General features: G+C 43.8%; 9 protein-coding genes and 2 long non-coding RNA genes across 17 annotated transcripts in view; 6 read left to right on the top strand and 5 right to left on the bottom strand.

The window, feature by feature from the left end:
- The window catches only part of LOC115163173 (sodium/calcium exchanger 2-like), a 98,933-nt gene extending 84,639 nt beyond the window's left edge, over positions 1 to 14,294 (top strand). Inside the window, exons 10-13 of the mRNA XM_029714841.1 lie at positions 1,571 to 1,695; positions 4,198 to 4,297; positions 7,908 to 8,186; positions 13,403 to 14,294. Coding sequence (XP_029570701.1) covers positions 1,571 to 1,695; positions 4,198 to 4,297; positions 7,908 to 8,186; positions 13,403 to 13,779 — 881 coding nt within the window. The 3' untranslated portion in view covers positions 13,780 to 14,294. The remainder of the gene's footprint in view (positions 1 to 1,570; positions 1,696 to 4,197; positions 4,298 to 7,907; positions 8,187 to 13,402) is intronic.
- LOC115163177 (uncharacterized) lies at positions 8,593 to 9,379 on the bottom strand. Its single transcript, XR_003869694.1, has 3 exons — positions 9,336 to 9,379; positions 9,109 to 9,247; positions 8,593 to 9,003 (listed from the first exon to the last, which is right to left on the bottom strand). It is a non-coding gene; the product is annotated as an uncharacterized LOC115163177 (long non-coding RNA).
- Positions 9,796 to 12,493, bottom strand: LOC115163175 (uncharacterized). Its single transcript, XR_003869693.1, has 3 exons — positions 11,552 to 12,493; positions 10,639 to 11,429; positions 9,796 to 10,087 (listed from the first exon to the last, which is right to left on the bottom strand). It is a non-coding gene; the product is annotated as an uncharacterized LOC115163175 (long non-coding RNA).
- A 13,470-nt stretch (positions 14,295 to 27,764) lies between the features above and the next one.
- LOC115163174 (serine/arginine-rich splicing factor 7) lies at positions 27,765 to 32,764 on the top strand. Of its 3 annotated transcripts, XR_003869692.1 has the most exons (9): positions 27,765 to 27,978; positions 28,507 to 28,738; positions 28,944 to 29,126; positions 29,582 to 29,662; positions 29,757 to 29,798; positions 30,009 to 30,053; positions 30,147 to 30,239; positions 30,753 to 31,426; positions 32,320 to 32,764. XR_003869692.1 is itself a non-coding variant. In XM_029714842.1 (8 exons), exons 2-8 carry the CDS (start codon positions 28,515 to 28,517, stop codon positions 32,369 to 32,371), a joined length of 720 nt encoding a protein of 239 aa, XP_029570702.1. In that variant the 5' UTR covers positions 27,765 to 27,978; positions 28,507 to 28,514; the 3' UTR covers positions 32,372 to 32,764. The 3 variants fall into 3 exon arrangements, 2 of the variants coding, with proteins under 2 accessions (XP_029570702.1, XP_029570703.1); XM_029714842.1 differs by lacking the exon at positions 30,753 to 31,426; XM_029714843.1 differs by having other exon boundaries at positions 30,753 to 32,764.
- Positions 32,765 to 33,479: 715 nt separating this feature from the next.
- LOC115163169 (heterogeneous nuclear ribonucleoprotein L) lies at positions 33,480 to 42,007 on the top strand. Of its 2 annotated transcripts, XM_029714837.1 has the most exons (14): positions 33,484 to 33,675; positions 35,015 to 35,133; positions 35,538 to 35,775; positions 35,870 to 35,955; positions 36,298 to 36,394; positions 36,500 to 36,572; positions 39,430 to 39,465; positions 39,904 to 39,975; positions 40,271 to 40,542; positions 40,630 to 40,751; positions 40,894 to 41,095; positions 41,196 to 41,253; positions 41,343 to 41,450; positions 41,561 to 42,007. In XM_029714837.1, the coding sequence occupies exons 1-14, from the start codon at positions 33,529 to 33,531 to the stop codon at positions 41,617 to 41,619; spliced, it is 1,689 nt and encodes a 562-aa protein (XP_029570697.1). In that variant the 5' UTR covers positions 33,484 to 33,528; the 3' UTR covers positions 41,620 to 42,007. The 2 variants fall into 2 exon arrangements, with proteins under 2 accessions (XP_029570698.1, XP_029570697.1); XM_029714838.1 differs by lacking the exon at positions 39,430 to 39,465 and having other exon boundaries at positions 33,480 to 33,675.
- A 130-nt stretch (positions 42,008 to 42,137) lies between these two features.
- On the top strand, positions 42,138 to 47,547 carry LOC115163171 (enoyl CoA hydratase 1, peroxisomal). The gene is made up of 10 exons (XM_029714840.1): positions 42,138 to 42,453; positions 42,980 to 43,148; positions 43,809 to 43,897; positions 44,045 to 44,169; positions 44,280 to 44,328; positions 44,489 to 44,553; positions 46,009 to 46,079; positions 46,233 to 46,304; positions 46,387 to 46,537; positions 46,789 to 47,547. The coding sequence occupies exons 1-10, from the start codon at positions 42,420 to 42,422 to the stop codon at positions 46,891 to 46,893; spliced, it is 930 nt and encodes a 309-aa protein (XP_029570700.1). The 5' UTR covers positions 42,138 to 42,419; the 3' UTR covers positions 46,894 to 47,547.
- Positions 47,548 to 47,725: 178 nt separating this feature from the next.
- On the top strand, positions 47,726 to 56,651 carry LOC115163170 (thymus-specific serine protease). Its single transcript, XM_029714839.1, has 12 exons — positions 47,726 to 48,007; positions 49,039 to 49,214; positions 49,972 to 50,071; positions 50,292 to 50,421; positions 50,751 to 50,874; positions 51,003 to 51,080; positions 51,261 to 51,308; positions 51,434 to 51,718; positions 54,284 to 54,425; positions 54,702 to 54,881; positions 55,408 to 55,562; positions 55,869 to 56,651. Exons 1-12 carry the CDS (start codon positions 47,947 to 47,949, stop codon positions 55,926 to 55,928), a joined length of 1,539 nt encoding a protein of 512 aa, XP_029570699.1. The 5' UTR covers positions 47,726 to 47,946; the 3' UTR covers positions 55,929 to 56,651.
- A 17,205-nt stretch (positions 56,652 to 73,856) lies between these two features.
- LOC115163168 (homeobox protein meis3) lies at positions 73,857 to 82,916 on the top strand. Of its 2 annotated transcripts, XM_029714835.1 has the most exons (13): positions 73,857 to 74,269; positions 74,669 to 74,767; positions 78,077 to 78,216; positions 78,419 to 78,593; positions 78,758 to 78,808; positions 78,962 to 79,012; positions 79,206 to 79,355; positions 79,600 to 79,708; positions 80,040 to 80,185; positions 80,853 to 80,929; positions 81,276 to 81,334; positions 81,505 to 81,591; positions 81,794 to 82,916. In XM_029714835.1, exons 2-13 carry the CDS (start codon positions 74,756 to 74,758, stop codon positions 81,976 to 81,978), a joined length of 1,242 nt encoding a protein of 413 aa, XP_029570695.1. In that variant the 5' UTR covers positions 73,857 to 74,269; positions 74,669 to 74,755; the 3' UTR covers positions 81,979 to 82,916. The 2 variants fall into 2 exon arrangements, with proteins under 2 accessions (XP_029570695.1, XP_029570694.1); XM_029714834.1 differs by lacking the exons at positions 73,857 to 74,269; positions 74,669 to 74,767 and having other exon boundaries at positions 77,933 to 78,216.
- Positions 82,917 to 83,197: 281 nt separating this feature from the next.
- LOC115163166 (ras and Rab interactor 2) lies at positions 83,198 to 98,709 on the bottom strand. 3 transcript variants are annotated; one of them, XM_029714831.1, is made up of 12 exons: positions 98,385 to 98,709; positions 98,081 to 98,133; positions 97,675 to 97,840; positions 94,517 to 94,625; positions 94,311 to 94,383; positions 94,012 to 94,103; positions 93,657 to 93,739; positions 90,713 to 90,944; positions 89,727 to 90,380; positions 89,211 to 89,528; positions 88,949 to 89,080; positions 83,198 to 87,677 (listed from the first exon to the last, which is right to left on the bottom strand). In XM_029714831.1, exons 2-12 carry the CDS (start codon positions 98,125 to 98,127, stop codon positions 87,043 to 87,045), a joined length of 2,541 nt encoding a protein of 846 aa, XP_029570691.1. In that variant the 5' UTR covers positions 98,128 to 98,133; positions 98,385 to 98,709; the 3' UTR covers positions 83,198 to 87,042. The 3 variants fall into 3 exon arrangements, with proteins under 3 accessions (XP_029570691.1, XP_029570692.1, XP_029570693.1); XM_029714832.1 differs by lacking the exons at positions 98,081 to 98,133; positions 98,385 to 98,709 and having other exon boundaries at positions 94,311 to 94,366; positions 97,675 to 97,808; XM_029714833.1 differs by lacking the exons at positions 97,675 to 97,840; positions 98,081 to 98,133; positions 98,385 to 98,709 and adding an exon at positions 97,110 to 97,419 and having other exon boundaries at positions 94,311 to 94,366.
- Positions 98,710 to 99,155: 446 nt separating this feature from the next.
- On the bottom strand, positions 99,156 to 103,818 carry sirt2 (sirtuin 2 (silent mating type information regulation 2, homolog) 2 (S. cerevisiae)). The gene is made up of 16 exons (XM_029714830.1): positions 103,626 to 103,818; positions 103,394 to 103,440; positions 103,009 to 103,060; positions 102,816 to 102,923; positions 102,457 to 102,498; positions 102,174 to 102,280; positions 101,991 to 102,047; positions 101,807 to 101,875; positions 101,581 to 101,710; positions 101,347 to 101,406; positions 101,138 to 101,193; positions 100,891 to 100,967; positions 100,672 to 100,723; positions 100,501 to 100,568; positions 100,326 to 100,392; positions 99,156 to 100,136 (listed from the first exon to the last, which is right to left on the bottom strand). The coding sequence occupies exons 1-16, from the start codon at positions 103,639 to 103,641 to the stop codon at positions 99,966 to 99,968; spliced, it is 1,179 nt and encodes a 392-aa protein (XP_029570690.1). The 5' UTR covers positions 103,642 to 103,818; the 3' UTR covers positions 99,156 to 99,965.
- Positions 103,819 to 128,066: 24,248 nt separating this feature from the next.
- Positions 128,067 to 141,792, bottom strand: part of gjd1b (gap junction protein delta 1b) — a 37,697-nt gene continuing 23,971 nt past the window's right edge. Inside the window, exon 2 of the mRNA XM_029714829.1 lies at positions 128,067 to 133,874. Within this exon, the coding sequence (XP_029570689.1) occupies positions 133,031 to 133,874 (844 nt within the window). The 3' untranslated portion in view covers positions 128,067 to 133,030. The remainder of the gene's footprint in view (positions 133,875 to 141,792) is intronic.

The raw sequence follows: 141,792 nt of genomic DNA, 5'->3' as shown, positions 1-141,792 counted from the left end.
CAAAAGTTCTCCAAGGAACCCTAAGAGTTGAGGACCCTTATTTTGATGACACCTCTGGCGCAGTTAGCCACTTAGGGATTAGCCCTCAGTGTGGCCTTGGCTATTGTGATATCATGTATTGATGGAAGTCTATTTACAGCATAAATCCAAGATAAGGACCTGCTCGCTCCATAAAATGCATCACTCTTACATCGATTTGTATCCATCCCTGGATAAATATTACATAGACATATCTCGCACAACTGGCCTCTCTTGGATAAATATTAGAGTATTGTCCTTCTACAGTAAGCTAACAGTGTCCCATGCCATACTTTATTAGAATGCAGATCTTCGACGTGTTGAAGAGCCCTACCCAATCAGGGTACATACTCATAAAGCGTCTCAGAGTAGGAGTGTTGATCTAGAATCGGTTTTGCCTTCTAGATCATCAGAGATGGGGGGGGGGGGGGGGGATCTGATCCCAGATCAGCAGTCCTACTCTGAGATGCTTTGTGAATATGGGCCCTGAGCTGATGATGCAGTAATGTACCCACAGTAACCGCAGACCAGCAGTATACTTCATCATCATTATAGTGTATCAGTATTTAGTATTTATTAGGATCCCTGGTGTAACCCTGTAAGAGCAACACGGTGAAGGAGCTGGAGCGCTGGGGGAATACAGTGGGACAGTTGCCATGTGGTGCCTGGCAGCTCTCTACTCCTTTCATAATTACAGCTTGTGCTTTGAAGGCAGAGGAGAGGAACTAAAAGAGGAATAATATCTGCCCACTCGCCACGCGGCGCCGACGACACACAAGAAAAGCTTTCCGTGCGTCTTCGCGACTCACCGTCTTTGTCGTCCCTCCAATGAGGGGATGAGTAATTATACGCTATATGTAGACAGGGAATATGATGCTGAATGGAAGCAGGGAAAATGGGTTTAGCCCAGCTGTTTATAGTGTGTTTGAGGTGTTATTTTAGATGGGGCTTAATGATGGCCCAGCTCAATATTTGATTAACAGCCACTAAATCACACTATCGGAACATTGGTCTCTGCCCACCTCAAGCATATATGATTGACAGCCACAAAATCAATAATTTGGGACATTGGTCTCTGCCCACTTCAAGTCAGCATAAATCTACCTTAATTTACACTCACCTTCTGTCTGTTTCTTTCTCCAACAAAATGTCTGGCTATCTTTTTGCTGCTATGTCACCCAGTCCTACTTTCCTCTTCTCATGAATCTACCCCACTAGTCTGTCCTTAGCTCTTCTCTTTCCCCCTCTTGCTTCCCATCACACCCACACATTCACCACCAACCTCTCATCTCTCCTTCTCTCTGACTGTCTCCCTCCCCCACTCACACACATCTCCACAAACATGGGATAATATACATGAGTGATATACTGTATGAAGAAATTACGCTGACTCAATTATTGATAGGACTCTGGCCTTATCTATTTGTGAGGCATGTTGGCATGTTTGAGTTACACTTTCGCTCTCTCTCTTCCCTCACCCCCCTCTCTCCACTCTCCTCTCTCCTTCACTGATCTATGTATCTCATCCCTCCTCTTTCCTTGTATCTCTTAGAGGATCCTGATGGCCAGATGAGTGCAGAGGAGGGGGAGGCGAGGCGCATTGCAGAGATGGGAAAGCCCATCTTGGGGGAGCACAGCCGGCTAGAAGTGGTCATTGAGGAGTCTTATGAGTTCAAGGTATGTTACCCCTCTTCTCCCCTGCTTCACTCTATTGGCCACATCAGAGCTCAGTATACGTATCAATGATCTAGGATCAGTTCCATCATGTCCATATCATCTTATTTATTGTTATCTACTAGGCAAAACTGATCCAAGATCACATACAGCCCCAGAGCCACACAGTGGTTTAACTCCAACCCTTCTGAGGACAGACACTGAGCAGAGTGGAGGGTCGTTCCAGTTCCAAGAATTCTATGCAAGTCAATGGTACCGATATTAGCATTTTCACAATTCGTATCCAAATAACATGATTTGGGCATGAAGCATGAACATGCTAATATAGGTAACATTTTCTGAGGTGGAACGACCCTCCACTGTGCTCAGAAGGGTTGCTATTTAAGTGAACCAATGGTTGTGACGGATGACAGCTAGCTCATTGAAGTCCTATATCACCATGGCCAGGGATTTAATCCAATCAGTCCATGTGCCTCTTCTTGACTTGATTAAGATTAATTTATTATTTATAATAAGATTGCGCTTGTCACTCATGATTTGTAGCAGCACAAAACAAACACAACAGGTAATTGAACTCTCAAGTACTTTCAATGACTGGCACTTGACTTTACGAAATCCTAGATCAATGTCACATAATTTAATAGCATTGTTTGCTCTATGGATGGGTGGACGGTGCACGCAAAAAAAAACACAAAAAAGACTAGTGAGAAATGTTTACACTGGTGATGAAGTTTCCACATTTAGGAAACACTACTACCGCTGAGCATCCCATACTGTATGCCCAGGCAGCTCCTATACGGTGGCAGTCAGAGACAACATTCACATCAGTGGAGGCTGGTGGGAGGAGCTACAGGAGGACAGGCTCATTGTATTGGCTGGAATGGATTAAATAGAACGTGTCAAATAGATGTAAACCACATGGTTGACTCTGTTCCAATCATTCCATTCCAGCCATTACAATGAGCCCGTCCTCCTATAGCGCCTCCAAACAGCATCCACTGGTTTACATGTGCGCTAATAATTCAATATTAAACACTGATTATGGCAGTAGGCCGACAAAGGCAATAGTCATGTAAACGCTTTACTCTGCTTATCTTAATCAGCACAAGGTCAAATCGATGTAATAAAACACTGAGCAATCTTTCCAATTATTAGGACATGTAAACTTAATCATTGTTCCAGCGGTGTATTTAATCTACGCATGTGCCAGCACCGGTAGCGCGAGCCTCCCTCTTATGCGCGTGTCACGTCCTGACCATAGAAAGATGTTATTTTCTATGGTAGAGCAGGTCAGGGCGTGACAGGGTTTTTTCCCTATGTTTTCTATTTCTATGTTTAGGTTCTAGTTTTGTATTTCTATGTTGGGGTTTTGTTTGGGATGATCTCCAATTAGAGGCAGCTGGTCCTCGTTGTCTCTAATTGGAGATCATACTTAAGTAGGGGTTTTTCCACCTGGGTTTTGTGGGTGATTAATTTTGAGTTGTGTATGTGTTCATCTCTGTGTCACGGTTTGTTGGTTTTTCCATTGTGTATTTATGTATTGCATAGTTTCACAGTATAAATAAAATGTGGAACCACACACACGCTGTGGTCCTCTTCTCCTTTCGAAATCCGTGACAGCGCGAGTGAAGTGAGTTACTAAAAACTGAAAGTATGCATCTTAGAATTAGTTTTCACATAACCTTATGTCCGAACTCAGAATCAAAAATAACCTGCCTTCTGTGGTACAGCGCTTATTTTTACTGCCAATTTTCTGCATTTGTTTACCACATCAGGTAGCCTGACATGAAGTAGCCTGAAACAGGATTATTCAGACAATCGTTCTTCTTGCAAAGCATGTAAATGTTTTAAACAAACGATTATATTAATCTGACTATCCACAATAATCATATTATTGTGTGCATGTAACCATACTCATTATTGAAAAGAACAGTATGTCCCAGTTTACTAAAGGCTGAAGTCCATCGCCTATAGTCCCCAGTCTTGCAGAAGTTTACACACAGTGGTGAGACCGTTCTAGCCAATGAAACCTCCTATCCAGTTGAATTTGGCTGGCTAGGGTGTTTCATAGGATGGTTTTATTGGTTTGTTTGAGTAGGAGGAAGTTAGTTTGGTGCAGTTGTACTTGAGTGCTGGATATGATACTTTCCTTTAGTGTCTAAGTGATTCCCAGGACTCAGCATGTGGTTTGCTGTGCTTGGGGGGAGTGTCCTTATAAACTGATGTGCCACAGAATGTGTGTGTTTATGTGTGTGTGGTTGCGGTGAAACCAAAATACTGCTATTGTGAATTCACATTACTTCAGAAATGGACCCCAGAAAGAGTAGCTGCTGCTGTCGCAACAGCTAATGGGAATTCTAATAACATACCAGATAATACTGCACTTCTCATGGTAACAATGCCACTGTCTCTAACTTCTTCATTAGAGTTCCGGTCAAGTACATAAGTTTGCCTTCTTCTCTATAATAGGATGTTGACTATGCCCTCTTTGTTTGTGTTTGGCAGAGCACCGTTGACAAACTCATTAAGAAGACCAACTTGGCCCTTGTGATTGGCACTCACTCCTGGAGGGAGCAGTTTGTGGAAGCTGTGACTGTCAGCGCAGGTCAGCTTTTGTTGTTCGTGCGTGTGTGTGCGTGCGTGATTTCTATTGAGTGAGAGAAAGATGAATAAAGTGAGTCTCACTGTTGACATTGGACACTGCTCAAAAAAATAAAGGGAACACTAAAATAACACATCCTAGATCTGAATGAATGAAATAATCTTATTAAATACTTTTTTCTTTACATAGTTGAATGTGCTGACAACAAAATCACACAAAAATAATCAATGGAAATCCAATTTATCAACCCATGGAGGTCTGGATTTGGAGTCACACTCAAAATTAAAGTGGAAAACCACACTACAGGCTGATCCAACTTTGATGTAATGTCCTTAAAACAAGTTAAAATGAGGCTCAGTAGTGTGTGTGGCCTCCACGTGCCTGTATGACCTCCCTACAACGCCTGGGCATGCTCCTGATGAGGTGGCGGATGTTCTCCTGAGGGATCTCCTCCCAGACCTGGACTAAAGCATCCGCCAACTCCTGGACAGTCTGGTGCAACGTGGCGTTGGTGGATGGAGCGAGACATGATGTCCCAGATGTGCTCAATTGGATTCAGGTCTGGGGAACGGGCGGGCCAGTCCATAGCATCAATGCCTTCCTCTTGCAGGAACTGCTGACACACTCCAGCCACATGAGGTCTAGCATTGTCTTGCATTAGGAGGAACCCAGGGCCAACCGCACCAGCATATGGTCTCACAAGGGGTCTAAGGATCTCATCTCGGTACCTAATGGCAGTCAGGCTACCTCTGGCGAGCACATGGAGGCCCCCCAAAGAAATGCCACCCCACACCATTACTGACCCACCGCCAAACCGGTCATGCTGGAGGATGTTGCAGGCAGCAGAAAGTTCTCCACACTCTGTCACGTCTGTCACACGTGCTCAGTGTGAACCTGCTTTCATCTGTGAAGAGCACAGGGTGCCAGTGGCAAATTTGCCAATCTTGGTGTTCTCTGGCAAATGCCAAATGTCCTGCAGTGTTGGGCTGTAAGCACAACCCCCACCTGTGGAACGTCGGGCCCTCATACCACCCTCATGGAGTCTGTTTCTGACCGTTTGAGCAGACACATGCACATTTGTGGCCTGCTGGAGGTCATTTTGCAGGGCTCTGGCAGTGCTCCTCCTTGCACAAAGGCGGAGGTAGCGGTCCTGCTGCTGGGTTGTTGCCCTCCTACGGCCTCCTCCACGTCTCCTGATGTACTGGCCTGTCTCCTGGTAGCGCCTCCATGCTCTGGACACTACGCTGACAGACACAGCAAACCTTCTTGCCACAGCTCGCATTGATGTGCCATCCTGGATGAGCTGCACTACCTGAGCCACTTGTGTGGGTTGTAGACTCCGTCTCATGCTACCACTAGAGTGAAAGCACCGCCAGCATTCAAAAGTGACCAAAACATCAGCCAGGAAGCATAGGAACTGAGAAGTGGTCTGTGGTCTCCACCTGCAGAACCACTCCTTTATTGGGGGTGTCTTGCTTATTGCCTATAATTTCCACCTGTTGTCTATTCCATTTGCACAACAGCATGTGAAATGTATTGTCAATCAGTGTTGCTTCCTAAGTGGACAGTTTGATTTCACAGAAGTGTGATTGACTTGGAGTTACATTGTGTTGTTTAAGTGTTCCCTTTATTTTTTTGAGCAGTGTATTATACACGCACACTGACTAGAGCCATAATGAAGGACTTTACAGCTGCTTTACGAATGTAATTACTCGCTCATGCTTTGAGTAGTGGTCTGAGGGCTTTTGTACAGAGCCATAATTACATCAAATATTTGGAGTCCTTTATTTTTCATACAAAAAGCTTTCCACGCTTTGCAATTAGGAAGTGAGTGTTGGCTTGCTCTTTAGGTGTGACATGTCAAGGGGTAACAAGTGAGGACACAGTCCCTTCATTTCGGAACCTCATTATAACAGGAAATAACTTGTTTGAAAGGTGATGATTGCAAAACCTCAGACTTCAAATGACAAGGTTTCTGTGATATTTATGATTGTAATATCTATTATAAAATGTAATGACTAGAAAGCAAAGCTGTCTTCCACAGTGTTGAGGTGATGGGAGAGATGTCTGACTGTGTCTGGTGTAAAAGCTCTCCCCGGTGGACAGTTATATTCATTACAGACAAACATGTCTCACCGTAATCCAACAGTACACAAAGTAGTACACGGAGCGGTGTGTGTGTGTGCGCGTGCCAGTGAAGGCTCCTCAGAGGAGGAATGGGAGGACCATCCTCCTCAGTGAATTTCATAAAAATACATATTGTGAAACATTAAAGTTATCCTTTTAGATTAAACTATACTATAAATATACTCACATGTCAACGAATAATTGATTAAAATACAGTTTTGCAGTGAAGGTCTACAGTAACCTCAACAGCACTCTGTATGGTAGCACCATGGTGTAGCCAGAGGACACCTAGTTACACAGTAAAAATGACAACTTCCAGAGGACGTTGAGAGCTTTTGCAGCATGAGGACGTATCAGAGCTTTTGCAGCCTGAACTGACATGTTGTCCACCCAATCAAAGGATCAGAGAATGAATCTAGTACTGAAAGCATAAGCTACAGCTAGCTAGCGCTGCATAAAATGTGGTGAGTAGTTGACTCAAAGAGAAAGACCATAGTTCAACCGTTTTGGACAAATTAATTTCTTCAAAAATAAAGGTGAAGCGAGAGAGAGAAGATATTTCGTTCAATTTTCTTTCTCACTTTTACTTACTTCACTTGCAAATGCAGAAAGCTAGTTTTGCCTACTCAAACACCTGGCTCAAACAAAGAGGGATGCTATGTTAGCTAGTTGGATATGGCTATCCAACTCTGGAACTCTTCCAAGTCAAGGTAAGCTTTTGGTTTTATTAATTTATTGCCACCGGGACCCGCTGGTGTAACTGCTAAACTGCTTGCTGACTGTACACTGTACTGCATGATTGTAGAAGGTTTTTTTCTCCTGGTCACAGACAGCTGATGTGTTGTGCACTGAAGTCCACAAGTGAAGCGAAAAGGTGTGCGAAGATGTGAGGAATATACAACGAGCAGTGATCATACTGTTTGAATGGGGCTGCTATGAAAGTGAACTGTGTTTGAGTGTGATTATGTGTGTATTCATTCCTCCGATTCTGTAAAAAAAAAAAAAAAAGATCTTAAACATAAGCAAACAGAATGAAACGGGGATAAACATACCTACATTTGTCCAATGTAAACTGTTGTTTGCAGCTGTTGGACTACTGAGTACACCCTAGATCAGCTAGATGCAGGCAAGAGTGTGCAAGGTGGTATTGAATGTGTCACTGTCTGTCACTTTGATTTTTCTCACGACCTGTACACCTACGCTGTAAACTTTCATTCATAGGCTAGGTTGTAGCAACCTCATGATGGGTATAGGGAAAATTTGAGTATCATGTAGTAGCCTAAATCTATCAACGTTACATTGAGCTGGGTGAATGGAATATGAGTCATCCAGTATTCTGTAATAGATAATAAGGCCATGCTCATACAAAATGTATTGTCCTCCCTCATCTTAAATTGCACCGACCACCACTGGTATGTGCCCGTGCATGAGTGCATGCGTGTGTTTGTATATGTGGCTCTTATGTTTTACTGTGTCCCCCTCCCAGGTGATGGTGATGACGATGATGAAGAGGGGCGTGAGGAGCGTCTGCCATCCTGCTACGATTACGTCATGCACTTCCTGACGGTGTTCTGGAAGGTTCTGTTCGCCTTCGTTCCACCCACTGAGTACTGGAATGGCTGGGCCTGCTTCTTCGTGTCCATCTCGGTTATCGGCATCCTGACTGCTATCATCGGGGACCTAGCCTCCCACTTCGGCTGCACCGTGGGTCTCAGGGACACTGTCACTGCCGTGGTGTTTGTGGCTCTGGGTACTTCCATTCCTGGTGAGAGAGAAACTGAACAAAAATATAAACGCAACATGCAACAATTTCATTGATTTTACTGAGTTACAGTTCATATGAGGAAATCAGTCAGTTGAAATACATTTATTAGGCCCTTACCTATAGATTTCACATGACTGGGAATACAGATACCTTTAAAAAACAAGGGCCTCACTGTATTTTTGTGGATTCAAATTGCCATTGATAAAATGCAATTGTGTTCATTGTCCGCAGCTTATGCCTGCCCATACCATAACCCCACCATGGGGCACTGTTCACAACGTTGACGTCAGCAAACCGCTCGCCCACACGACACCATACATGTGGTTTGCGCAGGGCTCTACGCTAACTATTTTCCCAAGGAATACATGCACTCCTAAATGAAAAAATGTAGGAGCACACAACGAAATTTAGGAGCACAGTGAAAAATGTAACAGTTTATTAACAAACAATTTATTACATACATATTTATATTGCCTGTGTGCGTGTACTAAGGGACACATCTGTGGAACAGCACATACCACCAAAATCACACATTGACCCATGCCTACTAGACGCAAAGGATATCAGTTGTCCAGCTGCTTTTGCATGTTGACTGTCTGGCACGCTTAGAGGTCAGCCAGCGGTCCACGGTAGGAGTGGGATCCAACTCCTCGACAGGAGGCCCCTCCAGGCTGATCCTCATCAGGTCTTTGGTGGTGGAGACCCCAAGGCAGCTTCATGTCGAATTCTTAATCCGGTTCTGCGCAGAGAAGCCTCGCTCACACTGGGCGGCTGAAATGGGCAGCACCAGCATAAGCTGCACCAACTCCAGTATGTTCTAGGGAAAAGATTATATCTTTCAATTTCATTTAAACTCTTACCATTAACTTATCAAACCCAACCATAGGATACCATACATAACCACTCAGGACTGTTAGTCTACCTTGTAATTGTGCCTGTAGGGGTCCTTTGTCAACATGGTCTCCCACAGGCCACTGTAGGACTTTTCCTTGAAATTGTGGCTGACCAGGATTTTCAGCCCCTGCCACTCATCCTGGATTGCAGCCATGTTGCACCCCAATCTGCAGGATTGAACATAGCAAGTGAGTTTGCAAATATGCAAACATAACATTGTCTCATACGGCAATGCAGTGTCAAATAAATTCTTACCGCCTCCCGGGTGGCGCAGTGGTCCAAGGCACTGCATCGCAGTGCTAGCTGTGCCACTAGAGATTCTGGGTTCGAGTCCAGGCTCTGTCGCAGCCGGCCGCGACCGGGAGGCCCATGGGGCGGCGCACAATTGGCCAAGCGTCGTCCGGGTTAGGGAGGGTTTGGCCGGCAGGGATATCCTTGTCTCATCGCGCACTAGCGACTCCTGTGGCGGGCCGGGCGCAGTGCACGCTGACCAGGTCGCCAGGTGTACGGTGTTTCCTCAGACACATTGATGCGGCTGGCTTCCGGGTTGGATGGGCATTGTGTCAAGAAGCAGTGCGGCTTGGTTGGGTTGTGTTTCGGTGGACGCATGGCTCTCAACCTACGCCTCTCCCGAGTCCGTACGGGAGTTGCAGCGAAGAGACATGACTGTAACTACTACCAATTGGATACCATGAAATTGGGGAGAAAAAAGGGGTGAAAAATACAACAAAAATAAATAAATAAATTCTTGCCTCTCTAGAGGCTTCTTGAAATGCCTCATCAGGTCTGCCACACCATCATCGCCAAAGGTGAGAAGGCTGGTCTGGTCATGTGTCAGGGTTTAGCACTCTGAAAGACTCCACTGGGGTCTGGACACCCTCATCCTTCAGCAAACCACCAAACCTGGCTTTGAGATCATCCATGTTGATGGCCGCCTCCATGTGCTGCTTCAGCTGGGGATTGGCGAGGTCCGTGAAGCCTTTCAGATTCCCCTTCAGTGTTATTCCCTTTAACAGAAATACACACACACACACACACACACACAATGAAATGTCTGGCCATTTGTCTGTCTCCCATAAAAAAAATTAAGACTTCTCCACTGCATTTCCCTCCTTATCTCAAATCGTTCTATTAAGCATTGATTCTCACACTGAGAATCTGTCTTAATCATTGATTTTAATCATCGATTTCGCTTACATCCTAACAAGCTCTCATCCTAACACACCTGGAATCTCCTCTCTTCTCCAGCATGCCTCCTGCCTTTGCCCTAAGCTTTAATGCTTCCAGTCTGGTCACTGTCTTACTCAACTCTGACGTGGCTTGGGGTAGGGTCAGGTCATTCCTTTGCAGGGTGAGGCTAAGTGAGGATAGCTCCTCAAACATGTCTGAAAGAAAATGGCAGAATACACAAGAGTGCATTCTCCATTTCCCGCTTTATCGGTTAAGTAGTGAGTAAATAAACTGTCACCTGTCAATTACTTGATTCTGAAAGTTCATTTGAGTCTTGAACCTATTTTTTAAAACTAGTGTGGTATTTCATTTCCTGTGTAAAACTGACCTTCTTTGCCCGAACTTGAACTTCCGCTGTTGTTGATGCTACGGCCAGGTGCTCCATGTGCTGCAGAACAACGGACTACTGGCCTTCGTCAGTGGCAAGGTCCTTGTCTTGTCCATGCCGTAGGAACACTTTGAGGGCTCTGTGGACATGGGGGATCCATCCAAGGTCCTTGTCTTGTCCATGCCGTAGGAACACTGAGGGCTCTGTGGACATGGGGGATCCAGCGAGTTCCTTTGACGCTAGACGGTGTGCAAATATCTACACCGACGAACTCTTGCCCGAGAACATAGAGCTCTCGTTTGGATTTTCCGCTGAAGTGATACGTCTTCCATATCAGATTCAGAAGATCGTACACGACAGACACCTTTGGCTCATTCTCCTGAATGGTCAGTATTGCCAGCTCTAGTCTGTGAAAGTCTGAACAGAATCTTCCAAACAATTCACCGTCTCCTTCCCCCCTGTCTCTTGTGCCAACAGAAAACAATAATTCTGTGGTATTTACCATTCCAGCACTTAGCGCACTCACACACACAGTATTGTTTAACATTCTCTGCTAGCAAATCAAAGTAAATCATAGAGAATTTATTAGTTACAAACCTATGTGGCATACAGTGGATTGGGATCATATGCCCCCCTGCCTCTCTCTGCAGGTGGGCAATCACTCCCCCACGGTGGCCCATGTTCACTGAGGCACCATCTGCCCCGAAGGAGATGCACTTCTTCAACCATGACCCTCCATCCTCCTCTGGGAAAAACAGCACGAAATGTGGCCTTGGTGGCATCCAAAACACCTCGAATGACAACGCAAAGAAAACAATTATACAAAAGTATTTCTGACAAACGAAATTATCTCCATTATGAATAATGATTCAACTTTACACAATAATAAAGCCTATAAAGAGGAACAACATACCATTGGCATGAGAGTGCTCAAGTGTGTTGTCCGACCGGGAGATTGACTGGCTTCCCATCCTCCAACAAGCGTACGTAGACAATCTCGCATTCGGTGTTGGATATATCAGTGTCTCCATCTATTAGAACTGCAAGATACTTCGCGGCTTTCAGCTTCGCTGACAGACTCTCTTTCATTATGTCAGCAATTTGACCGATCATCTCCGCACATTTTACATCATTGTCGTATGTAGGATTAATGTCAACTCCGTTTTTGTGGTGGAGTCTGATAAGCGGCCCAAATTTGACTAAAGGTTCTTCTTATTTCGCAATGAAGTATGCGATGTTTATCTTTATTTTCAGCTGCCTCCTCTCCTCCTCAGAGGGCAGCACGACACCGTGCCTGACGGTTTCTCTAAACAGGTACAGATCTGGATATGCCGCCGCGAGATGTAATGTTTTGCTACGCTCTCTCTTTTCAGGTGCGGGTTTCCTGACACGAAAGACGAGCCCGCCTGTTTCTGCCCTCTACAATATTTGCAGAACATGACATTGTTTTCGAACTCTAGCCATGGGAACATGTTGAGCCAATTCGCATTGAATCTATATGTTCTCCCTCCACCGGCTACAGTGGACGTTGAAGTGACAGTGGGGGTCACGGTAGCATCCCTAACGTTAGCCGCCATGTCAACGTTAGCCGCCTCAGGTAAACCTTGTGAAGAGGCTTCATTAGTTGAACCTTGCGAATCCCCCTCGCCGGATTCCTCTTTCTTCTCGTCTCTTTTTTCGCTTAAAATAAAATTGAATGGGCTTCATTTTTAGCGATGTCTGCACGTTAACTTATAGCCTATACCGATACTATTTTCCAGTGTTGTTCACCTTTCTCTCTCTGACTGGGCTGCGTCATCACAGAAAACTACTGTGGTTGGCGCATGCCGCTTGTGGAATGTGGGACTTTTAGTTTTTAAACAATTATCAGCGGGGGAAAAATAGATTACGGTAGGTTGTCATCTTTAATCGCACGCTGTGCTCGTAAATATTTTTCCGGTTCGCACGTATCTATTTTTAGGGGCAAATGCGAGTGAAATACTCGCACTGTAGAGCCCTGGGCCGGTTGGACACACTGCCAAATTCTCTAAAACGATGTTGGAGACGGTTTATGTTAGAGACATTGACATTAAATTCTCTGGCAACAGCTGTGGTGGACATTCCTGCAGTCAGCATGCCAATTGCGGGCTCCCTCAAAACATGAATCATCTATGACATTGGGTTGTGACAGAACTGCACATTTTAGAGTGGCCTTTTATTGTCCCCAGCACAAGGTGCACCTGTATAATGATCATGCTGTTTAATCAGCTTCTTGATATGCCACAACTGTCAGGTGGGTGGATTATCTTGGCAAAGGAGAAATGCTCATTAAAAGGATATAAACGAATGTGTGCACGCAATTTGAGAGAAATAAGCTTTTTGTGCGTATGGAACATTTCAGGCATCTTTTATTACAGCTCATGAAACATGTGACCAACACTTTACATGTTGCGTTTCTGTTTTTGTTCAGTGTATATCTTAATGTCATTTAAATACCATAACCAGCCCTCATTTTATGAGGGGTTAGGTATAAAGTTGCCAGTAATAGCATTACGGTTGGGGAAATTGCAGAACTTCCTGCTTTGCAGCTTGGCCAGTTAGTGAAATCCTTGTGTGTATGGTGTGACTACAACGAAATATGTTTATGGTAACAGGTGTTGTCTGTGGTTGACTTATGACAACAGTATGACTAAGATGCTGAAGCCGTGATGACAGGTACTTCTCTCACTTCTTCACTTGTCTTTCTTCTCTCCCTACCTTCCCCCCCTCCTCCCTCCCTCCTCAGACACGTTTGCCAGCAAGGTGGCGGCTATGCAGGACCAGCACGCTGACGCGTCGGTGGGCAACGTGACGGGCAGCAACGCGGTCAACGTGTTCCTGGGCATCGGGGTGGCGTGGTCGGTGGCGGCCGTCTACTGGAAGGTGCAGGGCAAGGAGTTCCGCGTGGACCCGGGCTCCCTGGCCTTCTCCGTCACCCTCTTCACCAGCTTCGCCTTCATCTGCATGGGTGTGCTACTGTTCCGCCGGCGGCCCTCTATCGGGGGGGAGCTGGGCGGGCCGCGGACAGCACGCATCATCACCAGCCTCCTCTTCCTGGGCCTCTGGTTCCTCTACGTCCTCTTCTCCAGCCTGGAGGCCTACTGCCACATAGAGGGCTTTTAGAGGACACATGAGAGCAGAGACAGGGCTACTAGTCAAAACACTGATATACATTATAGTTATTATAATACACACATCTACAACAGGACAAGGCCCAGGCCAAAGGTTGGGACCTGGTCATTGTCACTTGATCACTAATACCTAAGGGATCTATAGACATACACACACGATTACATACAAAACACATACACACACACATACTGAAACAACTGTACATATAACTACATGCATGCGCAAACAAATGCAAATGTGGTCTCTCACCAAGACAAACACACACACACACATACAGTACTGTAACAAGGGCACCACACAGGTTGTGTGTGGCCTGGAGCCTGGATGACACCCAGTTAACACCAACCTCCTATTGCAGGCTCAAATGTTATACACCACTCACTGGACAAATGAGGAAGAGAAGGAGAGAAAATAAAATATTGGTCAAGGAAGTGATGAAGGAAGTAAGACAGGAGAGATTTCAAAGAAGGAAGCATGTTCAGAATGTAAACCAGCATGTCGGAAAAGAGGGAGAGAGAAAGAGAGAAAGTGACAGACAGGTGTGTAGAAACTAAGTGTTGCAGTGGCATTCTATTCATTCCAGCTGGCTGCGTAACATCGTTTTGGGTCCAGCTAGACTGCTTTAACTGAAGCAGGGTAGAGTGCCATGGGTTTTGCATGGATGGCCATAGCTCTATCACTGGTGCAGCAGAGGCAAACCAGACTCAGTCCACTCGACTGAAAGTACAGTGGTGCAAAAAATACTCAATAGTCAGACTTGAGTAAAAGTAAAAAGTAAAAGTAAATGCTATACATCAAATTCCGTATATTAAACAAACCAGACCGCACAAATGTATTTTTTATGGACAGCCAGGGGCACACTCCAAAACGTCCACATAATTTACAAACGCAGTATTTGTGTTTTGTGAGTCAGCCAGATCAGAGGCAGTGGGGATGACAACGTGTTATATTGATAGGTGCGTGAATTGGACCATATTGCTGTCCTGCCTGAGCATTCTAAATGTAACAAGTACTTTTGGTGTCAGGGAAAAGGTATGGAAGTAAAAAATAACATATTTTCTTTAGTAATGTTGTTGAGTACAAGTCAAAGTTGTCAAAAATATAAATAGTAAGGTAGAGAACACAGAACTCGTTTTTGGGGTAAGTTTAAAGTCAAAGTATTTTTACTTAGTTACTTTACACCACTGCGTAGTAGTGGAATGAGTCCATCTTCAGTCGCTATGAAGGAGCACCATGGAAATGGTTGATCAATGAGTAAAATGTTTACATTTAGCAACGGGAGATACTGAGTAAAACAACAACAAAACTGAAAGCCCCAAGTTGCAGTTATAATTTTCTATAGAGAGGTGGGAATTCCGCATGACATTGAAACAATGTCTCAATGCTGTGTTGGTGTAAATACATGCTTATATACTATAGGAGAGTAGATGTATTTATGAGAGGGACTTCTCTACAGATATGGTAGAATGGGGTGGCCAATGGGAACAGATGTAATGCATGGGGTTCAGAAACTAGTCACCACTCTCCAACTTGACAGGAAAATGACTTTTGGAGATAGCTTGTGTAAGTTATGGCTCCTCGACGAGACATTCTTTCTCATAACTACAATACCATCCATTGAAGTTAAACAGAGCGATCCAGAGGGATTAAATATACATTTTCCTCATCTGTGGACTTCTGAATGAAGGGAAGACAGCGTTTCTGGAGGCACGACTCTGGATAACGAAAGTCTCACATCCAGCTCTTGAGGCTCTTACTGTTGTGTCTCACTGGACTTCAGATATTACAGTGGAGATCATAGATCTACATTCCACTCCAGCAGACAGTAGAGTCCTCCATCACCATCATGTTTGAGACATTGTACATTTTTATGACTTTTCGCAACCGCCATGAGAGTGAAACGATGATTTAGCAATGCAGGCACATTGATAGTGTAAATATTATTTGATGTTACTGTCCAAGGGTGAGTTACTATCCACTGAAGCACAGCACAAAACGACACATTCATCTCCTAGAAATAAGATACTACAAGAGAGTGTATCGCTATCTAACGTATACTTTTCAAAAACAATCCTTTACCTAAATACAGGTATAAAGTCAACTTTACATATACAAACATACTGTATCCCTTTGGCTCCACGCTTGCTCAGTGGACAGTAACTATTCATTGTACTTTGGTGGATGTAAAGGTAAAAGCAGAGAGGGGTGGTGAGGATGAGGGTAGCGTTTGTTTGATCCAAAATATATCATATGAGGATATTGGCCACCTGTGTAAGACTTCAGGACCAAAAGTGTTCTGTACCAAGATGTCTATATTGTTGTTCATTCAATTGAAATCTATCAATATTTGTGAAGGGGAAAAAAACGTTGCTCGTTTGTGATACTTGTGATGCTATAACGGAGCAACTTTTAGGTGTGGAGGGCTGGAAGTCTTTGCTGTGGAATAGTGGGTAGAGATGCATGACAGAATAATAGTGACAGCACGGCACCGGCATGGACAAAAATAATGATAATGATGCATGGGTGGTGACATGAGAATACAGTGTTTGTGTATTCCATGGGAGAATGGTTCACATAGAGCAGGACGTCCAGACTGCAGCCAGACCTGTGAAGAGCATGCAGACTGCTTCTGCTTCTCACCTGTTAACAGTAAAGGCTGTTCTGGAAACATCCTAACCCAACCCCAGCTAATTGGCCCAAAATACAGCAACACAGGGCCACCATCAGTACCTAAGACCATGGCATATAAGTTATCTTATTTTGGAGTGAGGCTTACTGTACTCCAACTTGTCCAACAGTGTTAGTTCCAAATGCTCCTATTCTGGTTATTCTGGTTTCTTACCTTTTGAAATCCAAACCTCTCCGTTTGCGTAACAGTGAAACTGGGAGAGATTACATTTCAACCCATGGGTTCTCATCAGGGACAGACTGTTATGCGGTAACTACAGATCATCGCTACAGTAATTCTGCGTCATACCCATTTAATGCCTTAAAGTCTAGTATTTAATCTTTTGTTTCATTTGACTTGTCTTGCACTTTGTTGAGTATGTGTATGCTTGGAGCGGGAACCCAAAACCAAATTGATTTGTGTGCAATATGTGGAACCAGTGGCAGATCAGAGCAATCTCTACTACTTAGCTAAGAAAAGTGGCAGAGGTAATATACACTATATATACGAAAGTATGTGGACAACCCTTCAAATTAGTGGATTCGGCTATTTCAGCCACACCCGTTGCTGACAGGTGTATAAAACCGAGCACACCGCCATGCAATCTTCATAGACAAACATTGGTAGTAGAATGGACTTACTGAAGAGCTCAGTGACTTTCAACGTAAGATAAGATGCCACCTTTCCAACAAGTCAGCTCGTAAAAATTTCTGGCCTGCTAGAGCTGCCCCAGTCAACTGTAAGTGGTGTTATTGTGAAGTGGAAACATCTAGGAGCAACAATGGCTCAGCCGGAAAGTGGTAGGCCACACAAGCTCACAGAACAGGACCGCCGAGTGCTGAAGCTCATAAAAATCTTCTGTCCTCAGTTGCAAAGCTCACTACCGAGTTCCAAACTGCCTCTGGAAGAAATGTCAGCGCAAGAACTGTTTGTCGGGAGCTTCATGTAGTGGGTTTCCATGGTTGAGCAGCCGCACACAAGCCTAAGTTCACCATGCTCAATACCAAGCGTCGGCTGGAGTGGTGTAAAGCTCGCCGCCATTGGAGCAGTGGAAACACGTTCTCCGGAGTGATGAATCACACTTCACCATCTGGTTTGGTGGATGCCATGAGAAAGCTACCTGCTGGAATGCATAGTGCCAACTGTAACGTTTGGTGTAAAAGGAATAATGGTCTGGGGATGTTTTTCATGGTTTCGGGCTAGGCCTCTTAGTTCCAGTGAAGGGAAATCTTAGTACTACAGCATAGAATGGCATTCTAGACGATTCTGTGCTTCAAATTTTGTGGCAACAGTTTGGGGAAGGCCCTTTCCTGTTTCAGCATGACAATGCCCCCGTGCACAAAGCGAGGTCCATACAGAAATGCTTTGTCGAGATCAGTGTGGAAGAACTTGACTGGCCTGCGCAGAGCCCTAACCTCAACCCCATCGACCACCTTTGGGATGAATTGGAACACCAACGGCAAACCAGGCCTAATCGCCCAACATCAGTACCCGACCACACTAATGCTCTTGTGGCTAAATGGAATCAGGTCTCCACAGCAATGTTCCAACATCTAGTAGAAAGCCTTCCCAGAAGAGTTGAGGCTGTTATAGCAGCAAAGGGGGGACCAACTCCATATTAATACCCATGATTTTGGAATGAGACCTTCGATGAGTAGGTGTCCACATACTTTTGGTCATGTAGTGTATGATTACATATAAACTGAAATAACATCTTCTTGAAAGATCCACTTAGGTATACTGTGTTTACTCTGGATTTGACTCTACTTTATAATATTTTGTTACTCCTGACCCATTCTCAATGAGATGAAAGTGCAATAAGTAAGATAGTGGGAGATGGGGAGGGGCAGTGAACTGTTAGAAGACTGTCCATGGTCCTTACATGTGGCTCAATCGCCTGACTTACTGAGTCGCTAAGAAAACATGTATAATAACAGAAGACAACAAGGCTGACACAAAATGGAGGTGTGCTTATCTCAGTATTGCCAGGTGTTCTGAGGTGGATATGGAGAGAGAATAGGACACAGCAGTGAGGCTCTGTCAATATGCTGCACAATACCAGAGACAGATGTTATATCGTATGAGAGTTTCCCCCAATTATTTTAGAGTTCAGGATAGTTGAACTCTAGTTGAACTGTAGCGTTGTCAGTGAGTACAACCAGTGAGAATGATTCACATTTAAATATTACAAATGCAAAAAGTGGATTAAAGAGTAATGACATTTTGGAAAGAAAGTGAGTAAACAAACTGACCCCCTCAACTACAGATGTACTGATTCAAATAGCAACGTAATGAAATTGGAATGCACACTTAAGAATAGTTATGTATAAATATGGTTATTGTTGCTTGTATAACATACATAATATCAACAAAGATTTCAGTTACCTTGGCCCTCAGTGTTTACCCACTTGACAGTGTTAGTCAACTTTTGAAAAGCAACTTTTAATCTCTTCTTCAACAAAAAAAATCCAGAAGTGACATTTTTCTATTTTCAAATGATATTGGTAATGGTGGAAGCACCATAGATGTAGCCACGATGGTTTAGGCAGGTAATAAAGAGACATTTAGATATTCCTGTAATTGTCCAATTTGAAGCCAAATTTCCCCTTGAACTGTTCATTTGATGTACCACTAGCTGATGTATCATTTCTCTCCTCCTAAATCACTGTGTCTTATGTTTTTGTACTCTACATGCACATTTATGTTGCCCAGATTATTTAAATTATTTATATTTATTAATGATATTTTATTGTTCAACATCTCCTTGAAGTAAACCATTTGAACCGTTACAATGTTTCAAAGAGAGTAGTTGCAATGTGCAAAAATATAAACCTGAATCTTTGCGTTCATCTTGATGAGCAGTCAACTCAGCTCACTCAGTGGGAGTAAAACACTTATTTTCTCCAGTGTTTGTTGTGCCCTCTACCAACCGACATACAGTACCAATCAAAAGTTTGGACACACCTACTCATTCAAGGGTTTTTCTTTATTTTTACTATTTTCTACATTTGTAGAATAATAGTGAAGACATCAAAACTATGAAATAACACATATGGAATCATGTAGTAACCAAAAAAGTGTTAAACAAATCAGAATATATTTTATATTTGAGATTCTTCAAAGTAGCCACCCTTTGTCTTGATGACAGCTTTGCACACTCTTGGCATTCTCTCAACCAGCTTCATGAGGTAGTCACTTGGAATGCATTTCCATTAATAGGTGTGCCTTGTTAATTTGTGGAGTTTGAGACAATCAGTTGTGTTGTGACAGGTGGTATACAGAAGATAGCCCTATTTGTTAAAAGACCAAGTCCATATTATGGCAAGTACAGCTCAAATAAGCAAAGAGAAATGACAGACCATCATTACTTTAAGACATGAAGGTCAGTCAATTCTGAATATGTCAAGAACTTTAAAAGTTTCTTCAAGTACAGTCGCAAAAACCATCAAGCGCTATGATGAAACTGGCTCTCATGAGGACCGCCACAGGAATGGAAGACCCAGAGTTATCTCTGCTGCAGAGGATAAGTTCATTAGAGTTACCAGCCTCAGAAATGGCAGCCCAAATAAATGCTTCACAGAGTTCAAGTAACAGACACATCTCAACATCAACTGTTCAGAGGAGACTGCGTGAATCAGGCCTTTATGGTCGAATTGCTGCAAAGAAACCATTACTACAGGACACCAATAAGAAGAAGAGACTTGCTTGGGCCAAGAAACATGAGCAATGGACATTAGACCAGTGGAAATTTGTCTTTTGGTCTGATGAGTCCAAATTTGAGATTTTTGGTTCCAACCACCGTGTCTTTTTGAGACACAGAGTAGGTGAATGGATGATCTCCATATTTGTGGTTCCCATTGTGAAGCATGGAGGAGGAGGAGGTGTGATGGTGATTTGCTGGTGACACTGTCAGTGATTTATTTAGAATTCAAGGCACACTTAACCAGCATGGCTACCAAAGCATTCTGCAGCTATACGCCATCCCATCTGGTTTGCGCTTAGTGGGACTATCATTTGTTTTCAACAGGACAATGACCCAACACACCTCCAGGCTGTGTAAGGGCTATTTGACCAAGGAGTGAGGGAGTGTTGCATCAGATGACCTGGCCTCCACAGTCATCCAACCTCAACCCAATTGAGATGGTTTGGGATGAGTTGGACCGCAGAGTGAAGGAAAAGCAGCCAACAAGTGCCCAGCATATGTAGGAACTCCTTCAAGACTGTTGGAAAAGCATTCCAGGTGAAGCTGGTTGAGAGAATGCCAAGAGTGTGCAAAGCTGTTATCAAGGCAAAGGGTGGCTACTTTGAAGAATCTCAAATGTAAAAATATATTTGGATTTATTTAACCCTTTTCTTAGTTACTACATGATTCTATATGTGTTATAATTGTAGTTTTGATGTCTTCACGATTATTCTATTATGTATAAAATAGTAAAAATAAAGAAAAACCCTTGAATGAGTAGGTGTGTCCAAACTTTTTATTTAATTAACTTGAAGACTATCAAGTGAGATTAGCATGTTTACATAAAAATAGTAATGGACAGTGCAAGTATCTTGTCAGTTTGTTCAGCGTTGTGATATATAGAATGCCATTTACATTCATTGGGTTGGTTATGATATGCCTTTTCCTGAATAGAACTGTCTACAATGTTCAGTTTTTTAATGACTTCTAGTTAACTGTCTGGCTTTTGCCATTGCTGTAGACGAGATATCACTCCGATGTTTTATGTGTGTGCAGTAAATGTCATCCTATCTGCAAATGCATGAACCCCTTGTGTGTTAGCATGGTCTCTTATGGACGTCTAGGTTTACATATGGATCGAGTTGTCCCAAAACAGTTGCTCTTCTTGTCCTGTGTGGCTGCTTGCGTGGTCTGCTCACGCTTGCAACAAACTGAGCAATGTCGACTTGGTCTAGCAGCAGGTGAATTGTTCTTTTTTGATTACGTGTCTACAGTCTACTGATTTATTCACCAGCTACAAAAGCTGTGAAAAGAAAGCCTGACTTTTCCTGTCTATGTCTGAACGTCTCTGATCATTTGGTTGTCAGTTTGTTGGAGTATGATATTTCTTTGTCTGTTCGTCCCCCTCAACTTCCTGTATTGGGGTGATCCACCCCAGATCTTGCTCTTTAATGTGTCCTTTGTGCAGTTTGATCTGTGAACCTTTCTCTCTGACTGACATTTGTATGGAATAGTGACTGACTTAAAGAAGATATGTGATATTTACATTCATTCAATACTGTAATAAATTATTTGAAAATTATATTGAATTTTTTTATGTAGGTAAAAACAAAGGAAAACTATGGCATGAGGTGTAATGTGTTCAGAAAAAACAAATATGTAATCAACTCAAGTTGACCTTATTGAATATAGTTTATTTATTTTCAACGCTTACTGTGTCTGTGTAATCCTTTTTTTATATTAGAACTTGAACACAAGTGACAGACATTGACAACTTACATACAAGTCATTGAGTAGGCTGCCATTCAAGACTTTCTCTCCTTATACACTGAACAAAAATATAAACGCAACATGCAACAATTTCTAAGATTTTACTGAGTTACAGTTCAAATAAGGAAATCAGTGAATTGAAAACAATTCATTAAGCCCTAATTTATGGATTTCACATGACTGGGAATACAGATAAGCATCTGTTGGTCACAGCTACCTTTTTAAAAAAGGTAGGGGCGTGGATCAGATAACCAGTCAGTATCTGGTTTGACCTATTTGCCTCATGTAGCGCGACCCATCTCCTTCGCAAAGAGTTGATTAAACTGTTGATTGTGGCCTTTGGAATGTTGTCCCACTCCTCTTCAATGGCTGTGCTCAGTTGCTGGGTATTGGCGGGAACTGGAACATGTGGTCGAACACGTCGATCCAGAGCATCCAAAACATTCTCAAAGGGTGATATGAGTATGTGAGTATGCAGACCATGGAAGAACTGGGACATTTTCAGCTTCCAGGAATTTGTACAGATCCTTGCAACATAGGGCAGTGCATTATCATGCTGAAACCTGAGGTGATAATGGGCCTCAGGATCTCGTCACAGCATCTCTGCATTTCAATTGCCATCAATAAAATGCAATTGTGTTCGTTGTCTATAGCTTATGGCTGTCCATACCATAACCCCACCGCCACCATGGGGCACTCTGTTCACAACATTGACATCAGCAAACCACTCGCCCACAAGACACCATACACGCTGTCTGCCATCTGCTGGTACAGTTGAAACCGGGATTCATTCCATGAAAAGCACACTTCTCTAGTGTGCCAGTGGCCTTCGAAGGTGAGCATTTACACACTGAAGTCGGTAACGATGACGAACTGCTGTCAGGTCAAGACCCTAGTGAGAACGACGAGCACAGATGAGGGCTCCCGAGTGGTAGAGCGGTCTAAGGCACTGCATCTCAGTGCTAGAGGCGTCACTACAGACCCTGGTTTGATTCCAGGCTGTATCACAACTGGCCGTGATTGGGAGTCCCATAGGGTGGCGCACAATTGGCCCAGCGTCGTCTGGGTTTGGCCAGGGTAGGCCATCATTGTAAATAAGAATTTATTCTTAACTTGTCTTGCCTAGTTAAATAAAGGTTAAATTAAATGATGAGCTTCCCTGAGATGGTTTCTGACAGTTGGTGCAGAAAGTCTTCCATTGTGCAAACCCAGTTTCATCAAATTCTCTAGGAACAGCTCTGGTGGACATTCCTGCCGTCAGCATTCCAATTGCACGCTCCATTGGATATCGCCAACTTCCAAGAATGATATAACATGTAGGGAGAACCCCAATTCATTTTGCATAATTAAACCAACAAGCGAAAGTTCCAGAGGTCAAGTAAGAGATGTCTGAGATGTCTGTGGCATTGTGTTGTGTGACAAAACTCCACATTTTTAGAGTGGTCTTTTACTGTCACCAGCACAAGGTTCACCTGTTCTGGTGCCGGAGGAGATGGCCGCCGTTTTACGGTCTCCTAACCAATTGTGCTATTACGTGTTTTTTTTCGCTATATTTGTAAATTTTTTGTACATAATGTTTCTGCAACTGTATCTTACGGCAGAAAAGAGCTTCTGGATATCAGGACAGCGATCACTCACCTCGGATTAGACGAAGATTTTTTCAACAACAACAACAACAACAAGCAGGACTCACACGATATTCTCCAAACACCCCGCAGGGCAGACATCCCAATTATTCACAAAAGGAAGCAACGCAGAGGACGAAGAGCCGGATGCCTTGTCCGGACTCGCAGAAGGCATCTAGGAAAGCTGCCGTTATCGTCAATATTACTCGCCAACGTGCAATCATTGGACAATAAACTAGACGAGGTACGATCACGAATATCCTACCAACGGGACATCAAAAACTGTAATATCCTATGTTTTACGGAATCGTGGCTGAATGACGACACGGATATTCAGCTAGCGGGATACATGCTGCACCGGCAGGATAGAACAGCACACTCCGGTAAAACGAGGGGGGGCTGTCTGTGCATATTTGTAAACAACAGCTGGCGCACAAAATCTAAGGAAGTCTCTAGATTTTGCTCGCCTGAAGTAGAGTATATTGTGATAAATTGCAGGCCACACTACTTGCCTAGAGAGTTCTCAGCTATACTTTTCGTGGCTGTTTATTTACCACCACAGACAGATGCTGGCACTAAGATCGCACTCAGTCAGCTGTATAAGGAAATAAGCAAACAGGAAACCACTCACCCAGAGGCGGCAATCCAAGTGGTCGGAGACTTTAATGCAGGGAAACTTAAATCAGTTCTACCAAATCTCTATCAACATGTTAAATGTGCAACCAGAGGGAAAAAAATTCTAGACCATCTGTACTCGACACACAGAGACACGTACAAAGCTCTCCCTCGCCCTCCATTTGGTAAATCCGACCACAACTCTATCCTCCTGATTCAAAGCAAAAATTAAAGCAGGAAGCACCAGTGACTCGGTCTATAAAAAAATGGTCAGATGAAGCAGGTGCTAAACTACAGGACTGTTTTGCTATCACAGACTGGAACATGTTCCGGGATTCTTCCGATGACATTGAGGAATACACCACATCAGTCACTGGCTTTATCAATAAGTGCATTGAGGACGTCGTCCCCACAGTGACTGTACGTACATACCCCAACCAGAAGCCATGGATTACAGGCAACATTCGCACTGAGCTAAAGGGTAGAGCTGCCGCTTTCAAGGTGCGGGACTCCTACAAGAAATCCCGCTATGCCCTGCGACGAACCATCAAACAGGTAAAGCGTCAATACAGGGCTACGATTGAATCATACTACACCGGCTCCGACGCTCATCGGATGTGGCAGGGCTTGCAAACTATTAGAGACTACAAATGGAAGCACAGCCGCGAGCTACCCAGTGACACGAGCCTACCAGACGAGCTAAATCACTTCTATGCTCGCTTCGAGGCAAGCAACACTGAGGCATGCATGAGAGCATCAGCTGTTCTGGACGACTGTGTGATCACGCTCTCTGTAGCCGACGTGAGTAAGACCTTTAAACAGGTCAACATACACAAGGCTGCGGGGCCAGACGGATTACCAGGACGTGTGCTCCAGGCATGTGCTGACCAACTGGCAGGTGTCTTCACTGACATTTTCAACATGTCCCTGATTGAGTCTGTAATACCAACATGCTTCAAGAAGACCACCATAGTCCCTGTTTCCAAGAACACAAAGGCAACCTGCCTAAATGACTACAGACCCGTTGCACTCACGTCCGTAGCCATGAAGTGCTTTGAAAGGCTGGTAATGGCTCACATCAACACCATTATCCCAGAAACCCTAGACCCACTACACTTTGCATACCGCCCAAACAGATCCACAGATGATGCAATCTCTATTGCACTCCACACTGCCCTTTCCCACCTGGACAAAAGGAACACCTATGTGAGAATGCTATTCATTGACTACAGCTCAGCGGTCAACACCATAGTACCCTCAAAGCTCATCACTAAGCTAAGGAACCTGGGGCTAAACACCTCCCTCTGCAACTGGATCCTGGACTTCCTGACGGGCCGCCCCCAGGTGGTGAGGGTAGGTAGCAACACATCTGCCATGCTGATCCTCAACACTGGAGCTCCCCAGGGGTGCGTGCTCAGTCCTCTCCTGTACTCCCTGTTCACCCACGACTGCATGGCCAGGCATGACTCCAACACCATCTTTAAGTTTGCTGACGACACAATAGTGGTAGGCCTGATCACCGACAACGACGAGACAGCCTATAGGGAGGAGGTCAGAGACCTGGCCGGGTGGTGCCAGAATAACAACCTATCCCTCAAGGTAACAAAGACTAAGGAGATTATTGTGGACTACAGGAAAAGGAGCACCGAGCACGTCCCCATTCTCATCGATGGGCTGTAGTGGAGCAGGTTGAGAGCTTCAAATTCCTTGGTGTCCACATCAACAACAAACTAGAATGGTCCAAACACACCAAGACAGTCGTGAAGAGGGCACGACAAAGCCTATTCCCCCTCAGGAAACTAAAAAGATTTGGCATGGGTCCTGAGATCCTCAAAAGGTTCTACAGCTGCAACACCGAGAGCATCCTGACCGGTTGCATCACTGCCTGTTACGGCAATTGCTCGGCCTCTGACCGCAAGGCACTTCAGAGGGTAGTGCGTACGGCCCAGTACATCACTGGGGCAAAACTGCCTGCCATCCAGGACATTACATTTTACATTTAAGTCATTTAGCAGACGCTCTTATCCAGAGCGACTTACAAATTGGTGCATTCACCTTATGATATCCAGTGGAACAACCACTTTACAATAGTGCATCTAAATCTTTTAAGGGGGGGGGGTAGAAGGATTACTTTATCCTATCCCAGGTATTCCTTAAAGAGGTGGGGTTTCAGGTGTCTCCGGAAGGTGGTGATTGACTCCGCTGTCCTGGCGTCGTGAGGGAGCTTGTTCCACCATTGGGGTGCCAGAGCAGCGAACAGTTTGGACTGGGCTGAGCGGGAACCGTGCTTCCTCAGAGGTAGGGGGGCCAGCAGGCCAGAGGTGGATGAACGCAGTGCCCTTGTTTGGGTGTAGGGCCTGATCAGAGCCTGAAGGTATGGAGGTGCCGTTCCCCTCACAACTCCGTAGGCAAGCACCATGGTCTTGTAGCGGATGCGAGCTTCAACTGGAAGCCAGTGGAGAGAGCGGAGGAGCGGGGTGACGTGAGAGAACTTGGGAAGGTTGAACACCAGACATCTAGACATGTAGACATCTACACCAGGCGATGCCAGAGGAAGGCCCTAAAAATTGTCAAAGACCCCAGCCACCCCAGTCATAGACTGTTCTCTCTACTACCGCATGGCAAGCGGTACCGGAGTGCCAAGTCTAGGACAAAAAGGCTTCTCAACAGTTTTTACCCCCAAGCCATAAGACTCCTGAACAGGTAATCAAATGGCTACCCAGACTATTTGCATTGTGTGTCCCCCCCCCCAACCCTTCTTTTACGCTGCTGCTACTCTCTGTTTATCATATATGCATAGTCACTTTAACTCTACATTCATGTACATACTACCTCAATTGGCCCGACTAACCAGCACTCCCGCACATTGGCTAACCGGGCTATCTGCATTGTTGGCGGGTAGAGGGACACCCCTTTTTACGCTACTGCTACTCTCTGTTCATCATATATGCATAGTCACTTTAACCATACCTACATGTACATACTACCTCAATAAGCCTGACTAACCCGGTGTCTGTATATATCCTTGCTACTCTTATTTTCAAATATATTTTTACTGTTGTTTTATTTCTTTACTTACCTACCTACACACACACACACACCCACACACACACACACACACACACACACACACACACACATATACCTGTTTTTCGCACTATTGGTTAGAGCCTGTAAGTAAGCATTTCACTGTAAGGTCTACACTTGTTGTATTCGGCGCACGTGACAAATAAACTTTGATTTGATCATGCTGTTTAATAAGCTTCTTGGTATGCCACACCTGTCAGGTAGATGGATTCTCTTGTTAAATAGAAATGCTCACTAACAGGATGTAAACAAAATTGTGCTCAAAATTTGAGACAAATAAGCTTTGTATGCATATGGAACATTTCTGGGATCTTTTATTACAGCTCATGAAACACTTTACATGTTGCTTTTACATTTTTTTTGTTCAGTATATATCTCAATCTCAAATAATTCAATATATGGAAAATTGTAGGTATAAAATAAAGACTTCCCTCAAACCTGTATGGCAGATTGGGGGCAAGAGGATGGTCAGTTTGCCAAGGCCGATAATAACCATCATAACCAATGTGAAGAAAACACATGACCTCACTGTAGCGAGGCACGTTACTGCGCAAGTGCATTCTTGCACGGGTAGTCTGACAGAACGGCGAATAGGTTTGTTGCCTAGCGAAGAATTTGAAATCCAGTAAAATAAGTAATCAAAATAAGAAATACTTTAATATTGACTACGTTTCGCCCATGTTTTATTTCTGTAAATTGAGCAGAGACTGATAAATCAATCGCCGAACTGTTTGGGGATAAAGGTAATCGGAAGGACGCCATTGTTTACTTGATCTAGCTAGTTTGATAACGATGTTTCTATCTAGCGAGCTGTATTGTCTCTGGTTAATTTGAGTATGGCACTAGCGATAAAATTGTTAGCAACACAGTATAATAAGGAATAAACATTGTTAGTGAGAAATGGGCTATTGTCGTCTACCAATATTTAACTAAAACAGCGAGTGCAGAACTGGTGCGTATTCCATTACGCCGATTCTGTTGCAAAACGTTTCGTAAACGGAAGCAAATTGAACGAAACGGGGCGGGACCTACCTGAATTTGTCCAATATAAACTCTCGTTTTGCTGTTAGCTTCCGTTTGGTTCTTAAACGGATTCCGTAATGAATACACCCCTGGCTAGCTAGTTTTCTTGCTTGTATTTATAGCTAACGTTAGCTAGCTAGGTTATTTATATTAGTAGCTAGCTTCATACTCTCAAGCACAGCTCAATTTTCCTATGTTTACTTTTAAACCAAGTTAACTGGTTCACGGTGTCTCCCTCTTTCCTCCAGGTGGGGAGATGTCATACCACTCGTCTTCTCGCAGCTCTTCTCGTAACACCGATTGCAAGGTCTATGTTGGCGACTTAGGCAACGGTGCTGCCAAGGGTGAGCTAGAGCGGGCGTTCAGTTACTATGGCCCTTTACGCACGGTTTGGGTGGCCAGGAACCCCCCAGGTTTCGCCTTTGTGGAGTATGAGGATGCCCGTGACGCAGAGGACGCAGTTAAAGGCATGGATGGAAAGTGAGTAACTTTATATTTATCTGCACATTTCACAGCCCATAATGTTGTCACATCAGTTTATATATATTTTGGTTGAAGTGGTGTTTTCAGTTTTGGGATATTAATTGTGATTCAGGCATTACTCTTGCAGACTTTGCCCAGTATTACACAATATTTTCTTTCTTACCCTATTATCACAAAACTCTGCCCTCTCTCCCTACCTCAGGGTGCTGTGCGGCTCTCGGATCCGTGTGGAGCTGTCCACTGGCATGTCACGGAAGACCAAACATGGCCGCCCCAGCCGCCGCCACTTTGACCCTCAAGACCGCTGCTACCAGTGTGGGGACAGGGGCCACTATGCCTACGACTGCTACCGTTTCAGCAAGAGGGGAGGAGGTCGTCGGAGCAGGTATTCTACTTGCCCAATGTCTGCTTCTGATATACTGCCAGTAGCAGTCATAATTCTGCATAAGGCAGGTGATGTAGTTTTCCCCTTATGCAACATTGTTCTATTTACTTCAAAGTATCACTTGGTGTGAGAAAAATATCACTGTATTATGTCGAGAAAAACTATGACACACAGACAAAATTTGCTGACCTGGTTGGATTCGTCTCTACTGCTGAGGGGCAATGCCGTCCTCTTTGTTTCACTACTGTGGTTACATATTAGAGCAGGGGTTCTTAAACCTTTTCAGCTCGAGACCCAAATGAGAAATTGACTGTCCTCCCGTGACCCAAATCATCCTCCATTCCAAATGAAGTACAAATAGTGTGTGATTATAGATGTATTCTCATAACTCGCGACCAACCTTTCACAGAAAAACCCTGTATTAGAGACATCACAGCCTGTTTCTTGTGTTCCAGATCACGCTCTCGCTCCCGGTCTCGTTCCATCTCCAGGTCACGTGGCAGCCGCTATCGATCCCGCTCCCGCAGCAATGACCGGTAAGTCAACAGGGTTTCTCTTCCTACCCCCTGCTTTTCTACTGTCATTCAAACCTCTCCCTGTGCTGATACTGGTCTCTCTTCTACAACACAGCAGCAGGCACCGCTCCCCATCTTATCCCAAACGTAGGAGGAGGTAAGAGTCTATGGGTAATTTTGCATGATGATGATGTTGCATTTTTTCTTTTTATTGGTTTCATAGGAAGTATAGTTTCCATTTGCATTCTGGGCAAACCTATTTGATCGCCCCTGTTGTTCCTGCAAATGTATTCATATGATTGTTTTAATTTATCTATTGGCTTCAAAACATGTAATTTTCTTAAAACACTTCACCCTTCCATAATAGGTCTGGTTCCCCTGTGCGGTCAAAGTCCAGGACCTCTGTTAGGAGGTAAGCCATTTTGGAATAACAGTTGCACAATACTTTCCTTTGAAAGCAGACCTGTCTCATGATCCCACGCCGCCATGTTTTTTTGTGTTGCAGTCGTTCCCGTTCTCGGTCAGGGTCCCGGGCCAGAGGTCGCTCTGCGTCTCGCTCTCGCTCCAGATCCCGCTCTCCCAGCCATAAGAGGAATAGGTAATCTTTCTTCCTCGTCAACCCATACCTTCAAAGCTGTTACTGCACTGTGTAAATGCCATGACTTAGCCCATATTGTACAATACTGCTAATTATACTTAATTTGGAATATTGTTTTGCAAATGTGCTGGAAGCCCCCCTTCTCCCCCCACCTCTTTTAATCATAAAATCACATTTTTCAAAGATGACAGTCCACACATTCACTCAGCTTAAGTATACTGCCATCTGTTAGACAGGGCTAGGTGTGATCAGGTAAGTCGTGGTTAGCTGCCCCCTCAACCTCAGACCAGCCTCCACCCGAAGTCTGCTGAGTCGACCTTCCAGAACGCACAGAGCGACAACTCATCAGAGAGATGGCTGCTGCAGGAGATGGGGCCAGGGAGGGGGAGCGAAAATAAATAGTCAGGGACTCTTAACGCACCCCAAGCTAGAGTGAGGAACACTGCCCCACCCCCAAACCCCCCCTCTTTATCTTTTACAAATACCTGATTTTAATGTTCTTTTCTCTTGGAGGTCCCTCTCCTAGAATGACCTGGCCAGACCTTGATTAGCTTCAGAGAGTCGCACACAGAGCTGATGAGCCTATACTCCGAGACAGAGGGGCTGTTTGGGTGACGGCTGGGGGAGCGGGGCTCTTCTCTTTTCTCTTCTCCCTCAGATCCAGCCTCAATTTGATTAGCTTCAGAGGGTGAGAGAACCTCAAAAACCCAAAAGAGAAATCTGTCGTGATCAGACTCCGGTGACCAATCGAAGCAGGCCTTTTTTTAAAGAGAGAGTGTGGGGAGTCGACTGACTGCACAAGCACTTACCAGGGTCATCCCTTGCGGTGTTAACGTCCTCCCGGAGGGTAACAAGGGCTGACCAGAAATCAGCCTACACCACGCTGGTTAAAGAGGTCGTCCGACGCACGTTTTGACGAGACACATCCATCCTACGCGCGCACACACAGTTGTTCCACCCACCCCACTCCCTCCCAGAACCCACGCACCACAGACCTGAACGCTGAGCCGAGTTCAGTCGACCAGTTAAGGCCCCCTCCCTACAGAGCCCGGCCTCTTGCTTAGCTTCTGAGAGGGTGAGAAAGGAGAGCTGACGAGAGATCAGACTTCAAGACCCTCCGAGTGTGTCTTCGAGTTCTAGCATCCGTCGCTTCTCTGTACATGTTGTTTCTGCCACTGTCTCCAAAGGTAACGAAAACCCAAGAGTCAATGTCATTCATGATCAGAACGCAGACGTATAGTCTGATACTCCCTAACATACTGTACACTAACATTCAACTATACAGAGCATGCACTGTCAGAATCCACAGGTGTATGTGTATGTGTGTTTCTGTCTGGGTGGGTGTATGAGTGTTAAGTATTTGGAATACATTACATATTATCCTGGGTGTAGTGATAGTGTTTTTTATTTTATTTTTTAGGGAGCATGTAGCTGATTTACTTACCTTGATGGTGGCTTGTCCTGATACTGTATATTAGGTCAACCTATTTGAATGTTTGCGCTGTTCCCTTGGGTTTTAAGTAACTGTCTGCACATAGTTTACCATATCAAGGTAGGATTCTAAAGACTTGGGCTTGCAAAAGGCAAGTCTTTTGTCATTTATTTGGTCAGTGTTTGTTTAGGGTTTTGGGTGCCATTGGTAAAGTTCTGGTCTTTTGTCTCATTGTGTAAAAATGCAAGGGATGATTTTAGCACCTCAAACCCCCTTTAAAACATTGCAGTCTCTCAACACCCAGCTCCTCCATTTACTTGACCTCTGGAACTTTACATTTCACTTGTTGGTTTAATTATACAAAATTAATTAGGGTTCTCCCTACATGTTTTATCATTCGTAGAAGTTGGCGATATCCAATGAAGCTGTAATGTGTTGTATTTATAAAGTATGAAAGTGTCTTAACCAAGGCAAACTGGTTGTAGTGGGACAGAGTTCATCCAGCAGTGTTGGAGCTGTGATTGGTTCTGAGATGGGTGCCGGGCTAGTTATTGAGAGGACATGCTGGGACAAGATGGGTGCCGGGCTAGGTATTGAGTGGACATGCTGTGTCTGCCCTGTACTTACACCCCTCTCTGTCTGTTTCAGTCGTTCCAGATCTCCAAGACAGAAAAAGAGCCCCACCCCAGGCGAAGATTGATTTGAAGACTAAACTCGTCCCCATCCCCCTCCAACCAACTGGCTTTAGCCTTGCAGCTATTTGTTTTGTCTTTGTTCCCTGCATTGATTAGAATCTACCCCTTTTCTGATGCTGTGTAATTACTCTACAGGATTAGCTTTATATCTAACCCTGCATGCCTTACATGATGTCACATTCCTAAAATGTCTCTCCCGTATGTCCAATTTTTTTTTATTTAGCAAAACAGTTCAAATATCTAATTTCAGAAGTGGGATTTGTGAACCAGAACTTTGTATTTGTTCTTATTTCCTATACTATATTCAGTGTGGCATTGTGTTCAAGAGCTGTACTTGAAGTTTTGCTTTCCCTGGCTTATGACAGTAGCAGATTTTGGAATAAATCTTGACACGTTAATTCAGTGTTTTTGTTTTAAACATTGAGAACATCTACAGAATGTGTCTTACATGGAGATGCTTAATAGTGAAGAGGGAAATCACATGATATGCTTCCCATCTACAATGGTTTGCAGTCAATTAGCTTATATTTTCAAACTTATGCCCCACCTTATTACTTTTGGAAGATTTGTTGACATGTGGCCAACTCCTTCATTCATGGTTATTTACTTATAACCCATTGTCAAGATGTCCGTTGTATTTCTTTATTTATTGAACCTTTATTTAACCAGGCAAGTCAATTAAGAACAAATTCTTATTTACAATGACTGCCTACCCCGGATGATGCTGGGCCAATTGTGCGCCGCCCTATGGGACTCCCAATCATGGCCTGATGTCATACAGCCTGGATTCGAACCAGGAACTGTAGTGACGCCTCTTGCACTGAGATGCAGTGCCTTAGACCGCTGTGCTACTGGTGCATGTCATCTTGGCTCTCTTTTCAACCTTACTAATTACAACCCATTCTCAAAAAGCTGTAACTACCTAGATCACTCACCTGAATTGAAATTGTATTGACTGTAGAAATCAAATGGTTCATCTTGTTTACTTTTTTATTTTTACAGATAAGTGATCAATACAGTAGTAGTGGGTTGATCTCTGACTACAAGATATTCAGAAAGACTTGTTTTGTGCATTTTAACTGGTCGTCAGTTGATGATTGCATTATTGACGTGCCTTTTAGACCAATTGGAAACCGCAGCGGACTCTTCAAGGCGGGCCCATATGTGTGACTTTTCAGGACTTTCCCGTCCATTTCACACCGTCACCGCTACCAACCTTTTTAACTGGGACAACATGGCTATGGCAGGCCGTTATTACGAAGGCGGCAGGGCAACGAAAAGACTAAAAACCAACGACGGAATGGCAACGGTAAATAATTAATGCTGATTTCATCTGCGTTATAACAAGACAATGAATTTAAACGCATGCATTTAAATGTACCCTTTAGTTGTAAATAACAATTTCAGACTCATGACGCGGCGTTGCAAAAATTGATTGCACCCAGTAACGTTAGCTAGCTAGCTAGCTCGTGCTAGCTTGCTCGCCCGTGTTCCACGATGTTAGACAAAACCACAAGTATTTTTCTTGTAGAATAACTTTCGGTCTATTTTATGTTTAGCTTAAATGTCCAGTAAACATATCGCTATATAGCCAGTTAGTTAACAGGCTCTTGTTCTGTTCATATTTTTTTCCAACCATTGTCTAGCTAACGTTAGCTAGTTAGCCTTTTTTTTCTTGTAAATGAATGGGAGTGTGCAATCTAGGCCACGCCATATTTTATGGTAGCTAGCTAGTGGCAGCGTAACGTTATTGCTTTGTTGTAGCCTAGTGGTTTCGATTTGCCAGGCTCAAACCAACGAACACGAGTTGGTGTTAACTTCGTCTCGGGCCTAACACCCGTGCCAATATATCCAACAAAACACCGGCTTCTCGGCCATAATCACTTTAAATAAACCTAACTAGATTAATTGACGGGTTCATTGATTTAGCCGGTTACTAACGTTAGCTAGCGAGCGAATGAATTTGCTACTTCTCGAATATGTATAACCTTCTGAGACAACGTTCTCGTAATATTACGGCTAACAAAATACATTTCCTCATGAATGTTTTGTTGACTAGTTACCCCTATTTCATGACATGTTGGTAGGTAGTTGATATTTCCAGCCAGACTAAACTCAACTCCATGGTGAAGGAAGTTTGATTAACTCCAGCAATGGAGTTTAGTAGAAAGCAGGCTACGTCGATTCGCCCAAGGTCAATACTTCAAACCACTTAAATTGAAACGCTTACCGTGTACCTTTGTTTGTCCTCTGTGGTTGCATGCTTTTGTTTGCCGAAACCCATACATTTTAATTAAACATCAAATACAACCACCGTTTTCGTTGCGATTCAATTGGCACATGCGCAAACAGTCGGTGGTTGTATTTGATTAACGTTTATTGGGAGTGGATTTCAGCAAACAAAGGCACTTAACTGCAGAGGACACAAGGTACGCGTTTTTAATTTACATTTTTCGAAGTATTGACCTTGGACGAATTGATGTAGTCTGTGCTGAATTACACAAAGCCTTGTATCTGCTCAACTCCATTGGAGTTCATAAACTTATTTTACCATGTAGTTGAGTTTATTCAGCTAGCCTCATGCTATGAACTGACCAGGAAACATGAGTTTATTGCTTGAATTAAGTTTACCCATAATTTTTTTGCAGGAAGGCTATGATGACCCACATAAGACCCTTCCCTCTCCAGTTGTGCATGTGAGGGGCTTGGTGGATGGCATTACAGAAGCTGACCTTGTGGAGGCCCTGCAGGAGTTTGGAGCTATTAGGTGATGAATATGCACATTAATTGACTGTCTGCTTTAAAAATATATGTATTTTGTCTCACGAAAAACCGAGAAATGGCTCAAGCAGAGGCAGACTGGTATCCTGACTACTTCGCTTACAATGCACACATTTCATGGTCCAATTTTGCTCCACACAAACACAATGCAACCATTTTATAGTTGATTACTGTTAAACCAGTAATGGCTGTCTTTACCTCTGCAGAGCTTCTGTTCTAACACTTCTATAACACAATTGATTCAACTCAAGTTCCAGATGAGTAGCTAGAATCCGAGCTGAAACAAGCCTGCTCACCCAGAAGCAATCCAGAGGGTCAAAGCAAATAAAGAAATGTTGTCCTCTTGACTTTGGTATGCATCCTTTATTAATATAACCTTTTTGTTTACAGCTATGTGGTTGTTATGCCCAAGAAGCGGCAGGCCCTGGTTGAGTATGAGGATTTGAATGGGTCTTGCACTGCTGTGACGTATGCGAACGACAACCAGATCTACATTTCCGGGCACCCAGCCTTTGTCAACTACTCCACCAGCCAGAAGATCTCCCGGCCAGGCGACCCGGACGATTCTAGAAGTGTCAACAATGTGCTACTTCTCACCATCATGAACCCAATCTACCCCGTTACCACGGTAAAGTGCTGGCCACCTTTACCCAACCTGTTCATTCTGTTGTGCTGTGTACTTCAATATTATTTCTGATCATTTGAATTACTTATGTCTACAGGATGTGCTCTACACTGTCTGCAATAACTGCGGCCCTGTCCAGAGGATTGTCATCTTTCGGAAGAATGGTGTTCAGGCCATGGTGGAATATCCTTTGCTGCAAAATTAATTTTTCAAAATTACGTATTTTTTGTGAATCAGTTGCATGCCCGCAAGGTAATCCTTAGTGAAACTAAGACTTCTGGAATTTTAAGTTGACATACTGTCTGCATACCAAATCAGGCAACCAGCAGTCTGGAACATGTCATTTGTTTGTAGCACATGTTGAATGTGATGAGTGATTAACCAGATTTATTTTTACTAGCACAAAGAGACTTGTAAACAAGGGCTTGTGCAATAAGCTCCGGAATTACCGGAACGTGTTATGGTGTCTGTGCGACGTACTGTTCTCAGAACTAGTCTGCATGACCTTTCCTTGACTCTCAACACGTTTGATTCAGTGCAGAGTGCACAGAGGGCGAAGGCCTCCCTCAATGGGGCAGACATCTACTCTGGCTGCTGCACACTCAAGATCGAATATGCCAAGGTAGAGGAACATGCACATCCATAGCCCCGAACAGCTTCTAGTGTTCCATGATATGGACTTGAAAAAATGCTTTGCTTTGGAATGAATTTGTATATTCTCCCACAGCCAACTCGTCTCAATGTGTTCAAGAATGACCAGGACACTTGGGACTACACCAACCCCAACCTGAGTGGTCAAGGTAACGCACAAAGCCATCTGTGGTCCTCGCTGACAATACCAGCACCCTTACTGCCACTGTGGGGGATGGAAGGGGGGTTGGATGGTAGACCTTCAGGGGTAATGCCACTGAGCACAGGAAATGCTCCTTTAACCAGATCAATGTTCACAGGGCTGGGTTGGTATCCTTCTCTCCAGCTGTTATATTGGTTTAGCAAATTACAGTTAACTCTGGCATGGGGCTCCATTTCAGTGGCATTATGACTGAAGTGCTGGTGTGGTCTTCTGGTGATGTACCGTCCGTCACACAGCCAGACACGCTAGGGATGCAAGGAGCAGCTGAATGGCCAGGTATTCTTCACTAGAGACTACAGTTATTGCTCAAGGCTTTTAGTTGCACACCTAATATAAGACAGGATTCCGCCCTTGCTTGGAACACCCCTGAGTAAACTCCTTAACCTCAACCCAGTGCCATCAGATCTAAAGATATATATATATATATATCTCTCACTACGGGTACCAAATCAAGGTCCTGCAGCTTTTCTAGTTTGGCGACGACTGACTCGTAGTAAAACTACCTGACGACAGTCATTTGTTACTCATTAAATGTGAGATAAGGAAGTGTTCTAGGATGTTGCTCATAAATCTCGCCACTGATCCATTAAGTTCATACTTTCTTGTCTGAATACCTGCTTGATGGCCTCTCGGCAATGTCTGATAGACGGTGATGTTATGCCTGTGTAAAAATATATTGAGTGCTCTGTATTGTTTTTGCAATGGCAACCAATCTGATGCACTGCCCATGGATACATCAAGCTGTAAGACTAGACAGTCTGAGCAAAAATGCCTTCCTGTTTACCCACTTGAGTCTCTTGTGAAGCTTGCTCTACCAACAGCCAATTGCTCCTTTCATTCCCAGTGCACTCGTCAATGTATAGATCTGTACATCTATACAGGCTACTTTAAGCATTGAACATAAACAGCCACTCTAGCTTCTCGTCGGAACACGTTGGAGCAACACATTTCCATATATGCATCGGAGACACATTGTTGCCGTCATCAACACTACTCCCAACACTACTCCTGCCGTCAACACTACTCTCAACACCACCTCAACTTCCACCGCTCCTACTTCAATAAGGACACATCCACTTTCTGTACCAAACAGAAGGAACACTTAGGACATTGGGGATGGATAGACTGCAAGACCATGGCAGCAGACATGCTTTGATAAACTGACATTTCCCCCCCCCCCTCCCCAATCCATCTCCTTCGTGCCGCAACAACATAGCTCCAAAGTCACGAAGACATCCCCTATACCTTTTCTTTGGCATGACACATTTTCCATGGGGAGTTTTGGTTGCTGGTACATTGGCACTAAGCTGTGCTTTCCACACCCTCCCAATTTTGAGACCCCAGCAAGACATGCCTGACACATTGAAACATGCCATCACCCAGACCTCACCTGCAAGTCATCACCTTACTGTTGACACGGAAGCTTTTTGACTGATACACATCCACAGGAGACCCACCTTATAAAGACAACATCGAGACCCGTAGTGACGAGCATGCTCACACAAACACAAAACAGATGAACCATACTGATACAAACCAGTTGCTCAAGACTACACAGTCCTGTTCTCTGTACCTGCCTGCCTTTGGTGGTGCAGGTGGCTTTGCTCTCTTGTGCCCTGCTCCTGATGTTTAACACATCACACTACTCAAAACCCTCCGCTCCTGTTGCTGCACTGACTCCATAGATGATTCGCACCGTCACTGTCAGGCTGTAGCCAGTCACATGGGAAGGAATACAACAGACAACTGATGAAGACACTACAAACATGAACAAGCATACGCACATTCAGACAGACCATATTTTTCTCCTCATATATGCATACCTCATGGAGTCGGGTGTTCTGTTTTGCCTCTTTCCCCCCTCCTTTCCTCCCTATACTGTTTTTGCAACATGCATCCCTGTTTAGTTTCTCCATCTTTTTCTGAATACAGCTCTCTTGTGGAAATTTGACCTTTTTAGTACCTGTGTAACACCTTCCATGTGACGCAGGTCTGGCAATTTGCGCCTAATGAGGACCCAGGTCTGATATGTTCCAAATGGCTGCTTTGCGGCCTGCCATTGGCAAGGAGTGTGTTCGATAAGGCACTTGGAGAGTGGACCACCAACCATAATGGAAAGTGCCACAAAAAGGCCAGAAATCCAACCAAAGGTGGAAATGTTCTTCCAAAGGGGAGTGGAGTAAAAGATGAAAAGGATTTAAATGAAAACGGAGAGCAGTAATGGACCCACTGCCAAATAACAGCAAATGTCTCCAGCCTCAATCTTTGTCCTTCAATATATCCATGCTGTAAGTAAACTGATCCCCAGTTTGTTACACAACACACATTCCCATTTCTTACACTCGGGATGTCTTCAAAAAGATATTGTCCTCAAAAGTATTTTTTTTTCTTTTCCTTTTCTGTATTTTTATGGTGTTCCACTCCCCCTGTTCTCAGTGCCACCATATTTCAAAGGTGGCCTTGTAGTGCATTCCCTGTGGGCATTTTGTCCTCCGTTGAAGACTTGTCTGAATAAAGCTGGTGTTTGGGTGGCTCTCCACTAGGAGGCTATATGTATTCTTTTCATTTTTCGAGACTTGTAGACAGAATTGAAATGTGACGCTTTCTTATTTGTATAACCTAGTTACAATAGGAAGATAATGGACTGTGAATGTATTCAAATAGTTTACATTAGACACAGTTGACTGTTTCAACATTCTACAATGTGCCAGTGATGTTTTTCTTAATCTCTCAACTATCCATGTGTAGGTGAGTGTGTTTAATCTGGCCTGAATTTAATGTGTATGAGATGTGTACCTGTACAGATGCAGAAGCTGATGGCAATGGGAGCAATGCTGGAGGTGTGTTTGCAAACTTATGTTGGCTTCATTCTCACCCACCTCATTCTCCCTTCTACCATATGCTAACAGATTTAAAATGGAGGATGTATCTAGCTTCCAGGATTGTTAGCGTTTAATTCATTCTTAGCTGTTGTAATGGCAGTTTGTTTAAACTGAGAATTCAAGATACATTTTTCACCTTTGTCATCTGAATACCATGACTGAACCTGTAGATATACAGTACTATGTAGTGTTTTTTTTGTTTTTTTTGTCTTGTTGGTGTTATTAATATTCAGTAGTTATTACGCTTAGTGTGCTTTCTCTAGATGTGTTTTTCTTGTGTGCTATCCTTAATTCTAATTCAACATCCGCTGCTGCATTGTCATGTCTCCTGTTTCTTGCCAATTTATCTATCGCTCTTCTCTCTTCCCTTTTTTTCCTGCCTTTATCACCTCTCAGAAGATGGGAGTGCCAACCCCAACAAGCGTGTGAGGGCGCCGGCTCTGCTGGGAGACCACCCTCCAGAGTACGGTAAGGCTCTTAGGCCCAGGGGACACGCACGTGCTGGCCCTTGTAGTGCTCTCCTCACACTAAATTCACCTGCGAGGAGCAGATGGTGGGTTAAAAATGGGTACCCCACAGTGGCAGCGAAGTGGTGCGGTGTAGTCAATTTTCTTAGCTCACCTGGTAATGGAATGTGCCACCCTTTTATCAAAACCAGATGTTTTTACACGTGGTGAGGTTAACCACTTTCTTTGGGAAATCTATCCTTTGTTCCCGTCAAGCCATGTCCCCTGTATGATATTGTGGTCCCTTGTGTTCCTAGCGGGTGGTTACCATGGATACGATGAGAGCGGCTATGGCCCCCCACCACCCCCACATTACAGCGAGGGCCGTCGCATGGGTCCTCCCATGAGGGGACGAGGTGGGGCACACAGCTACGGCGGGGGACCTGGCTACGGCCCTCCCCCTCCACCCCCCGGCGAGTACAGTGCCCACGCAGACTCCCCTGTAGTCATGGTCTACGGTCTGGAGCCTGCCAAGATGAACGCAGACAAAGTGTTTAATGTTTTCTGTCTCTACGGCAATGTGGAGCGGGTAAGTGTTGAGGGCAAGCCATTGCAGTTATTTCAATAAGAGGCTGCTGGTATTGAGTGACCCCATGCATCTGGTCCCTTACCTCAGGTCAAGTTTATGAAAAGTAAGCCAGGAGCAGCCATGGTGGAGATGGGAGACTGTTACGCTGTGGACCGGGCCATCACTCACCTCAACAACAACTTCCTGTTTGGACAGAAGCTCAGCGTCTGGTAAGATGTTTATCTGAAACGCCTGTTCATTCAGTGCCTTGTCATTTAAAGTTGGCGCTTATTATTCGCTGCCTTGCCATAATTAGTGACTGTTCTGTGTGGCTTGTTATAAGTTAAGTTTAATGCTCTTTTCCCTTTGCAGTGTGTCCAAACAGCAGGCCATCATGCCTGGCCAGTCTTATGAGCTGGAGGACGGCAGCACCAGCTTCAAGGACTTCCACGGCTCCCGCAACAACCGCTTCACCTCCCCAGAGCAGGCTGCCAAGAACCGCATTCAGCACCCCAGCAATGTCCTGCACTTCTTCAACGCCCAGCCAGACTCATCCGTCGAGATTTTCACTCAGGTGAGTCCCAAAGCACACCGGGGAACCACTTCATGTATGGAGCAGTGAAATAAAGACCAACATGCCTACAAAAGTAACCAATTGATTGTTTTCTTTTCAGATCTGTGAGGATGTTGGCGTCAAAGCCCCTGCAAACATCAAACTTTTCACAGGAAAGAGTAAGTGTACACTTGAGCTTCATTTTGAAACGACATACTCTTTGGTATGTATGACAGTGATGCTAAACTGAATTGGACTGTCTTATCAGGTGCAGGTCCAGGTGAGCGCAGCTCGTCAGGGCTGTTGGAGTGGGAGTCCATCAACGACGCCATGGAGGCCTTGTCCATGATAAACCACTACCAGATGAAGAACGCAAGTAAGTGTTTGAGATCGAACCCTATGTATTAAAAAAAGATCACTGTTTTATTCAAATGGTGTGGTGATGGGTGTTTTTAGTTTTCTAATCCTTTCTGTCTTTCTCTTCAGCTGGCCCGTACCCATACACCCTCAAGCTGTGCTTTTCTACCGCTCAGCATGCAACCTAAATGGCCTCCAGGATCATGGATAATGTTCCACAAACTGTCATCCCTACAGTCTTCACCCCTATTTTGACCTTGTGTTTTAGGCCGTTAGTGAGTTTGTCCGCAGTCATATCGATTTGTCCTAATTCTTTGATATTGAGCTCATAAAAGCAATGTGTGTGAGAACTGGTAAATCACAGATAATTTGAATTGTTTTTATGCCTGATGGATGAACAAGGAAAAGCTTTTGTATTGTTTCACATCTTTTATTACTCTCCCCTTTTTTTTTTATTGCTGCTTACCATTTGTCTGTATTTAGAGGAAGGAGAGTTTCTTTAGTTGTAAGAAATAAAACTCAATTTCAAGTAGTGCATCTTTTGTTACAGCCCTCAATAAATAAACCTTCATGCCAGTTAACTTGGTTATTCAGTGAGATATTACAAACACAACTATAAGATTAAATCATTATTAGTCGTATTTGTTCCGTTATTAAACTATTCCGTTCATAAGGGCTAGAAACGCGACCCTATCCTGCCCTTTTTGAATGCCGCATTTGGGCGATTCCTAGATGCCGTAGCTCAAATTGTACAAAACCAGCATGCCAGCTAGTTTAGTGGAACGACTCTTGAGATTATCGTGTTTACAGCATGCGCTCTTTGCTCACAGTAAATACCCTTCTGCTATCTATACCTTTTTGTACTTGTAGCTATAAGCGTTGAACAACACTACTTAATTTTTACTTGACAGTCAGTTAGTTGCGGCAAGTAGACCGACTGCGCCTTTCATTTGTTTCTTGCTCTCGAGTTTGATTTAGTCGAAGGGCTATGACATTCATTATCAGATCAGCTCTCACGAAAAGTAAGTACATTGTTGTGAGTTTTATGATGCAGTGCTTTGTCGGCTCTAAAACGTAGCTAACGTTAGCAAAATGTATATTTTGTAGGTCTCGTCCGTTCAACTAACGTTAGCTACTTAGCAAGCTACAGTACTAGCAAACTTAGGTTAGGAAGTAGCAAACGTAATTGGTTAACGCCATAGAATAATTCGAGACTCGGACCAGAGCCTATAGCTAGCTAGGTAACTTCTTTTTTACATAATGTCAACGCTTAGCTAGCTGGCCAAGTAACGTTTGCTAGCTAATAATTACCTCCAGCTAATGTAAACCGTGCTTGGTTAGCATCTTGGCTAACTAGGTGAAAGGTGACTAACTATAACGTATAGGACTAGATAGCAAGGTGGTTTAGTAGGTAGGTCGTAGGTCTAAACCGTGCAACTGACTTTCAGCGGAAATGTGTTGCTCTCATTCAATATGAATTTGGCTTTGTTGTAATTCATTGTTATTCAATCACCCCCCTCTTCCTCTCATTTGGGTGCCGATCATCAGACAGGAGTTTATGGCTTCCAGGTCTCAGTGCTGTAAGGGCCATATCCTCTCCGGGAGGCCCCACTCCTCCTTTTACCACCCTGTCTGTCAGTCAACCTGCCACTGCTGTCACTCACATAGAGCTGCACCGGCCAGAGAAACGCAATGCCATGAACAAAGCCTTCTGGAGGTAACACCTGGCCCAAACCAGTGGTAGAAAAATAACCCAATTATCTTATACGAGTAAAAGTACCTTAATAGAAAATGACTCAAGTAAAAGTCACCTGGTAAAATGTTGGTTTCATATTTAAGTATAAATCATTGCCAACCAGACCAAACCATTTTCATGTTTTTTATTTATTTATGGATTGCCAGGGGCTCACTCCAACACTCAGACATAATTTACAAACTAAGAATGTGTGTTTAGTGAGTACACCAGATCAGAGGTAGTAGGGATGACCAGGGATGTTCTGTTAAGTGTATTAATTGGACCATTTTCCTGTCCTGCTAAGCTTTCAAAATGAAACGAGTACTTTTGGGTATCAAGGAAAATGTATGGAGTAAAAATATTTTCTTAAGGAATGTAGTGAAATAAAAGTAGTCAAAAATATAAATAGCAAAGAACAGATACCCCAAAAAACTACTTAAGTTGTACGTTAAAGTATTTTTACTTAAGTACTTTACACCACTGGCCCAAACACCACTACTTGAACACAGCTGAAACTTTCCGGCCTTTGTAATATTACTTTTGTGTAACTCAGCACTACAACACTGTGTTCCCTTATGAATTCATGTGCATCCTATATTTCTTTGAAAAAAAATCTTCCACCATACATCCATCCTCTTTCAGAGAAATGGTGGAGTGCTTTACACAGATAGCTGAGGACCCGGATTGCCGGGTGGTTGTCGTCTCCGGTGCAGGAGAAGTCTTCACAGCTGGTAAGAGAATTATGTTTCCCAAATGCTTACAATTGTCTCAGGTTGAACTGAGTGCTGCTTATCAATAGGCTGTGCCAACAATATACCAAATATAGCAGTAATAAGACCGGTATACTGTAACCTCTGTCGGATTTTGACTGTGTGTAGGCATTGACTTGATGGACATGGCCAGTGAAGTCTTGCAGCCTGAAGGGGACGACATGGCCAGGACTTCCTGGAACATGCGACGCATCATCGCCAAGTACCAGGAAACCTTCAGCATCATTGAAAGGGTCTTTATATAAACTTGTGAAATACTTACTCCTGCACAATATGTTAGGGGTTGATTGTGAACAAGTAGGAAAATGCATTCTCTTTCCCACCACCTCCTTTCTACTTGTAGTGTCCCAAGCCAGTGGTTGTGGCAGTGCAGGGAGCTTGTGTTGGAGGAGGTGAGTTTTGGTGGTATATTACTGATTTGCTTGTGACTGTGAAGTCTTGCAAAGCTTTCATATATTATTTACAAAATGTGACTGTTTCTTCTCCCGTGAAGGTGTTCTGTAATACAGATGTAATGGCTTGTCATGTTATAACATGTACGTGTCCTTTTAGGAGTGGATCTGATCACAGCCTGTGATATCCGTCTCTGCACTCAAGATGCCTGGTTTCAGGTGAAGGTAAGTGGGCTTAAATACATCTCCTTAGCCCCAATGACCGTCTCCATGAGGACCAAGGTCCAGGGGACATCTAAAGGTCTTTGCAGACTTTAGGTCAGATTCAGCCTTTTTACGATTATCACGTCACACTGCGATCAACCTGACCTGATTGTACAATTGGCTTCAGTTCTGTCATCACATTCTGCGATTGGTTTGCGAGGCTCCGTCAGTCGACGTAGGATACATCAACTGCAGCGGTGTATTTCATCTGTGCATGTGCCAGCAGCGCAAGCCTCACTATGCTTATGCCCGAGTGAAGTGAGTTTTGAAAAACTAAAAGTATTCATCTTAGAAATAGTTTTCCCATACAAACTTCATATGTCGAACTCACAATCAAATAATCTTCCCCAAAATAACATGGTTACTGTGGTAAAGCACTTATTTTGATTGGACATTTTGAACATTTATCAAAATCCAATCAGGTAGCATGATTTCAGACGTCATGTAAACAAGGTTATTAGGGAAATCGCTGTTCTTGCACTGCATGAAAACGTTTAAAGCAAACTATTATATTAATCTGACTATTCACTATTGTATTATTGTGTGCATACTCAGTGCCGGCTGTGTTCCTATGGGTCAGTCACCAGGATCGGCTCGTAACATCAGCCACACTACACGATAAAGGCCCAAAAATTTGGACACTGCCAGAATTTTGTTGAAGACTACGACCGCACGTAGTGGTACTTAATCGGCTGACCTAAACCCTGTTACGCTCAACGAGCCAAGACGTAGTGGTCCTGAATCAGCAGACCTAGACCCTGTCACACTCAACGAGCCAAGACGTAGTGGTACTGAATCAGCAGACCTAAACCCTGTTACGCTCAACGAGCCAAGACGTAGTGGTACTGAATCAGCAGACCTAGACCCTGTCACACTCAACGAGCCAAGACGTAGTGGTACTGAATCAGCAGACCTAAACCCTGTTACGCTCAACGAGCCAAGACCTAGTGGTACTGAATCAGCAGACCTAAACCCTGTTACGCTCAACGAGCCAAGACGTAGTGGTACTGAATCAGCAGACCTAGACCCTGTCACACTCAACGAGCCAAGACATAGTGGTACTGAATCAGCAGACCTAGACCCTGTCACACTCAACGAGCCAAGACGTAGTGGTACTGAATCAGCAGACCTAAACCCTGTCACACTCAACGAGCCAAGACATCCAACGATCATTTACGACCTAAGAATTTGCCCGCGACATGGACATTTTGTCTGGGACGGCAAAATCGTGGCATAAGACCGCTAAAATCGTGCAGTCTACAAAGGCCGTAACTGGTATGTTTTCATTCATGTGTTTTCTGTAGCAACCACCAGGGGGACTCTCATAGTAAAGAAAAGGCAGAATGATAAGAAAAATGTACTTGTTAATCCTGCTTTGTATCTCTGAGTGATGTGAAAGGTCTGCCTTTCTTACAGGAAGTAGATATTGGCCTAGCAGCTGACGTTGGAACTCTGCAGCGCCTACCTAAAGTCATTGGGAGCCGGAGGTAAGAGCAAGCATTTGATATGCGTTCATTACACCATAATGCTGCGTGGTAGTCCCTCAGCTTGCATTCATAAACCAAGGAACACTGAGTTCTTCCCTGTATTGTTCTGAAGAGAGATCCTTTATCATATGTATCATCTTCTTTCCTTTCCAGCCTGGTGAATGAGTTGGCTCTGACAGCGAGGAAGATGTACGCCGATGAGGCCAAGGAAAGTGGATTAGTCAGGTATGAAAACAACGTGTGCGTGCGTGTATTTGTTGCGTATGTGTGTTGGTTTTGGGTACTCAAACACTCTTTTCCTGTGTAGCCGTGTATTTCCGGACAAGGAGGCGATGTTGGCTGGAGCTCTGGAGATGGCCGGGGAGATAGCAGGCCGCAGCCCTGTGGCTGTCCAGGGAACCAAGGTCAACCTGATCTACTCCAGAGACCACAGTGTGGCAGAGGGCCTGAACTACATGGTGAGGCTCAAAACTACAAGGATGCTCACAACACCACACGTCACCGTCGCAACAACATAGGCTATCAAGAACACAACCCAGTATAGATAACCATGTCTCTTAAACAAGTGTAGTGTTCCGATGAGGTGGGTGGGATTTTTAAAAAGTAGATGTCATTGGAAGTCCAAAATCTGAAATGTAAAAAACAAAAAAAGTTAGAATGAATTACACAATGAGGCTGAGAGTTCAGTCTGTCTCTCTCCTGTCTTCAGGCAACGTGGAACATGAGCATGCTGCAGACGGAGGATGTCATGAAGTCAGCTGCGGCCTCCATGGAGAAGAAGAGTCCAAAAACAATAACTTTCTCCAAGCTCTGAAGCTGAGGAGCAGAAAGAGGCTGAAGTGCAGCTTTTCTTAGCCGAGGGGGAATGGACGGAGGGGCGGTGTAGAAAGTTAAATTAAAGGGATTATCTACTTACCCTGAGTCAGATGAACTAGTGGATACAATTTGTATGTCTCTGCGTCCAGTATTAAGGAAGTTCGAGGTAGTTTTGGGCATTAGCGATAGATTACATTAACATTAGTGCTGGAAGTCTTTGCTGTACCCGAACACTCCCAGTGTTTGCGCTCTAGCATGCTAGCTGTACCCGAAGACTTCCAGTCTTTGCACTAAGCTAGTTAATGTTGGCTCGCAAAACTACCTCGTAACTTCCTTCATACTGGACGCAGAGACATGCAGATAGTATCCACGAGTTCATCCGTCTCTGGGTAGGTTGATAAATGCCAAAATAATCAACTATCCATTTAAGCTAATATGAAAACGTACTTATTTCACCTCCTGACTCCAGCAGATGCATATGTTTGTGTGTTGGTGCCTTGTCTGTCAGAATCACCCAAAGCAGAGCTGTCTGTAAACTATAAAGAGTTAGTGGCCTCTCTCTTGCTAGCTCCACATGCAGGATTCGGGTTGGGTCCTCTACCAACCAGCCTCACACTTTTGTAAATCTATAAAAATGATTGCATCATAAAAACGTTTTTTTTTTAATATAAAAGGTGAACTGAGCCTAAGGGCTCTGTTTCAACATGTTAAGTGTTTGTGCTGAGTTTTAGACTTTGTGCGTACAATTCAATACCTAAATGTGAAGTGTATGCATCTTTCACCAAGCCAATAGTGTCGTTCTAGTTTGGACCACTGCCACCGTTGGAGGAGATATGCCTATTGCCCAGACTCACTTGCTGCGTCTTGATTACGCTCAACTGGCGACTTGTTTACTATAAATACGCACAGTGGGCATCAGGGGAGCCCGGGGTGGACTAAAAACGTCGATCACGCCTTAAAAGCAGGCGTTCTCCTCGCATTGAGACGGCAAGGTTGTCTGACCATAGTGTAGACCTATATCAGTAAAGAGGTCGTAGTTGGAGGCCTGAAGATGCTTCTGTCTCCCATCCGTTGTATCATCCTCCTTCTCCTTGTGAACTTCGTCTATTCTGGTACGTTAACGATCCATAATGAACTGACCATTTAAAAAAATACTCAAATGATAAAATGAGATAGGGCAGAGTTGGGTAGGTTGAGCCACCCTTGTTCCTAGGAAACGATACACAAAATTAATAATTTGACCAAATATTCAGTAAGAGGTCATTTCTGAAGGAAGAAAACGCATGGTAAAAAGTGGTACACAATTGCGTTCAAAAACAGTTTTTCGCCAAGTTAATTTAATGTGTTAGAGGTTTCATGATGCTTGTAATGAAACAAAAGTAGATCATTTTAATATTGTCCTATACATCAGTTAGGGTCTCTAAGCTCCAATATGAGGTTTTATACCTAGCATGAAAGTACATCCATGTATCTGTGTGGGCTGATATAATATACACTTTGATCGTATATAATTTTAATGCATAGGCCTATAGTTTTAATTATTGAGGTGAATCCATTGTGGTATTCAGAGAAACGAAATTGGCTAATCTAGAAGCTATATTTAGATAGTTATGTGAAATTGGCTGCTTAAAAATTGAGCACCTTCTATAGCAATAGTTTATTTTGTTCCTAACTAATACATGGTTTCTTAACACTAAGTATTTATTGAATTATAATAAAACCCATGAAAAACAAAATAAACATGGGCTTGGCTGCCGGGTATGAATTAGACCGATAAGGTTGTGGCAGAGGGTTATAACTTATCAGCAAACGCCATATGCTGAGACCATCAGGAATAAATACAAAATTGTATCCAATCCAAAAAAGGTATGTGACACGTTTAGATAGTCCTTTTTGTAGAACGAAATGTGAGAGATAATTGTAGAAATTGTTAAGGAGTTGCATATGCGCACATTCAGATGTTCAAGTCTAAGGAGGCTCTTGTGGTTTGACCAACAAATACGTGCGTAATTTAGGTCCATATGTGACTTTACGCGCAACTACACACGATTGAGCTTCTCGTATTATCTCTATATTTGCCCGTCCTGTGTTCCTGTCGTTCTTGCTGTGCACAGTGCATTGGATTTCATTTCACATTTCATAGGACGAGTTCTGAGGAAGATCAAGGAGCACGTGCGTAAAATCCAGTATGAGAAAGCGAAGAAGAATGTGCTGATGAGCGCAGTCAACGGGCATAAGCCCATGGGCGAAGTGAGAGACGGGAAAATTCACCAACCCCTGGACCACTTCGACAGTCAAAACGATGAAACATTTCCTCAGGTGACCCACCATGGATACGTGCACCTACAGTGAGGTCCAAATGTATTTTTGGTTGTTTTGGCTCTGTACTCCAGCACTTTGTATTTTAAATGATACAATGACTATGAGGTCAATGTGCAGACTGTCAGCTTTAATGTGAGGGTATTTTCATCCATATAGGGTGACCGCACTTTTTGTACGTAGTCCCCCCATTTTAGGGAGCCAAAAGTATTAGGCCAAATTCACTTATGTGTATTGGAGTATTCAAACGTTTAGTATTTGGTGCCATATTCCACTTTTATTAGTCACTTTTATTGTAAATGTTTAGAAATGAATGTTTCTGAACACTTCCACATTTTTGTGTATGCTACCATGATTACGGATAATCCTGAATGAATCGTGAATGACAACAAAATAACTGAAAATGCATCCAACAAGTTTTTAGAGTCACAAGCTTGATGTGGTCATTGTGTGCTAGGAATATTGGACCAATTACTAAACTTTTGACTACTTTAATACACATGTAAGTGAATTTGTCCAAATAGTTTTGGTTCCCTAAAATGGGGGAACTATGTACAAAATGTGTTGTAATTACTCTCAAATGCATATACCACTGACAGTGCACTTTAACCTCAGTCATTCTATCATTCCAAAGTGCTGGAGAAAAGAGCCAAAACAACAACACATGGGTCGATGTCCAAACACTTTTGGACCTCACTGTGTACAGGTTATTTGTTATCTTGCTTCCTCTCCCTCTCACCCTCTATCTCTCTCTCAGAGGTTTTTCGTGAATGAAGCCTATTGGGAGCGTCCTCATGGCCCAGTGTTCCTGTTCATCGGAGGGGAGGGCCCCATCTCTGAGTTCAATGTGCTGGCAGGTACACACAAAGCTCCCCTGTCACGCTCTTAAGTAATATGAAAAGAAAATGGAAATGCATTGACACGATAAGTTAGGCTTACATAGGTGTTATGAATTTGATACTTGTATTTAGTTACAAGTCAATGCCTGTTCTTTGATTTTTGTGTCGTTGATACCTCAACCAACTCTTAACCTCCCCTTATTTTCCCTCTCCGCTCCTGCTTTGTGTGTATCTGTAGGCCACCATGTGGACATGGCCGAGGAGCACGGGGCCCTGCTTGTGGCCCTGGAGCATCGTTTCTACGGCGAGAGCATCAACGAAGATGGCCTGGAGACTGAGAACCTGGGAGACCTGTCCAGCCAGCAGGCGTGAGTACTGGTGGGAGGAGGGAGTCAATGTGATTACGTTGAATCAATGTGGAAAACTGATTGGATTTGCAAAAATTCATCGTGTGGGTATTTCGTATTTTAATTAACCCAACTTTGAAACTAAATCCAACGGCAAGGTGACATTTTTGTTTGATTTCAAGTTGAATTCACATTAGTTGACAACTCAACCAAATGTAAATAAAAAACTAGACGTTGAACTGATGTCTGTGCCCAGTGGGTTGCTACTTGACGTAGGCAGAGAGCTTTTGAGTGGGCTTGAATTGGGCAGAGATTGAATTGCATTTTCTCTGCCATCTCTTGGTTTCCAGTCTTGCGGACGTCGCAGAATTCCATCAATACATCAGCGATCGCTTTGACCTCTCTGACAAGAATACCTGGATCAGCTTTGGAGGTTCCTATGCTGGGGCCTTGTCTGCCTGGCTCAGGGGAAAGGTACAGTAGAGAGAAAACAACACTGTCTATATTTATACTTAGGACTGGACAGCAGTGTTACTGTATGCTGGTCTACTGTATTCCATGGTAATAATACTAAATAATGTCCTCTGTTCCTGTTCTTCCAGTTCCCCCATCTGGTCTACGGTGCTGTGGCCTCCTCCGCTCCTGTCAAAGCCAAACTGGACTTCTCCACCTTCAACAAAGTAAAGATCTCATCATTAGTATTAATTTTAGTAGTAGTAGTTGTAGTAGTGGCGGTAGTTGCAGTAGTAGTAGACAAACTAGTAACTGTGGCACTATTTATAGTGTTAATAGCATGGTAGCTGTGATGTTCAGCTGTACAGACCACGGTGAAAACATACCCTGGTGTTGCTCTCTTCCAGGTGGTGGGTCTGAGCCTTGCGGACGAGGACGTTGGAGGTTCAGATAAGGTTTGACAACATTTACAGTAGATGTGGGTGCTTGACATCATGTGTTGGAGTGTCTGACTGTATGAGTCTCCTACTGTGGGATTTGACTCTCTCTGTCACTGTCTCTCTCTCTCTCTCTCCTCCAGTGTGTGGGGGACATCTGGGAGGCCTTTGCTGCCGTGGAGGCCGCCCTGTTTGCAGGGAATGCCACTGAGGTGGGGAAGGACTTTGGGTGCTGTGAGATCCCTGAGGATCTGGGGGACCAGATCGAGCTCATGCAGAGCCTGGCCGACATCGTCATGGGAACCGTGGAGTACAATGAGGAGGGGGGCATCCTGACTATTGAGGAGATGTGTAAAATAATGACCAATGAGACAGAGACCTACGATTCGGAGACTGAGGCATACGACCGGCTGATCAAGCTGGTGCAGGTATGAGGTGTATTGTGTGTGTACACACACGCACGCACACACACACACACACACACAATTCATTGATTAACCAGCAGAGGGCTGTATTGATCTACAGTTGTGCATCGCCTTGACTGATCTATTCAAATTGTATTTGTCACATGCGCCGAATACAACAGGTGTAGTAGACCTTCTCGTGAAATGCTTACTTACAAGCCCCTCACCAACAATGCAGTTAAAGAAATAGAGTTAAGAAAATATTTACTAAGTAAAAAAGTAAACACAATAAAATTACATAACAATAACGAAGCTATATACAAGGGGTACCGGTACTGAGTCAGTTTGCGTGTGGGTATGTGTCTTATAGCTTGGGGGTAGAAGCTGTTAAGGAGCCTTTTGGACCTAGACGTGGCGCTCCGGTACCGCTTGCCGTGCGGTAGCAGAGAGAACAGTCTATGACTTGGGTGACCGGAGTCTTTTACAATTTTTTGGGCCTTCCTCTGACACCGCCTAGTGTACAGGTCCTCGATGGCAGGAATCTTTGCCCTAGTGATGTATTGGCCGTACGCACTACCCTCTGTAGAGCCCTACGGTCGGATGCCGAGCAGTTGCCATACGAGGCAGGGATGCAACCGGTTAGGATGCTCTCGATGGTGCATCTGTAGAACTTTTTGAGGATCTGGGGACCCATGCCAAATCTTTTCAGTCTCCTGAGGGGGAAAAGCTGTTGTCGTGCCCTCTTCACAACTGTCTTGGTGTGTTTGCACCATGATAGTTTGTTGTTGATATGGACACCAAAGAACTTGAAACTCTCGACCTGCTTCACTACAGCCCCATCAATGTTAATGGGGGCCTGTTCGGCCTTCCTTTTCCTGTAGTCCACGATCATCTCCTTTGTCTTGCTCACATTAAGGTAGTGGTTGTTGTTCTAGAGGCGAAAGAAACGCACACCTATTTAGGCGAGGTGCTGGCTAGCGGAGTAGAACACTTGAACAATTAAAGGAGAGCCGCACACTCTAGGAGCTCAGATGCAGTAATTGAATAACCAACGTTTCGACAGACAAGCTGTCTTCATCAGGGTGTAATGACAAACACTGAGGGGTGACTAGTTTATATAGTGTCAAAGGACACACACAGGTGTCTGTAATCATGGCCGGGTGTTTCCTGATATCATTGGTTAATCTTCAGATATCAAAATAACAAACCAAAAACATGGATAGCATATGATCATAGATACAATTTGGCTGCATAGGCCTACAAACATTTACAATAGCAAAATCACAATAATCACAAGAAGGGCTTCAGATCAAAGTCAACGTTGAGACCGAAGGGAGCAAGGGTCTTTAAATTAAAGATCCAGGCAGCCTCTCGATTTAGCAATAAATTGTCGAGGTCACCCCCTCTCATAGGGAGGGTGACAAGTTCGATGCCGATATAACGTAGGGACGAAATCGAGTGGTTTGCTTCCAAAAAGTGGGCCGCAACTGGGTAAGTCTAGTTTTTGCACCTAATGGTGCTACGATGCTTCGAGGTTCGTACTTTTCATTTGAGCTTTATTTTACCCACATCATTTAACACAAGGACAAGTTCTAAGATAAATAACTGCCTTAGTGGATCACGTGATAACACCTCTAATTGGGATCTGTTTCCCTGTTTGGGGGTGTTTGAAGGATCTACATTTATAAGTACCATTGCATTGAGCACAGCCATTACACTTGTACTTTCCGTCTAGTAGGGGCGCAAATAGACGTTGTGCAGAGATATATTGGGGTGGTAAATCAGAGTTTACCAGTTCATCTCTGAGATTTTTGACCTGCGAGAACACGATCAAGGGAGGGTCTGAAAACACATTACCGAGACTATCATCAGATTTTAGAATGTGCCAATGTTTGTGAACGATTCCCTTAATTTGTTCAGAGCACTTTGGATAGCGGGTGGTTAGAACGCAAGAATGCTTCTTTTCGCGAGACTGTCCTTGAAAAGGATCATGTCTCGGTTTTTTTGAATTTTCTCAATGGCAGTATTAATCTAACTATTTTTGTACCCCCTCTCTTTGAATTTTCTTTGCGTCTCAGCCATATTTCTGTCGGAATCTGATTGTTTTTGCAAATTGCAAGTGGTTGTTGTCCTGGCACCACACTGCCAGGTCTCTGACCTCCTCCCTATAGGCTGTCTCATCGTTGTCGGTGATCAGGCCTACCACTGTTGTGTCGTCAGCAACCTTAATGATGGTGTTGGAGTCGTGTTTGGCCATGCAGTCGTGGGTGAACAAGGAGTACAGTAGGGGATTAAGCACACACCCCTGAGGGGCCCCGGTGTTGTGGATCAGCGTGGCTCATGTGTTGTTACCTACCTCACCACCTGGGGACGGCCCATCAGAAAGTCCAGGATCCAGTTGCAGTGGGAGGTGTTTAGTCCCAGGGTCCTTAGCTTAGTGATGAGCTTCGTAGGACTATGGTGTTGAACGCTGTAGTCAATGAACAGCATTCTCACATAGGTGTTTCTTTTGTCCAGCTGGGAAATGGCAGTGTGGAGCGTGATTGTAGAACAGTCAGGGAACACTGTTACTGTGTGTGTTTGTATTAGATCTACCGGGCCACAGGCGAGGAGCCCTGTCTGGACGCGTCCCACAAGCAGACCATCAAGGACCTGAGTGACACCAATCTGGACTCTGCCTACAATGGAGAGAGACAATGGTACTACCAGACCTGCACCGAGTTCGGCTTCTGTGAGTACCGCTCCACAACACTGTCACTCCTAGAGGAGATACATTGGGGTACGAAATGATTCACCCCCTTGATAAAGATGAGCAATAATGACTGTGTAAAATAAATCATTCAAATACTGAGCTACATTATATTGTACAGGTCCTCGATGGCAGGAATCTTTGCCCTAGTGATGTATTGGCTGTACGCACTACCCTCTGTTGAGCCCTACGGTCGGATGCCGAGCAGTTGCCATACATTGTATTTCTATGGCTTACCTCATTGTTTTGTTGTGACAGTCCAGACATGTGAGGACGCCAGCTGTCCCTTCTCCCGCATGTTGACCCTGCAGGCTAAGACTGACCTGTGTCCTGAGGTGTTCAACGTCCCCCAGCACAGTCTGCCGGGACATATCGCCTTCACTAACAAGTACTATGGAGGAGACCACCCCAACACTGACAGGGTGCTCTATGTCAACGGTGAGCAGAGACTTCACAGATAGATACAGTAGCTTGGCGATGCCTAGTCAGTTGCACAACTGAATGCATTCAGACGAAATGTGTCTTCCGCGTTTAACCCAACCTCCCTGAATCAGAGAGGTGCTGGGGGGGGGCTGCCTTCATTGACGTTATCGGCGCCCGGGGAGCAGTTGTTGTTCGAAGGCAGAACGGCTTGGGGATCCGAACCAAGCGACCTTTCGGTTACTGGCCCAACCACCATCATAGTGTAACTTAAACCCACTGGCAGTGAATCAATGTGCTGTGTCTATGTGAGTGATTGTGTGACAGCAGAGGTGGTTGGTGGGAGGAGGACAGGCTCAAACTAATGGCTGGAATGGAATCAATGGACTGGTATCAAACATATGGAAACCACATGGTTGACTCTGTTCCATTTATTATATTCCAGCCATTACAATGAGCCCATCCTCCTATAACTCCTCCCACCAACCTCCTCTGTGTGACAGGCAGTATATGACCTGTCCCTCTGGTCTGTGACCACTGTCAGGTGACATTGACCCCTGGCACGAGCTCAGCGTTCTGGAAGAGAACTTGGATAAGGAGGACAAAGACATGGCCATCCTCATCAAGGGCACCTCCCACTGTGCCGACATGAACCCCGGCGGCGCTGCAGACCGCCCCGCCCTGAAGCAGGCCCGCAAGGTACGGCGCACGGCAGGCTAGGCAACACTACGTTGATGTAACTGAGAGAGACGCTGACTGTGAGCTTTGGTGGCACATGAAGAGTAATGAGTGCTTCAGAACTGTATGTCTCAGTTGAACACGTTGGGCCGGTTTCCCAGAAACAAAAAAGCATGGTCAATGGGCAGTAGCTTGTTAGTCCAAGACTAAACTAAAAATATGTCCAGGAAACTGCCCCATTGTCTATCTGTTATGTCATTAGTAAATATTATTTTTAAACTTCTCTTCCCCTCATCCTGATCTGTCTTTTTTCTCTCTGGTTGTCAGGCCATTGAGAGAAAAGTTGCCAAGTGGCTGAAGGAAGCTGCCTGGAAGCTTATGGGCTGATGGACCCAACGACAGGTCACCTGATCATCTGTCTGTCCTGACCATCACTCACCCAATCAAACACATGGTGCTGTGGACTGAGCCCCTCTCTTCATGTCTCTCTCCATGGGTCAGGTCCTTTAAGGTGGTGTTCTTCTGTTTGTTTTTTCTAACATTCTTCTAGTGTTTTCCTAACGTTTTTCCTAGTGTTTTTCCCTAGTGTTTTTCCCTAGTGGTTTCCCTAGTGTTTTTCCTGGTGTTTTTCTAACGTTCTTTTAGTTATTATGTTTGTGGTTTTCTAACGTTTTTCTAACGTTTTATAGTGTTTTTTGTTTTATAGTGTTTTTTCCTAACGTTTTCATAGTGTTTTTTTTGAACGTTTTAATAGCATGCTTGAATTTACTCCAGTATATAAGTTATAGATTTATATTTTAATAGACAGTTTTAGTAATTTAGGGAACCACTTATAATGCTGTACACAGTATTTAAGTTTCCTAACTACGTACTAGTAGCGTATAGCTAACCAGAGAGTCTCAGCATAAGACAACTTTAACATTACGGAGTGTTCTAAGGTTTACAGCCTGTTCACACATGCATTTTCCTTTGTCTGGATTCAGTGAAGTTATCTCAGACAATACATTATCTGAATGTGTGCTGGATTGCTTTGGAGCTTGTGGATCTTTGAGTTCATTTGATTTAATCCTGCGAGTTGGAAAAATATCATAAATAAAAGTTTGCTGATAATCTGGTGTCTGTTTTCTGTGGATTGTGGTATATTGTTGTTGACTGAAATTCATTTTATGAGATATTTTACCCCCAAACAATTTTGAGTATTTTGTTCATTAGCCCACTGTTACTACAATCCCAGAAGAATGTGCATGTCAGCAGTCGCGTTTCAGTACAGAGCAAAAACTGTGACGACGATGCAAATTATATTCAAATGACTAAATACTCAAAGATAGTTCTTGACTAAAATATCACCTTTTTTAACTGTTTAAATCTTTAATCTCAGCAGGGGGCGCTAATGCTATACACATATACCCAGTCAATGGCACATTTCCAGTTTATAAAACTCTGAAGACTATTGTGTGTTTGAGTTTGTTTACATGCATATTTGTGTGGTCTTCATGAATACATTAACATAAACAATATATGTGCCAGCCAAATGCGGTATTTAGCACCATGTGTGTCTTTGTGTATGTTTAATTATCTTTGCACTTTGAGTGTGTGGGTATCCGATCTGTTTGTGTGTAGATCCTGTCATGCGTGCATGCAAAATAGTGTGTGTGTGTGTATGAGTTATTTTTTGTGTGCATCGTTGAGTTGGTGCATATACTGTGTGTGTGCGTGTTACGAGAGAGGTGAGCAAGAGCCAGTTGTCCCAAGGCCATCTGTTACCCCGTGGGGTGGAGGCGTGGTGATGGTCCTGCTGCTCAGGCCTGCCCCTCGCTGATTGATGATCTCCACTCCCCCGGATTCGACCAGGTCACGACCTCCCACCACTGACCACCCTACAGAGAGAGCTCAATCACGCACTCATGCACACAACTCCTGTTAGTGATAATACACTACAGTTTATACTAGGACACACACACATAATAACACATACACTCTCAGATGTACTGTACTTACATGCACACATATTCACATTCAAGCACACACAGACCGTGTTTAGCAGTTACACAGCAGTCCATTTCCCACAGTACCCACCCGCATGGAGCCCCTCAACGCTTAGATACACATACAGTGTGGCTTAGATTCACTCACACCCCAACATCTTCCTTCTTGTCTTCTCTGGTGGATGTTTGAATTATACCCAGGATGTGGCGTATGATAAGACCTTTACTACTTCCCGTTCTGGGAGTGAGTACACACGAGGACTAGCAAGGTGGCTCAGTATGCTTTTCTCCTTGACGTTCATATATTCCTATTTGAATGAAAAGCACACATTCTCCAACATGGAGAGAGTGACCACATTAGAGACACATATTTCCCACAGATCACACAAAGAATTTGAAAACAAATCAAACATTGATGAACTCCCATATCTGTTAGGCAAAATACCGCAGTGTGCAATCACAGCAGCACGATTTGTGGCCCGTTGCCATGACAAAAGGGCAACCAGAGGAGCACAAACAATGTAAATACAACCTATATTTATATCTTTATTTTTCCTTTCATACTTCATCTACTTGCACATTGTTACAACACTGTACATAGAGAATATAATATTTTAAATGTCTATATTCTTTAAAACTTTTGTGAGTGTAATGTTTCCCTTGTTTAATTCCCTTTTGTTTGTCTATTCCATTTGCTTTGGCAATGTAAACATATTTTCCCCATGTCAATAAAGCCTATTGAATTGAATTGAGAGAGAGTGAGAGACCAACCTTCTGAGATTCTCGCACTTAATAACATTACTATATCACATTCTATACATCTATACTAGTATAGGCCTACACCAGATATGATCAAATCAAATGTTATTTGTCATATGTGCCAAATACAAAAGGTGTAGACCTTACAGTGAAATGCTTTCATACAAGCCCTTAACTAACAATGCAGTTTTAAGAAAAATACCTACAAAAAATAAAATAAAAGTAAATAATTAAAGAGCAGCAGTAAAATAACAATAATGAGGCTAAATACAGGGGGTACCAGTACAGAGCCACTGTGCTTTTAGGCCTTCTGACCAATATTCCCCATATCTACAATGCCGGCAGGTTTTTTCCAAACTCTTTTATCACCAATGTTACGTTATGTATTTATTATACACACACACACACACACACACACACAGACGCAATCACGGTATCAGCAAGCACTGACAGAGCGACAGGGAATGCTTTTTCTCTTTCTCATTCCCTCCCGTCTTCTCCCTCCCCCGCGCCTGTTCCCTTGATCAATGAGTAAGTTCCAGAGTCACTACTGTTAATCAGAGCCTATCGGCTATCTGTCTCCCACAACAACCAATCACAGCAGCCCGACAGCTGGCCCATGACAAATGGAGCTGGGGGGGGGGGGGACGCACTTTATCTGATCTTAGTCAGGTCACAGCACATCTGCACTTACAGTTGATTCAAGATGATGATTGAAAACGCACACACTAGTGCAGAGACAAGTGCACGCTCAACCACCTATAAGCGCACACATGCACACGCATGCATGCTCGCATTTGGACACAAAGGGACACAGCACACACATTAACTCACGTACATTACAAGCTTGCATAAAGGAACATCCATGTATGTAGCTGTGAAGGGATGTTTTACTAGTTGCTAGTTTGCATTCCAATGCATTCTCTAGTGTTGGTGTTGACACGTACTTGAAAAATGAATCTACCACTTGAGGAAGAACTGATAAATGATTCCATGTTCAGCTCGTCTGTTGTTAGTGGTAAACAAACCATGGTCTGTTTCCATGCTGACAGTTCTGAAAACATTCTCGAACAAACACAGACAGATAGACATGCACACACGTACACTCCCCCCCCCCCCCCCCCCCCCCCCACACACACACACACACACAGGCACATACACACACACACAAAAGCACACCCTTCTTGGCCTATGGGCTCCCTAATGCACAGGAGGGCCAATGGGGAGAGCACTCTCTAAATGACTCCACTTTCAGTACTCTTGTTTTTTTCCTGTTCTCTTGACTCTGTGTTGTTACTGAACCTCCAGTCTCCTCTCTGCTGGGCCGTAGAACTACACAATGGCTGTGTCCCGATAATATCTCCTGAAGTGTACACTCGTTCACTACTTCCCACAAATCTAAAGGCATTGGATTGGTCTAGGCATGGGTTAGAGGAAGTTTTCACCATATTTCCTATACCAGCCATTTTCTTTCAAATCACTGTGCACACTGAGAGGAAGGAGAGAGGTGTCCCACTATCAATGGAACCCACGGTCACTCCTGTAACTCTCGGCTAAGCCCAACTGTGAACAGTATGATCTATCTACCCACATCTGTCCATCTATCATTCCCATGGCCAACGGAAGAGAATGAATCCCTCCATCCCATACCTCACTCTCCTGGACAGATGAGAATAAGGAGGGGAGTGAGAGGAGAGGCTCGGATTAGCCTTCATAATATTTCTCTAACATTGAGGAGAAAAACGAGTCAAACCATGCGCTTCTCTTAAGGTGGTCGCTTCTTTGATACCACCAACAGGTGTGTGTTGGTGTGTGCAGGCCATGGTGTGATGTGAGTGTGTACGTGTGTGCATGTGTTTCTTGGTGCATGCACTTAATTGTGTGTTTGCACATGTGTGTACTGGGTATTTGAAACATGTAGATGCTCAGTACTACCAAGGTGCATTAAATTATCTCAATGCAAAAATGTTTCCCTTCAAACCAAACAAATGAAATTCTAGAGGCTTCGTCTCCTGACCTGTAAATAGAGGAAGTTATGACCCATCAACAGCACACATCCACATAACAACGTAACAGCATACAGTATCTAATGCAACACTGTTAAGCAGCCAGACACACACTGGCACACAAACATCCAGAATTCAATACGAAATGCAATAACCTCAAGACAATCAATTAGTTAATGAGGACATTTAATTACTGTAGTACTGGAAGGCGTCTTTTCGTGTAATTGTTTGGGGGAAGGACAGAGCAAAAGAAAGATATGAAACCTTTAACCAATAGTCAAGGCGCTGTATTGGCCAGTTCTCATCTCTTCCATCCTCACTCCCCCTCCTCCCACCTCACCCAAGGCCCAGCCTTCTTCCCCAGCACTGACAGGTAGATTAAAGGGCGTGATAGATGCCCCTCTCTCCATCTCCCTCCTCGCTCTTTCTCCATCTATCACTGGACCTGCTGTAATTGCGGCTGCGTCGAGCTGGCACTGCAAGCCTCCATCCATCTCCTTAATAACAAACAGTCAGGGAAACGGATGGGGCTCCAGCCCAGACTTAATCTCCATCTATAAGGAGAGTGAAGGAGGGAGGGAGAGGGAGAGAGGGAACTAGGGAGAGAAACAAGGGGAGAAAATGAGAGAATGGCTGGCGAAAGGCAGTGATGACTTCACCAAAAGAAGGGAAACATGAAATGGTGGAGGGATGGAGAGGAGGAGTGTAAGGGCTTGAGTGGGAGAGAGAGTGTTTAAGTGTAGTGACTGAAGTACTGTGTCAAAGCAGGTGGAGACAGAAATGCAGTCAGGCAGAGAGAGAATAAGTTCACAGACAATATTTTTATGGTGATGAAAATGGGCTGGTAGGATGATAGAGAGAGAGAAAAAAGAGAGAGAGAAAGGGAGAGAGAGAGAGAGAGAGAGAGAGAGAGAGAGAGGGAGAGAGAGATGTCCTCATGTCCTCATGTGTGCTACCTATATCCCCCCAATATAATCCCCATACTTTAATAATGACAGCTTCATCCTAGAGGTGGAGATGAACAATTTCCAGGATCAGGAAACATGTACTAGCCTGTGATGACCTAAATGCCAGAACTGGACAAGAACCCGACACCCTCAGCACACAGGGGGACAAACACCTGCCTGGAGGTGACAGCATTCCCTCCCCAATATGCCCCCCCTAGACAACATAACCAACAAAAACTTAACTCCTGCAACACAACTCCTGCAGCGCTGACTGTAGCTGGGTATGTACATAGTCAACGGTAGGCTTCGAGGGGACTCCTATGGTAGGTACACCTACAGCTCATCTCTTGGCAGTAATGCTGTAGACTACTTTATCACTGATCTCAACCCAGAGTATCTTTTGCTGTGATCAATCAGATCACAGCAAAATCTCACTACTTAAACAGAACTATGCTCAATCATGATCATCAAAGCCAAAGGAACTGAAGAATATTAAGAAATGCTATAAATAGAAGCAAAATAGTGTGGAAATCTACCAAAAAACTTAGGCAACAACAAATTCAATCCCTAGACATCTTTCATGGACATAAGGTTTCACTGTAATAGTGAACTGGTAAACTTGGCAGTAGAAAACCTAAACAGTATATTTGACTTCTCAGCTTCCCTAACAAACATAACAATTTTAAGCAGACAACCTAAGAAAATGAACAACAATGACAAATGGTTTGATGAAGAATGCAAAAACCTAAGAAAGAAATTGAGAAACCTATCCAACCAAAAACAGAGACCCAGAAAACCTGAGCCTACGCCTTCACTATGATGAATCACTAAAACAATACAGAAATACACTACGGAAAAATAAGGAACAGCACGTCAGAAATCAGCTCAATGTAACTGAAGAATCCATAGAATCTAACCACTTCTGGGAAAATTCGAAACAAACGTAGATGTCACGCCCTGATCTGTTTCACCTGTTCCTGTGATTGTCTCCACCCCCTCCAGGTGTCACTTATATTCCCCAGTGTATTTATCCCTGTGTTTCCTGTCTCTCTGTGCCAGTTTGTCTTGTATGTTTAGTCAAGTCAACCAGTGTGTTTTTCCTGTACGCCTTTTTGCTATTCTCCTTTTTCTAGTCCTCTTGGTTTTGACCCTTGCCTGTTTCTGGACTCTGTACCCGCCTGCCTGACCATTCTGCCTGCCTTGACTACGAGTCTGTCTGCCACTCTGTACCTCCTGGACTCTGATCTGGTTTTGACCTTTTTGCCTGTCCACGACCATTCTCTTGCCTACCCCTTTGGATTATTAAACATGGTAAGACTCCAACCATCTGCCTCCTGTGTCTGCACCTGGGTTTCGCCTTGTGCCTTGATAGATGTATGGATAAACCACTTCTCCAATCTTTTTGGCTCTATAACAAAGATCCAACAGCAAAAACATAAACATGATCCAATACAAATCTTAGAATCAAATATTAAAGGCTACCAGAACCCACTGGATTCTCCAATTACATCGAATGAACTACAGGACAAAATACAAATCCTCCAACCCAAAAAGGCCTGTGAGGTTGATGGTATCCTAAATGAAATGATAAAATATACAGACCACAAACATCATCCTCAGCTCTGGGATCTTCCCCAATATTTGGAACCAAGGACTGATCACCCCAATCCACAAAAGTGTAGACAAATTTGACCCCAATAAGTACCGGGGGATATGTGTCAACAGCAACCTTGGGAAAATCCTCTGCATTATCATTAACAGCAGACTCAAACATTTCTTCAGCGAAAACAATGTACTGAGCAAATGTCAAATTGTTTTTTTTCCAAATTACCGTACAACAGAGCACGTATTCACCATGCACACCCAAAACGGAGGCAAAGTCTTCTCATGCTTCGTTGATTTCAAAAAAGCTTTTGACTCAATTTGGCATGAGGGTCTGCTATACAAATTGATAGAAAGTGGTGTTGGGGGGGAAAACATTCGACATTATGAAATCCATGTACACAAACAACTGTGCGGTTAAAATGGGAAAAAAACACATTTCTTTCCACAGGGCCGGGGGGTGAGCCAAGGATGCAGCTTAAGCCCCACCCTCTTCAACATATATATCAACAAATTGATAAGGGCACTAGAACAGTCTGCAGCACCCGGCCTCACCCTACTAGAATCTGAAGTCAAATGACTACTGTTTGCTGATGATCTGGTGCTTCTGTCCCCAACCAAGGAGGGCTTACAGCAGCACCTAGATCTTCTGCACAGATTCTACCAGACCTGGGCCCTGACAGTAAATCTCAGTAAGACAAAAATAATGGTGTTCCAAAAAAGGTCCAGTTGCCAGGACCACGAATACAAATTCCATCTAGTCACCGTTTCCCTAGAGCACACAAAAAACTATACGTACCTCGGCCTAAACATCAGCGCCACAGGTAACTTCCACAAAACTGTGAACGATCTGCAAGACAAGGCAAGAAGGGAATTCTATGCCATCAAAAGGAACATAAAATTTGATATACCAATTAGGATCTGGCTAAAAATGCTTGAATCATTTATAGAACCCATTGCCCTTTATGGTTGTGAGTTCTGGGGTCCGCTCACCAACCAGGAATTCACAAAATGGGACAAGCACCAAGTTAAGACTCTGCAAGCAGAATTCTGCTAAAATATCCTCAGCGTACAACATAAAACACCAAATAATGCATGTAGAGCAGAATTAGGCCGATACCCGCTAATAATCAAAATCCAGAAAAAAGCTGTTAAATTCTACAACCACCTAAAAGGAAGCAATTCCCAAACTTTCCATAACAAAGCCACCACCTACAGAGAAATTAACCCAGAGAAGAGCCCTCTAAGCAAGCTGGTCCTTGGGCTCTGTTCACAAACACAAACAGACCTCACAGAGCCCCAGGACATGAGAAAACAAAAAATACATTACTTGACACATTGGAAAGAATTTCCAAAAATCCAATCAAACTAGAATGCTATTTGGCCTAAACAAAAAGTACACTGTGACAGAATACCTGACCACTGTGACTGACCCAAAATTAAGGAAAGCTTTGACTATGTACAGACTCAGTGAGCATAGCCTTGCTATTGAGAAAGGCCGCCGTAGGCAGACCTGGCTCCCAAGAGAAAACAGGCTATGTGCACAATGCCTACAAAATGAGGTGGAAACTGAGCTTCACTTCCTAACCTGCTGCCAAATGTATGACCATATTAGAGACACATATTTCTCTCAGATTACACAGACCCATAAAGAATTTGAATACAAATCCAATTTTGATAAACTCCCATATATATTGGTTGAAATACCAGTGTGCAATCACAGCATCAAGATTTGTGACCTGTTGCCACAAGAAAAGGTCAACCAGTGAAGAACAAACGCCATTGTCAATACAACCCATATTTATGTTAATTTTCCCTTTTGAACTTTAACTATTTGCACATCATTACAACACTGTATATAGACATAATATGACATTTTAAATGTCTTTATTCTTTTGGAACTTTTGTGAGTGTAACGTTTACTGTACATTTTTTATTGTTTATTTTGCTTTTCTTTATGATCTATTTAACTTTTTTGGCAATGTAAACATATGCCCTTAAATTGAAATTGAATTGAATTAAGAGAAACAGAGAGAGAGAGAGAGTGAGAAAGAGAGAGAGAGAGAGAGAGAGAGAGAGAGAGAGAGAGAGAGAAGAGCGAGAGAGAGAATTTATGTCCATGCGGCCAGACAACCCAGAAACTAGAGAGGCACAAGCTCATAAAAAAGCACTCTGCCCCTCCCCTCTGTGCTTTTATCCCTCTCTCTCCCACCTCTTCTCCCCTTTGGAAAGTGCCGCTCCTTGACTGGCAGGTCACTTCACTCTGATGTTCCCGCTGGACCGTGGGTAACCCAGGGTCACGGCAACCATATTCTCTTCATGGCGGAGTCAACCGTGTCAACTAGCCTGGTTGGCCAAGGTTACCAAACCAAGGGCAACCGGTAGTGTTTATCCCAGGGGCTCCATCCTCTTCCACAAGCAACTATGTCAACGGCCCACCGTTTTACCATTAACATGCTGGATTACTTGTGTCATGTACAAAGTAGATGTCCTAACCGACTTGCCAAAACTATAGTTTGTTAACAAGACATTTGTGGAGTTGTTGAAAAATTAGTTTTAATGACCTAAGTGTATGCAAACTTCCAACTTCAACTGTATGTACAGTAGCTTTGATTGGACTGATCATGTCAACATCTTACTTTCACATTCTCAGCTAGCAGTCATCATCATGAATCAAGTCTACTGGCAAATCATTTTTAATCCTTGTCATATGAAGAGAAATAATGAAGAGAAAATATAGATAAAACGTATCGGTGCTCATCGGCCATTGGACATAAACATTACACAACAATTTGGAGATGTGACGCTCGTCGTAGAGAGGAGACCAAGGTGCAGCGTGGTAAGTGCTCATGATACATTTTATTATAACTCAGAACACTAAACAAAACAACAAAACAGAAAACGAACGCCACGTTCTGTAGGCTTTCACTGAGCTGTACAAAAACAAGATCCCACAACTGAAGGAGGGAAAAAGGGCTGCCTAAGTATGATTCCCAATCAGAGACAACGATAGACAGCTGCCTCTGATTAGGAACCATACTCGGCCAAACACAAAGAAATACAAAAACTAGATTGCCTTCTCCACATCACACCCTGACCTAACCAAACTAGAGGAAATAAAACATCTCTCTAAGGTCAGGGCGTGACAGGAGATCGCAAATTCAACAATGAGTGGTTCGTAAGGAATCGGTGACAGTGGCTAACTGCAGGCATTGCAACTGGGAAGTCGGGAATAAACAGCTCAAACTGGGAAAATACATTTTGAACAGTCATTCAACTTGGAATTGTAAATCCGGCATCTTTCCATTTGATGACTAAATTTGCCCACAAAGGACCACCTCGCCACTTTCCTGTTCAAGCACATCACAACAACGTGAGTCCAAAAATGTCTTATGCTGCTTCATAAATTATGTAGGATGCGAGAGAGATATGTATACAGTAGCTAAGATAGTAATATTAAGTGTATGTTGTGTAGTAAGCTGTTAGTGTGCAAAGCTGTCATCAAGGCAAAGGGTGGCTATTTGAAGAATCTCAAATATAAAATATATTTTGATTTGTTTAACCCTTTTTTGGTTACTACATGATTCCATATGTGTTATTTCATAGTTGTGATGTCTTCACTATTATTCTACAATGTAGAAAATAGTAAAAAATAAAGAAAAACCCTTGAATGAGTAGGTGTTCAAAAACTTTTGATTGGTAGTTTATGTTTTTATTTTATTAATTTGCAAAAAGAAAAAAAAACTGTTTTTGCTTTGTCATAATGGGTTATTGTGTAGATTGATGGGGGGGTGAGGGGGGGACAATTTAATCAATTTTAGAATAAGGCTGTAACCTAACAAAATGTGGAAAAAGTCAAGCAGTCTGAATACTTTCCGAATGCACTGTACATGGGTACCTGTGCTATCTACGTGAAGGCCACGCAGTAGAAATCATGACTATATGGACCGCTGAGGTTTTGTACTGCCATGGATGTAGAGGGAGAGAGTCCAGCTAGAGATAGGCCTAGTGTTAATAATGACAAAATGCTGATTGTTTCTGCCTCTGGATACAGCAGGAGTGTATTCATTAGTGCACATCGCAGTAAACTTTTTGTTATGGAAAAGGTTTTGCAACAGAAACAAGCGTTTCTTATTGGACAAATTTAGGTTAGTCCCTCCCCGTTTCGGCCCGTTTGCTTCCATTTGGTTCCTAGTGAATACACCACAGTAGACCAGGACATCTCCCAATGGCTGATGTGATGTACAAGTCCAGTAGGGGCAGAGGGTTTGCGCAATGTCAATAAAAAAACATTTAATCAATGTAATGTATTGGCAAATTTTAATCAGTCTAGCAGGAAATTGTGATATTTGGTTAAGAAACAATTCTCAAATGACTTAGTTCTATCCAGAAAACACAAAAATAGACACACAGATGAACATGGATATGCAAACAGGTACACATACACACCCAAGCCCATACTCACACACACCTTTTTCATCATCTCCTGCTGTTGTTTCCTGCTCAGCCTCTCTCTGCTCTTTAGCCTTGGGCAATGTCTGCAGTAAGGCCTAGCTTTAAATCACGAGCACCTTGACATTGACCCCCCCACACACACATGCACAGCAGCAGCTGCTCCAACCCTGACAGGGCCTGACAAACAACTGAAGCAGCCTTGCCATATAGGCTACTCAGAACTACTTCTTCTGACATCCTCTCCCTACACTGAAAATATCATATATAGTGTGACGTCCTAAGTACACCAGCATCATTGTCAAAAGATTCCGACCCCTAACTGCATAGGTGGGTTGGACTTAAGCCTTGTTCACACTGCAGGCCTTAATGCTCAAATCAGTTTTGTTTTTCAAATCCATTTTGGACTACTGACTGTCCAAACAGCAAGTTACAAGTGGCCAAATGGGATTTGTGTATGGTTCAGACAGCAGTCATTTACTGACATGGCTACACGAGTTGTCATAGTAACGACGGGTGTGTGTGCAGTGGTTTATTTGTATTTTATTTCACCTTTGTTTAACCAGGTAGGCTAGTTGAGAACAAGTTCTCATTTACAACTGCGACCTGGCCAAGATAAAGCATAGCAATTCGACACATACAACAACACAGAGTTACACATGGAATAAACAAAACATACAGTAGAACAAAAGAAAACAAAAAGTCTATATACAGTGAGTGCAAATGAGGTAAGTTAACTTCTTACATCTAGATGTTCCGCTAGCGGAACACCACTCCAATATCCAATGATAGGGCGTGGCGCGAATGACTAAATCCTCGAAAATCCGAAAACTTCCATTTTTCAAACATATGACTATTTTACACCATTTTAAAGACAAGACTCTCCTTTATCTAACCACACTGTCCGATTTCAAAAAGGCTTTACAACGAAAGCAAAACATTACATTATGTCAGGAGAGTACCCAGCCAGAAATAATCAGACACCCATTTTTCAAGCTAGCATATAATGTCACAAAAACCAAAACCACAGCTAAATGCAGCACTAACCTTTGATGATCTTCATCAGATGACACTCCTAGGACATTATGTTATACAATACATGCATGTTTTGTTCAATCAAGTTCATATTTATATCAAAAACCAGCTTTTTACATTAGCATGTGACGTTCAGAACTAGCATTCCCACCGAACACTTCCGGTGAATTTACTAAATTACTCACGATAAACGTTCACAAAAAACATAACAATTATTTTAAGAATTATAGATACAGAACTCCTTTATGCAATCGCGGTGTCCGATTTTAAAATAGCTTTTCAGTGAAAAGACATTTTGCAATATTCTGAGTAGATAGCCCGGCCATCACAGGCTAGCTATTTTGACACCCACCAAGTTTGGTACTCACCAAACTCAGATTTACTATAAGAAAGATTGGATTACCTTTGCTGTTCTTCGTCAGAATGCACTCCCAGGACTTCTACTTCAACAACAAATGTTGGTTTGGTTCCAAATAATCCATAGTTATATCCAAATAGCGGCGTTTTGTTCGTGCGTTCAAGACACTATCCGAAAGGTAACGAAGGGTAACGCGCCGGCGCGTATCGTGACAAAAAAATTCAAAATATTCCATTACCGTACTTCGAAGCATGTCAAACGCTGTTTAAAATCAATTTTTATGCGATTTTTCTCGTAAAATAGCGATAATATTCCGACCAGGAGACGTCGTTTTCGTTCAAAGATTGAAAATGTAAAATAGACTCTTCACGTGCATGCGCGCACTCGTCTCATTGTTCTCAGATCGACCACTATCCAAATGCGCTACTGTTTTTCAGCCAGGGACTGCAGAGTCATCATTCAACGTTCTGGCGCCTTCTGAGAGCCTATGGGAGCCTTAGAAAGTGTCACGTTACAGCAGAGATCCTCTGTTTTCAATAAAGAGGCTAAAGAAGGCCAAGAAATGGTCAGAGAGGGCACTTCCTGTTTGGAATCTTCTCAGGTTTTGGCCTGCCATATGAGTTATGTTATACTCACAGACACCATTCAAACAGTTTTAGAAACTTTAGGGTGTTTTCTATCCAAATCAAACAATTATATGCATATTCTAGTTTCTGGGCAGGAGTAATAAACAGATTAAATCAGGTACGTTTTTTATCCGGCCGTGAAAATACTGCCCCCTATCCATAACAGGCATAAATAGGCCATGGTGACGAAGTAATTACAATATAGCAATTAAACACTGGAATGGTAGATGTGCAGATGATGAATGTGCAAGTAGAGATACTGGGGTGCAAAGGAGCAAGATAAATAAATAAATACAGTATGGGGATGAGGTAGGTAGATAGATGGGCTGTTTACAGATGTGCTATGTACAGGTGCAGTGATCTGTGAGCTGCTCTGACAGCTGGTGCTTAAAGCGAGTGAGGGAGATATGAGTCTCCAGCTTCAGAGATTTTTGCAGTTTGTTCCAGTCATTGGCAGCAGAGAACTGGAAGGAAAGACGACCAAAGGAGGAATTGGCTTTGGGGGTGACCAGTGAGATATACCTGCTGGAGCGGGTGCTACGAGTGGGTGCTGCTATGGTGACCAGTGAGCTGTTTCCCACGGGGGGCCAGTACGAGAAAAAAAAAATGTATGAAATGAATTTAAATGTATGCATTCACTACTGTCAGTCGCTCTGGATAAGAGCGTCTGCTAAATGACTAAAATGTAAAATGTAAAATAAGGCGGGGCTTTACCTAGCAGAGACTTGTAGATAACCTGTAGCCAGTGGGTTTGGCGACGAGTATGAAGTGAGGGCCAACCAACGAGAGCGTACAGGTCACAATGGTGGGTAGTGTATGGGGCTTTGGAGACAAAACGGATGGCACTGTGATAGACTGCATCCAGTTTGTTGAGTAGAGTGTTGGAGGCTATTTTATAGATGACATCACCGAAGTCGAGGATCGGTAGGATGGTCAGTTTTACGAGGGTATGTTTGGCAGCATGAGTGAAGGATGCTTTGTTGCGATATAGGAAGCCGATTCTAGATTTAATTTTGGATTGGAGATGCTTAATGTGAGTCTGGAAGGAGAGTTTACAGTCTAACCAGACACCCAGGTATTTGTAGTTGTCCACGTATTCTAAGTCAGAGCCGTCCAGAGTAGTGATGCTGGATGGGCGAGCAGGTGCGGACAGTGATCGATTGAATAGCATGCATTTAGTTTTACTTGCGTTTAGGAGAAGTTGGAGGCCATGGAAGGAGAGTTGTATGGCATTGAAGCTCGTCTGGAGGTTAGTTAACACAGTGTCCAAAGAGGGGCCAGAAGTATACAGAATGGTGTCGTCTGCGTAGAGGTGGATCAGAGAATCACCAGCAGCAAGACTAACATCATTGACGTATACAGAGAAGAGAGTCGGCCCGAGAATTGAACCCTGTGGCACACCCATAGAGACTGCCAGAGGTCCAGACAACAGGCCCTCCGATTTGACACACTGAACTCTATCATTGAAGTAGTTGGCGAACCAGGCGAGGCAATCATTTGAGAAACCAAGGCTGTCGAGTCTGTCAATAAGAATGTGGTGATTGACAGAGTCGAAAGCCTTGGCCAGGTTGGCCATTACGGGTTGGCCATTACGGCTGCACAGTAATGTCTCTTATCGATGGCGGTTATGATGTCGTTTAGGACCTTGAGCGTGGCTGAGGTGCACCCATGACCAGCTCTGAAACCAGATTGCATAGCGGAGAAGGTACGGTGGGATTCGAAATGGTCGATAATCTGTTTGTTAACTTGGCTTTCGAAGACCTTAGAAAGACAGGGTAGGATAGATATAGGTCTGTAGCAGTTTGGGTCTAGAGTGTCACACCCTTTGAAGAGGGGTGGTGTGGGCTGATTGGTGGTGGTGCTCACTTAGAAGTTATGTAGCAAGCTAAGGTGACAACAGTGCCTGCCATGGATGTTTCCCAGTTGCTCGGCATGTTCAAAATCACAGTGTAAGAACACTTTTTTAAAGCCTCAAAGGATAAGACGATCCAACTTTCAAAGTGAGTTATTTTTGGCTAGCCACAGCAGTCAACTAGCTAGCTAGCCACAGCAGTCAACTAGCTAGCTAGATAGCTGTTTAACTTTCTAGCACATTAACGAATTTGTTTGTAAACCATTAACAAGCTAGTTAGTTGCCACATGCTCTTGTCAAACTGTCAACAGAGTAGCTAGCAAGCAACAAAATATGCCATTGTAAAGTCTAAAAATCACTTGAGGGCAAATAAATCAGATTTGACTGTTCATGGTCAGGAAGTCACATGGCCAGGAATCAGATTTGTATCTGATTTCAAACTACTTACTAAGGTGGTTTTAAATGTGTATTGAAATATCCAATTCCATGTGCTTTTTGGCTGTTCAGACTGCAGGAAAAAGAACAGATTTGAATCGGAATTTGCAACAACAACAAAAATGGATTTCAAATGAAATTATATTGGTTACATACACATACTTAGCAGATGTTATTGCGGTGTAGAGAAATGCTTGTGTTCCTAGCTCCAAAAGTGCAGTAATATCTAACGATACACACAAATCTAAAAGTGAAAAAATTCTATAAAAAAATATAGAAATATTAGGATGAGCAATGTCGGAGTGGCATTGACTAAAATACAGTATAATAGAATACAGTATATACACATGAAATTAGTAAAGCAGTATGGAAACATTATTAAAGTCACTAGTGTTCCATTATTAAAGTGGCCAGTGATTCCATGTCTAGGTACACAGGGCAGAAACCTCTAAGGTGCAGGGTTGAGTAACCGAGTGGTAGCCGGCTAGTGACGGGAGTCACTTCAAACTGCCAGTGCTAAAGAGATGCTAGGCTGAGGCTATAAAGGGGCAATCTGCATCCATTTTTTGACTTTTAAATGAATGATATATAGGCTACCCATTTATTCTTGAAGAATATATGTTAGAAATGCCTCATGTCCTGAGTTCAACTGTCGTACTCCAACAGAACCCAAAATACATAGGGTGTCCGCTTTGTTGTTGTTTCAACTGCAGATTCCCCCTTTAAGTCCTGAGGCTTTACCTCTAAAGTCACTGCATTGATGTCAAAAATGGGATGACATGGACTTCATTGAAGCACAAGGGTGTGCTTCCACAAGGGACTAGTCTAGTGGTGCATCCCTACAACACCAGCAACCTCATCAATATGTTTGGATCTTGCACAATAACGGCTCGGATGTTGGACTGACAAAGATAAGGGCATAGGGCACAAGTCCCAGTCTACCCCGAATATGCTGCAGTAGGCTACTATGCACAAGTAATCTCTTCATGAAGCCCTACACACAATATTGAAACATGCACCATACATGCATCGATTATATTTATAAAATGTTGCCTATTAAATGTATACATTATTTTAACCCATGATGACAAACATAAAACAATAGAATATAACTTGAAATGGATGTATCCCTGTCAGTCAATTAGAAATATCCTATTAAGCCGTGTAGTTAGTTACTTTTCCTGTCCGTTCACATTTTTCATTGATGCTATGGCTTCGATGTTAGTGGGGTCTAAAGGCTATGATCATCGCTATTGTGAATTAACCTCCCGCGGTGTTAAAAGGCTGCAGGTTGGTTGATGTTACGGCGCTCGCTGCACCCTAGGTCATGCCCTAAGCCGCCCGCGGTGAAGCCTTGCCCCGGCCCATGTGCCAGCAACCGCGCTGCCGATTGAAGTTTGGCCGCCTGTTGGTCCCTCGCCGCGGGAGAGGGGAAAGAGAACCGTTTTGAATAATTATTATATTACTTTAGAGTAATTTACAACACAAGACGGGGTCCACGGAGCTGTGAAAGTTTCCCCTCCAGTTAAAACGAGAAAACACTATTTTTAGAAGGCTAGCCTGGTTTTTACACATCTTCAGAAACAATCAAATGGCCTGCTGTTTCAAGCAAAGTGGGGACATTAGGGCACTGTAATGGAGAAGATATATCAATTACATTAAGTCAACAAAAACAAAAACCCACTACTATAGTCATCATCAGCCAATAAATGTATTGCCATAGGCCTATCCTATTGAAAACTATTTATGACCTGATTTGTCATCATAAAATCATGTTATCACGCGTAAAAACTATAGGACATTTAATAGCCTATTCTATAATTACTTTTATGATACCAAAATGCACTGTGGGGGTTTGTTCCAGGGTTGTTAAATTAACCTGGCTATACAGAAATGTATCAGAATTGTGCGGCCATTAACCAACATGGTAATATAGCCTACCGGAAAGAATCATCAGCATTTTCTGTGAATTGTACTTCATTTGACATGCTACTCAAAACAACAAATGCAGTTACTGAGAGTTGGGATACCGCAGATGCTTGAGGCGAGTGTTGGAAACAATACGGACATTATTTTCAGTAGCAATAACGATTGAATGGCGTCCATTAATAAATGCGCGCACTATCCTGCAGAGTATGGAATATAAAGACAACGAGATAATATTAAGAAAATGCTGTGTTCGACCTCAAATCTTGGAGTTATCAGATATTAACTTGTCATGGCTCAGCAACGGTGAAAGGGAGCGAATAAACTGTGCTAATGCATGCTATGTGAGTGTAGAGCGTGCCATTGGAATAAAACGAGGGGATCCTGCGTTTGTAATGCGCGAGTGTGTGTGATGAGAAGGTGGGGGTTAGAGTCCCCGTCGTGTTTTGACCCCCCAAACAACTCCCAACCACCATCTCTCCCCTCACCGTCTCAGCCTCTCTCAATGTTTAAAGCAACATCGCCCATGTCGCTGTGAAATTTTCCAGCCTGTCGCGACAGCCCATGGACAGCGAGAACGACCAAAAAGGACGCAATTTCTCCTCACCAAGCATCTCGCCTGCGAGCCGGACCCAAAGACATAACGTGCGGACCCACCAGCGCGCTCTCGAAACCGAAGCCTATGCAGGATACCACGAGCACCGCCTGAGAGTGACCATAACCTACACGTCAAATCTAGGTTTCGGTGGGATATTTTATGAAATCATATTTTTCTAAAATAGTGTACTGTATATCTGTAATCTTTGATGCCTGTATGTAACATAGCCTAATGGTTTATATGTTGTTATTGGTGATAGCTGTTCAATACACATCGCTTTTATGGTCGTGCACCTCTAAGTTTGGATCATAAAACTGCTTGATTGCAATAAAAGTAACGATTCGATTCACTTCGGAATTATATGAAGTCTATTGTAGTCCATAGCCTCGGCTATTGCTATAGCCTAACCATGGTACACTCTGGGTCAGCTCTTGTTTTTTTTATAACCAGACCCCTTCTTAATAATGATGAGATTAAATGTTTGATTCAACAACTGTTATAATTTCACCTCTATTAGTATATTAAAGAGCGTATTGTTTTCATCAGATAATCTGTATACAGGAGGCAGAACGCCTGCGCTGGACAGCCGGTCTGGTCTCATCCTTCCCAGAGTAGGATTGGCTTCCGTGTCGCATGGATAAGAGGGTATGATGGCTGTTTACTCTATTCTACTGCATACTTTACACTCACTCATCATTTGTTGTATCACGGTAGTGCGTATCCTTCTCTCCAGATAATAATCTTGCTGGTTTGGTTATTATGTAGCATTTTGCCTCTTTGCTCGGTCCTTACGTTTTGATGTAGCGCCCCTCGCTGCCTGTCTCGCCTCCCTCCCTGTCCTCCCTCGCGTAGGCCAAAGCTCCCAGCTATACAGGGCCAATGAAGGCAGCAGCAATGTGTCAAGGAGTTCACATCAAGCTATCAGAAGGAATAGCCTTATTGACATAATTGTGCATGCTCTGAATATTCCTTAACACTGACCTGACCTAAATCATTAGGGTCGTGTTGATATAATGTCAAGCAGCCTAGTTTGACATGTGGAAATATCCTATACATTTCATATAGGCTACATAGGGGCCTATACATTTCATATAGGCTACATAGGGGCCTATACATTTCATATAGGCTACATAGGGGCCTATACATTTCATATAGGCTACATAGGGGCCTATACATTTCATATAGGCTACATAGGGGCCTATACATTTCACATATATTATCTTGCTTATAAATTTGCTGTTAATTTTTCTTTATATTTCAATATAGGGTCACATATAAATGAACAAGTGTCATAATGATACTATTCTCATTGTTTTGCAAGGGCTTTAGGACTATAAACATATAGCTTTTATATAGGGTGTACAACGTCTCGCTTGATAGCCATCAACGTTTTCTGGATTTCAATATGTATAGTGAAATATTTGAAATATACGTTATTTAAAAGTGAAAATGTGTGTTTCCTGCAGCAATTAACAGTCGATTATAGGACCAATAAAAGTGGTTGTGAAAGTGGAAAGACATGATATGTCCATATAAAGTATGAGGTGAGTAGGTCGAGGAAAAAGAGAGACAGGGAGAGGCAGACCAAGTCGCTAAGTAGGTCGACTCTTTTGCTACAGTGAGTCCACGGCTCGCAGATCTCGTTGCTATGTGCACTATGCAGTCAGTGGACACTCTTTTCCATTCCTAAAGATAATTGCCATAGTAGGCTATTCCTGACATTGTATCACAACACACACACGTAACACACCCACACAGCAATAACCTGCTGAAAATCAAAGGTTGCAGACATAGGGTACCATATATTTTGAATAACTTGTCAAACTCCCATACAGTGAACTGTTGCTCTTTTCTGTATGTAATTACAATTAAAAAAAGGATAATAGGTCAGATGAAATTTAGGATATTTGTTATCTGTGTTTTAATAACACGTTCGTTCGGCTTGCAGTTGAGTGAGGGAATTAAGAAATGTTGTCATATAGCCGAGTGTCAACGGCTTCGGGTCGTGCAAATCCAAGTAACTTTTCCGGATAGGATTTTTCGGTTTACTGTAATTAGGCCTACAGAAGACAATTACGCAGTCGCTTTTTATTTACATTTGCTGTTCGTTATATTAGTGTAATCCTGTTATGCATTTAGTACTTTACGCAAATTAAAGTCAACAAAACAGGTACTTTCTTTGTCCAATTTGATTACAATTCAGACATAGCTTATAGGCTATAGGCTACTTCAGTTCACTGAAACAAGGTCAAGAAAGTGTGTCAGTCAATTATCCATTATTAGCCTAATTCCGGTTATTTGCAGCAATGGGAAGTGAATTTGATAAATGATATATGTTGTCCCATGCACTGTAAAATATACAGTGTATCCCACTGTTTACAATTGGTCACACTAGTCTGTCATTTGAGCATATGGCTATTAGGCGACCTTCAGTAACGGAAAGAAAAGGCATTCGTTTGGAAACCTGCAGACCATTCTGTTTTCACATAACGACTTACGAGTATTAGGTCCTACATGTATGCTAAATGGCAAACTATTGACACGAACTCTATCCCTTTTGATTGGAATAAACAGGGTGTTGGGACAACATTGGGACAACATAGCATACGAATTTTACATTTACGTCCCCATTGTTGCTTTTTATTTTGAACATTGGCTACTCGAATGAAATACATTGTATTTGTCTGAATAATGAAACTGTGGAATGGATTTGGAAATATAGGCCTATAGTCGAATGTTTGCGAACTTTGTTTTTGCCAACAGGCAATCTGGTGGAAAGTGATTTGTATTTATTGAATATATTGGACATTGCAAGTTCAAACAAGTATTTGTATAGTTTATTCTAACGGTTTTATTACTTAAAACAACTGCAATAACAAAATGTGAAGGAAGCGCATGCTGCTATGTCATCCATCCACTGGTCGGTGGATAATTGTTAGCATTCATATTTGTAATATATGTCATAGCCTATGTAGTAAAACATATGTTCAACTTAATTGCTGAAAAAAATGAACGATATAGCCTATGCCTATATATTTATAGCGAACTAAGCTCTCTCTTTGAACTATCCTGATTACGATGAGGATTGCAGTAAATTATAATCGTATTAACACTGTAAGTATTTCTCACATATGAAGCCCTTCTCTCAGCCTCATGCCTTTTTGGAACATTTGAAGAATTCGTCTTCTTGATTTTGGTGCTTTGATCAGATGACGCACAGCCGCTACAGTCGCCCTGTAATCAGAAAGCTCCTGAGTACACAACGGCGCGGAATCTGATAGTGGTGATTGTGTTAATAGCGAGTATTCATAAAACAAAAGGTGGCACGACAAAACCGCAGAGCAGGTGCACGCTGTGATCACGCAGCCATATGGGACTATGATTGGCCATGCTTTAATCCAGGAGAAAACCACTGGCTTTTGCTGAAAAGCCTTGGAGACTGAAGTCAGCTCCAGTTGAACACACATCAGCTCTGTAATGTTGAGAGCGATATGAGACTGACAGCGAGATAGAGAGCATAGGCTCATGTTTATGTATGACTCTCTGTGTGTTTGTTTATCTCATGTCAATTGTCCCAGGGTGGATGTAGCTTTTCTCTCTGAAAAACTGCTCAGCAAGGAGCCTCTAGTCAGTGTTTATGAAGGAGGAGAGAAAATTAGATACAGCTTCGAAGTGATCTGCTTCCATATTCACAGGGGGCCTCATCTCTTAATTTCTCTCTCTCTCTCTCTCTCTCTCTCTCTCTCTCTCTCTCTCTCTCTCTCTCTCTCTCTCTTTCGTTCTTGCTCTTACTCACACACAGACACACACATGCGCACAGACACACACACACACAAGCTTTCTCCACTTCTCTCCACAACTCCTAGGTGTAAAACCAAAACAACACAATACAGATAATTGAAATACACCCCAACACACACGCTTAATATGTTATCTCTCCCCCCTGTTCCTCAGTATGAAGACCTGGTGCACTACTCAGGGTCAGAGGGCATGCCTGTGGGGGGGTATGGAGAGGCCATGAGGTCACTGCCCCCCCCTCACTATGGCCACACTGTCCCAGATTCCCTCAAACACCACAGGGACCAGATTTATGGGTGAGCAGAAAATAACTATTTCAGTGCAGAGTGTGTGTTTGTTTCATTTCATTCTAACAGTATGCATGTATAGTTACTATCAGTGTGCCTATATGCATTTTCCTGGATGTGTGTGTATGTATTGTGTACATGCATGTGTGTGAGGTGTGTGTGTGTGTGTGTGCATAATGTGTTAATAACACTGTGTGTTCTGTGTGCACAGTCATCCCCTGTTTCCACTTCTGGCCCTGGTGTTTGAGAAGTGCGAGCTGGCCACCTGCTCCCCGCGGGATGTCACAGCCCTCTCAGTGCCACCCCACCTCCAAGGCCTGACCAATCACAGTGATGTATGCTCCTCAGACTCCTTCAACGATGACATCGCAGCCTTCGCCAAACAGGTGAGTTACAGCCAGCAGTGATTTATGATTGACTTTTAGATGAGAGGTTTAATAGTCACATGTACAGGGTTGCAGGTGTAATTACACGGTACAGGGAAAATCTTAAACTCCGAGCTCCAACCATTATCCAAATGACCGTGGACGCCGTTCCTTGTGTGTTGCAGATTCGCTCAGAGAAGCCCATTTTTTCAACAAATCCCGAACTGGACAACCTGGTATGAAAATAAATACAAATGTATATACTGTAACAGCAAAAGAACCAAATGCTTATAGCCTACATGTATGGACACACACAGTAACTTAGAGATCGATTTAAGAATAACTCAAACACATTGTGTTCATAGCTACCAATCTGTTCTTCTCCTCAGATGATCCAGGCCATCCAGGTACTACGTTTCCACCTGTTGGAGCTGGAAAAGGTGTGCTTCTTCACTCATCTAAAATCTATTCTCTCTCCGTCTCTGTCTCCTCTTACCCTTTATGATTCACACTAGTGACTGCTGAAAGCAGGCAAACCAAATATGATCAGCCATCATACACCTAAACCATTACAGTACTATGCTATTTCATGACAGCATCTCTTCTCCCTCTTCTTCGTCTTCTATTCTCCAGGTTCATGACCTGTGTGATAACTTCTGCAATCGCTACATTACCTGCCTGAAGGGCAAGATGCCCACAGACCTGATTTTGGATGACAGGGAGGGTGGGTCCAAGTCCGACGTGGAGGATTTCACTGGCTCCTGCACCAGTCTGTCGGAGCAGGTAGGTGACACCTGAATGACGATTGGCTAGACCAAGGAGAACATGACAAATGAGCTCAAAAGTCTCAGATTTCTCAGTATATCTCTCTCAATATGTCTCTGAAAAGGACATTGATGAAGCCCTATTGGGCAAAATACTTGTCACTAAAGAGGGAATAAATGTTCATTTCTTTTGCTCCATTCTCACATCTTTTCCTGTTAATCTCAATATGTTTCTATCTCTTTCCTTCCCTTGCTCTCTGTAGAATCAGTCGTGGTTGCGGGACCCAGATGACTGTGTGTCCACTCCACTAGGGACCCCTGGCATGTCATGTGGCCTGCCTTCACACAGCACAGACAACTGCAGCGATACGGGTACCTCTAACACACTAACTTATACACACACCTGCACAAACACACGCTCATCTTTCCAATCACTTATGCTGACAACATAATCGACATACACACATAAACCTGACACACACACACACACACACACACACACACATACACATATACACACACACACACACACACACACACACACACACACACACACACACACACACACACACACACACACACACACACACACACACACACACACACACACACACACACACACACACACACACACACACACACACACACACACACACACACACACGTACTGTGCTAATGCCATATCTCTATTGTCCTCTGGCAGGGGATGGTTTGGATGGGGGCGTGGCCTCCCCCAGTACGGGAGAGGAGGACGAGACGGACCGAGACAGAAGGAACAACAAGAAGAGGGGAATTTTCCCCAAACTGGCAACCAACATCATGAGGGCATGGCTCTTCCAGCATTTATCGGTGAGAAAAGAGAGACAGTAGAAAGAATAGTGAGAGAAGAATGACAGATAGAAGCAGAGAAAAGCAGAGGAGGGGAGCCGAGAGGAGAGGAAAGAGGGAGCGGATGAAAGGAGGAAGGGGACATCGTACAGGGTAATGCAAACAAAATGAAGTTGAAAATATAATTTAATGACAGAGAGATAATGTGTGAATAAGACGTTAAATGTTGAATAGTTCTGAACAGAGAGAGAACAATTGATGGTGAAATGTAGTAGTTCTGATAATTAGCAGTTATACTTAAAAACTCTAAAGTCATTCTCTAATTATGACTGTTCTAAAGGAGAGAGAGAGAGAGAGAGAGAGAGAGGGGGAGGAAAGGGGCTGCTGCAATTTAAGGGTCACGTCAGTTCATAGAATTTGACTTGAATTTAGATGTAATGGCAGCCATTAGTATTCATCTAATGGTTGTAGATCTAGCTGATTTAGTTCATACATGCTTTGGTTTTTTCATTCTACATAGATAGTTGTGGAGTCATTTGTGTGTGTTGTATGTGTGAGCCAAAATTATACATTTGATGATTTTATGGAATGATAATGTATGCCAAAAGCAAAGGCTAAACATGCTCTTGCTGAATCTCAACCAGTTTTGCAAATCCATAATACCGTTGTTCTGAATGTCCCTTCGCAGCACCCATACCCCTCGGAGGAGCAGAAGAAGCAGCTGGCACAGGATACAGGACTGACCATCCTGCAGGTCAACAACTGGTCAGTACCCCACTGATCAATAACCAATGATCAGCTGGTGTGTTACTACTGTACTGTGTCCCTCGTCGCCCGGTCCTTAGCGTGACCTTCACTGACCCCATCAATACAGATCAATCCATTATCACCCAGAGATCCATACGCCCTCTGTTGTAATGTGGCTCGACGGTGAACCATGAAAAGGTTTAAGTGGTTGAAAAGTGAAAGGTTAATATTCCACGCGTTAGTCTTTTTCTCCAGTAACTGGTGTTCTCACCCTCTCCCGACTCTCCTTCTATTCCATCCTCCTTCTCTGTGTGTTCTCTGCTCCTATTCTCCCGCTTTTTCGTATCCCCTCTTTCCTCTCCAGGTTTATCAATGCAAGACGGAGAATAGTACAGCCCATGATTGACCAGTCAAATCGCTCAGGTAATAATGACCACTGTATTCCCTCCTCTAATGTATTGTTACTGATGTAGCTATACATTCCTAGGTTGTATTAATGCTATAGGTGTGTATTTTGAGTGAATATGTGTATAGCTGATCTATATGGACATTCAGGCTAGGTGAATGATGTGGGTGTGTGTTTGGTTGACCAGGTCAAAGCGGTCCTTACAGCCCAGAGGGAGCAGCACTAGGGGGCTACGGACTGGACGGCCAAGCCCACCTGGCTCTCAGGGCAGCAGGTAAGAGGCAGAGATAAGGAAGACTGGGCCATGTTCATTTAGGCAACAAAGAGAATAAAACGGACTCCTTTCAGTTTTTCCGTTTTAAAAGGTTTCGCTATGGTGAACTGTACATGACCCGTTTTTACCAATCGTTTGTTGCACACATTCGGTGGTATACTGTTGTACCTACTAATACCAATTTCCCCCCCCCCCCCCGCAGGTCTTCAGGGGATGCCGTCTCTTCCAGCAGAGTACCCCGGGGCCCTGCTGTCCCAGTCTGGCTACCCCCACACAGGCCCGTCCCTGCACCCCTACCCCGGCCCCCACCCCGCCATGCTGCTGCACCCGCCACCCCACCCCGCCGATCCCCTCATAGGCCAGGGCCTGGACATACACGCCCACTAACTGAGAAGGAAGGGTGTGAAGGAGAGAGGAGAGGAGAGAGGGGCCATCCTGGGGGAGATGGGGGCTCACACCCGCCACACGCTAACTACGACAGCATGGCACAGTCCAAATGTTTACATTCCCTGACCTCCACATAGTCACTCAACCCACTGTCTGCAACATTCATACACTGCCCTTAACATACCACCGCTGGCCCCTCTTATACCATCAATAACATACATCAATAACATTCCATCTCACAGACGTAGACAGAGACACACACCATACTGAGCCCTTGAGTGTGAGCCAAACCCACTTCAGGGTGGAAGAGGCGAGCCTCCTCAGCTCCTTCCCTCTCTACATACTCTATGGTGTCAGTGAGCTGTCTGACTCCCAGGATAGCGCCCCCTCTAGGAGCATAGAGGAACACCCCACACGGACCACTGATCAGCCAACTTGCCTCTCTCTCCCACCTGGTCTACTGGCCAACCAAGCGGAAAGACAGAAGGACACAGGTCGGACACACAGCTCCCGATCTGCCTGTGTCACCTTAACCTCTATAACCCTCAACGCCCCTCCTCCCAGCCTTATGACCTCACACAGCCCAGGCTTGAAGTGTTGTGATTGGACAGGACGCCAGTGATGCACTCTGACCCCTCTCCACCTTATTTCATTTAATTTGAGTTTTTTTAGATCTATTTTTGTATTTACATGTGTGTCAGACAGACGCGACCTCACAAAAGTCCTGTGAACAGCGATCTTCCAGGGCGTCACTCTGCATGACTCTTAATACAATATGAATGAGCTCAATTTGTCTCTCTCAGTACCTTGGTTTGTTTAAATACGTTGGAATGAGTTGATCACTTACCTCCTTAAGATCCTGTCAGACATGAATAGTAGGGTTTACTGTGGGATCCACATCATAGGCCAAACAGTGAACACACACACACACACACACACACACACACACACACACACACACACACACACACACACACACACACACACACACACACACACACACACACACACACACACACACACACACACACACACACACACACACACACACACACACACACACACACACACACACACACACACACACACACACACACACACACACACACACACACACACACACACACACACACACGATCCTGTCGAACCATTTCATGGTCCATGTTGTCTGCCATTGGGTTTAAGGAGGACAGCCAAAGGACTTTACACATGCTGCATCTTCCTCAGTCCCTTATGGGTCTGATCAAATAATTTATTTCCAAATGTTAATGATGATAATTGATGATAATGATGTTACAGTTATGATTATACTTATAGTATTAAAAGCTTTCTTTTGTAAAAATGTGTGAATTACTTATTCTTTGAGTTTGCCCTCTAATTATTTGCAGTTAGATGTGAAAGGTATACACAGTAGTGAAATACACAAATCGGTATTAGGTCATCTTGAAAATATTCCTATTTTCTTCCAGGTACAATCACATGTTGTCACTATATGCTATTTGGCTCATTTTCAACTGATGTTTGCAGCAGCATTGTATCCCCTTCTCTTCTTGTTTCTCTACTAGCCTAGCGTCCTCCCTGACCTCTCTCCCCCTCTCCTTTAGTTTAGCTCTTTGTTTGTTTTTTACTCCTCATTTTCACTCTGTCTTTCCACATTCCTTCCTCATTCACTTCATACCTCCTCCCATCTGCAGGGCCATGTGCAACAAGGTTCAAATCCAAGCCAAAGTGATTACTCATTAAATGTCAAACACAATTCAAATGCATTTGGCCTGGCCTAAACCCTCCTCCTCCACCCGGCCATCCATTCAATCCCCACCTCACCCCTGTCATGTGATAGATGCAGCCTGCAGCAGGGGTCAGAGTTCATACAAGGGTCAACAGGAAATGGCCTGGCTTTCTGACCCTTACGGCTGACCCTAAGTCCCATCACTTATTTTCCTGTCCACACACTCATTGGCCTTGTCCATCTTGTCACTCTACCCTCCAGACATGCTGGTCATGTCCCAGCTGTACATTTTGTCCCCAACCCGTGGACACACAGTTGGTTCATAATCTCTTGCACTGCAGGTCTATTGTTTACACCTTAGCTTCCTGACCATATGCACGAGTTCATTTATGAATGTGTTCATTTTTCTTATTATCTTGACTATGTAAAGTGACTTTGGAGCTTGAAAAGCACTTAAAATAAAATGTATTATTATTTAAACACTATGGTCCCATAAAGAAAATAATTGACTGTATGATAGTCTGAAGGAGATCTCAGAGCCAACAGACAGACAGCAGCAGTGAGATGCTATTCATACTGTTTTCACTTTCTGATTGCTTTTGATAGCTAGAGTCCGTAGCCTCACACAAACACAAAATCCATTAGCTAGTGGAAATTGCATTGCATAAATGTGCCAATACTGGGAAAGAGAAGGGAGAGAGAACAGTGTGTACAGCCACAGAGCTCAGTGAGGGAAATGTATAGTGTGAAGTCATTATGACAACGAAGTCTATCTTAATAATGAAATAACCTTAAACTGGCGGAACTTGAAGGCTAGAGCAGGAGGAAATATTATAACACATTTTTTGGGGCATACAGCTTTGTCAATGTAACTGAAACCTAACCTAAACCAGATGTCTTCAATATTTGTGACAAAATTGTACAAATATAGTGAATCACAGCATGATTTTGGCAGACGAGTGTTACAGATTATTTGTGTTACATAAATGCTTTGAGGATTGTGTTTTGAGAAAGAAAACCTATGCATACTCTATATGTATGAATGATATAGCCATCAGCTCTGAATGAATGAAAAGGTGCACGAAAAGAGAACAAATAAACTCTTGGTAAGAAAATAGAAGTTCAGATGTCTGTGTGTATGTGGTTTGTTTTTAAGCGGAATGCAAAATGCTGAATGTGTGTGCGCGCACGTGTGTTTGTGCGTGGAGGAGGAAGGCCTCTGGTTGATCATTGATCATTCAATTACACACCTGTCAGAGTTCAGACAAGGGGGAGAGAGCAGCGCACAGGGAGGAGGAGAAAGAGAGAGTGAGAGAAAGCTAGAGAAAAGTGTCCAACTACAATGCCTCAACAAGGGGAAGCGGTTTGTGACAACGAATGAAAGAGCAGAATAGGACAAAGGGAAAAACAAAATAAGAGTGGAGGCCAGAGAGACAGTGACAGACTGAGCAGCTCGGTGACGTGATGTCCCATATGGAACGACCATAGTCAGAGCAGGCAGGTCAGGAACGTACGATGACGCTCCACTCACTTTCATAAGCCTTCATTAAAACTCATGCAGGACGCGATGAAAAAAAAGGAACCATTTTATCTGTCAGCCGGAGAGAGGAAACCAGAGTTTGTAGCGCCTACTGTCATTTACCACCGAGTTCAAACACTGTTTCCAGCCTAGGAACAACCGGGATGTGTAGCAGCCTGATGATGCATAAATTGGAGTAATGTTGTGAATAATTGATTGAAAAGTGTTTAGTCCTGATTCACAAATGCCTCTCATCTATTTATCACTATTAGGAGAGGCTGCCTGGCCCATTAGAGCAGCTGCTCGTTAGATGTCTGTCAATCAAGGGGGAGGGGAACACACCAGGCACACTGACACTGGTATTCATTTAGCGTGATGAGCAGGTGAATGTGATATACAGTTAGTGTGAATATTCATGTTTTTCAGTATGTGTGTGTCTGTATATTGTCCTGGTGTTGCCTTGTGCTTGGATGTGCATGCGCTTTGCGTATGTGAGTGGGTATCTTTGTGACCATCTTTTTCTCTCTCTTTCTCTCACTCTGCAGCAGGACGGCTCCTATGTTTAGCTGCAGCTAGCAAGCGAATCCTGGCTTTAAATGCCTCAGGCGTCTGCCATCTGTGCGCTCGCCACCGCAATATATCTAATTTATGGCTGGACTGAATGTGTAATATAGTCCCATGTATGCATAATATATCACGTGATCATATATGTAAGAGGTGTGTGCAGTAGATGCTAAGACTCGCCACTGTTCCTCCATCAGTCTCGCTCTCATCAGGTTTGACTGGGCTGATGAAGAGCCCAGATGTTTCTTAGACCTGGTTAAAAGATCGAAATGCAGGCAGAATGCCAGATGTCTCATTAGGCAAATTTGATTGGGTTTGTAATTTAAATTTCTGAATGAGGCGCTTCCATATGTATGAATGTATGGGAGGGCACGTGTGCGTGCGTTCATTTGCATATGAGTATGTATATATTACAGTAGGTCCGTGTGTTCGCGCTTGTTTGTGTGTCTTTGTCTATGGCGGTGGTACCATGTGTCTGTAATACATGTGCTTGTATAAACAAGGACCTGTCTGCTGCACTGTTCACTCTTTAGCGTCAAAGTATTCTAATGTGCAGATGTCTATAATGCTGTCTTTGCAGTTTGCCGACATACAGCATTCTAATGCATGGTCAAATAATGTAGATTAAAATAATATAATGACAAGTTAAAATCAGAGTACATATTACACACAACATAATACAATCACTGTCTGATCAACAGTCATTTCGTTCTAGATGTTCTTTCAGCCATCTCAACACATTTCTCTGCCTTTCTCAACATCCTTATGCGCTTTTTATGAGCTCCACTGTTATCAAGTTTGACTACCGCAACCAAGACGAACCAGACAAAAAAGGTGTGTTACTGCAACCTAGTGGTCAACATGTAAAACACATCCGCTGTGTTCTAACCATGGAGCCAGCCTGCTGATGGCCTAGCCTCCATTTGCCCCAAATTGACCATTTAATTGGCCCCACTGAGAGTAATTTCTCTAAGGAATGACAATGAAAATATTACAAACGTCACAATTTGCAACACTCAAGGGAAAAATCTTCTACAAACAATTTAAAGCACATTATAATATTTCAAATTACCCAAATTCAGCCTAGTTATCTTCATGTCTTATTGGGTGTATTTCAATGCAACTGAAACCAGGAATTGTAAAATAAAATGTTTTGCAGAACAAGTTTACATTACAATATGTTTGCAAGCTGTGCTTGCGGCAAAGCCCAGGGTTCTAGACAGACTGGCTCCTCTGGGTCATCATTCTGGTATCAGTCTCCCACTGGCAGCCCAGTCCACTCTGACCTCCGCTGACTTATCTGTGTGTCTGTCTGGTCATCTAGCTTCACTGACCTGGCACAGAGTTCCTCATGGACCCTGTGGAGACTAGCCTGCCCTTCCTTACTCTCTAAACCCTCTACAACACACCTCCATGGTCTGACCCCTCCCTCCCAGTCCCCCTCACTACCTGCTGGATGTCCGTCCAACTCTTCTACTGTAATCTGTTTCTCCTTCAGAGGCGAGGCCTGGAGTTGTGCAGCTGGGGATCCTTGGCCCTCCGCTCTGCTGCCCTCTTCCTCCCTCACCGCTACCACCACCTCTGAGATTATGTGCAGTGCCTTGGCCACAACACTAGAGGGCGCCGGCGGGGCGTCAGTTACACTTCCTGTGCCAGTTTCCGTCTCTGCATAACTGGACTTTTCCCTGCCCATCTCACTGTGCCCAGGTCTCCGGAGGGTCCTCCGATTCATGCTGCGTCGTGACTGGTTGCAGTGCAGGGTGCGCCTGCGATGCCATTGGCTCAGCGATTGCTGGGCCTCGGTGCTGAGCTGGCGCGTGGTGAGACGAGGGCGGAAGCTGCTGATGTAGAAGAGAGAGGCGTACAGGGACGTCAAGTAGTAACCTCCTGCAGAATAGAGAGACAAAGGTAAAGAGAGAGAAAGAGAGAAACAGAGACAGAAAGGGGGTTACTATAAGGTGTATGTGTCCATGTACACATACAGTACCAGTCAAAAGTTTGGACACACCTACTCATTCAAGGGTTTTTCTTTATTTTTACTAGTGAAGACATCAAAACAATGAAATAACACATGTGGAATCATGTAGTAACCAAAAAAGTGTTAAACAAATCAAAATATATTTTACATTTGAAATTCTTCAAAAGTAGCCACCCTTTACTTGATGACAGCTTTGTACTGTCTTGGCATTCTCTCAACTAGCTTCATGAGGTAGTCACCTGGAATGCATTTCAATTAACAGGTGTGGCTTGTTAAAAGTTAATTTGTGGAATTTCTTTTCTTAATGCGTTTGAGCCAATCAGTTGTCTTGTGACAAGGTAGGGGTGGTATACAGAAGATAGCCCTATTTGGTAAAATACCAAATAAGCAAAGAGAAATGACAGTCCATCATTACTTTAAGACATAAAGGTCAGTCAATGCGGAAAATTTCAAGAACTTTGAAAGTTTCTTCAAGTGCAGTTGCAAAAACTATCAAGAGCTTTGATGAAACTGGCTCTCATAAGGACCGCCACAGCAAAGGAAGAACCAGAGTTACCTCTGCTGCAGAGGATAAGTTCATTAGAGTTACCAACCTCAGATATTGCAGCCCAAATAAATGCTTCACAGAGTTCAAGTAACAGACACATCTCAACATCAACTGTTCAGAGGAGACTGCTTGAATCAGGCCTTCATGGTCGAATTGCTGCAAAGAAACCACTACTAAAGGACACCAACAAGAAGAAGAAACTTGCTTGGGCCAAGAAACACGAGCAATGGACTTTAGACTGGTGGAAATCTGTCCTTTGGTCTGATGAGTCCAAATTTGAGATTTTTGGTTCCAACCGCCGTGTCTTTGTGAGACACAGAGTAGGTGAACGGATGATTTCTGCATGTGTGGTTTCCACCGTGAGGGGAGGTGTGATGTTGCTTTGCTGGTGGCTACTTTGAAGAATTTAAAATCTAAAATAAATGTTCATTTGTTTAACACTTTTTCGGTTACTACATGATTCCATATATGTTATTTCAAAGTTTTGATGTCTTCACTATTATTATTAGAAAAATAGTAAAATGTAGAAATAGTAAAGATAAAAAACCCTTGAATGAGTAGGTTTGTCTAAACTTTTGACTGGTACTGTACATGTTTCTGTGGGTCTGCATGATATGTCTGTATAATTCATACCCTCTCCCTGCAGCAGTGTGGGGTCCAGTAGCTCCATCATGTAGTTAGTGTCCAGCTGCAGAGTGACCACATCACTACGCAGAAGCACCCAGGTCAGACAGGGCAGGAAGTCATCAGCCCCATACACCACACCTGAGACAGAGGGGAGGAGGGAGTCAAAGGTCAAAGAACTCCAAACATTATCCTTAATAGAGAGAAATACCCTAACCAACTCTATTCATACACATACTGAGGCTGAGCAGGTCTACCCTGCACCACCCACCTGGGTTGGCATTGGCTGTCATGCTGTGGTAGATGGTCTTGCAGACCTTGAGCAGGATATGGACCTTCCTGCTGGGGGAGTAGGACTGGTGCATGGCTGACCACCTCTGCTGGATCTTCTCCAGGGTGACAGGGTCAGGGACCCCCGCCCCAGGCGTCCCTTCCAGCTCCTCCACCCCCCGGCCCTCCAGGAGCCGCTGGTTCTCCCTCAGCTTCCGCAGGCTACCGTCATGGTCCCAACAGCTCTGGAGGCAGGTGTACAGGTGGGCGCTCACAGGCTTTAGGGCCACCTTGTGTAGGGAGAGCTCTAGTATGGCATCTAATGTAGATAGCAGACAGAGAGAATGGAGGATAAGGAGAGACTGAGGTGTTAGAAACCAATTCTGGAAAATTATGTAGTAGAGTATTTGTCCGTTTTGGCTTTGTAGTGCATCCTGAACGAAAGCTGAACCGTTTTTTAATATAATAGTAGTGATATTCTGTTTTCGAACACTAATTTGTTAATGGATGGACTCACCCAGCTCCCCATCGGGTGTGTCGGCCATACTGTCTATGAGGATGTGTATCTCAGGACAGTCCAGCAGTGTCTCTCTCAGGGCAGTGAGAGCCGTACGCACCTCCTGAAGCAGGTCCGCACCTGTCATTCCAGGGATAAACCCAGCCCCCAGGGTCATCTCAACGAATCCCGTCACTGCCTCGGCAAACAAACCGCCCCTCCGCTTGCTGAGCTCCTGCACCCGCTTGGTCAGCCTCTTCTGTGGACACCCCAGCCCACCAATGGCCAGGCCCACAGCCGAGAGGCGGTGTTTCACCTTGTCGGCCAAACGATGCGAGGGGTGGGGGGAGTGGGAGGGGCTGTTGACCGACTCCGGCTCCTCCTCCATGCTGCTGATTGACAGCGAGTCCATCTCCAGGGAGGGGGGGCGGAGGAGGGAGGGGGGTGGCGGTTTGGAGAGCCATACCCTGTCCTCAACCCAGGACACCCTGTGAGGGGACTGAGGGGCAGGGCTGAACAGGGGCTTGGGGTCTGAGGGGGGCCTAGAGGTGGCAGTGCGGTCCTGGCTCCATGTTCTGTCGAGTGACTCAATGGAAGCATCCTTACTGGGCCTCCTCAGAACCACCCCTCCTGTTGGGGTGGAGGGAGACGGGGTAGCCTGGACTACAGGTGACCCTGGAGATAAGGGGACAAGACCAAACATATCAGTTAGTCGTTGTTTGACTTTGGTTTTGGCATAATGGCTAGTGAGCTCTATGATGTCTCATTAGCTCCTACAGTGAGAAGGATGATTAATGCGGTGACATTTTCCCACAGACATGATGGACAAGGATAATAAAACAAGGTCCAATGCAGCCGTTTTTTTTTAACTCAATATCAAATAATTTCAGCTCTTACATCATTTTCACAATTTTATTATTCCAACTTCATAGTGTGGAAATAAATATTAATCATAGGTAAATCATATTTTTTACCACACTGGGCCTTTAACAACAAAATCCCTTTACCTGGATTATCAGGACTGGAGCTGTAGGACTCCTGCTCCATTGAGATAGCTCTTTTAGTAAGAAGGCCCGCCCCTGACCAAGGTCTTGTTGTACTCAGTCGTCTCTCACGCCTATGATTCGCTGGCCGATTAACTCGCTGTGGGCTGGTTGGTTGATGGGTCAGCCAGTCATCGCCATGCTCATGGAGATAGAGTGGGTTGATGATGCACAGAGCACCATTGGCTGCTGTCAGCTATTGAACAGAAGACACAGTTGAGAGGGAGCTTGTATTTAAAAGGCATGAACCACATGAGGATCTTTCTGAAAATTAAAAATGATCACTGGAGAATGATTTGAATTTGATACAATACAATGGTTTATGGTTTCAGTATTAAAGGCCGTTTTTATCATCAATATCAAATCATTTCTGGGGAACAAATAAATACCTTAGTATATTAGTTTTGCATTAAAATGGTCAAAAAGAAACAAAAATGTTTTTTTTTAGCAAAAATATCTTTCTCAATCAAGAAATTTGCTAGGTCTGTCTGGGAGAGGTCTGAGTAGAGAGGGGAAGGGCACCAAAGCGGAGGAGCGGCCTAATGAGAGAGAGGTTATTGACAGAGAGGTTTGGTACTCTCTTTGTCATTGGCGTATTACACCTTATTCCGCCTGGTGTGGTCACCAGGCAAGCCAAAACTTTACCCATGCACCCATGCAAAACTCCACCCATGCATCCTGTATATGGGAGCCAGCAACTATCAGGAAATAACACTAACCACGTTTCCTTCCACAGTGTTTATGTGAGTAAAGTCATACCGTATAAAAAAAAAAAGCTTTGATGGAAACAGGAAGTTTTGGTATAATTTTTAAAATGCAGACAGATAATTTGTTTGTTCGACACGGTGGGATCTTTTTGTGTCTGTAAAATTAATTATTAGAGAAATTGCGGTGAAAACGCCTTTATGTGCAAATATTGATATAATAACCATAATATTGAAGTAAAATCACGCGATGATATGGTATGTGGTCCTCCTACTATGATTGGGGAAACCATGCAGTTTGTTAAGCTACAGATTAAATACAATATGATGAGCCTCCCGAGCAGTGGTCTAAGCCACTATCACAGTGCTTGAGGCATCGCTACAGACCCAGGATTGGTTTGGCCGGGGGGGGGGGGGGGGGGGCGTTACTTGTTACTTGGCTCATGGCCTTCTAGCGAAGAGGACGCATGACTCGACCTTCGCCTCTTCCGAGCCCGTTGGGAAGTTGCAGCGATGAGACAAGATAGTAATGTGATCGCAATTGGATATCACGAAATTGGGGAGAAAAATGGGGTAAAAAAAATAAATGAAAATAAGTTGTGATGAACTTCACAGAGTGATGAAAGTGCACGGTGATGTTAATGCTCCTTTCCAATAAATATTGAGGGTCTTATTCTGGTGACATGATGATCGATACTTGACTGCCATTTGACAAACACAAATATTCTTGCTCTTATTCATAATAATCTCATCATGTAAAGTAGCCTATCCTCACAGTATCTGAGAGCTGTTGGCTAGAGCGCACGTGCCAAGACCAGAGTAGTCACATTTGCTATTTAACGCAGCACTTTTTGTGACAAAACTATCAGTAGAGTTGAAAATGCGATGGAAGCACATTGAACTTTACATTTTTATTCTGTACTTGAAAACTTAAGCGAAAATGTACATTTTGTGTGCACTATGTCATCACGCACTGATTTCTATCCACAACAAGTCCGTTTGGTGGAAACACAGCACTGGTGGGAAAATGTGCATATTTTCTTCATGCAGATTCTAGAAAATTCGCTAATTGGAAGGAAATCTGGCTACTGGTATAATTACAGTGTTAGCTACTTCAGCTGTACAATATGACATCAAAACACAATAAAAACGTAATTTTGACTCCCCTGGGCCTTTAAAACCTATATAGATTTGAAAAAGGACATACAGTATTCAAATGTAAGATACAACTCTTTGAGTGAAGAGCAAAAAGACCTGTGACGTCAGTCTGAACTGAGGTACACTGCATCTCATCTGTGATGCTGAGATGTGACAATTGACTGGGTAACATTACAAAGCGCTAGGAGAACCCAACGCAGACATCCGCTTTTCTGTGTGAACCACATGTCAAACCATGGCAACACATCCGCCAGAGTGGGTCTCTAACTACATGTCAAACCATGGCAACGCATCCGCCAGAGTGGATCTCTAACTACATGTCAAACCATGGCAACACATCCGCCAGAGTGGCTCTCTAACTACATGTCAAACCATGGCAACACATCCGCCAGAGTGGATCTCTAACTACATGTCAAACCATGGCAACGCATCCGCCAGAGTCGATCTCTAACTACATGTCAAACCATGGCAACACATCCACCAGAGTGGCTCTCTAACTACATGTCAAACCATGGCAACACATCCGCCAGAGTGGATCTCTAACTACATGTCAAACCATGGCAACACATCCGCCAGAGTGGATCTCTAACTACATGTCAAACCATGGCAACACATCCGCCAGAGTGGGTCTCTAACTACATGTCAAACCATGGCAACACATCCGCCAGAGTGGGTCTCTAACTACATGTCAAACCATGGCAACACATCCGCCAGAGTGGATCTCTAACTACATGTCAAACCATGGCAACGTATCCACCAGAGTGGATCTCTAACTACATGTCAAACCATGGCAACACATCCGCCAGAGTGGATCTCTAACTACATGTCAAACCATGGCAACACATCCGCCAGAGTGGATCTCTAACTACATGTCAAACCATGGCAACACATCCGCCAGAGTGGATCTCTAACTACATGTCAAACCATGGCAACACATCCGCCAGAGTGGGTCTCTAACTACATGTCATGTTAAAGCGGAATACAAGACAGTGAATAGGTCCCAACGTTTATAGACAAGTTATGAAGCTATGAATATAACTGATTACCTGTATGGTGCACATGGCAGTACCAGGAGCCCTCTGAGTCATGTGATCAGGCTGGAGGTCAGAGGTGGGACACAGCCAGGATTCTATATACAAACAGATACACAAAAAGAGAGGGGGGAAAATAGATCAAACATTAGAAGGAGAGAAGAGGAGATGGTAGTCGTCAAGAGGAGTAAGAGGAGGTACAGGGAGGGAGAGTAAAAAGAGGAGCACATAGAGGACAAGACGTTTGATATGAAGCGACTAGGATGGACGACAAGGAGATAGTTGTGCAGAAGGAGTGAAAGGAAGATGATAAGTGGAAGAGAGCGTGGGTGAGGAAGAGGAGAGATGGAGAGGGTGAATTCAGACTTACTGGGACCCAGCTGGGACAGACTGTTGGACTGTGGCTGATCTGTTAGACTGTAGAACCACGGCGGGATGAACAGACACACTGGCAACACGTCCCTGGGAGAGAGAGAGACAGACAGAGAGAGAGAGAGAGACAGACAGAGAGAGAGAGAGAGACAGACAGAGAGAGAGAGAGAGAGACAGACAGAGAGAGAGAGACAGACAGAGAGAGAGAGAGAGAGAGATTAATGAAATATATCAGATGCATAACTGATAAATACTGTAGTTAGTATACAGTATATACCGTAGGGTGTTGTAACTCACCTGCTCATAGAGTAGAAGACCACTAACTGGGCCAGATCAGAGAAGCCTAAAAATGACTGAGATAGCTGATAAGCTGAGCGAGAAGAACAGAGAGTTTATTATAAGGCGTACAACAAATTTGAGATTAACTTTTTTTTTAAACAGGGAAGCATATGAATGTTGAGGTTCTGGCCAATAAAAAATGCATGCGTGTCTGTCTTGCTTACCTGCACCAGTGCGTTGTATGGGGTTGTCTCTGACATGTCCACTCTCTCCTCCAGTGGCCACACACAGCAGGATAGGCTGGGAGGCAGAGTCCCTCAACACCAGGAAGCTCTGTGAAAGGAGAGAGATAGGTGACGAGAAGCCTCGTTACGCTGTGTCTGGGCGTTAGGAAACATTGACTGTGCAGAGCAGCTTCACAGAAAAGGACCAGATGGATTTACACATTTTTCTGTAGAACAGTCATTCAAGGCCTAGAGAAGTGAGCAAGCCAGGCTAACCTCACACCAACACTAACTAAGTGGCAGAGAATGTGCAAGCACAAATAACACACACATATTCAAATACATGTACGCACCAAAAACTCACTGCGAAATAAGTGAGCATGCGCACACACACGCAATAGGCCTACAGACACACTGCAGGAAGTGGGTTTGATGAACAGTGTGTTCAGGAATAGATGGCTGACTGTGATAGCGAGAGACACATTGGTATGTTCACTTTGAGTCAAGTCAAAAACAAACTATAGGTATCAGCAGTTTGATGCAAGGCAAGCTATATTTAATATCAAGTTCTCTAAATATCGATGCATATCGTCAACTAAACCTGCGGAAGAGAAATTAACTTTGTTCACTTCATTGTTTGTAATGACTAGATAGTGCCTTCACAAAGTATTCATACCCTTGACTTATTCGACACTGTTGTGTTACAGTCTGAATTCAACACGGACTATACATATTTATAAACTGGGTGGTTCAAGCCCTGAATGCTGATTGGCTGACAGCCGTGGTATATCAGACTGTATACCACGGGTATGACAAAACACTCATTTTTACAGCTCTAATTATGTTGGTAACCAGTTTATAATAGCAATAAGGCACCTCGGGGGGTCGTGGTATATGGCCAATATACCACGGCTAAGGGCTGTACCCGGGCACTCCGTGATGCGTCGTGCCTAAGAACAGTCCTTAGCCGTGGTATATTGGCCATATACCACACCCCTCGTGCCTTATTGCTTAAATATATTCTCACCCATCAAAGTGAAAACATGTTAAAAAATATTTTCGCACATTTATTGAAAATTAAATATTGAAGTATTAAACTTACATAAGTATTCACACCCCCGAGTCAATACTTTGTAGAAGCACTTTTTAGCAGCAATTACAACTGTGAGTCTTTCTGGGTAAGCCTCTAAGAGCTTTCCACACTGGGATTGTGCAACATTTTCATTATTTTCAAAATTCTTCAAGCTCTGTCAAATTGGTTGTTGATTATTGCTAGGCAACAATTTTCAAGCCTTGCCGTAGATTTTCTAATAGACTTCAATCAAAACTGTAACACGGCCACTCAGGAACAATTCATGTCTTCTTGGTAAGCAACTCCAGTATAGATTTGGCCTTGTGTTTTAGGTTATTGTCCTGCTGAAAGGTGAATTCATCTCCCAGTGTCTGATGGAAAGTAGACTGAACCAGGTTTCCCTCTAGTATTTTGCCTGTGCTTAGCTCCATTCCATTTCTTTTTTTATCCTGAAACTCCTCAGACTTTAACGATTACAAGCATACCCATAACATGATGCAGCCATCACTATGCTTGGAAATATGGAGAGTGCTACTCAGTAATATGTTGTGTTGGATTTGCCCCAAACATAACACTTTTTATTCAGGACAAAGTGAATTGCTTTGTCACATGTTTTGAAGTATTACTTTAGTGCTTTGTAGCAAACATGATGCATGTTTTTGAATACTTTTCACTGTCATTTAGGTTAGTATTGTGGAGTAACTGCAATGTTGTTGATCCATCCTCAGTTTTCTCCTATTACAGCCATTAAACTCTGTAACTGTTTTAAAGTCACCATTGGCCTCATGGTGAAATCCCTGAGCCATTTCCTTCCTCTACGGCAAGTGAGTTAGGAAGTACACCTGTATCTTTGTAGTGACTACGGTAGGTGTATTGATCCAAGTGTAATTAATAACTTCACTATTCTCAAAAGGATATTCCGTGTCTGCTTTTTTATTTTTACCCATCTACCAATAGGTGCCCTTCTTTGCGAGGGCACCTCGCTGGTCTTTGTGGTTGAATCTATGTTTGAAATTACATATAATTGTGTGTATGGGGTACAGAGATGAGGTAGTCATTCAAAAATCATGTTAAACACTATTATTGCACACACAGTGAGTTCATGCAACTTATTAGGAAAATGTTTACTCCTGAACTTATTTAGGCTTGCCATATCAAAGGGGTTGAATACATATCGACTCAAGACATTTCAGCGCTTATGTAAAAATGTCAAAAAACATAATTCCACTATGACACTATGGGGTATTGTGTGTAGGCCAGTGACAAACAATCTCAATTTAATCCATTTTAAATTCAGGCTGTAACACAACATTTAGAAAAAGTCAAGAATAACATGTAAGTGTTGCTCTTTCTTACAGTGCTACTGCCTATCCACATGGATAATGTGTTGGGGAACAAAACGTTGTTAAAGTGCTTTTCTTATCACACCAATTCAACCTAAACCCTGACATACAATAGTTTTTACAGTGTAATAGGATGCTGTATCCAGATACTGGATCACCATTGTCTCACCGTACTCACTTGTCTCAGAGGCTGCTCTTGTTAAGAAAGGGTCCTTAAGATAGCTGGGGTTTTTTAGCAAACCGAAAATATGTTCTGCATCGATCAACTTCTACGCCACTACTCAGTCTGCCCCTCTTTCTTTCAGTCCATCTGTATCTCTCCTCTCTTACTCTCTCACACATGCAACACTTCTGCATTCATTTGCTTTTATGCAAAGTAAGGAGAACTACAAGTGCAACTCGACATGCTGTAAGTGCCTGCTTCCATTTCATCTGTAATATCGCAGCCTGTCCACATGCTAACCGAGTGTACCAAGGTGACCTGGAGACTAGGCCTAAGGGCTTGAATACAGAGAGGTCAACAATGAGGTCAGATAGTAGATAGTGGCATGGATCTACACAGTGTGTGTCCGTCTCAAATGGCAGCCTATTCCCTACATAGTGCCCTACTTTTGTCCAGAGCCATATGGGCCCTGGTCAAAAAATATGGTATAGGGTGCCATTTGGGACGGACACACACTGGGTAGGTCCATGCCACTATCTACTATCTGACCTCATGGTTGAGGGTAGTGGGGGGAACTCACCCCAGTAGGCCGGCCCCAGAGGGCAGCATGGGCACCGTCTCTATCCCAGGGGCCCCCAGGGGCCCAGGCGTCCTGACACAGTCGCAACCTGTCCAGCAGAGTCAGGGGCCTCCTTGAAACTCCATCAGTAACCTGATTCTCTGTCCTCACTGTGCCACTCACACCTCTAGAGATAATGGCACAACAGGGGGTAATTACAGGCTCCATAATATGCTGTTACAGCATACAGGGGCGGTTTACCAGCCTAGTCCTGGACTAAAAAGCAAGTAAGATTTAAAATGCCTTTTAATCCAGGACGACGTTTAATCAGTGTCCTGGAAACCGCCACAGAGCTTTTATAAAACTGAGATCTATACCACGAGTAGGTCCCTAATAATGATCCATGGGGTGAAGAAAAGATCCTCACCTGTGAGAGTCATCCTTCTTATCCTGATCTTCCAATCCCCTCATCATCCCAGACTAAAGAGGACACCACAGAAACATAGTTGTGCAAAATGTACAAAATGTTTAGTGTATGCCAACCGCAAATAGATTTAAGATTAAATCCAATATATCAACATTAAAGATTTTTTTTAAAGAACATTCAAAAAAAATGTACATTTGAAAAAGTTATTCTGGAATAGAAGAGTGATTACATCCTTCTTCAACACACATTTAAAGGGATAGTTCACCCAAAATACATTATTTTGTCATTTAAAAGGGTTACTTACTGTTAATAGGCCCTATATGGCTGTTTTCAAAGTAGCTGTGACTTTATGTGGCTTCCCTTCAGCCTGACAGAAACTCCACAGATCTCTTCATGTTGTAACCTTGTGCCAACAGATTGTCCTTTCACATTCTAACTACGTTGCTCAACAATTTATCTTATTGGTGAAAAATGACAGGGTAAAAAAATTACCTAATGCAGACTTCGTACCTTTGCAACATAGTATTTCGCTGTTTCGTCAGAAGTATATATTGTGTCGATGCTTTACCTGCCTCTACCACTCGACTACACACCTTGAAATTTGATGTTGCACTTTCACTTGCTCAAAAGTTCTCAACTTATTTTGGTTTTCTCATTCTCTCCTCCTCCATCTCCCACCCCCCCATGTGGTTAACCTTGCTAACACATTTAACATAGAAAGAAATGAGTCTGCTTGGCCTTTTTTCTCAAGACCAGAATAATACTGATCTCTCTCTCTTTTACTCACAGACAAATCTGTGTTGCACTTTATATAGGTGAAAACACAGACACTGCCATTTACAAGCTGAGTCAGGGAAGTGGTGTGAGATGGTGAATAAAAGATGGGATTCTAAGTGTAAGTGTGCAACAGTATTTTCTGTTCAACTAATATATAGTTTATTTCTAACTAACATAGAAATAAACAACCCCTGCACCCTGTCACAGACAACATCAATTGTACCAATCAACATCAGTTGCACCAGCTGTGTTTGACCTCAATGCTTAAATGTACTGTATGTGTATGAAAAATACGAAATTCAGCAGGAGACTTTGCCACTTTATTTTGTGTTTTTACTTGTTGTGTCACACGCAATCTTTTAGAAAGTATCGAGTTGCATTTGGTCAACACCAGAGATGTACTGCGACATCATCTCACACCACTGTGGTAACTTCCTGCTGCATCATTTGTGCTGAAATAGAAACCGTCCTACACCAACAGCTACAGGAAGTAGAGAAACTAAATGTCACAGGTACGCTTAATAGATTAAAACATATTGTTAAAAATAATTATATTCAAACAATTGATAGAAACAAGGAGCACAGAAAGCAATGTCATGAAAAACAAATCCATAATTATAATTGATTATAAATAGTAAGTCATAAAATGCTATATTATACTTTTTTCCCCATTTTATTTACAGTAGTTGTGTCACTGCATCAGTGGATGAATCAGCTATTCATGATCTTTGTTACCCTGTCATGCCCTCTATACTTTGTCATTTCAGTCTAAAATCATCAACTACTTGACTCAACAAAGCTAGTTGGCATGCTGACACCTCAGTGCCTGTAGTTCTCTCCCTCAGAAGGAAAAGTATGCTCATTTTAGTGTGTATTGCTATAAACTCCATCTATTGGAACTGTCAAAAGACAGACCAATACACACAGTAGGAGTCAGAAGGTGGGTTTATGTCAAACAGAGGTTGGAGAGGAGAGAGAAGTTAGTAAAGTGCAAACTAAAGGGAGAAAATCCAAAACAGACAGTAGAGCACAGTCCTGGTTAATGTATGGAACTCTGCTTCCAGACTGAAGCCAAGTGATGGGTTGGAGCCGGCCGGTCTCTCATTCGTTATTCTACCTCCGCCTTCCCTGACTCCGCCTTCCCTGACTCCGCCGCCTTCCCTGACTCCGCCTTCCCTGACTCCGCCTTCCCTGACTCCGCCTTCCCTGCTGTCTGTTCCTCCTCGGCTTTGCTGTTAATCTTCTCATGCTCCCGTTTCACCATCTCTTCCAGCTCCGCCTTGGAGAAAGAGAGATAATGGAGGGAGGGAGAGTGGGAGTGTGAGAATGGTGAGCGAAAAAGAGAGAGAAAAAAAGCCTACTTTAAGATTTCAAGAACTTTCATCGAATTCAACAATCTCTGTCTCACTCTTATCACGAATGGGTCCATAGAATATGGGTATTTACTAAGCATGTACAGTATATTTACCTTCCAGCCCAGTAGGTCAGCAAATGCCAAGCATCCATCATCACATGTACTGATATGAGCCACGTCCCTGAGAGCGACAAATCATAACCAATTAATATTCATCAGCAAAACTTCCAACACCATCTCCACCATCATCATTATCACTGTAGTTCAAGTGAAAGTGATAGCTTCTCACCTGTATGCTTTCGCTGAGTCAAAGTCCATCCCTCCGCCAATGCCTATCATCCCTAGTAGAGGATCTGCCTACAGGGAGATGCAGACAGAAAGATATACACGCTAAAATACAGAGGTGGATAGAGGAAGAAAAGTCTAATGCAAATCCAGAGGGACAGGACAGAGGACTTACACCGCCTGCTTTCTCCAGGTTAATGAGCAGTCTGGGGCAGCTGTTTGAAACCCTGCAAACACAAAGATATATTCCATCACACACCATTTATGAGCTTGTTGATGCTTGAGTACATGGTTGAAGAGGACACATGTTGAAACGCAACACTATACCAATATAGTAGTCTATCAGATAACATTATAATCATGATTCTGTGAAGAGTCAGACAGAAAGACTCACCTGCCAACCAGAGCAGCAAAGGGCTGAACCTGCAGGGAGGTTCCCATTATAATCAGCAGGTCACAGCGAGGAAAGTCCTAGAGGACAAAAGAAACAGGAGATGACAGTAACAGGAACCAGTACTGTGCCTTTCATTATGGTTCATTACTTCATTATGGGTGTACACACCCAAATCTGCACATTCATGGAAAAGACAGAGGCACAAACTCTAAGTAGTCTATCAAGTCAACACCCAGACCACACTCACCATGGCCATTGAGGTGAAGAACCTCTTCGGTAGATTCTCACCAAAGAAAACAATATCTGAAAATGGAGAACAAGGAGAAATCAAGTATTTTACAAAGAAAGTGTAATAAACAGGTATGAACTTTGAACTATAAGGAACTGAAAAGGGAGAGAGCATATTCAAGTAAGGAGGGATAAGAAGTGAAAGGAAATGACAAGGCAGTCACTCACCAGGTTTAACCAGACTACTGCACTTGTCACATTTGGGGATGTCATCCGAGAAGATTTTCTCTGCAGGTCAGAGGTAAACAAGATTAGAATTCAACAATTATTTTAATAGCACCAACACTCCTTTTAAATGGCAACTTAATTAGCATATCCATGTAAATGAGTGTCTGCCTAGGTGCTATAACAGCGTTTTGTTAAACTACCCCAGTTAGATATTACCGTACCAGATACACTAACCTTTCATCCAGTCCAAGTCGTACTCTTTGCGGCACATAAAGCTGACACAGTGTGAGGTGTAGAAGGTGCCGTGGGCTTCAATCAGGTCCTCTCCCTCCAGTCCTGCTACACGTTCCAGGGTATCAATATTCTGCACAGGCAGAAATGGACGACCCAATAACACTTCAATACAGGCTGTAGGTGACTAACTCAGACACAGAACAAAGGATATGAAAGAATACCGAACCTGTGAGTAGCAGCGTTTGAGTAGCCCTTTGTCCTTCAGCAACTTAATGAAGTAGTGACATACTGTGGGCTTAACATACAACAACACTGCTGTTAGAGATACCTAAAAATAAACAGGCACCTACTGCACAATTCAGGAAATTAAGTTAAGAAAATGAAAGGCCAGAAAATAAGCTAGATCCTACCTTAAATTGTCCTGGGTAAAGCTCCCTGGCCAGGGCAAAGAAGGGCTCAGGGTGTTTCTGATATAGAAAGAGGTAAATCTTGAGTGGTGATAGCAGCAAATAACAAAATTATCTGTGCAGATTGTTAGTGTAGCAAGCTAATTACTTTCTTAAGCCAAAATAATCTGACAGAAAGTTTCAGACCTTAAAGTAGTCTATCTGGAAGATAGCCTCAGGGTATGGCAAGTTGTACTTCTGCAGGTTAGCATAGAGCCCCGTGTCTGGGGAGCGGAAGTCAGGGATCCCAGCCGCTGAGGGGGACAGAGGGACAGTGTCATCATCACAAAAGCGGTGGATACATTATACTTACAATTTACAGGGAAACCTATTTGTATTTAGGCTAAGTGTCTTATTTGCCCAACAAAACAGGTCTAGACTAATTATGTTATGTTCAGCCCACAGTTATGCAAGAAGGGGAGTTACTCACATGTAGAGATCCCTGCACCCACCATACAGATTATGTTTTTGCCTGTGGAGGATAGAGGAGTAGAGAGAATCCTTTAACTTCCTGGATTGTACCATTTGTTAACCAATGAACCAGTATCACATAGTCAGGTAGTTGTAGTAACATACTTAAATATTGGTATGTTGTTCAGCAAGCAAATGATATGGCCTCAGGCTAGACAGATGATGTTATTCATAATACAGTCTATTTTCTTGTGTTGACTATTGGCACATTTATACTAGGCCTAGATGCTGTCAGATGCACTGTTTGCTGGGCTACATAGTCATCAACCCCTACATGAAATGTGTACACACTGGGTTAGAGATTAATAATATACTGACATTTGCCACTCTGTATGTAACTGGCCACCCCCTCAAGAGTCAACTCATCCAAAACCTTCTCTCCAGATATGCCCAAGGTTTTAGAGAAGAGATTGCGCAGGAAATCCACTGTAGGAAATAAACAAATAATTATTCTGATGAAAATATGAGACTTTGGTGTTGACAGCAACACCTTGAGGTTTTTGACACCTACTCTCTGTGTCCCCCGATGCCTCGCCGTCGTCACTGCTATCGTCTGACTGCTCCTAGCAGAAATCAAGAGGAAATTCAGTGTAAACATGGAAACATTAGTTTGATCAAGAACATGCTTGGTTTTATGCACATCATAAGAAGCTGTACATTGTATTGCATGCCAATACAGTGTCAGTGTGTCAACGTGTCAATGGATGCAGAATACACAGTCTACGATTGGTGACAAGTCATGACAGGTTCTCTACTAACCGTGTGCCTGACAAACTAGTCGTGACAACTAGCTACTAGCTAGTTATTGGCTAACGTTAGCCAGCCAGGTATCCATCCATAGGGAAAGGCATGCCCACACACTGACAATTCCTAACCACAGATGTAGTATTTCTTACCTCTGGTTCAGGGGTGTTGTCCTCGACCTCTTCTCTGTTAGAAGCTTCTGGAAAATACGAAACAAATTCATGTCATGTTACTATTTACAAGTAGCTAACCACAACGCTGAACGCTTTAGTTAGCTAGCTTTACCTAGGTAGCTAGCTAGCAATGTAGCTAGCTAAATTAGCTAGCTAGCTGGCTGCACTTAAATTGCACTTAAAGGCCAGTCCAAGACGAAAAAAGGTATACCTGGTACATCAGACATTTATCCGTCTAGACTAATCCTGCACAGATGTGTATGCTATTGTGTGTGTTGCTCCCGTATGTTTAACTTAACTTGCTAAATATGCAAGTTGATTCGTACAGTTGCGATATGATTGTTGTTGTCCGTCGCGAATTAAGTCCGTGTTGCTAACTTCCGCATAAGAACTATTCCAACAAGAAACAAGCACATGCGCACGCGTTGCTCTACTTTTGCAGATCGCAGTTGGATTTATATATTAGCCGAGCTGTTTTGTATCGGTGCAAGTAAAGCACGATCGGTTGGTTACATTGTCATAATTTAGCAAAGATAAGAAAATAATATCACTGAGATGACTCAATATGGTTATATGTACCAGCAGAAGTAGTTTAAGCATGACAGCAATTTATTGTTACAGTATGATTGCAACAGTATATTATGTAGTTAATACATAATTACCTTAATCTACAAAATATGTTAATCTCTCCGTTTACCTCTTGAATGGTTATTCCTATTATTCAACCGCACCTTTAAGGTCTCCTCTCCACTCTTCAGTCTCAAAGGATTATGGGATTTACATCCCTCACTTATAGTTAATAAGATTCACACACGTTTTAAAACGCTAACCATAACATCTGTCCATTTGGTTTTCTGTGTCTGCTTCATAAATGTCTGTAATGATCCAGATGTACAACACGAAGTAATACTTTACAAATAAATATTTAATTGCGTCACCAATACAATGTATAATAATAATCCGTACCATCATCATATATACAGTACCACACCTACTCATTCCAGGGGTTTTCTTTATTTTTACTATGTTCTACATTGTAGAATAATAGTGAAGATATCAAAACTATTAAATAACACATATAGAATCATGTAGTAATCAAAAAAGTGTTAAACAAATCAAAATATATTTTATATTTGAGACTCTTCAAAGTAGCCACCCTTTACCTTGATGACAGCTTTGCACACTCTTGGCATTCTCTCAACTAGCTTCATGAGGCAGTCACCTGGAATGCATTTCAATTAACAGGTGTGCCTTGTTAAAAGTTAATTTGTGTAATTTATTTCCTTCTTAATGAGTTTGAGCCAATCAGTTGTGTTGTGACAAGGGAGGGTTGGTTTACACAAGATAGCCCTATTTGGTAAAAGACCAAGTTCATATTATGCCAAGAACAGCTCAAATAAGCAAAGAGAAACAACAGTCCATTAATACTTTAAGACATTCAGTTCAGTCAATACAGAACATTTCTAAAACGTTGAAAGTTATATTTAGGAAGGGTAACTTCCTTACTGATCCTGCATTGTGAAATAAATACAAATTCTCCCCTAGACATGAATAAAGTGGTATGTACCCAGGTTTTCCAGGCCTGTGTAGTTAATGAGTGAGTTGCTGACATCCACTTCCTCTGTGGCGGTGTCCCGGCAGTTCATGAAATCCCAGTTGAACTTCCCTCTTCTGTCTGATCGGAACCACTCTGACTGTCCTGCAAACCTGGAGGGTCAACAGAATAGGCATCACTAACAACAAGTGAACGACACAGTGATCAGAAAATAGAAGAACAACAAAAAAACATCCAAATGCACCACAAAAAAACACAAAGCACACTAATACTCACCAACAGGTCAAAAAGGGGGCACGCACAGGCAGTTATGGGCAGGCCAAAATGGCATAACAGTTACCTGAATCCTCCCTTGAGGCTAAGGATGTAATAAGCAGCTGCAACGTTGTAAAATAGTTCTGCTGGGTGTAACCATAGAAACTGTGATGGGAAAGAGACAGGGGTTGGGCTGAGAGCAATGTTTATGGAGTTGGGACAGCCAGTTCCACTTCTCTCCCTACACATTCGCCTTAGCCCTAACCCTTCATTGCATGCAGATCTAAAGGGTCTGGATAGAAGAAGCAGCGTTGGAGTGTCCACCATTTTGCTCACCCAACGCCTTACAGATCGTGCATTGAAGGGTAATGGGCAAGGGGGAGGGATAGGAAATGATTTGGGACCGGAAGATAACATACACATTAATCTTAGACCGTAGCGTGCTGAAATTTATGTAGCTACAATAATCTGTGTGTTTTCCTGTTACACATACAAATTCTTCTGACGTAGACCTCGGTTCTTGAACCAAAAGCTCCAGCTGAGGAGAGGCGACCAAGAGGGTCACCTGACTACAGCTTCGCCGCATCAACTGACAGACAGATACAAAGAACATGGACAGTGAGAAAGAAGAGAGACAAATGCACAATACAAAGGAGAGGAAACCTACTAGGCATGCTGATATGCTGTAACCATAAACCCAAGAGTGGTGAGACGAGTGCTTTAGTTTGCACCTCCACTCTCATCCGTGTGTGATGTTGCATTATTTGTATTTTGACTTCATAGATCAGTTCCTGTTCCTGTTCCTGTAGGGCCTCACGTATGTGTAGACTTTTGCACTCCAAAAAAAAATCATTGTTGATTTGATTAGCTAGTTACTTTTCAGCTCTCAACGGCCCACCCTGCTCTAGTGTGGAGGACCAATCATATCACTCGATCCCCAAAAGTATATGATTAGACATCACATCTATTTTATTGATCATCTTGAAAAATGTGACAGGTCGGACCTTTTTAGAGGTCCACCCCTAATTTGTCTGTGACACTATAAAACAACATTTGAGCAGGCAGAGGTGAGAAGACAATTTAACTGGGGGGCATAGCTACGTGCTATGTGCGAAGAAAGTCTCACAAAAAGTCTCACAAAAAGTGCAACAGGTGATTTCACCAAATTATACGTTGTACAACCTTAGCGTTCAAGAAGCTACTGTAATTTGACACCAAGGTATGTCGTGATTTAGGCCTTCCCATAATTAATGAGGCCTGATACTCCATCATCACAGATATTGTTGTTGTTGAATCATTCTCTTTGGCAATAGCACTAGACATTGTGTCAATCTGTTTAGTCTCTGCCGTTTCCTCTCAATGTCTCCTACCTAGACCACAGCCAAAATAACTTGAAGAATGACAGTAAGGTAAGCTGTCATTAACAGTCTGAGAGAAGGTCAGTCCTTCTAGATTCATTTTAGGATCTGGAAGTTGGTGGGTCGGTGAATCATTTGGTGGTGCAGGACTGTAGGTGGTGTGTTGAGTGAATGATTTTAGAAAGTATGACTGGGCAACATGAAGGCAACATGAAGAATTTGAGACTTACAGTAACTGAAAGAGAGCGATATAATAGCCTAAGTAAGAATGTAAAAGAGAGGCAACATCTCCCCTGTCTCATTCCAATCCATTTATTCCACAATCCCATTCTCCCAATGGCTTCTCTTCATCTCCCATCATCCCCATTTCCACATACATTGCCAGCATAGGAGCAAAAAACATCTGACATTTGAGGGTACGGCTCGATACATGGAAGAAAAACTAACATCCCCTTCGTCTCTCCTCCTCTCTTCTCCCAGGGTCCACTGGGGCAGCGCCGGACCAACAGACGGCTCTCCCCTGTTGTCACTGGCAACTAGCAAATAAGATCAGCCTCGCTGGTGATTTACTCCAGTCCCAATGTTGATTATAGAGGGAGAGAGATGGGAGGTGGAGGGATAGCGGTAACAGTTCACTATGGTGGGGGTACTTAAGGCATTCATAACACCTTTATGAAACCACGACCCCTTCATGAATGTTGTAGTTTCATCCACAACAACCTTCATATTCAAAACCCCTTATGAATGTTGTTGAATAATGAGTCGTGAACGTTGTCATGAATGATACAGCAACACTCATAAAGGTGTTATGACTGGTTTCATGAATGTGTAATGTGTACCCCCCCCCCATAAAGTAAAGTGTTACCCAGAAGACTGTTAGAAAAGCATCATATTCATTGAGAGACAAGGCAGTGTCAGCCGCATGTGATCTAAAGCCCATCATGGAGGATAACGTGTGAATGGATTTCTAATCAGTGAATTGATGAATAAATGGGTGGGTTGTTGGAATGGAACTACTGTAGCAGATGGCCCAGGAAGAGGTGGTATAGAGAGTATAGACTTCGGGGAGAAGCCTCGTCTCTGTGAATGTCTGGACATGTCTACAGACTATAGAGAGAAGGTGCAAATTCAAATCTGGACCTTGAAACCAGTTTCACAGCTTTTTTTCCCATTCTTCCCCTAATATACGATTGATATAGAGCTGGGACACCAAGGTGTGTGCATTTCATGATCAGATAGAACAGAAAACCAGAAGTAGTCCTGACCTTATAGGGTACAACCCCCCCGGTGTATGTAGTGTGTCCTATACTCAGTCAGCATTGCATCTTGATACACAGACAATGGATTTCAAGGCTAATTGAGGTTAGACAGTCATTCTCCTCATAGATTATGCATGTATGAACTACACATTGACACATCCAGGTTACTAACTAGTCTCCAAAGTACTGGAGCATGTCTTCAATGTATTTTATTTAGTGTTTATTCTGTGCTTTTGTCTATGTATGCATTTGTATTTTTTTTATACTTTCCTTTTTAAAATTTGGACTGCGGGATTGCAAAGATGACAGTTGTTAATGTGTTATTTACTCACACCTCAAGTGCATACTTGTTATTTCTTCATTGTCCAAGACAATTCTGCACCAAATGTCCAATGAGAAATTGTGTCATACAGTGTTTTATTGAGTTTGTAGAACAAATGTCACAGAAATCAGTATTGGAAACATGAGAGTGCCATTCTCTGAATGCCTACTCAAAGGTCTCAAAAGGATCCACTGGTCCAATTACTGTAAAGTGGGCTGGAAAAGGTTGTGGCCTCTTGTGCCTCTCTCTCCAACCCCAGGACAGGGGGAGAAGAATGGGTATGAGTGGTGGATTGTGCCCCTGCCTGCCTGGGAAGGAAGTCTATGGCTTCATAATGGCGGCCTGAGAGGTGTGTTGTTTTAAACCTCCCATAAGGTCACAGGGAGGCTGTAAATCTAAATCACAGCTTGAAAGATTGACAGGATGCGCGCCACAATAGTAGTTCAGTCATGTGCATGCAGTTACCTCCTTCCATTGGAGGACAGAGAGTACCGACTGGCCATGTAGGGGGATAGGATGCACACTGTACGTGACACAGTACATACACTCACACTCACACACACAAACAATACGTCTGGTTGTTTCTCACTGTGTTGGATGTTATTGATGCTGTTGATGCGTAAATAGCACATGATGTTGATGTGTGTGGATAGTCACTGCAACATGTGTTGGCAAGGATACCAGGAGAAGTTCTTCAGATTTTGATCCTGTGCCGACTGTTAATGTTTTTTTCTTTCATTGGTTTAGACCGTATTTTCAATGTGTGTCCATTGCCAATTTTACTGTTAATTTTAGCCCATTTTGGTTGAATAATAGTTAGCGTAAAACCCGCAGGTGATGACGATGCCGAGGTTCACCTTTTAAGGCCCAAACTAATTAGCAATTATCTGGTTGGCTACATCTCCAAAGTCCCTCCCAGCATATCTGCTGTTAGAACTCCATCTTATCCAGTTGGAATCCCCTCTGATCCAGTTAGAACCCCCTCTTATCCAGTTGGAACCCCCTCTTATCCAGTTGGAACCCCCTCTGATCCAGTTGGAACCCCTCTTATCCTGTTGGAACCCCCTCTTATCCATTTGGAACCCCCTCTGATCCAGTTGGAACCCCTCTTATCCAGTTGGAACCCCCTCTGATCCAGTTGGAACCCCCTCTTATCCAGTTGGAATCCCCTCTGATCCAGTTGGAACCCCCTCTTATCCAGTTGGAACCCCCTCTTATCCAGTTTGAACCCCCTCTGATCCAGTTGGAACCCCCTCTTATCCAGTTGGAACCCCCTCTTATCCAGTTAGAACACCCTCTGATCCAGTTGGAACCCCCTCTTATCCAGTTGAAACCCCCTCTTATCCAGTTGGAACCCCCTCTTATCCAGTTGGAACCCCCTCTTATCCAGTTGGAACCCCCTCTGATCCAGTTGGAACCCCCTCTGATCCAGTTGGAACTCCCTCTTATCCAGTTAGGACCCCCTCTTATCAAGTTGGAACCCCCTCTTATCCAGTTGGAATCCCCTCTTATCCTGTTGGAACCCCCTCTTATCCAGTTAGAACCCCCTCTGATCCAGTTTGAACACCCTCTTATCCAGTTGGAACCCCCTCTTATCCAGTTAGAACCCCCTCTTATCCAGTTAGAACCCCCTCTGATCCAGTTGGAACCACCTCTTATCCAGTTGGAACCCCCTCTTATCCAGTTGGAACCCCCTCTTATCCAGTTGGAGACCACTCTGATCCAGTTGGAACCCCTTCTGATCCAGTTGGAACCCCCTCTGATCCAGTTGGAACCCCCTCTGATCCAGTTGGAACCCCCTCTTATCCAGTTGGAACCCCTTCTGATCCAGTTGGAACCCCCTTTGATTCAGTTGGAACCCCATATTTTCCAGTTGGAACCCCCTCTGATCCAGTTGGAACCCCCTCTTATCCAGTTGGAACCCCTTCTGATCCAGTTGGAACCCCCTCTGATCCAGTTGGAACCCCTTCTGATCCAGTTGGAACCCCCTCTGATCCAGTTGGAACCCCCTCTTATCCAGTTAGAACCTCCTCTGATCCAGTTGGAACCCCCTCTTATCCAGTTGGAACCCCCTCTTATCCAGTTGGAACCCCCTCTTATCCAGTTGGAACCCCCTCTTATCCAGTTGGAATCCCCTCTTATCCAGTTGGAACCCCCTCTTATCCAGTTAGAACCACCTCTGATCCAGTTGGAATCCCCTCTTATCCAGTTAGACCTCCCTCTGATCCAGTTGGAATCCCCTCTTATCCAGTTGGAACCCCCTCTTATCCAGTTAGACCTCCCTCTGATCCAGTTGGAACCCCTTCTGATCCAGTTGGAACCCCCTCTTATCCAGTTGGAACCCCCTCTTATCCAGTTAGACCTCCCTCTGATCCAGTTGGAACCCCTTCTGATCCAGTTGGAACCCCTTCTGATCCAGTTGGAACCACCTCTTATCCAGTTGAAACCCCCTCTGATCCAGTTGAAACCCCCTCTGATCCAGTTGGTTTTGTTGCCTATAGCAGAGTTGGGGTTTATTTCGTATTTAATTCAGTCAATTCAAAGAGTGAATTGAAATTCAGTTAAAGACATGAAAATTGGCCATAGTTTTCACTCACACCCACATACACGCACAGACACGCATGCACACATGTACACAAACCTAGTCCTACCGTTGCCTCGTGCAATTAAGTGTGTCAATTCCATACAAATAAGATGTGGCGGTATCTCATATGGAGCGCTCAGTCCCCAGGTTCTGTATAATGGCGGCATTACCTCGGCTTGGTGTCTTGCTAAACCACGCTACTATCGCGATTAGAGCTGACAGCTGTAATTACCACAGTGAGGCATGCTAATGACTGCAAGATGCTGAGCCAGTCTACCGTTTAACTCAATTAAATTACTTCATTATCTCCACAGCTGTCTGCCACTCAAAATGGCCTAGCTGTGTTGACGAAAATCGCAAAATACTGTAGAATCCACTAGATTTGAAGTCACCATAAGAACACTTCATGGTTTCATTTGTGAAAGGGAATGAAACTACAGATCCACACGCACACACACTACTTAAACATCCACCATCTGAATTCTTCTGAGAGCTGAGTGTGTGTGGCTGAGTAACTTTGAACTGTAACGAGAGAAAGGTTAGAGTTGCAGCGACACTAACTCCGTAGACACAAGTTCCTCAAGCCCATAACTCCTCTCTGATCGCCCAGGCCGTCTCTGAGAGAGACGAGAGGTCAGGGACTCCCCTAGCGACCTCTGTTTGAAAGTAGCGTTACATCGCATAGCGCAGGATGAATAATGCATTGGAGATAAAAGGCTAGTGCTGTGATATGGATATAGGTCATTGTGTGATGCTACGGTTTATGGGTCTGCACATTTAAGCCTCCGTCATGCCCATTGTGTGTGTAAAAGGTTAAATGACTTCTGATACTGATAAAGCTTTGTTCCAGTTAATACTAAAGGGGATCCGAGTCTAAGTGGTTTGAGGTGGTTTGGTTGGTGTGGTTACATGCTTTCAGTTCAGTTTATTTGACTTTGCTAAATCAAAGAAAGATAGCTTTTAATTGATTCATTTGCACAAAGTTATTCTTTACATTACTGCTATTCCCTTGCGTTCTCTCTCTTATTCCCTTGCGTTCTCTCTCTTATTCCCTTGCTTTCTCTCTCTTATTCCCTTGCGTTCTCTCTCTTATTCCCTTGCTTTCTCTCTCTTATTCCCTTGCGTTCTCTCTCTTATTCCCTTGCGTTCTCTCTCTTATTCCCTTGCTTTCTCTCTCTTATTCCCTTGCGTTCTCTCTCTTATTCCCTTGCGTTCTCTCTCTTATTCCCTTGCTTTCTCTCTCTTATTCCCTTGCTTTCTCTCTCTTATTCCCTTGCTTTCTCTCTCTTATTCCCTTGCTTTCTCTCTCTTATTCCCTTGCTTTCTCTCTCTTATTCCCTTGCTTTCTCTCTCTTATTCCCTTGCGTTCTCTCTCTTATTCCCTTGCTTTCTCTCTCTTATTCCCTTGCTTTCTCTCTCTTATTCCCTTGCGTTCTCTCTCTTATTCCCTTGCGTTCTCTCTCTTATTCCCTTGCGTTCTCTCTCTTATTCCCTTGCGTTCTCTCTCTTATTCCCTTGCGTTCTCTCTCTTATTCCCTTGCGTTCTCTCTCTTATTCCCTTGCGTTCTCTCTCTTATTCCCTTGCTTTCTCTCTCTTATTCCCTTGCTTTCTCTCTCTTATTCCCTTGCGTTCTCTCTCTTATTCCCTTGCGTTCTCTCTCTTATTCCCTTGCGTTCTCTCTCTTATTCCCTTGCGTTCTCTCTCTTATTCCCTTGCTTTCTCTCTCTCTTATTCCCTTGCGTTCTCTCTCTTATTCCCTTGCGTTCTCTCTCTTATTCCCTTGCGTTCTCTCTCTTATTCCCTTGCGTTCTCTCTCTTATTCCCTTGCGTTCTCTCTCTTATTCCCTTGCTTTCTCTCTCTTATTCCCTTGCGTTCTCTCTCTTATTCCCTTGCTTTCTCTCTCTTATTCCCTTGCTTTCTCTCTCTTATTCCCTTGCTTTCTCTCTCTTATTCCCTTGCTTTCTCTCTCTTATTCCCTTGCGTTCTCTCTCTTATTCCCTTGCTTTCTCTCTCTTATTCCCTTGCTTTCTCTCTCTTATTCCCTTGCGTTCTCTCTCTTATTCCCTTGCGTTCTCTCTCTTATTCCCTTGCTTTCTCTCTCTTATTCCCTTGCTTTCTCTCTCTTATTCCCTTGCGTTCTCTCTCTTATTCCCTTGCGTTCTCATCTCTTATTCCTTGCGTTCTCTCTCTTATTCCCTTGCGTTCTCTCTCTTATTTCCCTTGCGTTCTCTCTCTTATTCCCTTGCTTCTCTCTCTTATTCCCTTGCTTTCTCTCTCTTATTCCCTTGCTTTCTCTCTCTTATTCCCTTGCGTTCTCCTCTCTTATTCCCTTGCGTTCTCTCTCTTATTCCCTTGCGTTCTCATCTCTTATTCCCTTGCGTTCTCTCTCTTATTCCCTTGCGTTCTCTCTCTTATTCCCTTGCGTTCTCTCTCTTATTCCCTTGCGTTCTCTCTCTTATTCCCTTGCTTTCTCTCTCTTATTCCCTTGCTTCTCTCTCTTATTCCCTTGCTTTCTCTCTCTTATTCCCTTGCTTTCTCTCTCTTATTCCCTTGCTTTCTCTCTCTTATTCCCTTGCTTTCTCTCTCTTATTCCCTTGCGTTCTCTCTCTTATTCCCTTGCGTTCTCTCTCTTATTCCCTTGCTTTCTCTCTCTTATTCCCTTGCTTTCTCTCTCTTATTCCCTTGCGTTCTCTCTCTTATTCCCTTGCTTTCTCTCTCTTATTCCCTTGCTTTCTCTCTCTTATTCCCTTGCGTTCTCTCTCTTATTCCCTTGCGTTCTCTCTCTTATTCCCTTGCTTTCTCTCTCTTATTCCCTTGCGTTCTCTCTCTTATTCCCTTGCGTTCTCTCTCTTATTCCCTTGCGTTCTCTCTCTTATTCCCTTGCTTTCTCTCTCTTATTCCCTTGCTTTCTCTCTCTTATTCCCTTGCTTTCTCTCTCTTATTCCCTTGCGTTCTCTCTCTTATTCCCTTGCGTTCTCTCTCTTATTCCCTTGCGTTCTCTCTCTTATTCATTTGCTTTCCCTCTCACACTCTCTCCCTCTGCCCTTTACTCATTCCAAAACTCTCTCAATCCATTCCACCATCTTTCGTTCCCCCATTTCCAATATACCTTTTCTTTCTCTCTCTCTCTCTCTCTCTAACCTTAGTATCCCTAAGTCACATTCCTCTTTCTTTTTCATCTCTCAATCCCCCTTTCCCTACTTTTTCTGCCAGAAAGACTTTGACTTTAATGTATAAATTCAGCATCAATGGGATATCTTTTTCTTTTCCCTTTTTCTCCTCAAACCCCCTCTATCTCGGTGCTCTGCTAGTCAGCAGGATCTATAATGCACCATGCTGCTTCTAGTGTGAAATTAGCTGTGTGAAACCACTCTAATGAACACACACACTCTCTCTCTCTCTCTCTCTCACGCACACACCCACACACACTTTCTCTCTCTCTCTCACGCACACACCCACACACACTTTCTCTCGCTCTCATGCACACACCCACACACACTCTCTCTCTCTCTCACGCACACACCCACACACACTCTCTCTCTCTCTCTCTCTCTCTCTCTCTCTCTCTCTCTCTCTCTCTCTCTCTCTCTCTCTCTCTCTCACGCACACACACACACTCTCTCTCGCTCTCACGCACACACCCACACACACACTCTCTCTCGCTCTCACACTCTCACACACACACACATGCACACACACATACACACACACACACACGCACACGCACACACGCGCACACGCACACACACACACACACACACACACACACACACACACACACACACACACACACACTCCCAAAGTGTATATAGCCAAGTTATCGTTACTCACTGTGTATTTATTATTACTTTTGTGTTTTACTTTTCTATTATTGCTGTATTGTCTTTCTCTCTGCATTGTTGGGAAGGGCCTGTAACTAAGCATTTCCCTGTTAGTCTACACCTGTTGTTTACCAAGCATGTGACAAATAACATTTGATTTGACACACATATTTAGGAAGCATTGCAAATGACATTGCCTAATAAATACTTTATGACATATTTATATTCTATCAGAGTATGCATGGAGTCAACATCAATCATATATGCTGTTTTCTCCTAGCCGATAACAAATCACAATAACAAGTCCCTTAGCTATACTTATTTTAAAATATTCCTAATTGTACATCCCTCGTGCCATTTCCAATATCACCATCTCTACTAGGCCTATAGATCACAATATGTCATTGACCTGTTGTGTGAGTGTCATACTATGGACTATGGATTTGTTGTATCTTGCTCCTACCTATCTTTCCGATTTGGTCCTGCCGTACATACCTACACGTACGCTACGGTCACAAGACGCAGGCCTCCTAATTGTCCCTAGAATTTCTAAGCAAACGGCTGGAGGTAGGGCTTTCTCCTATAGAGCTCCATTTTTATGGAATAGTCTGCCTACCCATGTGAGAGACGCAGACTCAGTCTCAACCTTTAAGTCTTTACTGAAGACACATCTCTTCAGTAGGTCCTATGATTAAGTGTAGTCTGGCCCAGGAGTGTGAAGGTGAACGGAAAGGCTGGAGCAACGAACCGCCCTTGCTGTCTCTGCCTTGCCGGTTCCCCTCTTTCCACTGGGATTCTCTGCCTCTAACCCTATTACAGGGGCTGAGTCACTGACTTACTGGTGTTCTTCCATGCCGTCCATGGGAGGGGTGCGTCACTTGAGTGGGTTGAGTCACTGACGTGGTCTTCCTGTCTGGGTTGGCGCCCCCCCTTGGATTGTGCCATGGCGGAGATTTTTGTGGGCTATACTCGGCCTTGTCTTCGGACGGTAAGTTGGTGGTTGTAGACATCCCTCTAGTGGTGTGGGGGCTGTGCTTTGGCAAAGTGGGTGGGGTTATATCCTGCCTGTTTGGCCCTGTCCGGGGGTATCATCGGATGGGGCCACAGTGTCTTCTGATCCCTCCTGTCTCAGCCTCCAGTATTTATGCTGCAGTAGTTTATGTGCCGGGGGGCTAGGGTCAGTCTGTTACATCTGGAGTATTCTCTTGTCTTATCCGGTGTCCTGTGTGAATTTAAATATGCTCTCTCTAATTCTCTCTCTCTTTCTCTCTTTCTTTCTTTCTCTCGGAGGACCTGAGCCCTAGGACCATGCCTCGGGACTACCTGGCATGATGACTCCTTGCTGTCCCCAGTCCACCTGGCCATGCTGCTGCTCCAGTTTCAACTGCTCTGCCTGCGGCTACGGAACCCTGACCTGTTCACCGGACGTGCTTGTTGCACCCTCGACAACTACAATGATTATTATTATTTGACCATGCTGGTCATTTATGAACATTTTAACATCTTGACCATGTTCTGTTATAATATCCACCCGGCACAGCCAGAAGAGGACTGGCCACCCCTCATAGCCTGGTTCCTCTCTAGGTTTCTTCCTAGGTTTTTGGCCTTTCTAGGGAGTTTTTCCTAGGGAGTTTTTCCTAGCCACCGTGCTTCTTTCACATGCATTGCTTGCTGTTTGGGGTTTTAGGCTGGGTTTCTGTACAGCACTTTGAGATTTCAGCTGATATACGAAGGGCTATATAAATAAATTTGATTTGATTTGATTTGATATAAGCATCCAGTCTGAACTCTCCTTCCCCCGTCCCTTGTTATTGGGTGCACCTGTGCTCTCTCAGGTCATAAGCTGGTTAATGACCGTCCTATTACAGTAAGGTAGCGGAAAGGCCAGGCGATTAGCCACAGCCTCGTTAGGTCATCATGACATCCTGCTACATCCACCCAGATATTACTATCAATGCAGTCACATGATGCAGCCCAATGGCACCCTGTTCCCATGTAGTGTAGTCCACTATAAAGGCAATAGGGTGCCATTTGGGATGCAGACACACACTAACAGGAAGACAGGAAGACAGTCAGTGCCCCTGGCTGCAGACTAGCTGACCTTTCTGAGGGGCCTTTCTGAGGGGCCATGGTGGTGAGGGGACAGACTGACAGACACAGATCACCCGTCACTCACTCTCTTATCCATAGTTATGAAAGTCAACCTAGACCTCTGGTGCTCCCTGCCTTTCTCCACTCTCTACCTCTTCTCTCTCTGTTTTCTCTTCTCTTCTTATCTCTTCTTATCTTATCTCTCTCCATCTTTTTGTCTCCCCTCCCTCCTCGACTACTCATTCATTCCCTCTGACACACTCCATAATGTCCTCCCTCCTTCCCTCCTTCCCCCCGTCCTCCCATCTCTCTCTGTCCTCCTCTCCTCCATATCTGCTGTGAGGGGTGTATCTGTCATGTTGAAGGGTCTTGGTTGGAATGTAATTAGCTTTACACATATTTCCTAGCCATTCCTAATTCGAGTGGTAGGTTGATGTCATTAAAACACCATGGGATTGGACTGGGGAGTAGCCTAGTAACCAGCTCCTCCTCCTCCACTGAGATATGGGTCCCCCAGTCACAGAGCAGGACTTGAATAGACTGGAAATAGACCAGGGGTAGGATCATTATCTTTCTGTTAGAGAGGAAAACAAAGACAATCTATTTTGATTTTCCATAACGGGGCTAGTATCGAACCGGGAAAGACAAGAGCACATAAAACCCCAAAATGGTCTCAGAGGGCCGTCTTTGAGTACATCAGGAAGCACATCCGTGTTTTAAGTAAGCACTGCCCTCCGATGCTCTGTTTCTGATGTAACTGACCTTCCTGTTGATTTTGTAATGATGTTATCTGAAGCAGCTCTCGGCCAAAACCACTTTAAGCTTGCCTTGCTACAGTTTCAGAATTTCTCTCATGTCCTCAGAAACAGCCACCGTATTAAGCCTTATGCGTTTTGGTGTGTGTGCTTGCGTGTGCATGCGTGTGTGCGTGTGAGAGATAGATACTGTTATTGAAATTGACTGCACATTCAAGGACAATGTAGAAAGCGAACATTTGCTTAATCCATTTAATATCCCCGTTGAAAAGTGAAAACACTCTTATGAAATCCTCACAGAGTTTTACATTAACCTAACAAAGCCAGTAGACAGACAATATGTTAAGTAAAGATTATGGTAATGAATATTATCATTGCATATTCAGCAATGGAAAAAGCTATTTTAAGGTGAAAATGGCAGAATGTTTTGCTTCGCATGAGTAGTCTTAGAGGTAGGTGCATTAACAAATAATGTCTAGCAAATGCAGCACTTGGAATTATGTTGAGTAATACATCGAATTGAAGCTGACAGTTCAACTATACAAAACAATAGGGATTTGTTTAATCATTTATGAGTGGAGGAAATGACTCTATGTTACTGGTAATGCATAGATGCAGATTTAGTAGCTACACTTCAAATGATGACATGGAATGATCCAAAATCTATTGAAAATGTAACTGCACTCATTATGTTCAGTCATGGAGCGTTATATCAGGGCTGCTTGAGTAGTGCGTTTTATATCTTCTCTGAGTCAGTGGACGCTATTAATCTACAGTATGATTTTGGTGAATATTGTATCTCTTTTGTGGGCTGTTATGTAAACTTGTAAATCCACAATATTACATTTGTTGCGGAAACATTATGGTTGAGGCTTATTTTCAATGGAAGACAACTGAACCTCTCCAGTAGTTAAGGATGATCAACGTCGAGACCAAAGATCAAATCAGAAACCGCTGACTATCCGACAGGATCCCCACTCATCAAACACTCTCTGATCTCTTGTCTTACAGGAACTACCACCACGGCCTGCCATAGTATTCCCTATGGCCCTAAAGACTTAGAAAGCTAGCAAAAGTGGTTCCCTAACTGAGGGGCCAGCCTTAAAAGCAGAGGATCTGAGCTGACTGAGAATTACATAAGGACTGTACAGCTCTCAGAGTTCTTATGACAGAGAGAGTCCAGTGTTCTTTTGGGAGATAATATAGGCCTATATTGTCTCTCCCTGTTCCTCTGGTTATGTAAGGACTGTCTTGTTTACAATGGGTTAGAGTCGGATCGGTTTTAGGGTCACATCAGAGGAATACAAGATATGACAACATGGAACCATAGAACCTGATATATGTAATCATAACTTCATGTTCAATTATGGACAATCTTTTTAGTAATGTGACTAATTGTAAGATGCTGTGTGTTTAGGCATTTTTCTATCATTGTTAACTTCTAGATGTGTAGCCTATAGTCTCCTAGCCTTGCTCTAAGTGGTCCGTCCCCGGCCTTCACTGCTTGTCAGCCTGACGTATCTCTGCCATGTCGACAGGCAGGGTGGCGTGCGGCGCTGAGTAGAGGACCAGACATTGCCCGTGTCGTGCCACGGCAGCCTTGCCAACCCATCAGCGTGTGTGAGAGTGTGAGAGGACGCCAAGGAAGGCTAGTGTTTCATTGGTGTGTGCAGCTAAGATCTGCTGCTTCCTGTTAGGACACGCTTCACTTCCTGTCAGCCACCCTACAGCGACTGCCTCTGTCTCTCTGTCTCATCCTCTCGCTTGCACTTTCTTTGTCTCTCTCTCTCTATGTTTTTCTCAGTCTCTCTCTCTTTATGTCTCTCTCTCTCTGTCTCTCTCTCTCTCTGTCTCTCTCTCTCTGTCTCCTGATCCTCTCTCGTCTCCTCTGTCTCTTAATGATAATCTCATCGCTTCTACCTTTGATCTTTTCCTCTCTTCTTGGCTCATCACCTTCAATGAAGTTCCACTTATCGCTCCTCATTCTCCCCACCTCTCTCTCTCTCGCTCTCTCTCTCTCTCTCTCTGAATGCCATCTATTTGGTCCTGTAGTAGTGTCCCCTCCCCTTCCTCCCTCCTCCACCCCTGTCTTTGGCCCACCTGTCCCTGCTCCTCAGCTGCACCCCCTGAAGACAAGGCAGAAGCACCCAGGCAGAACATCCAGCCTGTTCCCAGCTCTGCAGCGCTCTAACCCTCTTCCTTCATACCTCTCCTCCTCCTATTCCTTTAACCCTCTCTCCTCCTATTCCTTTAACCCTCTCTCCTCCTGTTCCTTTAACCCTCTCTCCTCCTGTTCCTTTAACCCTCTCTCCTCCTGTTCCTTTAACCCTCTCTCCTCCTATTCCTTTAACCCTCTCTCCTCCTATTCCTTTAACCCTCTCTCCTCCTGTTCCTTTAACCCTCTCTCCTCCTATTCCTTTAACCCTCTCTCCTCCTGTTCCTTTAACCCTCTCTCCTCCTGTTCCTTTAACCCTCTCTCCTCCTGTTCCTTTAACCCTCTCTCCTCCTGTTCCTTTAACCCTCTCTCCTCCTATTCCTTTAACCCTCTCTCCTCCTGTTCCTTTAACCCTCTCTCCTCCTGTTCCTTTAACCCTCTCTCCTCCTGTTCCTTTAACCCTCTCTCCTCCTGTTCCTTTAACCCTCTCTCCTCCTATTCCTTTAACCCTCTCTCCTCCTGTTCCTTTAACCCTCTCTCCTCCTGTTCCTTTAACCCTCTCTCCTCCTATTCCTTTAACCCTCTCTCCTCCTATTCCTTTAACCCTCTCTCCTCCTGTTCCTTTAACCCTCTCTCCTCCTATTCCTTTAACCCTCTCTCCTCCTGTTCCTTCATACCTCTCCTCCTCCTGTTCCTTTAACCCTCTCTCCTCCTATTCCTTTAACCCTCTCTCCTCCTATTCCTTTAACCCTCTCTCCTCCTATTCCTTTAACCCTCTCTCCTCCTGTTCCTTTAACCCTCTCTCCTCCTGTTCCTTTATACCTCTCCTCCTCCTGTTCCTTTAACCCTCTCACCTCCTATTCCTTTAACCCTCTCTCCTCCTGTTCCTTTAACCCTCTCTCCTCCTGTTCCTTCATACCTCTCCTCCTCCTGTTCCTTTAACCCTCTCTCCTCCTGTTCCTTTAACCCTCTCTCCTCCTATTCCTTTAACCCTCTCTCCTCCTGTTCCTTTAACCCTCTCTCCTCCTGTTCCTTCATACCTCTCCTCCTCCTGTTCCTTTAACCCTCTCTCCTCCTATTCCTTTAACCCTCTCTCCTCCTGTTCCTTTAACCCTCTCTCCTCCTGTTCCTTTAACCCTCTCTCCTCCTATTCCTTTAACCCTCTCTCCTCCTATTCCTTTAACCCTCTCTCCTCCTGTTCCTTCATACCTCTCCTCCTCCTGTTCCTTTAACCCTCTCTCCTCCTGTTCCTTTAACCCTCTCTCCTCCTGTTCCTTTAACCCTCTCTCCTCCTATTCCTTTAACCCTCTCTCCTCCTGTTCCTTTAACCCTCTCTCCTCCTGTTCCTTTAACCCTCTCTCCTCCTGTTCCTTCATACCTCTCCTCCTCCTGTTCCTTTAACCCTCTCCTCCTCCTATTCCTTTAACCCTCTCTCCTCCTATTCCTTTAACCCTCTCTCCTCCTGTTCCTTTAACCCTCTCCTCCTCCTATTCCTTTAACCCTCTCTCCTCCTGTTCCTTTAACCCTCTCTCCTCCTGTTCCTTTAACCTCTCTCCTCCTGTTCCTTTAACCCTCTCTCCTCCTGTTCCTTTAACCCTCTCTCCTCCTGTTCCTTTAACCCTCTCCTCCTCCTATTCCTTTAACCCTCTCTCCTCCTATTCCTTAAACCCTCTCTCCTCCTATTCCTTTAACCCTCTCTCCTCCTGTTCCTTTAACCCTCTCTCCTCCTGTTCCTTTAACCCTCTCTCCTCCTGTTCCTTTAACCCTCTCCTCCTCCTATTCCTTTAACCCTCTCTCCTCCTGTTCCTTTAACCCTCTCTCCTCCTGTTCCTTTAACCCTCTCTCCTCCTGTTCCTTTAACCCTCTCTCCTCCTATTCCTTTAACCCTCTCTCCTCCTATTCCTTTAACCCTCTCTCCTCCTGTTCCTTTAACCCTCTCCTCCTGTTCCTTTAACCCTCTCTCCTCCTGTTCCTTAAACCCTCTCTCCTCCGCTAACTGTCTTACCCCCAACCCTCTCTCCTCCTCTCCTCTTCCTCCCTTTCTCCTCAGCACCAAGAAACATGCTTGTTTTCATCAGGGTACATGTAACATTGATGGTTATGTACATGTTTACACATATGGTTTTTGTTTGTCTTTGTTCTATGCTCACATTTTATCATCCATATTAGATGCTGCCCTGCAGTGTATTGCATATTATGTATTTTTCTATAATAGATGTTTAGAGTTGATCTGCAATTTAAACCTAAATCGGCATAGTGCTGGGATACTTCTATTACGTGGCCTGGGTTATGTAAGAATGAGGGAGATGTAATGATTTGCCAGTTGGTGAATGTATTGATTGTTATTATGAAGATGGTTTTGATAATAGCAATGATGATGTGGATGATTACATTTGTGATGAATGACACGACGATGGCGAGGATGATAATGATAATGAAGACGTTTATGATGATACTTGTCTTGATGGCAGTGATGATGATGATTATGATGATGATGATGAAGATGAAGAGATTGATGTTGATGTTTATGATGATGCTAGTCTTGGTGACAACGATGATGAGGACGAAGGCCATATTGCTGATGGTGATGACGCTGGCTGCCACAGTGGTCAGGAAGAGACGCTGTCCCCCGGCCATCTGTGTACAGATTAATCCTTGCTGGGTTTAGAGATATTACTGCCAGGCTTATTGCCGTGGCAACCAGCCCTCAATCCCAATTCAGCACAGCGAATTGGGATATCAGAGACACACACGTACACACACACACACACACACACACTGCACACACTTTCTCTGTGAACAGTGCTGCTGCTTAGTGCAACAGAAATGATAGAGGAATGAACACACACACACACACAAACGGACATGCACGCTCACACCAAGGTTATTATATTTTGTGTTTTTATATTTGTTTTTTTTTTCGATTCGTTTTTAATTTGTTTTTATTTAAGTTGTCCAGAGCCAGCTGCTATCGCACTGGTGCCAATGCGAGAGCCATAGGATTCTACTGAATATTACAGATTGCCCACACACACAGTAGCTGTAGTAGATTTTAGGGGAATTTTATGACAAGCTGAATGTGTTCTGAGTATTCTGAGCTCAAACTGATATTCTTTCCAATAAGTAGATTAGGAGAAAAACGACTTTGTTTTAGTTGTCAAAGTGCCTGAAGCAGTCGTCTCCGCCTGCTGGTTGCTAGGCTACCCGAGGAAGCAGGAGAAGGGTAATGCTCACTTACACAGACCTGAACCGTGACCCTTTTTTCAATGGGAAACTGCCTTTTTACTTCATCCTAATTCCTCCATAATATCTGGTCATAACTAGTAATAGTGATGCACAAACTAGGTCTGTTTGAAACATCGCCATCTCCTGGCAGCATTTACCCACCAGATTCAGCCGCTTGAAAACCTGCAAAAAGCCTGAAAACCTACATTGAAAACCTACATTGTAAACCTACATTGAAAGCCACATTGAAAACCTACATTGAAAACCACATTGTAAACCTACATTGAAAACAACATTGAAAACCTACATTGAAAACCACATTGAAAACCTACATTGAAAACCACATTGAAAACCTACATTGAAAACCTACATTGTAAACCTACATTGAAAGCCACATTGAAAACCTACATTGAAAACCACATTGTAAACCTACATTGAAAACCACATTGAAAACCTACATTGAAAAACACATTGAAAATCTACATTGAAAACCACATTGTAAACCTACATTGAAAACCACATTGAAAATCTACATTGAAAACCACATTGAAAACCTACATTGAAAACCACATTGAAAGTTTAGGGAAAAAGACTAAAACAGAACATAATGTGCTTTTTATTTTAGTTTGTTTTGGAATCAAAGATAATAGTTTCAGTATAGTTTTAGTTTTTCCAAATGGGTTTGTTAATTATTTGAATTAATTTAGTTTACTAAATCGTTTTTTCATTATTATTTTTGGGTTTTAGTTTCAGTTTTAGTTTACTGTAATAACCTTGGCACACACACACGCACGCACGCACGCACGCACGCACGCACACACACACACACACACACACACACACACACACATTCCCTCCTCCCTTTCCCTTGCTATTATCACTGATGCCATTAGCGCAAGCAACTACTTGGAATTGTTATTATTTTTGGTCAGTTTTATCATTTCATCAGCAGCACATTTTGATGTGTCATATTATAATATACTGCTTTTGTTTTATGATTCCATTCACGTGGACAATCTGACATTTCGGTATCCCATCTCTCTCTCGGTCTCTGTCTCTCATGCACTCAAACACATGCAGAAAGTGTTTTGATATTTTGACACCTACATCCCTTCAGATAGAGCAGCACACTGTCAATCACCACAAGGTCAATCTCAGCATGTGTAACATTCAAGGTTTTATTCAGTATTTACATACAGTACACAAGTCAGAAACAATGGTCAAGAAACCTTCAAATAAGGTCAGTTGGATATAAAATAAAATCTGCAGTCAAAACAACAGATTTTCCGTTACGAATCACAAACCAGTGTTTTTTTCTTTCTTAACATATGTTTTATGTCCACGTAGGTGTTGGAGATATACAGAGCTATGATGAAACAATCACATGTTCTTCTACAGAATAATACATTTCCCTTTCTGCTCCTTAAGAAAACATAAACCTGACGTTCAGTCATTTTAGTGCCCTGTGGTTGCAACCGAGCCAAATATAGACATTACCTCGTCCTCAACCCACTCTCATACCCGGACACGTTCTTGATATTATTTTTCAGGACGTTACCGTAGCAACCACTCCTATAAGGTAGCCTCGTTTCATTTGACAGTGCAGTGGTGGTGATGATCAAGAATCATAAGCTTTATGTAAATGGTTTACTCTAACTTGTATGCTACTTTATGACTCATAGGGCCACTGTGTCAGGTGAGGGGACAGGCAGTCGTTTTCCCCACACTAAAGCTTCATAGGGGCCACTGTGTCAGGTGAGGGGACAGGTAGTTGTTTTCCCCACACTAAAGCTTCATAGGGCCACTGTGTCAGGTGAGGGGACAGGTAGTCGTTTTCCTCACACTAAAGCTTCATAGGGCCACTGTGTCAGGTGAGGGGACAGGTAGTCGTTTTCCCCACACTAAAGCTTCATAGGGCCACTGTGTCAGGTGAGGGGACAGGTAGTCGTTTTCCCCACACTAAAGCTTCATAGGGCCACTGTGTCAGGTGAGGGGACAGGTAGTCGTTTTCCCCACACTAAAGCTTCATAGGGGCCACTGTGTCAGGTGAGGGGACAGGTAATCATTTTCCCCACACTGAAGCTTCATAGGGGCCACTGTGTCAGGTGAGGGGACAGGTAGTCGTTTTCCCCACACTAAAGCTTCATAGGGGCCACTGTGTCAGGTGAGGGGACAGGTTGTCGTTTTCCCCACACTAAAGCTTCATAGGGCCACTGTGTCAGGTGAGGGGACAGGTAGTCGTTTTCCCCACACTAAAGCTTCATAGGGCCACTGTGTCAGGTGAGGGGACAGGTAGTCGTTTTCCCCACACTAAAGCTTCATAGGGCCACTGTGTCAGGTGAGGGGACAAGTAGTCGTTTTCCCCACACTAAAGCTTCATAGGGCCACTGTGTCAGGTGAGGGGACAGGTAGTCGTTTTCCCCACACTAAAGCTTCATAGGGCCACTGTGTCAGGTGAGGGGACAGGTAGTCGTTTTCTCCACACTAAAGCTTCATAGGGCCACTGTGTCAGGTGAGGGGACAGGTAGTCGTTTTCCTCACACTAAAGCTTCATAGGGACACTGTGTCAGGTGAGGGGACAGGTAGTCGTTTTCCTCACACTAAAGCTTCATAGGGCCACTGTGTCAGGTGAGGGGACAGGTAGTCGTTTTCCCCACACTAAAGCTTCATAGGGCCACTGTGTCAGGTGAGGGGACAAGTAGTCGTTTTCCCCACACTAAAGCTTCATAGGGCCACTGTGTCAGGTGAGGGGACAGGTAGTCGTTTTCCCCACACTAAAGCTTCATAGGGCCACTGTGTCAGGTGAGGGGACAGGTAGTCGTTTTCTCCACACTAAAGCTTCATAGGGCCACTGTGTCAGGTGAGGGGACAGGTAGTCGTTTTCCTCACACTAAAGCTTCATAGGGACACTGTGTCAGGTGAGGGGACAGGTAGTCGTTTTCCTCACACTAAAGCTTCTCTTCTGAAAAACCTCACGGCCTTAGCCCCATCCTCACTAGAACAAGTAGCACTCAGTTTAATGAAATTGCCAAGTTACTATTGATATCACGAGAGATTAAAGGGTTTGAAATTGTCCCCATAAACTAAATATTTCTAATCCAGCTCGGTGTGGCCGTTTGTGTCGACTACATCAGCACCGTGCATCGAGTGCACTTATAGCACGTCAAAGCCTCAGACTCAGTGGGTGTCATGTCCTTCACATGACAAGACAGAGCTGGCTTCATCATGGCTCAGACTCTCAGAGTGGAGAGTGGGATACTAAAGGCATGTAACAAGTATCATTAATACCAATTCTCATGTTCAAATTCTTATGACACGTTCCACTGATCCCTTGAACGATGCAAGTCTGTCTTGCATGAAGTAGTGATTTCCTTGCTTATTGTGGCCAATGAGAATACAGATTCAGCAGGCTAGGGTCCATTTTAAAAGCATGTTTTGACACAATAGACAATGTTGGGTATTTTTGCCAGCATTTAGCTGATAATGTAGTTGACCATCATTGTCCTCCACAAAGAAAATCGGGGAGGGGACTGTGGATCTATATCCGTCCGTTATCTCAGACAGCACTGGCCTAATTTTGACGAGACTTGGGGGAATGATGCATCTTGCAATAGAGATCCGCCATTTACAAAATGACACTGTTTGGCCAGACTGTGGCGTTATAACAGTTATTGAAAATGCAAACTTTAAAAGGTCACACCCCTCAGACCATTTGACCAAAAGTCATGAAATTCTGTACATACAGTATGTCCCTCTCCTCACAAGAAACAAATAAGGTCTGCTATGATGGATTTTCAGCCATTTACAATTTTGTGCTGAAGACTTACAAGGCTACTCCTCTGGCATCGAATTACCAATCTGCATGAAACTTGATATTTGGCATCTATGGACAAAGATCTCTCAACACAATATTTTCCAGACTAGTACTTAAAACAACATAGCCGCTCTTGACCAATAAACATTCACGTGGGCGTGGTCTGGCACATTAATGCATATAAATCAGTTACAGATATTCGTATTGTAACAAAATCTGGTGAACATGTTGCAAACACTGTCAGGACTCATCATACAGTGCCTTTGGAAAGTATTCAGACCCCTTGATTTTTTCCACATTTTGTTACGTTACAGCCTTATTCTAAAATGGATTAAATCGTTTTTTCCCCTCATTAATCTATAGACAATATGACAAAGGAAAAACGATCACATTTACATAAGTATTCAGACCGTTTAATCAGTACTTTGTTGAAGCATCAAGTGTTCTTGGGTATGACGCTACAGGCTTGGCACACCTGTATTTGAAGAGTTCCTTCCATTCTTCTGTGCAGATACTTTCAAGCAAGCTCTGTGATGTTGGATGGGGAGCGTTGCTGCACAGCTATTTTCAGGTCTCTCCAGAGATGTTCGATCGGGTTCAAATCCGGGGTCTGGCTGGGCCACTCAAGAACATTCAGAGACTTGTCCCGAAGTCGTTCCTGCGTTGTCTTGGCTGTGTGCTTAGGGTAGTTCTCCTGTTGGAAGATTAATCGTCCCAGTCTGAGGTCCTGGAGCAGGTTTTCATGCTCCGTTCATATTTTCCTTGATGCTGACTAGTCTCCCAGTCCCTGCCGCTGAAAAATATTCCCACGGCATGATGCTGCCACCACCATGCTTCACCATAGGGATTGTGCCAGGTTTTCTCCAGGTGTTACACTTGGTATTCTGGCCAAAGAGTACAATCTTGGTTTCATCAGACCAGAGAATCTTGTTTCTCATCGTCTGAGAGTCTTTAGGTGCTTTTAAGCAAACTCCAAACAGGCTGTCATGTGCCTTTTACTGAGGAGTGGCTTCCGTCTGGCCACTCTACCAGAAAGGCCTGATTGGTGGAGTGCTGCAAAGATGGTTGTCCTTCTCGAAGGTTCTCCCATCTCCACAGAGGAACTCTAGAGCTCTTTCAGAGTGACCATTGGGTTCTTGGTTACCTCCCTGACCAAGGCCCTTTGCTCCCAATTGCTCAGTTTGTCCGGGCAGCCAGCTCTAGGAAGACTCTTGGTGGTTCCAAACTTCTTAAATTTAAGAATGATGGAGTCCACTGTGTTCTTGGAGACCTTCAATGCTGCAGACTTTTTTTGGTACCCTTCCCCAGATCTGTGCCTCGACACAATCCTGTCTTGGAGCTCTATGGACAATTCCTTTGACCTCATGGCTTGGTTGTTGCTCTGACATGCACTGTCAACTGTGGGACCTTATATAGACAGTTGTGTGCCTTTCCAAATTATGTCCAATCAATCCATTTTAGAATAAGGCTGTAACGTAACAAAATGTGGAAAAAGTCAAGGGGTCTGAAGATTTTCCGAATGCACTGCAACCAAGAACATTCATATGGACACCACATGGTGGCGCTATGGCTTTTGTTACTATCAGTATATTCTAGTTTGAATAGTTATTACTAATTGGCCCAACTGGCCCAAGGTGGGAGGGGGGGTTGCTGCATCATTTTCAGGCTAGTGAAGTTGACGGCACTGCGTATCACCCATTGGCACAACAAGGTAAAAGGTTTGATTAGGTCCTTGAGCAACAAACATGGTCACTACGTTCTAAATACTGGGATAAATACTGGGATAGCGGTATGTTATGTTTTTGTTTCTATGGTGAAGGGGGATGAAGGAGACTAAGACACTGTGCTGAAACTATAAAGCCCTTGTTTATAAAACTTTCAACACAGCCGGTCTCGTTAAAGTGTTTAGACGGGTCCCTTTGTCTCAAGAGTCGGCGGTGCCAGACCTGATGACGTAAACCTGGGCCTGTTACCTCTCCAAACCCCCCATGCCACTGGTTTGAATGCAGCCCTACATGTGAGGTTGGGACAGGTGGCGCTGGTGGTAGTAGTGTGCTAGAGTGACAGTACAGCAGGTATTTAAAAGTGTCACAACCTCCAGGCTTTGCTCTCTGCCACCACAGATGGTGTCCCTTCCTGCCAATTGGAAGAGTGTGTGAGCTGTCTGTAGGTCCTTGCTTCCATCTCCTCTGAAATATTTATCTGAACTTGCCTGGTAAATGACCTTGTCACTGATTCAATGCAACCCATGATGAGGGTTGATAGCACCAACGTTTCAGGCAAGATGGCTGGTTTAGGCTTCGATACAAGGAAGTGGCCACAAAAGTAGGGTTATGGGTCTGTTTTTCCGTAACTGCAGATTAAAGGGATTTTCTTGCCATCAAACTAGTCTTGAGAATGTGTATATAATAACACATGAACTTTCTCATGTTTGTACTGATTGACAATACTTGATGTGCCTTTTTATCTCTATGGTGTTTCCTGATGGGTTTCCTGTGTAAGAAAGGATGCAGATGTTGTCTGATAGCGTTTAGAAAAGTTTGGTTGTATTAATTGTAGAAATATGAATAAAAACCTAGTTTTAAAAGATTGTTAATCATTTAGAAGTGCATAATTCCTGAGACTGTTTGTATGATGTGCTGTAGCCCTCAATGTGTTGACCTGAAGCAGAGGGCTACACAGTCCCCACAATGTCACTGTGTCTTAGGGCTTCACTGATTCTTTCATCAGACTTGATTCGTTCAGCCGTAATTCACTTACGTTACCCTGGAATGTTGTTTCATCTATTTTGTCAATGTAGTGTTGTATTTACCCTGAAAAGTGTGGCTTACAGTACACACAAGTATAATTCAGAGTATCCACATCTTAAGTGTTGTTGTTTAAAACATCTTAATCTTTTTATAGCAGGTAAGGTACCTCAAAATGGTGGTAAAAAAGAGCAGGGCTGAATCTTACCCCATTCCATTTAGAAATGACTGCTTGGGTTGGTACTGACTTGTACAAGAGTTGGAAATTAGAGATTCTTGACATCAAAACTTAACTACACATTTTATCTCCAAAGCTTGGACGACAACTAAAAAACCTCTTCTTTCTTTTAAAGATTGAGTTTCTAAAAACAGGTAGAAACATGCTTATTCTAGCCATTGTGCATGCCTTAAAAAAGAATACATTTTAAACCCCATGTCATTTGCATATCACTTTGGCAAGGGATACAATACATGTGATTACATTTCAACACACCCCCCAGTTTGTACATTTAAAATGTTTTGTTCTTTACATAGGAAAAAAACTACTTTTTCGATAGGTCTTTCAATTACATCACTGTACAAAAAAAAGAGCAAAAGACAACAAAATGAATCCACAAGCCAGAAAAAAAGGAAACAAATTAAGAAAAGAAAATTGCATAATTTTCACATATAGACTGGAGAGAGCATTGGACCACTAGAACCCTGTGAAGTGTTCCCTTTGGGAAGTGTCCTTATCCCAACCCTGTAATATAACCCTCAAAGAGACCAGACAGGAGAGCAGGAGAGAGACACGTGTGGACTGGACATGTACACTACTATACTACACTTCAGACCAACCTTCCCAAACCGTTTTCTTAAAGAGAGGCGCCCAGGATAATTTAGAGAAAGCCCGGCCTTAACCTCTATTATTACGCCCTCTCAGCAGTCTTCTAAGAACAAGACTCCTCCTCATCCAATCCCACGGCCATTCAACGAGCTCTGAAAAAGGGGACTAATTCTATACTAGAGATTATCTATTAGTATCAGTGGGTTAATCACAGATGAGACTGAATGAATAAAGAGCCTTCTCTGGCTACTTCACCAGTCACACCTCAGTAAGACTATACAACCACATCAGCAGTGAGGATAGAGAGGATAGAGAGGAGGAGTGTGGATAGCTGGACTCATACATAGAGATATAATTCTAGAGAGGCTGATTTCGTAGAGCTGCTTTTTGTCGGCCATCTTACATGGGGACAGTTCTGAACGGTTCTATCTCCATACGCGTGTCTCTCTGTGGTTGTAATCGTCTGTCATTGAATGACTAGCGAGGACTTTGTCATGGCTTTCTGTCCTTCTGTTTAGGACATTTCCTGTTCTTTTCAAACAAATGTGCAACTAGAGGCTTGGTGGCTTTCCAGGATCCAGCCATATTTCCTCTCCCACGTCTGTTTTCTCAGCTTGGCTTGCGAAGTTGGTTTGGCCCGGGCCCAGCCGGTGTCACTGTAAACCCAAACATGTCCAACCTGAGCTGCCTACTCTGTTTTACAGTGTACCAGACGCACGTGCCAAAAGAACACATGCTGTTGATGTCAATGTCTCCAGCAACCCCTCTCTCCCTCTTCTCTCTCCTGCTCCCTACAGAGTGTTTCGTAGAGCCTGTACATTACACTCTCCAGGCTGTGTGTCCCTGGGCAGTGCTTGGGGTGACCCCCATTACAGGGTTCCTATATGATCCTGGGGTAGAACACCAGGAGAATGTTCCGGCCCAAGCATTTTCACTCAAGCAGAACCATGCTGATGGGGATTCTCTCTCTGGACAGGACATAAACCAAGGAACACACACGCACGCATGCATGCAAGCACGCACACACACACACACACACACACACACACACACACACACACACACAGAGGCACGGAGGCACAATGTACAGTATGGTGATGCACCTCGCTGGTCATGTTTGGCCTTCTTATAATGTCATCGCTATGGACACTACTACTGCTCAGTGTGCATACCCCTCCCTCAATACATCCACAATAAGGACACCCCCCTCCACCTCCCGTGTCTGGCCTCACTGCAGGGTCAAAAGGCATTGTGCTGAGTGTACCACTGTTGCAGAAAAGCTGAACCCTGTCTTCAGTGGTGTTGAGCGAGTGTGTTGGGTTTTTATTGCTGGTGCTACAGAGCTTTTCCCAACGAGAGTTCCTTTCTGTCTGCCGCTCTCCCGCCTGTCTTCAGGGATCATGCTGCAATACATATTTTCCTTCGTATTTTCCTCAATCTTTTCTTTTCTCTTAAAGGCATGCCTGCTGATCACCACATATGAGAGAGATGCAGCACAAACCAGTAGATTAGCATGTTCTCTGTCAACAGTACAATCCATGATAACACTTGGTTCATTCTAGAAACACTGCTTTGTAAACCTGCCTTTTTCAAATACCTCTTGCAATCCTCCTCTCAGACACAAATTCAGTTCCATCGATCAGAAACAAAATGCTTTGAAATGAACAAAAAAAGACAAGACTATTTATACATTTGAAGTACCCCCATGATCCCAACCATGTATTTTTGCCTCCCCTCCCTCCATAAAGATAAATACATCTATTTTGATACACTCTCTCAACTAAAATATTAAATAATATGCAGGAACTTTCAAACAAGAAGTAAATCCAAAGGCTGGTACCAACTTTGTCACGAAAGGAATAAATCAACTCATAATAATGATATCATAAACGTTTAAATTAGTAAAAAAATGATCTGGTTCCTCTCCGTCGAGATTGCAAGAAGGTTCCTCTTCTACTCTCCTATTTCTCTTTTTCACTTCATTTTTCTCTTTCTTTCAGTCACAAACGCAACACACTGGAATGCTGGAGAGAGAAGCTCGGCGTAGGGGTGTTTTTGTGTGGAGGGGAACGGTTTGTGACTGTGGAGGTGTCGTTTATGCGTGGCCTCCTTGGGTTCCTCTCTAAAGTTTACACGGAGGAGAAGAGGAGAAGAAGACGTTACTGTCATCCACCCTCAGTCTCAATGGTGCAGGTGCCAGCAGTGGAGAAGTAGAGAATAAATATTTTCAGCATTCCTTCATGGTGTTTGTGTTAATAATTGTTTGCTAGGAGACAACACGTAAACAGCAGCTTCTTCTGGCACCAGCTCCAGGACTCCCGAACACTGTCTCTCTCTGTCATCGTAATCTCTGGAGACTAGCTTGAGAGGAACATCATTCTCTCTCCACACCAGGAAAGAGAGGCTAGAAAGTTGACTCCCTGTACGCTGCTTGTGGAGAGGCGATCATCGCCGCGACAGCTCTTCCTCTCTTTCTCTGTTAACGACCCATCCTGCTCTCTTCATCATGGATGAAATAAGCCAGAACAGCACCATGACATAGCCAAACCCTCGGTCCCCTTCACCGTCCCTGGCCCGAAAACCCTACAACAGCCAGAAGCCGCTCCTCAAAGGCTCCCACACAGCCCTTTGGGAACGTCCCAATCAAAACATCATTCACATGACAAGGTATGTCAAGAACAGGTGCAGCTGGTCTCATAGTAAAAAAAAAATGCACCAAATATTCCGTGGCAGCTTCCCCTCCTCCTCCTCCTCTCTCCATTAAAACTAAAAAGAGAGAGTGGAGTGGTCGTCCCACTCGTTCCCTACCCTGCCCCCTCACTTACCCAGCATTTAGCCCTGTCTCCATCAGACGTAGGCGGACTCGCTGGACTGGGTCCTGCCCATGTTGGGGGGCTGTGACAGGTGAGACATGTCCTTTTTGCGGATGTCGCAGATGGACTTCCGGCGGGCCTGCACGCCCCGGATGGCTGCCTTGATTTTCTTCCAGCCCAGGTGGTTGAGCTCTGCCAGGTTGAGCAGCACGCAGATGCCACTCACAGCGAACATGAAGACCAGGAAGACCGTTTTCTCGGTGGGCCGTGACACGTAACACTCCACCTCCTTCAAGCAGGGGTAACGGTCGCACTCAAAGATGCCCGGGACGCTGAAGCCGTATAGGAAGTACTGTCCCACCAGAAAGCCAATCTCCAGTGCATTACGGAACACCACCTGGATAATGTAGAAGCGAGAGATGCCCTCCTGCTGGCGCTGCTTGGACTTCTTGCCGTGTGTGAGCCCCCGCGGTGCATTGGGGATCTCCTTCACCTCCATGCAGTCATGCTCATCCTTCCCGCCAGCGTCGCCGTGGTGCACCAGGATGCCGTTGATGTTACGAAGTTTCCTGGTGCCGCTTTGCCCGTAATCCGAACGCTCCAGCAGTGGGTAGAGGAAGGAGTAGCGTCTGTCACGCTGCTTGGCCGACTGGTGCACAGAGTAGGTGATGAAGCACAGGCTGGGCGTACACACCAGAATGATCTGGAAGACCCAGTAGCGGATGTGGGAGATGGGGAAGGCCTTGTCGTAGCAGGCCTGGTTGCAGCCCGGCTGCAGGGTGTTGCAGATAAACATGGTCTGCTCGTCCTCGTACACCGTCTCACCAACGATGGCCACGATCAGAATCCGAAAGATCACCACCACGGTCAGAAGAATCCTGTCAGAGAGAGAGAAGACAAAATAAATATTAGATACAATTAACAACTGGAGGGTGTGGTGAAGAGAGAAAGGATGGTAGAAGACCAATAAACCATCCTGGGTTAAAGAGATTGAAGAAGATTCGGGCGGGGCAGGATCAAGAGAGAGAGAGAACTTGGATAAGAGATGTGGAGTTCTGGGAACGATGAGCAGTGATTGGACATGATGTCACTGTTCCTTTAGATAAGGTAGAAAAAAGGGATGAATCTAGAGCACACTCATCTGCTGGGCACAATATCTATATTAGAGAAAGAACAATTATTTTTTTCCCATACTTCTTCCAGTCATTTTATCTGCAGCGCAACAGCCATTTAAAACAGCGCCGACACATCTCTTTGCTTCATGGTCTAAGTTTAGCATCAGGCTCATTTAGCATGGTAACCCTCATCTCAGTCCCTGCTAAGGTGGATCTTGCTCTAATTAATTTTGTAACACACAATCTCTGTCTTCCCATTTTTCCTCTATCCCCTTAGCAACCGGTGACACTGTGCACCTTGTTTGCGGCTTACGTGCTATTTCTGTGGGTGTGACAGAGAGAGAGGGGAAAGAGAGATTACTAGGTGTGAAGCAATTCACTGGGTTTTTTCAGTGGTGTGCTTAATGTGACATGTTGAGAATATTCATTCTGAGAAGAACTATTATAGCCTGTGAGGGGGCATACATATGTACAGGGCCGGCCCTGGACATTATGCCGCCCTAGGCGAGACAAAAATAAAAATAATCACATTTTTATCTCAGCTAAAAGTCGGAGGAACAGAACATAACAGCAGCCCAAGTCATAAGTCATATTTCTCCAACGTCAAACCAGAGTGTCTTGCTTGCAAAAAAATGTAATCTTAGCCATCCTTATGAATCTAAGCATGGCATTTTCAAAAGTGACATTCCCACCCAGACAGATGCTCTACAGAGGCAGAACAATGTAAGCTTCAACTGCTGATGCGTTCTGTCTCATAGAGACTAACGTACTTTGGTGCGAAAAGTGTAAATCAATCCCAGAACAACAGCAAAGGACATTGTGAAGATGCTGGAGGAAACAGGTGCAAAAGTATCTATATCCACAGTAAAACGAGTCCTATATTGACATAACCTGAAAGGCTGCTCAGCGAGGAAGAAGCTAAAGCTTGGTCGCAAATAGTTCTTCCAAATGGACATTGACCCCAAGCAACTTCCAAAGTTGTGACAAAATGGCTTAAGGACAACAAAGTCAAGATATTGGAGTGGCCATCACAAAGCCCTGACCTCAATCCTATAGAAAATGTGTGGGCAGAACTTAAAAAGTGTGTGCGAGCAAGGATGCCTACAAACCTGACTCAGTTACACCAGCTCTGTCAGGAGGAATGGACCAAAATTCACCCAACTTATTGTGGGAAGCTTGTGGAAGGCTACCCGAAACGTTTGACCCAAGTTAAACAATTTAAAGGCAATGCTACCAAATACTAATTGAGTATATGTAAACTTCTGACCCACTGGGAATGTGATGAAAGAAATAAAAGCTGAAATAAATAATTCTCTCTACTATTATTCTGCCATTTCACATTCTTAAAATAAAGTGGTGATCCTACCTGACCTAAGACAGGGAATTTTTACTAGGATTAAATGTCAGGAATTGTGAAAAACTGAGTTTAAATGTATTTGGCTAAGGTGCACGTAAACCTCCGACCTCAACTGTATCTTCAGAAAGCGGAAAGCTAAGTTAATAGCTTCACAAAAAATGTATCTCCTGGAATATTATAGGCTGCAGCTCAGCTTCAGAATGTCATAGAGAGGAATCAATACATCCCCATCAGAATCAGCTGCTTATAGTAGGTCGCAGTTTCTTACTAACAATATGACACCTGTTATCACACATGGCACGACACCACAATTGTTACAATTAGAATAAAAATAACACTTTTATTTAACATATTTAACATATTTGAATATTCCTGTAGAACTGTAAAAAGAATGAGATATCATTTGAGCTTTGGAAACAAGTGCTTTCAGAAATGCATGGCGGGCCTCGTTTCACTGGAGCGGTGTATAATAAGCTTTATGTCAATGACCCAGCCTTAACGAATGTTGTTTATTTACATATGGAATTTGATTGTCCAGCATCAGTTTCAGCATCTATTTTTTTACGTGCCCTGCCTAGAGTGGCCTCTTTCCTCTGCTGTGGGGCTGCCTTGCAATCAGCAATGTTTTCTCTTGGTAGCTGTCCATGGTCAATCAAATCATCTGAGAGAGAGAGAGAAAGAGAGAGAGAGAGAGAGATGTAGTCTATTTAAATCAAATATAATACAAAAGTAAACAGGTGATAGATAATTGAGTAATCTTACAAATTACTCTGTGATAGAATTATTGTGAGTGTATGATCAACACTTACCTTTCATTCCAAGACAAATTGACTCGCCTGGCCTTCCTGGCAGCAAAAGCATGTACTGCTTGTTGGAAGTTGATTGTATAAGACAACTCGTGCTCAATTGATATAGTGGCGAGTCCACTGAGTGTCTCTCTTGACTCATAGCAGAGCGCAGGTAGTTCTTGATGAGTTTGAGCTTGGAGAATGTGCGCTCTCCACTTGCCACTGTCACGGGGAGGCAACAAATGCATTGGGATACAAGGAGGCCATTTGATATCTGGATATGTACTCCAGTGCGTCAAGTGGTTTTGCCTCACTGTCCATTCTCCTGCTCAAGACTTTGAGCTCATTACACAGCTCTTTTGCGTCGATGTCCCTGGAATCCCTGTACGTAAGGGCCCTCTCCAGTGTTGCGCAGTCAGTGATAAGTGCTGCTGTGTCCATGTCCTTGATGGTGGGGATGTTGTACAGGATGCTGAAAACACTGCTGTGCTCTTCGAGCTGCGTAAAGCGCTCGTTGACGGACTGGATAGCACAATCAAGAATCTGATTAAAGAAATGTACTTTGAATTTCTGCTGAGGTACACTCACAGACTCATCCTCAGTCACGGGACGGACCGTGGGCTGCACTGGGAAACAGGGCTCAATACCCATCTCCTCTGCCAACTCTTTTGCGCTTGCTAATGCGCCAGCGAAAGTGGCATCAGATCGGTAGTCTTGGAGGAATACCCTGGTGGAGTTCAATTGAGCTGCAGCTTGTGAAAGGTTAAAACTCACCGCCTGCAAAAATTCAGCAGGGAATTTCTTTGGTATAGAGATTGTGCCACTTTTCTCATTTTTTTTTTTTAAATAGCCGCTTCCTGTTTCTGTCTCTTAGACATAGTAGCAAATTTTGTTTCAAATCTCTGTGGCTTATTATTATTTCCACTAGTAGCTAGCTAACGTTAACAGGTTAGACTACTGCCTTAATCACTAATCTTCTTCCTCACACACAAAAAAAACAACAACAATACAATCATTTAAACCGGCAGATTCATTTTTAATGTTTCACAATTGGATAGTCCCATATAAACACACACATCACTATAGCTATCAAGGATAGTGGGAGTGAACATCAGGAGAAGCGGGAATGTGGTGGAGGCGGGAACTGCAGCAACGGCTATGATCTAGTGTCTGGGGCGCCGGCGGTGTAGTACCCAATCATGGGCGGCAGCCAATTGCCAAAATGTCTCCCCAAATTCAATCTTGCCTAATGGGAGGGCCGGCCCTGCATATGTATACAAGTGTATGCAGCTGTTTTTGTATAGTGGTGCGCTACAGTTTCATTCTGTGAGTGGGCTTCAGAGGTACCCTCCTCTTTCACTGTCAGTTGAACTCACACACTCTCACTCAAAGCATTCGTCTCATTCATTTTTCAGACAAACACAGCAGGCATTTTAACACTAGAGGACGGCGAGCCTTTTGTGTGCAGCTCTCAAAGAGATCCACACTTGGAATGAACTCCTACTAAGGTCATAAATCATCATAATTACTCCAAGCAGATTTAACCAGCTGCGTCTGACAATACCAATCCATTAGTCCTGGAACTCATTAACAGTATAATGACAACTTTTATGAAGTGATGACGACAATAGAAGAAAGTGGGATTGTCACCTTAGTTGGCAAATAGTTGGATGCGGTTTGGCTGCTGTGGGTGAATTCGTAATCTACCAATCGGAGCGGCTTTACTGGCCTGCACATGCCACAGCTGTGGTTTCAGAGGTCGTGTTTAATCTGACCCAAAGTCAGCCGCTATTCACATGTAGGCCTACTTCTCCTAATAGACAGAGACCACAGAGGTCAAAAATTAAGCCTGGAATAAAGGAAAAGGAAAAAACTGAAATACATGCTCCCAATCCACCCACCTGTAATCTGGATGGAATTGCAGTAGAAATGAAAAAAAGTAATGCTGTTGCCCTTGTAGTGACCCCAGTAAGGAGTTTGGGACACAGATCCACTACAGCAGTTATATAGCATTGTGCCAGCTAGCGCACTGTATCAGTCAAAGGCTGTGAAAAATGATTAGGTACAGAGGGAAAACATCAAATTACTGTGGAATTGGTTACAGACAGGGATAAAAAAGACACCCAAAAATGTAGTAGACAGAGATTTAGTTGAGTAAAAAAAAAATGCCAATGCGGTAAAAAAAAAGGGATGAGGGAACAAAATCTCATCAGGGAGAATGAATTATATAATGGCTTCCACACGCAAACCCACAACCTTAATCTGCACCAGGGCCAATGGAGGACTCTTGCATTAGGCCTAGTAGTTTGTTTAATGCCATCAAATAGCTTTAGATGATCCATGCCCACAGCCCCACCTGCTCCTTCTCCTCTTCCTCCTTCACTAGCTCCTGCTCCTACCATCTCCCTCCCTCCTTAACCCCCCTCTCTTTCCCTCCCTCCCTCCCCCTCTCTCCCTCCCTATCTCTGCCTGGCATCGCAACAGGACAAGCTCCAAATAGAGACTATTTCTATTATTTATTTATTTATTTGGGCGAAGCATTTTTGCTACCGTTGTCGGAAGAACCTGTTTTAACATTAAAACAAAATCTCCTTTGTGAATCTTATGGAAATGTCCAAAATCGTCTGTGTGTGGCTCTGCTGGCCTCACCCCCCCAGCCCCTTGTCATCGTGTGGCTGCATCTGGTTGTTAAATGAACACCCTGTCTGTGCTTTCATACAACGCCCAGTGACTATGTAAAAACATTACGCCCAGGACCCAAACTGCTTCTTTTCATTTTATCATGGTTTCTCTCTCAACAGCTAATGACAAAAGCCAGGTTTATTTGTTTGAAGTCCTATTTGTATCTACACTGATCAGTGTGCACCAACATGTGAAATGTCTGGGAGGGAAGCGTTGTCACAACCGTCCGCACACAGACAACTGAGCAGCTTGCATTGTTTGCTCGCTAAACAACCAACAGTGATGCCATTTGAAGTGATGCTGCTGTGTTGTTGTTGTGGAGGAAGAACTGCTCCTTTTATACTGTACGTTCATGAATGTCGCTCTTCCTTAAGTTTGACTTACCGATTCTACAGGGTTTCTTTCTGTAACCCCTGGAGATAATATGTTGATCGAGGAAAGGGGGTAAGTCAGGAGGGAGGGGGGGGCTCCCTGGTGCCTTTACCCACAAACCCCCTACATCCCCCCTACCCTCCCTCCCCTCCCCTCCTTCCTCCGACAGTTACCATGGCAACAACAGATGGGCAGAAAAAGGAACGGTGTGCTCTTGAGCTCTGATTCGAGCTGAGGACCAGCTGTAGTGAAGACAGCAGGCAGCTTGACTACCCAGGAAGCTGAGAAGAAACACCAGCAATAACAATGCTACCAAAGCAGGCTGGAACTGTCTGCTGTCATCTGTGGATGGAAGCCAGATGAAAAATCATTCTACACCCAAGAGAGAGAACATCTCTCACAACCTGTTGTATAGAATGTTGCAGACATGGTTGATCTGTGATAGACTCTTATTGATAACCACAAACACGACCGATATATACTATTATAAACTGGGTGGTTCGAGCCCTGAATGCTGATTGGCTGACAGTCGTGCCTAAGAACAGCCCTTAGCCGTGGTATATTGGCCATATACCACACCTCCTTGGGCCTTATTGCTTAAATATAACAGACGCTAGAGAAGTGTATGTGTTCCGTCTGTCTTATCCAATGCATAGGCGAGGTCACGTGATTAGAAAGTACTCAAGTCCTTTTCATTAGGTGATGGCTGAAGAAGCCACCCATACAAAAGAAGCTGTGACGAGTCAAAGCTGGCTTGTTTTCCCCATGATTTCAACGTTCCCCATGTGATACTGCTGTGTAATCCTCTTAAAGGGCTCCCTCTTTCCCTGTTGACTGGGCTTCTGCTGCGGCTTTACCTGGCCTCATCTCTTTAACTCTCTCTATAAAGCATCTCCCTGGCTTCCTCATGCCTGTCTTCACCTGGCCTCATCTCTTTAACTCTCTCTATAAAGCATCTCCCTGGCTTCCTCATGCCTGTCTTTACCTGGCCTCATCTCTTTAACTCTCTCTATAAAGCATCTCCCTGGCTTCCTCATGCCTGTCTTGTGACAGGCTGCCAAGGTTTATCATCGATTGGACCTGGTTGACTTGACAGCAGGCCATTTGGCACATGGCCCACAGCTACGTCTTGCTTCAGGTAGGGTCAGAATCTTGGCTGTTTAGCTAATACTGTATCGACTCTCCCCAGAGAATCCTGGGCCTATTTCCTCTGCCGCTCACACACGTCAACACACTGGTTGTGCGTCAGGACAACAGCTTAATCCCAGCAGGATGAGACTCCAGACATGGAGGAGAACTAAAACAATTGAGAGAGAGAGAGAGAGTTGGGGGGGGGGGGGCTGCACCCTTCAATCCTGGTTATTTGACAGCATCTCACACGCAACCATAAATACTGTGTATACTGGCACACACACATACATACTGTATATAAAACATCACCACCAACATAGACACATACCCAGTGAAGCATACACGCAAAATAAATGATGCAAATATATTTAGACAGTAGTGATATAGAGTTCACCCTGAGATGGAGCCTGAAAATCATCCAGCCACTTTAGAGAGCACGGGAAGAACACAGGAATGTCAGACAGTACAGACACAATCAGCTTTGTAAAGCTTGTGTGTGGATGGCACTCTGTTGGCAGGGGAGCGTGGCCCCTCTGCTCCTTCTGTCACTGACTGGAATGTAACAGAGATGGAGGAGGTCCAGGATAGCCCTCAAGACCGGAACACACTCTCTGTGGCAGAGCCTGTACACACTGCTCAGTGCTCTGTGTGTGTGTGTGTGTGTGTGTGTGTGTGTGTGTGTGTGTGTGTGTGTGTGTGTGTGTGTGTGTGTGTGTGAGTGTCATTGGGTGTGTGGTTTGGTGTGTTTGAGAGAGACATAGAGCCAATACTATATGTGTGTGTGTGGGTGGAGAGAAGGGAACGATCTGTGTCTGTGTTTTTTGTGTGTCTCTCGGTCTAAAGTCAGAGCCATACGGATGTAAATCTCATCCGTAGACCTCTGACGTGAGACAGTACCCACTCATCCTCATCCACTTCTCATCAAGTCCTCGTCCCACACTCACAATATCCACAATCTCCTCCTCAATATCCCAGTGCAGCTGATCAGTACTGAGACAGACTGGGGCCGTGGCACACTGGTGTCCTCTCTCGCTGGACACACACTAGAGTGACTTGATCTGGTGATTTAATTACACACAGCACAGCAGTGATTAATCCCTATTTACCACTTGAGTAACTCCAAGTCCACTCGCAGTCTCACAGCAGTCCTTTACAGCACCACAGAGACCTCCACTCCACAGTAATCAACTGGTAACATTATAGGTGTGCAATAGGGCTGGCAACACAGCCATCAGAGCCGAGCGCTGGGTTTGGGAAGGTCATGAGGTGTGAGTTAGGAAAAGAGCAGCAGTCAGAGATCGGGATGGGAGCACGGCTGTAATCCACATTTAATCTGCTGTTTTGGACAATC

This window comes from Salmo trutta, chromosome 26, assembly GCF_901001165.1.
Source record: "Salmo trutta chromosome 26, fSalTru1.1, whole genome shotgun sequence".
NCBI classification, from domain to species: Eukaryota; Metazoa; Chordata; class Actinopteri; order Salmoniformes; family Salmonidae; genus Salmo; species Salmo trutta.
This window is presented reverse-complemented; position numbering and strand designations above follow the sequence as displayed.

Excerpts from the sequence above, each read along its gene's own strand:
- LOC115163174 (XM_029714842.1), top strand. The coding sequence starts at position 28,515 with ATGTCATACCACTCGTCTTCTCGCAGCTCTTCTCGTAACACCGATTGC. Across the intron at positions 29,799-30,008 it reads TATCCCAAACGTAGGAGGAG|GTCTGGTTCCCCTGTGCGGT; the intron begins GTAAGAGTCTAT and ends CTTCCATAATAG. Across the intron at positions 30,240-32,319 it reads CCCAGCCATAAGAGGAATAG|TCGTTCCAGATCTCCAAGAC; the intron begins GTAATCTTTCTT and ends TGTCTGTTTCAG.
- LOC115163169 (XM_029714837.1), top strand. The coding sequence starts at position 33,529 with ATGTGTGACTTTTCAGGACTTTCCCGTCCATTTCACACCGTCACCGCT. Across the intron at positions 33,676-35,014 it reads CCAACGACGGAATGGCAACG|GAAGGCTATGATGACCCACA; the intron begins GTAAATAATTAA and ends ATTTTTTTGCAG. Across the intron at positions 40,543-40,629 it reads TCTACGGCAATGTGGAGCGG|GTCAAGTTTATGAAAAGTAA; the intron begins GTAAGTGTTGAG and ends CCCTTACCTCAG.
- LOC115163171 (XM_029714840.1), top strand. The coding sequence starts at position 42,420 with ATGACATTCATTATCAGATCAGCTCTCACGAAAA. Across the intron at positions 43,898-44,044 it reads AGGAGAAGTCTTCACAGCTG|GCATTGACTTGATGGACATG; the intron begins GTAAGAGAATTA and ends GACTGTGTGTAG. Across the intron at positions 44,170-44,279 it reads CCTTCAGCATCATTGAAAGG|TGTCCCAAGCCAGTGGTTGT; the intron begins GTCTTTATATAA and ends TTCTACTTGTAG.
- LOC115163170 (XM_029714839.1), top strand. The coding sequence starts at position 47,947 with ATGCTTCTGTCTCCCATCCGTTGTATCATCCTCCTTCTCCTTGTGAAC. Across the intron at positions 49,215-49,971 it reads ACGATGAAACATTTCCTCAG|AGGTTTTTCGTGAATGAAGC; the intron begins GTGACCCACCAT and ends TCTCTCTCTCAG. Across the intron at positions 50,072-50,291 it reads TGAGTTCAATGTGCTGGCAG|GCCACCATGTGGACATGGCC; the intron begins GTACACACAAAG and ends GTGTATCTGTAG.
- LOC115163168 (XM_029714834.1), top strand. The coding sequence starts at position 78,050 with ATGTTATCTCTCCCCCCTGTTCCTCAGTATGAAGACCTGGTGCACTAC. Across the intron at positions 79,013-79,205 it reads ACCTGTTGGAGCTGGAAAAG|GTTCATGACCTGTGTGATAA; the intron begins GTGTGCTTCTTC and ends TCTATTCTCCAG. Across the intron at positions 80,930-81,275 it reads ATCCTGCAGGTCAACAACTG|GTTTATCAATGCAAGACGGA; the intron begins GTCAGTACCCCA and ends TTTCCTCTCCAG.
- LOC115163166 (XM_029714831.1), bottom strand. The coding sequence starts at position 98,127 with ATGATGAGGGGATTGGAAGATCAGGATAAGAAGGATGACTCTCACAG. Across the intron at positions 90,381-90,712 it reads CTCCAGTCCTGATAATCCAG|GGTCACCTGTAGTCCAGGCT; the intron begins GTAAAGGGATTT and ends CCTTATCTCCAG. Across the intron at positions 87,678-88,948 it reads CACACTGCTGCAGGGAGAGG|GAGGTTACTACTTGACGTCC; the intron begins GTATGAATTATA and ends TCTATTCTGCAG.
- sirt2 (XM_029714830.1), bottom strand. Across the intron at positions 101,194-101,346 it reads CAGTAGTCTGGTTAAACCTG|ATATTGTTTTCTTTGGTGAG; the intron begins GTGAGTGACTGC and ends CTCCATTTTCAG. Across the intron at positions 100,724-100,890 it reads TTTGCTGCTCTGGTTGGCAG|GGTTTCAAACAGCTGCCCCA; the intron begins GTGAGTCTTTCT and ends TTGTGTTTGCAG.